The following is a 129,277-nucleotide window of genomic DNA, read 5'->3' on the forward strand; positions in this document are numbered from 1 at the left end:
GAAAATAACAGTCATTGCTGTGCTGTTCATTGTGGTAATATACAGATATCATGAAATTTACTCTCTTTCTATCTTAGTCATCTTAAGTGCTTGGTCAAGCAATATTAAATACAATCACATCATTGTGACAGTCCCAGCATACTTCTTGAAAAAACTGAAACTATCATGATATCACTTTTTAGCTTGTGTCAATGTGTCTTTTAAAAGACAGTTCTTACTGAAGATTCCTATTTTTTTTAAATCACACAGAACTGAGTCAGCTTGCCTCTATGCCGCACTAACCAGCCCTTTCAAATAATTCCAAGTCTCAAGCCTAAGATTAGCCAAGACAAAGCCACTGTGTTCTTAAACATTTTTCCAAAGTATATTCACTTTAAATTTGTATGTATAAAAATAAATAGCTATTTTAACTTATAAAATTAAGTCAATCATTTTAATGTTTCTACTGGTTGAATTCCACCAGTGTCTTTCCATTAAAGTAGCCAGTGCATTGCAGCCATTGTTGCTGTGTGGCTTTTCTTGTCTTGCTTTACTATTTAATGTTTCTTTGAAGTCAAAGAATAGCTTTTCATGATATGCATCCAAATGTGCAGCTAAAGCATAGAACTTACCCTTCCTGAGGGCAAGTGTTATGACGCACCAAGTCAAATGGGAAGATAGCTTTGAGAGAGACAATGGCTTTCCTTCTGGACTTCTAGTGTAGCACAAATCTTAAAAGGTCTTATTAATATAAACAAACCTGCAGCCAGGTATTGAGGTGAACACTGAAAGAACAGTGAAAAAGAACAAGCCACATCCAACCTCACCTTGCCAACTTCTCAACCGGTCCTGTTTCCTCAAACTGGAAGCTTCAAAGGCCTCATCTGAATGGATCTCAGCTGAACTGCTGCTAAAAGCCTAAAAAAAAAAACCTTAAAAACCCTAAAAAAGCCTGTAGTTCCTGGTCTTCACACTTTATATACCTTCCTGCCATCACTTCCTGGGATTAGAGGTGTATGTCTTTCCCAAGCAAGACATGAGTTTAAAGGAGTGTGCCACCATGCCTGGCTCTGTTTCCAGTGTGGTCTTGAACTCATAGAAATCCAGATGGATCTCTGCTTCCCAAGCAATAGGATTAAAGCTGTGTGCCACCATTTTCTGGCCTCTATGTCTATCTAGCTGCTGTTCTATTCTCTGATCCCCAGATAAGTTTATTGGGATTCATAATATATCAACCAAGTGACCAACCAGTGAGAGACCTGATAGATGAGACAAGCAGCACACTTCTTTATATCCTCTTTCAATTACTCACAACTGTTTCATATTTTTGAATCCCATAGAAAATTTTCTATAAAAAAGAAGTTATACTGCTTTTGGAAAAATAATATCTTGGATCGTGAGGAAAGTTTAGGGTTATTATTTAGTGTAGCTGAAAGTTTTCCTATGTCCTACCAGGTCCGCAGCCACTCAGACCCAAGTAAACACACAGAGGCTTATATTAATTAAAACTATTCAGCCATTAGCTCAGACTTGCCACCGACTAGCTCTGACATTTAAACTCAGCCTGTTTCTGTTAATCTATATGTTGCCACATGTTTCATGGCTTTACCTGTGTGCCATTACATGCTGTTCCTTGGAAGGTAGGCTGGTGTCTCCCGACTCAGCCTTCCTCTCCCCAGAATTCTCCTTGTCTTCTTATCCCACCTATACTTCCTGGCTGGCTACTGGCCAATCAGCTTTTTATTTATTAACCAATCAGAGCAACACAGTCACAGCATACAGAGCATCCCACAGCAATTTAGACTCATTACAGCCCAGCCATTGAAAACACATGGAAATGCAAAATTGCAGGCCTCACCCCAGACTTATGAGTCGAACATCATAAAGATGGAGCTGAGCTGTCTTGTGTTTTCATGTGCCTTCATGATAGTTCCAGAGCACACTGAAGTCTGATGGTGTTGTAAAGAACAGAAGTTTGGGAAGACTGGTAACTATCCAGGAAGCAGGTGGCAAAGGATGAGGCAGTTGGGAACAGAGACAGGAATAGTACCAGAACTGGACCTCTCAGGCATTGGATACTAAATCTGTGCTGGTTTTAAGGACATCGGCAACTATGACTGATGGTTTCTCATCCAGGTGCCACCTGTCTCAGGCAGTGTCTAGGACAGTGCTCTCAGACAGTGACTAAGATGGTTTCCCAAGAGAATTGTACAATGGGATCTCTCTCTCTCTCTCTGTCTCTCTCTCTCTGTCTCTCTCTCTCTCTCTCTCTCTCTCTCTCTCTCTCTCTCTCTGTCTGTCTATCTTTATCTTCAATCCCTTTTCCCTTCCATTCTGAGTGCTCAAACTCAGGACCACTAAGCCTAATCTTCAGCCCTGGAAATGCATATTGCCATGACCAAGGAGTCGCTACTGACGTCTACATAATCAAGGCAGAATCACCATGGCCGATAGGTTCTGTTAAATAGCTTACAATGCACATAATAAAACTAACATTATAAAATGTCAGTCATGCTGAATTTGAGAAGCCTTCCTTATGACATATCTCTTCCCACTACCAATTACATATGATACCCTAAAACCTCTTCAGGTGACTTTTGTGAAACATGCAGTGTTCACAAATAGGTCTGAGAGAGGGATTGATAGATTCCCAAAAATGCTATCAAAATAGTGTCACATACTTGTTTGTATGTATTGAGAGTTTAGGGAATGGCTAGGCATGGCTGTCATCAAATTCTCAATGGTAGTCTTCTGTTTCTCCTTTATCTCCTCAGGGTTTCTGTTCACTCATCACTTCAGTTTAGCGGTTATCTCAGCCAAAGTGGGTGGCCATTTGTTGCCCTGCCGCTTACCCACAGCTCCCATTCTATGCTTATCGTTCCTTTCATTTCTCATTTAATTCTCATTGTTACTTCTCTTTTTCTTCCAGATTAAATTCCCAGCTCAGGGAACCTGATTATCACTGCCTTTCCATATTACAGCAAAGTTCTTTCACAAGCAGCCTCAGAGGCCTCTGACCACTCTACACAGTAGCTCCCCTGGCTCCTGATCAGAGCCTGCACAGAGAAGATCTAAATAGCACGCTCTACAAAACATGGCTGCCCAAGGCAGGTATCCTCAGGGAAGACATGAAATAAGCCAGACACAGAGTCAGGAAACCATGAGGTTAGGTACAGCCTAGAGAAACCCAAGGCCCCTGGGAAGGTGAGAAAAGGATAGATTATGGCAAGGACAAGCTGACAGCCAGAGAATGGTAGCAGGTAACAGAGGGTCAGGGTAGAAGGGTCAGGTCTGAAGTGTTACACATCAATGAATAGAACCAGCGCGCGTGCGCACACATGCACACACACACACACACACACACACACACACACACACAGAAGCAAGAAATGACCACTAACATTAAACCAACAGAAGGTGAAGTGGCATGCTTCCCTCTCTTGAAGACTTTGTTCTTTTCTACTGTCACCAGAAGCCAACATACACAGAAGCCAACTCAACTCAAGAGGCCTGGGAACAGGACAGCTGAATTGGGGGAAAGACATGGCTGGGAATGCTGAGGAGGCCGTGGACCAGGGCGGACGTATCTAGAGACACTTGATTTGTCTTGTGTTCTGGTTCTCTGTTGGTATTCCTTCTTCCCGGGTCTCTTTCTTCATCCCTTCTTCATGATTTTTCCCCTTTGATGACTGCACCAGAACAGAATTCTTTTATTTTCTGGACTAACTAATAAATTGTTTCTTTTCTAACTCTTAATTTTAAAAAGCAACAGACTAGGGCTCTCTCAGGGAAAAATGACACAAAACTCGAATCCACGTTAAGTTGCCTCTGTATTTATGTACACATGCTTGGACTGTCCTTTAGGCCAGTGGATTAAAACACAAACAAATGAAAATCATTCCTTGCCCCAGGGTTAAAGGTAGTTACGAGACTGAACTGTGTAACATCAATCCAAAGAGCTACCTTAGAGAAGTATTCTCAAACATAGCCGCCCTTTAGAATGCAATACATAGATGGTGTCTTCGTCAGTGTCCTGTTGCTGCGATGAGACACCATGACCACATCAACTCTTATAAAAAGGAAGTATTTAATTGGGACCTGCTTACATTATCATCATGGCAAAAAGCATGGAGGCACACAGATAGACATGGTGCTGGAGAGGTATCTAAGAGTTCTAGATATAGATTCACAGGCAGCAGGAAGAGGGAGAGAGATACTGGGCCTGGCTTGGGCTTTTAGAACCCCAAAGCCCACCCCCAGTGACACACTTCCTCCAACAAGGCCACACCGATTCCAACAAGACCACACCTCCTAATGACACACCTTAAGCATTCAATTATATGAGTCTATGGGGACCATTCTTGTTCAAACCTCTACAGATGTCATCAGACCCCCTTTGAATAAGTTGGATTCCTAGCCAAACTTACTTGGAAAGTTTCCCAAATGATTATGAGGTACAAAGGGTGTGGGCAACAAAAACAGGTTGGTTTTTTTTTTTTTTTTTAAATTCCAACTGCTGACTTGCTATCTTGCCACTCAACTTTTCACCTACAAGTAGCTTTCAACCAAAACCACTGTTTTTGTTTAATTGAATGAAATCTCAGTTCATTGTGTTTCAGTCCTCAGAATTCAGAACAAGTGGGTGGTGATTTATTTCCATCAAGCCAGCCTTTTGCTTTCCCATAGCCAAAATAATAAACACTGGTTGTTAAGTTTAATCTTCCACTTTGCTCCTTAGCATTCTAAATTATCCAGATACAACTTTGGACCAAGAGTGGGTAGAGAGAGACATGGTCTCCAGAGTCTCAGACCTTTTCATAGAGGCCCAAGAATGAAGTGGCCTTCATGCCCTTTTAGCACTCGCCCACTCACTCAGCAACTCTTTTAAAGCTCACCCATTCCAATCTCAGTTTCTTGATTTATTTTTCATCCTCATGTAGGAAGAGCCCAGCTGTTTATGTTTTAATAAAAATGGTTGAGAAGACCAGGCATAGCCCAACAGAGACTATTTCTAAGTAATATCCAGTTTGCTGGCATTGTCTCATAGCTACTTGGCAAAACCTGAAAGAATGGCCTTTTTTGCTCCAAGCAACTCTTGTCTTTGGGTAGTTTGTAGATTTATCACTTGTTGGTCTACAGCCTTTAAATTAGGGATTGTGTCCAAAGCTGCCCCAATTTTATAAGAAAAGCCTAGTGGTTTCCAAAAGCATGGCCAATTCACAGCGTATCCAGGCTATTTGATATCTATTTCCATGGAGGAAATGATCTTAAAGTGAAGTTAATTGGGGGTGCAGAGAGCCAGAGACAGTAAATTCAGAATTACATAATATATTTGGATACTACAGAGGTCTGTGTCATCTCCAATCCTAAAGAGACAGGCTGCTGGACAGTGAAACTCGGAGAAATGGGTGAGTTATAAACCTGCCTTGGCCTTCAGCTTTCCATGTGACTGTACATGTCACATGGCTTTTTAGGGCCTATATTAAAGTTCTCCAGAGAAATATAACCAACAAGTTATTCAATATATATATATATATATATATTATACATAATATATTATATATTACATATATGTGTGTATGAAAGGAGAACTTTTATGGTAACAGACTAAGGTGATGTTAGAGTCCAGGATGTTTATATTGAAGATGGAGGCCCAGGAAATAGTAAGGATGTAACTCATTCTAAGTCTGAAGTGGGGCATGTATGATAATATAACTTCTACTCAGACGTCAACACCTAAAGTGCAGAGTAGGAGGTGGTATAATCCTGGGGAGTCTAATGACTTGCAAACCAAGAGTTCTCATGTCCAAGGTCAGGACAAATTGAAGTCTCAGATCTAGGGAGGATAATGTGGCCTTCCTCCATGTTTGTTTTTTAGTTTTTCTATTTTGCCCCTTAAAGGATTGGATGGCACCCATCTAAAACAGGGGAAGACCATTCTCCTACCTATTGAGTCAAACTCTGTTCTCTTCTAATAATACCCACCAGAAAAAGGCATCTTATCAAAGTACTTCTTAGCTTAACCAAGGAGATTATGCCATATAAAATTTGTCATCATAAAGTCTCAGTGTCCCCATCCACAGAAGAAAGGCTGAGCTGAATTATACTTAGGTCCTCAATGATATATCAATGCTCTATGATATTCAAAAATAAGGTATTTAACCTTCTGACTTGACCAGTTTAAACATCACCAGAAGCTGTTCATTAGACATGGCTTCAACCACAATTTACAGATTAATTGACCAATTTACTTTCTATTTTGAATTGCAAAAACTACAACCAGACCTCTATTAGATTTTACACAAGAATTAGTAATTACGTTTGGTATGAAAATGCTATAGTTGCTATAGTTTTTTTTTTCAAAATATGATCATAATTGCTAGAAATGCAAATTGAACTAGATGGGGTAAAATAGCATGTCTGTGATTCGATTAAAACACACACACACACACACAATAAAATAAAATATGTCCAGACCTCATAAGATGTCATTTGGACTAGTGATTTTTTTTTTCATTAAAATATGTATTCTGAAAGGAGTTGGGGACCTAGAAGAAGCAGATATGGGTGACGTTGAGTGTCCTGGGCATAATGCCAAGATGGTAGGTGCCTTTGAGGGAACCCAAAACTTTCCCTGTAGATCTGGCAGGTGGAGTTTCAATTTATATATTTGCCTTTTCTCCCTTTGTGGTATATGTATTAGTAAAGCGAAATCTATTTCCTGCCGCAGATAGAAGCTCTGAGAGATTTAGATCTCTTCACTGGGAATGCATCTTCAAATGTACTGGAGCCTAAGTAAAAAATGAGGATCAGGTACTACAGCTACCCTCTGGCCTCATCTTTCCACTGCTACTGCAGAAGTCCCAAAGTTTTGAGTATCTTTATGGCTCCATTTATCCCACAGATTTTTGAGTCTGTCTAGTAATTCCTGAATCATTTGTGTATGAACTAAAATATGTTAATTACATAGATCTGTAGGTTTTATTTGAGTGTATCTGTAGATATATTTTTCTTTCTCATGTTCACACTCTCTACTACTTTTTCTTGTTTACCCTCCCCAACTTCCCTTGTCTTATATGCTCACATCCTTTTCTTTTCGTTTTCCTCTTTTTTTGTTTGTTTGTTTCTTGTTCCTACATATGAGAAAAAAACAATATGATATTACCCATCTTTCTATGTCTGGCTTATTTTAGCTTAATTAAACTGAACAGCAAAGTTTCATCCATTTTTCTGAAAAGGATATGACTTCACTTTCTTATGGCTGGATAAAACTCCTTTGTGGATGTATACTATGCCTTTATCAATTTACCTACTGACAAGTATCTATACTGCTTCTATAACTCTGTTATGTCTTAATTATTCTTCAATCTTCTTCTAGTATTTAGAATGTCCCTTTAAATGAAAATGAACAAGATATTGTGCCAATGAACTCAGAGCACTACCACTGGCCTTTCCCAGAACATTGTAACTTTTTCATTGGAGGGAAAATATCTGCCATCCTAGAATCTGATATGTGCTATGCTTTACATTAAACTTATATTGCACCTATCAACACTGATTGAAAACATTATTAAAAATTTAATTGGTTGATACAATAAGTCTGAGTTGTCTATAGAAAAAATGTTTATAAGCATACATCCCACTCTGATATGAATAATCTGTCAGCTTCCTGAAATTGATATAGCAAAATACCCTAACTAGATGGCTTAAAACAACAGAAGCTCATTTCCCCAGGTGTCTGGAAGCTAAAAGCCCAGAGTATATGTTTCTGTGGTACTGTGTTCCAATTGAAACACCAGGTAGAATCCTTTCTTATTTCTTCTCAGCTTCCTATGAGAGTCAGCTGCCCTGGCATTTCTTGGCTCTCAGCTGCATCCCCCAATACCCATCATCACATGTGATCTTATAAGGACATCCATGTCTTATAAGGACAATAGTGAGCTTAAGGGCCCACCCTATTTCTTTATGACTTCATCTCCACTAATTACATCTGCGGTGACACTATTTCTAAACAAGGCTGCATTCTGAAACACAGGAGGACTTCATGATCTCTTTTTGGAAGGAACAACTCCAGCCACAAGTCCGTCCAAACAAATGACACTGTGAGATGGATTCCATTTGCATCTTTCACCATAGCTAGAGTTCATAATTTTACAAAAAAAATAAATAAAATAAAATAAGTTAAAAAAGTAAAAATGAAGAGCTAAACTTTTCTTCTTGCCCTGTATGGGTACAGTTTACTCTGTGCTTCTTCCCTGCAGCTGGCGAGGGTAGACCACGAGGGTAGACCGCACGGGCAGACGTGCACCAGGGCAGACCATGCACAAGGGCAGAGCGTGAGTGGGGAGGAAGCTGAAAATAACAGTGAGCTAGGGCCGGCTCTCTGCTAGAAGGTTAAGTGTTACAACTCCATTTTATTCCAGGAAGCAAAGGGAATCTAGAGCCTGGAGACAGTAGCAGGGGCATCACCTAATTTGCATGAAGAGGCACGCTCCTATCATAAGGCTCCTCCTATGTGCAGGAAGGCTTCTAGCAGGAATCTGTGCCAGGGTTCAAGCTAAAGATAAGCCAGGCATCTGGTTTAGAGACAGGCATCTGGTTTAGAGACAGGCACCTGGTTTAGAGATAGCTTTCAAAATTTCAAAAAATAAGGTCAGTCCTCCAGGTCCAGGACGTTCTCCAGAAAAAGGCAGATAGAGGCAGAAAGTTCTGCTAGAGGAAGGGAGCCCCCCACACACACACTGCCAAGATGTTGAGATAAGCTGTCAGGCCATCAGGAAGCTGCAACTTCTACCAGTCAGCAAAAGTCTTCCAACACCTGGGAAGTAATTGTTGACAAGAAAGATTCAGAAAACATCCCAAGTTTCAGGACAATGTCAAGGCTCTTTACAAACATATATCCTGTTCTATATGGCATATTCTACAGAGAACCCAAGTGAGGTCTCCATCAAAATAGAGACAGTAGACCCGAGCTTCCATTGAAAAGAATTAATCATGCCCCTGTAGCCTGTACTCGTTACAGGCATGCTCACCCCTCCCCTCCATCTGACTCATTCTGAGATTCACTGAAAGCCCAGTTGCTTTGAATCTAACTGTGTTGGTGGTACAGCAGGAAAGTAAGCTGCAAACCAAATCAGACCAAACCAACAAACTCAAACAAATGCCTTTTATACAATTATTATGTTGGAGGTTGTGGTCTTTTCTTATTTGAGTTTTTCCGCAATGAGGGAGTGATAGTGAGGACCTTGTGTATCTGTAGGCAAATATTAATCTGCCTGAAGGGTCAGTTAACCAATGGATAATCAGCTAATAGGCCAGTGCTCATTGGCAGATGCTCAGAGCTAGGGCCAAGTCCCAGCAGGCATCCTAGGCAAAATGGCAAGCCTTACCTTCATCTTCTACTTCCTGAATAAAGCACCCCATCTTTATTTAACTGGCTCGTGACATACCTTGAATAAGTCGCTGGTATTTTTAAGATTCTGGACTGACTTCCTTCTGCCAGAAAAAGTACATTTGTTGTTTCTGGATGAGGCCCAGGTCCTCTGCAGTAATAGCAGGGAAAGCATATTTTCAGATTCCAGTCCCCACCTCATGGTTTACACTCTACATGCTTTCTAGGGTAAGTGAAAAGAAACTGAGAATCAGATTACTCTGTTGTTAGCAGAGAGCAAGTTGAGAAAGAAATGGAGAAAAGATGGAAGGAGAAAAAGTAGGTATCAAAAGACTGGGGTAAAAACAATCATCAATATGAATTAACATGATTAAGAGCTACCATTATAAGATATGATCATGCCCGTAAATAATAAAGTGTGCGGATTTGGTCAGCAGCTGAAATCTTTTCAGACTTCAGAGCTCCCCCCTTTCTTGAAGCTGCTTGAGCCCATTCCCACATTTGCTAGCTGGATATCTTGATCTTTATGTAAATACTCTGTGTTGGGCCAAACAAGAAAAAAGGGGTGTGTCAGAGTCACGTGATTGTGTGGAGACCCTTCTCTTGAAACCTAATGTGTGGACGTGGAAAGCTGAGCAGAGAATGAATGGAATAATCAATATATTTACAAACAGGATTAATACCTTAGTCCGTGTTCTATTGCTGTGCCTGAATGGAACAGTATGGGCTCTTCATGAAGTCAAATAGTTCACTTTTTACAAGTCTGGAGTTTGGGAAGCTGAAAGGTACCATGTGGTGAGAATCACCCCACTGGTAGAGACACTCTGAGATGCCCCAAACCTCCAAGGCAGCAGAGGGCAGCACAAGCTAGAACAATCATGCTGACTTATGTGTCTCTTCCTCACATTACAAATCTACTACAGCCACTATACAGACATCACTCTCATAGCCTCATTGAATCTATATCACCTCCAAAGGTCCAACCTCCAAACACCGCTAACATGAATTCTGATGGGACAAATGCACAGGAAGACCATAGCGAGGCATCTCAACCCCCCAGAATGTAGTTTGTCATCACTCTCGTTTATTTTTTCAAACTGAGCAAATCAGTAACAGAAAGAAGGGAACAGTACCACCAGCATCCAGAAAGGATAGCACATGACCCTGCCTCTTTACTTCCTTGACAGTTTCTGCTTTTTTATTCATTAACAAGTGACCCTGGTACCGTTTGTCATCAGGAGTCACAGAGTTAAAAGGTCATTCTCTGAGTCAACTCAGCTCTGATTTGTCCTTGCCTAGTAAAGGAAAGAGAACAAGACAATACTTCTGTCTTCATTAGGGTTTCTATTGCTGTGAAGAGACACCATGACCACAGCAACTCTTATAAAGGAAAATATTTAACTGGAGTGACTCGCTTATAGTTCAGAGGTTTAGTCCATAATCATCATGGTGAGATATGGCAGCATGCAGGCAGACATTATGCTGGAGAAGGAGCTAAGAGTGAAGAAGAAGCTATACCTAGATCCGAGTGTGACAGGAAAGAGTCTAAGATACTGGGCCTGGCCTGAGCATATATGAGAACTCAAAGACTGCCGCCATAATGATACACTTCCTTCAACAAGTCCATACCTACTCCAACAAAGCTATACACCTCCTAATAGTGTCACTCCCTATGAGCATATGGAGGCCAATTACATTCAAAATACCATAACTGGTAATAACCAAAATGGAGGCGGGTTTGATTAGGCTTGAGAAGTGGACTTAGAAGAGAGCCATTTATCTCTTGGATGCCAACTTCTCAATCATAAAATGCTTGATGGACAGATTAGAAGGTAAGTAAGTGAGGACCAGATTAATGTAAAGTCTCAGGGTCAGGAGGATTATACAAAACAGCTCCTTATTTATTGTTGTCTATTCAAAACAGGTCTGCTAAACATGAATGACAGGTGTTACCATATTTGCAAATAACAGTGGACTGTTAAATTTGTAAATAAGCAGTGGAATGACAGGCTATTTTTCACATTGCCTTCACTTTTCATTGTTGTAAAACCATGGATTTGTGATATTCTCATATTTGTGCATCAACTACCTTAATCACATTCACCTCCACTCTTCTCTCCTACACCCTCCAGTTTTTTTCCTGATCCCTATTATATTACCTAGTGAAGACTTTTTTAACAGCTTCATTGTGATATAATGTATTCATGTTTAAAATATATACTTCTATGGGTTTTATGTATATACAGACTTATACAACTGTTGATAAATCTAATTTCAAGACATATTTGCCAAGTCAAAATGTGTATATTAGAAGCCACAACTCATTCCCCTACTATCCCCATTCTCCTTAGAATACGATGCCCAGTCTGTGACAATCACTAAACCACTTTCCTTTTTTCCCCATAAGTTTCTTTCTCTGCCCAGATCTTGAAATATTTCCCCTATATTTTCTACAATAAATTCAATGTTCAAGTTACATATTAAAGTCTTGATCCATTTTGAATTGACTTTTGTGCATAATGGGAAATACAGATCTACTTTCCTTCCTCCATGTGAATATCCCAGTTTTGCCAGCACCATTTGCTACAGAGGCTGGCTCTCTCTGGTAACAACTTTGTCAATGATTAGACAATTGTAGCTACATGGGTTTATTTCAGATCCTTAATTCTACTGATCTATATGATTGTTTTCTTCTGTGCCACACTGACACTAGCAAAAATAATTTCTTTTTATGTTTATGAAGAGTGAGTGTTTACAAGGGTTTACCTAATAATAATAGCATGGATAAGATTTTGATAGTTGTATCAGTGATTTTCAGCTATCTTAACTGAGGGGTCTTCGATGACTCTTCTCTTTCTCTTGAAATATTTCTATAATGTACAGAGAGATTTGGGTTGGGTTGGGTTCCAGAAGCTGCCTTTGTGTGCCCAGCTGAAATGCCTGTGGCTGGGTGTTCTGCCAGGCTCCACAGCTGTCTGTCAGGATCTACTAACTACATAATGCTGTCTGTCATTTTGGCTTGATCTTCTCACAGGACAATGATAAATGACGTGACACAGAAAAGAAGAGATATGTGGAACAAAGAGGTTTTTAAAGGCTTTAGGATTCTCCTAGAACCCCTATTCAAGCTGTTCTTTCTTAAGATAACAAAATCCTTCATGTCTATCATTTGTATGTGGACAACTGTGGCCAGCTGAAATTCCTAGAAAACTAGTATGTCTGTTTCTTGTCTTTAGAGTATTAAATAATACTTAACCTGTTGTTCTCTTGTTCTCATCATCAAATGATCATCACTTAGTTCCTACTTCCTAGCTCCTATAATTCCTGGTGCTTGGTAAATGTCCTATCAGTGATTATGAATAAGATCATTGATATGTATTCATTACTTCAGTTTCTTGTGGATTATGCAACAAATCTCACAACGACACAAAGAGATGGTTATATACATTCCTACTTTAAAGATTAAGGAGTACTGCCTTACTCGAGGTCACGTGGCTGTAAAGTGGTACAGTTTATAGTCATACAACTTTCAGATGGAGTCACACCCTGTACACATCCACTGGACCATGCTGACTGCATATGACACATCAGGCTGGCCAGCATTCCATAGCTGAAATACAACTACAACATGCTCAGAGAAAACGAAGCCTTTGGGTTTCTTTCTTTCTTTAATAAAATGGTTGATTCAGTTGCACCACTTTAGGAAATGATGCCACAAAAAACCCTTAGGAAAAAATAAGAAATAGGAACCTGGAACGAAGTTGTTGAAACAGACTTGAGACTGAAAACACCTCAAAGCAAATTAGCTGGTCTCTATCTCTCCAGCATGGAGGAACAGGACCCCTGGTTTATAAGGACTATTAGTAACTGTGCACAGCACTCACAGGCAAAAAGGAAAAATCCCCAACACCCTGAGTACACTGCTTCATGTCTATCAGCTGAGGAGTTGGTGTTGTGTCCCTGTTACTTCAGGTCTTGACTTAGTGGTATATGAAAGTCACCACGGTTGCTCCCACCCATCAGCAGCACTTTTGAATTAACATGGAATACAAAAGAGCAAACCAAAGTACAGCTTATCATACTGTAAGTTGAACCACCCCTTCAAAGGGCAACATCAATCAGTGAAATAAACAGCTAGACTGAGAAAGGGAAGTCAGCCTTGACGCAAGCTACTCATTGACTGCTCCAAGTTGATCCTTAACTGTTGCCCCAAGAGAGATAAATCCTTTCAAGGGCCCTAAAGAAATAACACTTAGATTGTCCCTAAATGGGACAGAAGTAGTAAGGAAGTGAAAACAGACTCCCCACCAGCAGTCCCTCCAAAACAGGCTCCCTTATTATACAGCATAAAAGATGAAAACTTTTTGGCTACTAATCCTAAATAATCCTAAACCTTGGATACTAAGACTGGGAAATATTTACTCTCTTATATTTCCAGGTAAAGATGGGATTTTCTCAGTTCAGATCACCACAACCATAACAATTCTCTGTATTAATTAGAAGAGTATGTTCTTTCCTTGAGTATGGTATTTAGTGACTTCCAACTTTTAAAAAGGTAACTTTTTATAAACCTCATGGGGGTTTAAAGAACAGAACAAAGGTAACACTTAAGAACATTTTTAATATTACAATCAATGGGGAATTAATTTTCTTCGAGGTTTGGATTTCCTGCATCTGGAGATGGGATCCGGTACCTCACACATACTAAGCATGTGCTGGACCAATGAGTTGCAGCCTCAGTCCTCCGAAGTTTTTAAACCAATTCCTTGAGCTTTCTAGAAAAATACGTTTGTCACTTAGCGGCTGTTTTCTTCTTGCTGGTTTTTCTGCTGTCTCCATATTAGTAGCATAGCCCTAGCTTGTAAATGTTTCTCACTTCATCTGAGAAGTGGACTTACACTGATGGCCTCTCGGCTAGCATAAACAGAAAGCCATTCTGTTCAGGTCCACTGCCAGTGGTCACCTCATTACCATACCCAACCTATGGCCACCCTGGCTAAGATGACACTGGCCAGCTTCCAAAGAACCATATTCATACTGCAGTTATTCACTGGACCAGAACAACCCCCTGATTTTAAGTTGTTTAGCTATTCTCTTGTTTATAAACTCCAGCTGTAGATTATGACATTCCCTGTTGGTCATTCAAGGCTACCTGGACTTTAGTTCTTTCTAAATATCATCAGCATTACTCCTTATTTACTTTATATTCATCCTCAAAAGGATTTAAAGCAATCTGCTTCCTATATGACTTCATAATAACCAGTTCTGCGGCTTTGGGCAGGTTATAACGATAAGAAAACGTATGCTCCTTTTGGAATTTCCCTGTTACGGAGCACTTCCAATGTCCCTTCTCTCATTAAAATCACTAGCTTTTGAGAATACCAATTGTCTAGATGCTCCTGGTAAAGCTAGCATGTGGAAATTCTTGCTCAAATATACCACTGTACCTCTGACAATGTGCAGGCTGGGAAGACTTATTTGAGTTATAGTGTGACATTCCAACTTTGTTTTCAAATCTAGTTTCCAAAGAAATTCCCATCTTAATGTTTATCAAGAGTAGCATGTGTAGCAACAATTTAAAAAAAAAAAAAAAAGGCCATGAATTTAAAAAGCAATGGGGTTTACATGGGAGGGGTGGGAGGAAGGCAAAGGAAGGGGAAATGATGCAATTATCTTATAAGTGCAAAAAAAATTGTTTAGTTTTGTTTTTCTGGACAGGATTTCTCTGTATAGCTCTAGCTGTCCTGAAACTCTCTATGTAGACCCAGCTGGCCTCAAACTCAGAGATCCACCTGCCTCTGCCTCCCAAGAGCTGGAATTAAAGATGTATACCACCACCTGGTGCAATTTTTTTTTTAATGTTTAAAAAAAATGGCAAGAAGACATGAAAACTGCCAAAAACAGGACGTAGGATGGGTAGATACTTTGTCAAGAATCCACACAAAGGGTTTCTTGGAATGAAAGGAATTTAAGAGTTTGGACTAGATGTGAGTAGCTGGAAAGAGTCATGAATTTTCCCCAGCAGGTTATTGCAAACATACCTAAATTTTGGAGTAAAAGTTCTAAGTGCAGATTATCTTGTAAGTCTCTCCAGTACCCTAGAAGCAGAGCATTTCAAGAGCTGAACATCTACTATGACTTCTGTTTATACAGTCCAAGCCCTCTGAAAGTTCATGCATCTCTGCATACAAGTCTACAGTGACAAGGTCTCAAAGTGGTCCTTATTTTCCTGAATCACCATAACGATGAAAACGTTATTCTGCCCAGTTAAGAAGTTATTCTAGTTCTGCCCAGTAGCAGACAAGTTGGATGTCCAGCATAATACTGCATTAAAGCTTTTTGAACCCAGATCTACCCAAATCTACCCAGATCTGCCTCCATGTAATTTTCACTGGTTTGAGGGTACTTTGAATTGGATGTGTCCCCAAAAGCTCAAATGTTGGGTAGTTAATTCTTGGTGTATCTGTGTCGGGAGGAAGAGAATAGAGCCTAAGGAGCAATTAGGTCATCCCTCACAAAAGCTTGCTTACAAAAACAAGTTCTGTCTCTTTCCTGTTCACTCTCTAGCATGTACCCTCTCCTTCTTCTCATTTTCTTTGACATGCACTGTCTTGAATTCTCTCCTTCCACCATGGGATGATACAGCCATAGGGCTTTCACTGGCTGGGGGAAAGAGTGTCTGGCCTGGACTTCCCAGTCTCTAGACTATAAAAAAATAAGGCAGGGAGTGCAATCTATCTTCTCATGCCTTTGAATATATTCTCCTAGTGGTGATAGCCATTTTGAATGCCCTCAGGACAGCACCCAAAATTCCTGAGAAGAACATATTATCTAGTCTTCTATATCTTCGATATCTTTTCCTTTTCCTCTGACAAATTGCATCCAGCTCTTATAATTATTCTAAACATAATGTTTTAATTTAAAAAATCACTTTAAAAATGCATACATTAGTAATGTATTTACATCATTTCCTCCCTTTCTTTTCCTTCCTTCAATTCTTCCCAAATCCCTACTCCCTCTAAGGTCCATGACCTCGTCTTCTATAATTATTGTTGCACATATATGCATATGTGTTTCTACACAACCTTCTGAGCCCATTTAGTGTTGCTTTTATGGACATATATTTAGAGCTGACCAATTGAATAACCTATCAGGGGTATCTCCCTAGAGAAGTCTGATTTTCTCTAAACAGCCATTGACTTCTGCCATGAAGCTCTTCATCTAGAGTGGAATCTTGTGAAATTTTTCCTATCCACATTAGCATGTAGAGTGATCTTGTCATTACATAGGCTTTCTTTGGGCAACCACACTGTTGATATTTCACAGGAGGAACATTCCTTCCATGTCTAGAAGATACTCTCTAGCAGCAGGCATCCTGATCCTCTGGCTCCTAAGATCTTTCCAGCCCATATTCTGCAATATTTAAGCTTTAGGTGTAAAGGTTATATTGTAGATGTGCCAGTATAGAGCTGGATCATTGAGTAGAAGACAGTAAACAAAGAAGACAATTTACTTACCTGAGGATCCTCAGATACTACCCAATGTTTTTCAGATAACCAATAACTATTGGCTGAATAAATATGTATTGAACAAATGAACAACTGACTGGCTTATGTTCCAAGATGAATTTTTAAAGGTTCTCTCCAAAATGTCACTTATGCTTTAATCATTTTTTAAAATTAGTTCTCTATAAAGAAGCTTGGTTCTCCAAATGTACTTATGAAGATTAGACAAAATCATGCTTCAAGTGGTTAGAAATAGTGTCTGGCAGTCAATTAATGCTAACTAATTATTTTCTTTCTGCTTTCTAGTCATTTTTAAAAAAATAGGATTATGCTGATGCCTTCAGGCTCACTAATCTGGAAATCATTTTGTTATCCACTAATGAAAACAGGTCTGGAGTTGCAATTAGTTCCCACTCTGTGCCTTTAACGGGGCCACCCACCCCTGCACCAACCCCTTGGAACTGGCATCAGTAAAACAAAATCCTGGATTCTTTTACTTCCTCCTCTGGACTGTTTAGTTAGTCCCTGACCTTTGAGCCAAGTCTCCCATTCCTAGTCAGCACTTGCCTCTTGCCTGTTGGACCTGATGTCTGAACTAACTTTACCTTATTTGACTCTTTCTCCCTCTCTTTCAGTCAGCCTAGTGAAGATTTTGGAATTTTCCTTTGGTTCCAGCAAGGTCCATTCCCTTAACCAAGAGTTTTTGGTTTGCCTCTGACACATACAGTCCAAAATTTTCAAACTGTAGTTGTCATTAATATTGAGATTTATTACTCAAAACTGGGAGATAAAACTGACACTCTTCATGTTTCTGTATCTCAAGAACAGAAACAAAGAGTTTCACCAAGCATCGGATTTTCTTGTTTTGTCTCTATGTTAATTCTGTGTGGGACTGATGGCTCCCACTTCTCCCTTCCCATCTCTCACCTTTGCTTCAGTCTGTGGAGCTCAGACCCAGGTACTCACCAAGAGTGTGGGCCCCAAATCATTTCTTGGATGGACTTGCATTTTCTGTCCTCAAGACCTTATGTTTACAGATTGGTATGAGTGACTGGATTTGTTGCCAGAATTCTTGAAGCCTCTCTTATTTTCTGAGTATATCGGAAAATTTATCAACTGAGGCCTAAACTTGAGCTGATGTCAATAGATAAGGCACGGCTTTGGTGGATTCATCAGTTACAATGACATCAGCAGCTTTGTAGACAAGAAATACTTGATGTCTTTTTAACCTCTGACATGTGGGAGATTTCCATGCACAACCTCATCTGTTGGTTATGTAAAGACCAAAACTGTGAATCTTGACTTGCTTGCTTCATGGCAGACTCTCCTTTACAGACACTATGTCTCCTCTTATATTGAGAAGCAAAATGATTGAACACAGAATCTAAGGAAAGCATGACCAAATTCACACTTTCACCTCTCTCTGCTTCATGCCCTTCTTCTAATGCTGTGGCCAGACTGGCATTCGACCTGCAATACTCAAATAGACGTGGGAAGAGAGTGTGTGTGCTACATTCATCATTGCCTGGAGATAACGGATGGTTGGATTTTTTTAAATTTATTCAATGTATTTTTGTCATATTATTTCCCCAACTCCTTCCTGTACTCCCCTTTTCTATCTACTCTACTTCATCTTCTTTCTCTTGCTTTAATAGCAAAAGCAAGCACAACAAAACAATAATAAGAACATGGAGCCCATTTAGTCTTGTCTGACTATTCCTGAGCATGGGGCATGCTCTAGAGTGTGGTTGACATGCCCAGTGTCATTGCATGAAAAGAAGTCATTTTTCCCTTTCCCAGTAACTATCAATTGAAAATATCCTTTTGCTGGGGGTGGGACTTTGTGACCATTTTTCTTTCTCCAATACTTTGACTTTGTCCTGTTTGCATGTGTTCAGGTCTTGTGCATACTATCACGACCTCTGTGAGTTCACGTGTACATCAATCTTGTTATATCCAGAAAATGATGTTTCCTTGGACTCATCCACCACCTATGGCTTTTAAATTCTGCCTCCTCTTGAACATCAACCCATGATCCTTGAGAGGAGTGGTGTTATATAGACATTCCATTCAGGGCTGAGTGCTTTGAAGTCTCGAACTCTATATACAATGTCCAGTTGTGGGTCTCCAAGTTCATTGCCAGCTAACGAAAGGAGTTCTCTGATGAGGGTTCTTTGATGCACTAATCTATAAATATAATAACATGCCACTGGGAACAATCTTATTGCTATGTTCATTTAGCCTTCCCCCTAGGCCTATGACCTATCTAGTTTCAGGTTCTTGACCTCATTAACAGTGCCAGGCATGGGTTCTATCTCATAGAGCAGACCTTACATCTTATGAAAAGGTGGTTTGTTATTCCAGTATCATTCATGCTACTGTTGTACCAGTGGGTGTACCTTGCAGACAGATTGCTATTACAGCTCTCAGGGATCAGAACTGGGTGAGACTGATGGTTACTTTTCTCCCCTAGTAGCATCTATAATACCTTCCAACCCTATGAATATCAGTCAAGAGAGGTGAAAGTTCTAGTTGAGCACCAGCTTGATTTCTCCATGTTCGATGCTATAAGTATATGGTGTCTTTATTAATAGCACATTACAGTCAGGTTGGGGAGGGTAACCAATATCATTGACAATAGCTTGTCATGTTTGGGAGTGGTCGTGGGGCTGCTTTGGCCAATGACTCAAAAAGATATAACCAGTTCCTGGTTATGGGTTTTATTTGGTAGCATACAATGTCCATTTGGGACATTGTCTCCCCCATTATATGGTAACTCCATTTAAATTCCATTTACATATGTATCTATTTTAGGGAGCTTCCACAGCAGTAGGATTTGTGTGGCTTTTCAAAAGACTTTTAGTGTCAGTATCTCTTCCCATATTCCTTCCTCTACCCTGCCCACCTATTTAATCACCCTGTTCTACTTTCCCCGTTGTCTCTTTACAACAACAAATGCATTTTCCCCTGTCCTTGGTACTCGGAAGATTACCTCATCCTCCACCCTAGTCCCTTGCTAGCTATTTAACTTTGGTGGTTATTCTGATTGAAACACATATATCTGAACCTTAAAAGCTAACACACACATGTAAGAGAAAACATGCAATATTTGTATTTCTGAGTCTCAGTTACCTCACTTAGGATGATTGTTTCAAGTCCATCCATTTACCTGCAAATTTCATAATTTCATTTTTCTTAACAGCTGAATAATAAATATTTCATTGTATAGATGCACCACATTTATATTGTCTATCCACCAGTTGGTGGACTCCTAGGCTGTTTCCAATTTCTGGCTATTATGAATAGATCAGCAATGAACATGGATGAGCAAGTATCTCTGTAGTAAAATGTAGAATCTTTTGTGTTTATGCCCAAGAGTAGCATACCTGGATCTTGAAGTAGATCAATTTTCATCTTTTTGAGGAGCCCCATACTGATTCCCATAGTGACTGTACAAGTTTCCATTCCTACCAGCAATGGATAAGTATTGCTCTATCTCCATACAGCATCTGATGCCATTTGTTTTATTTATCTTGGCCATCTTGACTGGCATACGATGAAATTTCAAAGCAGTTTCTCAGTCCTTTGTATTTCATCTTTTGAGACCTCTCTGTTTATTTCTGTATCCCATGTTTTTATTGGGTTATTTGTTTTATTGATATTGAAATTTTTAGTTCTTCATATATTCTAGACACTAATTCTCCCTATATATGTATCCCTAGTGGAAGAGAAACAATAATTAAAAATCTCCCAACTGAAAAAAGCCCAAGGCCAGATGGACTCAGTGCAGAATTCTACCAGACCTTCAATGAAGAACCAACACCAATACTCCTCAAATTACTCCATGATAGAAATGGAAAGAAACTTGCTGAATTTTATGTCTATCAGGGTCATATAGTAACAGATAAGCCAGACTTTTAAGAAAGAGCAATGAGATTATGTAGTGTTCTTGTGGGTAAAGCTGAGAGAATAAGAAAAACTCATCACTTTTCTACACACAAAGAAATGAGCAAGAATGATTTTCTGGGGCTCAGTGATAGACAGAATCATAGAGGAAAGGCTACTCAACTGAATAATGTGGTTAGAGAGATATATCACCACTACAACTGAGTCACAGGAAAGGTAGATGTGGAAGGAAAGAGTATCCTGACATGCCCATTTCCCATCCTCTGCCTGATGCAGTTGAACTCTCCCTGAAGATGAAGGCCAGGGAGCCCAGCAGACAGAACCATCAGCCCAGAACAAGATTAGAATAAATGTGGGAGCAAGGACAGAGATTGACCAGGGTTAAGTGACATGCCAGATATTTGATGCATGCTAATGAGCAATAGAAGAGCAAATGATGAAAGCCCAAGACCCATCATTAAATAAACACTTTTGGGAACTGCTGAAACTACAATTCCCTTGATGCCCTTGTGTTCCAAAGCCCTCATTACTACTATATGGTATTTCAATCGGTCTATCTGAATGCAGCCTCTGACCTGTGTCCTGCTGCCTCTGTGCCCTTCTCCAGCCTCAGCTAACCCCTTGGGGTTTCCAACAAGAGTATACACAGAGTATAGATTTAATTTGGATGGGAACAGAGAGGAGCAGTGGCTGTTCTGAACAGAGCTAGGACATTATCGAAGAGAGCTAAAATAATTCCCAGAACATAAAATGCACTCTGGAATATTTAAGAGTTTTTGAGATGAAAATGTGGTGTCACTGTACCTTATGGAGAAAATTTGGTGACTTACTTCTAGGAAACCTGCCCCCTGACATCTGTGTCACAAGCTGTGGGTTCACCAGATGCCTCATTACCAAATGCCTTGTGGAAGAATGTCTTTTGCTCAAATAGCTTTCATCATATCAGGGGCTTTGATTGCAAACACAAATCAGCTGCCTAATCAAAGCAGCAATGTTGACAAAGTATTGACTGTGTTGTAAGGGTTTCAGAGTTATGAAGACACTGGTGGCCACCGTGGGTCTCCTGCTGGTGACTTCTTCCTCTGTTAGTTGAAGAGGCATGAAGAATATTCAGCACTAGCTTCTTCAAGGGATGATTCCTAGAATTCTAGCATTTGAATGCTTAGAAATTATTTGAAAGCCTTTTTTGGCTGGTTCCACTAGCCAGTTGGCTTTCACGTAGGATTGTGAGACTAAATTGGACAATAATTTTGAATTTATGTCCATAAATAAAAATCGGTTTGGGGGAGAGGGTTGGTTATTTTTCACATGTGTATGTGATCCATGTACATATACATATGTTTTGGGGAGTATATATATATATGCAGGTACATACACATGGGGAGACTAGAGGTTGATGTCTAGTGTCTTCCTCCTGCTCTAGGCAGGGTCATTCACTTGAACCCAGAATTCAAGTGAATCAACCTAACCTAGCTAGATTTGGCTGATCTAGGCAGCTGACTTGCTACAGGGATCCTGTCTCCACCTTCCATGTTTGCTGGGATCATAGATAGACCACTATGCCTCCCCAGCATGTATGTAAGTGCTGGAGATTTGAAATCTGTCTTATAATCACATGGCAGGTACTTTTCCCACTGAGCAATCTTCCTAGCCCTAAAAGCCAGGCTAAAAAGTACCTTCTGGCATATACAGACCTGTTTTATATTGAAATGTTGAAAGTTTCTTCCTATCTGAGATCTGCATCTACAGCGGTTAGCTACCTTGTATCTCTTAAACCCTGGCCAATCAGAAACAAGAGTCTGGGATTTCATGCAGAAGCCTAGAGTCAGGAAGACTAGCTGGATAAGGTTGGGGCCATGACTCCTAGAGGGTGCATTGCAAGAGACAAAAGGCTTCACCCTGCCTTTCAGTAAATAACCAATTTCTTACCATTTGGCAGCCTTCTCTTGCCAAAGCATTTTTGACTCACCAAGGGAGAATCCAGCCTAAGCTTCAAGTAAAAGTGGGCAAATCTAACTCAACCAAGGCCATGTCAGGATTCATCAGGAAAGACATCTAGGACCTCCAGTATCAAACTCCTTATAACTTAACCCCATTGGGCTAGATGGACTATGAGCTATAGATTAGATAGCAATACTGAATCAATGGTTATCTTCTGACTTAATCATATTGTTTATATATATATATAAAATGTCCTGGTCTCAATAACTCAATATAACTAGTTCAAAGGAGGCATCATGACTATGACTTGCTCTCCAGTGACTTGGGGGGAAAAAGTAATTTTTATACATAAAAGACACAGGATGATGAATAATATATTAATAATTAGAATATCTGGGTGCAATAGATGGAATTTATTTTTGCAACTTTTGTCCAAGATTGGTATTACCTCATCATGAAGTCACAAAAAAACTAAGTCCAGAAAATGAGAGCTATTGTAAGTGAGGGTGTTTAGCCATGCTATGTGGCACAGGAAGCTAGAAATGACAAATATCCTGCTTTGTCACGTTTGAACTAAAATGAGTCATCTTCTCTTTCAGCTAAAGGACACTTCTGTCTGTGGAGGTGAGCACCACAGATGCTTTGCACATGAGCCCTGAAGGTAAGAAGGGCTTGATCTAGTGCCCAGCTGATTGTCTTCCATTGTCCATCTCATCCTGGCAAGGACAGGGACCCAGCTATCTTGATTCGCAAAGAACACCATCTCAGCCCATCGATGTTCACACAGGGCACTCTGCTGTCCTCAAAAAACATCTTCAATCTCCCTAGCTCGTTGTCTCAGAAAACCTGATGTTCGTCTCTTTTTCTTGTTTTTCTCAAACACTTTCCATGGTTGATATCCCCTTGTAGTATAATTAGGAGATTTCTATTTCCTCTTTACAGTTTTCTGTACTTGGGAGATTTTTTGACAATGTCTGTGTTACTTTTATAATCAGAAAGAGAAAAATTGCCTCTGCTTTTATGTTTCCAACCAGTTCAGTACAGATTCTGTCACCACTTTCTGAGCCTTGTCTCGACTTCCTTAATATTGTCACTACTTGGACCTGCTCCACCCCAGCCATACTCATACATGGCAATCTCTGAATCTTCTCCATCTACTAACAGCAAGGAAGGCCTGGGAGCCAGCACCTGTCAGCAAATAGCCCATGGAGAAATCATCTGCACAGATTGCCTCTGCATATGCTACAGTCAAAGTTATAGACTACTTAAGGAAATAGAGGGTTGCTTGTGTAACTTTGAGGCCTTTCTTTCCTTCCCTTCCAAAGAAAGTGAAAAACATCACTAGGATAGGAAATTGACCAAGTTAATGCCTAAAGAAAGATCTAAGTGAAAAGTTTCTGAAATTTCTTTGAGCCACCTCTCGGGATTTACAACTCTTCCAACAGTGACATGGTGGCATCCCTTTCTGAGCCATCCTTCACTCCAGTGAAGTCTTGCCTGTCTCTTGGACCAAGGTTTCTCAAACATTGCCAAGACCTTCTGAGTCAAAGAATATATTGTTTGTCACAGAGACAGCTCTCTGTACGGTAGTATACTTAGCAACATCAGAGTATAACACCACTCCCACCCCAGCTTCATAGCTTTGACAGTGTCAAAACATTGCTTAAGGTCCTGGAAAGGACAAAATCACCCACCCTGGGTAGTGACAGTAATGCATTCAGACATTGCCAGGTGTCTCCTAAGTGGAACAAAATTCTTTTATCAAAAACAACTTCTGTAAGTTACCTCAGCCCTGGCAGGACCTTCTGTCTTTTCATTTAAACGGACTGAAATTCATAGTGTACAGAGTGGACATTAGAAAATGTCTACAGAAAGGATACCATAAGTCATCCAGACACTTTGGGTACAAGAGATCCCTATGACATGAACATCCTTCCCTGGTTGGTCCATGAGCATAAGGACTGATGGATCAATCCAGCTAAAGTTCTGTTCACTCCTTCCTCTATTCTGGGCTCTGTCCCTTGATTTCACATGGTCTGTACTACTTAAAAGATAGACAAATTGGGAGACAACAAGGTTGTACTAAATACTGTAATAATCTTTCCCCAAGGGGACAAGGCAGTACGGAAAACTGGAGTCTGCACGGTATTGCAAACATGGAGAGATTTCTCTGCTAACTCCTTTTCTACCTTTATGTATAATTATTTATTGTGTAAAAAATTGTCTTTACCTCATAAATTTTTTAAGCATGAAAGCATAGAGTTTAAACAGTGGCTTAATTAAAATTCATCTTTTCCACTCCAAGCAGTACAGAACAGGTGAAGTGTTGGTAACAGATGTGTCTGCAGTTGCAACAGGAGACTGAGGCCCTAAAAGCAAATCCCAAAACACAAACATTGGTATGATCTCTGCTTGCTCATCTCCAAGTGCCCCCCAGGGCCCTTTTATCCTTTTGGTTGACCTACTGTAGCATCAATCCTAGCCCCATGTCCTCTACCCTTTACCTAACCTGGAACTGACATGCAAAAATTATTCTGATGCCAGTGTGTACCAGTAAAAACACAGGCAGGAACTTGAAGGCAGTTTTAAGACAAGCCAAGACACACAGCAACACATTCCAGTTTCAATATGAAAAGAACTTCCAGAAACCAACGTTCATAAAAGAACGTAAGAGATTGCTCCCCTGAAAGGTTGGGACTCCAATTGAGAGCTGAGCTTCAACTCTTGTTCAACACCCTAGCAAAAATACTATAGTCCGTTGTGAGCTCTGCAAGCTGCTTTCTCATCTCCAGGTTTCAGTTATGTCCCAATGGTTCTCATCATTCCATGGCAAGGCAGAACAAAGCACCTACCTACCTGGCACCTTACATCCTTTTGCAAGAATTCTGGCATCCTCCAGGATCTGCACATTCCAATTCTTTCCCAGCTCCTGCCCATCCATACACTTGTGACCTTAAACCTTGCCAGATTTGTGAGAGACAAAAGAGCTTAGAAGCATTCCAGAGCAGTGGGGAGGATATGCCATCCATCGGGCATGCTTTGATGTACATGTAGAAGTCTTGACCCATCATCTTTTTACATATCACACTTATCTGCTACCTTCCCCAATTCTTGCCACTAGGGCTTCTACTTTGACTAAAACATGGTGTTCAAAACCTGTGTACTAGTCTTGGCATGTAGACATGTAGCTCACTGGGAGAGCTCTTGCTTAGTCTGTGTGAGGCATTGGGTTCGATTCCTAACACAAGAGAAAGGGAAAAGAGCTCCACAGTTGCCTATGGGGACTAGGACCTTAATTTCTGCCTAGTACTTGGTTTCTGAGATGGACTTCCTTGTGCTTCTCTGAGAAGGCTATGCATTGGAACCTAGGGGAGACTAATTTTGGTTGTAGCAAAGAAACTGAGCCATCAAATACCATGCCACTAGCCACATATGCTGATTTAAATGTAAGTCCATTGAGATTAAATATTAAAGATTCAGTTCATCAGTTATATTGAATCTGTTTCAAATGTTCAGTAGCTACATGTGCTTAGTGGTCATTTTATTGGACAGGGAACATCTAGAATACTTCCATCATCACAGAAGTTTATACTGGAACAAGCTGGTCATCCCAATGAGGAGTTCTGGGAAAGTGAGACAGCTCAGATAAGCAGGCTCTGCAGTGAGAGAGAGAGGTGACAGAATAGGATGCTAAAATGAAAGGGAAAGGGAAGATCAGAATACTTCAAATACCTCAGCAATTATGTCAACTTGTGCCCAGCCATGAAGAAATGTGCAGCTACTCTACGACAAACCTCCAGGAAATGAAGGAGTGATGACGGCGGCCTTGAAGACCCATTTTCTCCCTGGCTGGTCTTTGGATTCTGTGGACTCATGGTGAAACAAGAGACTGTCTTCTGAATACTGAGGCAAGTGGGAACCTGAGCAGTGCTCATACCTAGGAGCCAGTGAGTTCCCAGACAAAGAGAAATGAGCTCTCTGGTGGCATCGGATCCTGGGACCACATTCACGAGTCTAGTAGAGCTGGGATTATGCAAATGAAAATGCAATGCAAGGAAAAAGAATCATCTCTGCTGTGATTTATGCTTTTAGGAAGAGTGCAAGGAACACAGGGGGTATCCAGGGCAATGTTTGTCCCTTAGTCATAGCAGTGGAGGCGTGGTCATTGCCCACTAATGGAAACTGTGGTTTATCCTTCCATAGCACTTTATAGAAGAGTAGAGTACTTTCACAAAAGTCACTCATCTCAGGCTCATCCTCACAGTCACTCACTGGGGGAAGTAGAGGAGATATGGCCCTCTGTACTTTATCTGAGAAAAAAAATGCAGCCTCAGAAAGAGAAAGAGACAAACCATAATTAGCACGGCTGGTGAATATCAGGACCAGCCATAGAAAACACCCACCTAGCCTGTCTGCAGTTCCCAACCCCTCTCTCAGTTGATACAGGTCACTTAGCACCCGTTCAGGTCCCTACGTCAGTTACCCCAAGCCTAGGACCTCCCCATAGATGCAAACTCAACCTGAATCTAGCTCCATCCCTGCATAGAGTCTCCCACAAGCTCACTGACGCTGCCTCATTTACTCAGACTGCTGCAAGAGGAGACAAAGCAATCACCACTAATGCCACTAATGCGGGAGCTGCTCTTCCCAGAAGATCCCTTCTTGCAAGCAAACACTCACACTCAATCATTGCAGAAGGAAACCAATGTTTGTTGGTGTGCATGCTAGGTCTGCTGTCTGTCTTCTTGGTGAAAGATAGGAGGGAAATGCTGTTTTTCTGTCTGCCTTGAGATACTTTTAGTCATGGCAGATTTATATTTCTAGAAAACTGAGTTAGAGTGTTTTCCATTCATATGACTTTCAATAGCCTGTGGCCAAATCCAGCATAGTCTCACATTTGAATGCACTGTAACTCATGGTGCGTAAAAGTCATTTGCATACTTGGCTACATGGAAGACTGGATTCTATATTTTCCTCTAGCACACAAAGATATACAAAGTAACTATGGCCTTTATGTCTAGTGACCTCTAACACTAAATCCACCACTGACTAGAAAACTAAATAGGAAATAAATTCTAAAGCTATTTAGATAACATAATATTGAAGATGGTGACAGAGCTAAAATGATCACTTTAAACATGATCATTCCCAATAAGTCAATGCTTCTAGCTTCCACATCCAGCATGGCTTAAGCCTGGAAACTTGACTAGGGGTGCAACAAGAGAACAATAAGAGGACAAACATAACACACATACAGAAAAGCTGGGGTCAGCTGGGCTCTGTACACTGATGGAATGGCACCAACTACACACAGCAACCTGGAACCTCAGCATGTTTATGTACAGCATAGGGAGGGAATGTAGCTAGTCTTAGTAAGAAGTCTCTATAGGCAAGCAATCTCAGGATATAAACATCCAGGAGGAGGAAGTTGTATTTTGTTTCTTATCCACATTAATCAATTGGTCTACTTGTACACACTGTCAACATTTGCATTCAGACCAGAGGAAAACTTCTGCATCCCTTGGAGCCTTATCCTAGGGGTGGAATCTGCCATTCCCATGGGTCTGAGGAATTGATCTTTGACATGGCCCCTGTCAAATAATACACATCAGCTCAGGACTTCATCTGTTCTTTACACACTCACTCAAGGCCTCTGTGGCACTCCACACTTAGCAATGCACCCCTTTCCTCCCATTACAGAAGAACCCCAGTGTTTCTCTGTCAGGAAGAAGCTTTCTCTACACTTAAGCCATGATATTTGATGATGAGACTACTGAGCTGCCTATGCCAAGCTTTGCTGTATGCTCAAGGCAAGCGGGCCATGCTCTGGACAGTCCACTCTCTCCCAGGGCTGAGTAAGTGCAGACTCTAAGCCTCCTTCACATCTTTTTGTGCCATGGCCCCAGGGAGGATACTTTGAGCTGCAAGCCATAGCATGCCTGGCTAAAGGTGGATTAAACACTGGGCATGTAGCACTCTCCTAAGAAGCTCTGTGAAAATCAGTTTTAGGTTTGATTTAGCAGGTCATGATAACTCCAAGGACCGAGAATCAGGGTGGGGATTAGGGAGGGGAACTCTACTCCCCCCCTCTTTTTTTTTTTTTTTTCATCAGAGAGGAAATTTTCTGTTATGCCTCAATGACCAGAACTGAGAACTGAGTGGGATGGCCATTCCTAATGTAATCTTTGGACAAAAAAAAAAAAAAAAAATGAATACAATGACCTTGATTAGCTTGTCTTGCTACTTCCTCATCCCCTGGGGCTGGACACCTGATGCCTGACTGGACTCTGCATAAAATCAAAGGGAGAAGTGGGTACTGGAGAAAAAACCAGCAATATCTGCTGAACTCATTTTGTGGATATGGGTGTGTCATAGACAAGACAAGAAAGCTTGTTTTCCACTGTGCAGCACCCTCCACAGGGAAGCAACCTTATCTCCTTGACCAGGTCAGATCTTCCTGCTATTGTCATGGCACCTGCAGAGCTTTGTTCTTTCTTCTCCTGTCATTTGTGTGTGTGTGTTCTACTGGATTCTCTCTCTTTGAGAAACTCTACATATATACTAGAAGAATTCTTTCTGCACAAGATTGTATTTCTGGTTCTGGTTCTTACATCTAAGTATAGGTACTTGGATAAAAAGATGGATGGATGGATGGATGGATGGATGGATGGATGGATGGATGGATGGTGGATGGGAGATAGATGATGGATGGTGGGTGAGTAGATGGATGGATCAATGGTGGGTGGGTGGGTAGATGGATGGTGGGTGGGTGGTTGAGTAGATGGATGGATGGATGGATAAATAAATAAATGGACAGTTGGATATTACAACCACTAAAATGGGTCAATCTACCTGTTCTCTAATCTGCCTACCCACACACACAGCTGAATCTTTATTTACTTCTTTCCATTCCCACTCAATAAAATTATCTTGGAAGAACTTTGGAATGGGAGGGATTTTTTTTTTTTTTGCTCTACTCCTAGAGCTAGCCTCAGATTGGGCTGTTACCTCTCTGGTTGGGTTGGTATCTTTTCTGCTAAGAGAGAGCTTCTAAAGGAAACTGAACAAAATGGAAATGGGAGAAGGAAAAAGCCAGCAAGAGAAACAGGCAATTATCCTGACAGATGCGTAGCCCAGATGTTTGAGTGCAGAAGTAGGTCTGAGAGAACATCTTGTTCATGAGTGACAAAGGGTGACTCAATGAGATAGAGACAGGGTGTGCTCCTTAGGGGAGCACAGGGAGGAAGGTTGGCTTTGGGACTGGTCTTGAGCATTATGAGGTGGGAGAAACATGCAGACTTTCTGCATTCCTTTTAGTAGCGTTTAGATTTCCAGTCCCTATTGCTTTGCATTACAAGGACTGACAGAAGCTGAGGAGCCAGAGAAAAGTTTGCACACAGAATCTCAGACCAAGAGTCCTACTGAACTTACTAGATTTCTTTGTGTAAGATGGCCTGGCCCTTCTCAGGGGCCTGAAGAAGATGTTTTCTGTGAAATTGCCTTTCACCTACTTGTCAGAGCTGAATGGCAAATAATAGCTAGCTTCCCCTGAGTGTTTTAAATGTACGCAGACACAGTAAAGAATTAGGAAAAGTGGGAGTGAATCTTAAAAGCAACTGAGCAGCCAGTGGGTGAGAGAGCTGTTGAAATTCTTCACTATAACCCAAGAGACAGGCACATGCTCAGCTAAAAAGATGATGCATGAAAGTTGGCTATCACCCTCTGCTGAGCATACTGACAGAGACACAGGACTCACTCCTATATGGTAGCCTCTGTTCACACCACTAAATGCCAGGTTTTCATTAGTGAGGTTTTTCTTGTTGTTGCGTGATTGATGCTGTTAAAATGTGTCTCCTGAATTGCAAAAGTAGTCACTTCTTATTTTGTTACATTATGAAAGTCACCATTACCTACTTTAGAGTAATCACCCCTCCCAAAGGGAATCACTGCTACTGTGTTGGCATAAGTGTGCTCCATGGCTAGTGTCTGTGCACCCGTGCAGAAGCATATGTCAGAATTAGGATCAGGCATGTCTATTTCATGTGCCCAGTTATTGCTACACTTCACCTTAGGAAATCATTGAAATTTTAATCACATTATGTCAAGGGTTAAGTAATATTCCACCATTGTCTATGCTATGATCTAGTTAAGAAGTCCTTTAGGTCTGATGTATAAATTGTTTTCTAACAATTTGTTTTTGTAAGTAACACTGGGGAGGATCAATCTCTTTATTCCAGAAATGTTTTGTATACCTAGATTCACTCGGGATAATTTTCTGAAGGGTATTTTCTGACTCACTGTGTATGTACTATTCTTGAGACTTTTAACATATTATGAGAAAAGTTAAACCAATTTACAATCAAAAGACAAGGTACTAATCCAAATGCATTTATCCACTCAGTGATAACATTCTGAAATCCCCAAGGGTTTGAAAAAGCAATGAAATAAAATATTTTATATGAAAATTTTTGAAAACTAGTAATTCCATTAAAACAAGCAATGCCATTACTGTCTATTTTTGAACCACCCAAGTAGAAGAAATACCTTCCTTGGCCAAATATTGTAATATAAGTACCTATTTAAAAGCACAAGATCCTTTCCATCTTCCCTCTCTATGTTCAGCAAACACTCAAAACAGTTCATTTCTTCCTAGCCATTTATTGAGTACCCATATACAGAACTTTGAATTAAATATGAAGACTAACACACACACACACACACACACACACACACACACACACACACACACACACTGAATCAATGAGCTAGTCTAGCCTGAAGGGTTATGGGGATAGGAAATTACAGAAATATAAGTCAAATTCATTATTATTACTATGTACACCAGCTTTATGAGACCCAGAGTGTTTGCCTGAATGAGGACTGAAGCAGGGAATGAGGAGATATCTGGTCTTTCCATTGGGTGACCATGAACCCACTTTTGCTGCTTCTAGAATGCCATGGATATGTCATGTTTTCTAGTAGCTAGAGTCCTGGTTAGAAAAAGAAACATCTTTGTTTATTTTAATACACTACATGATAGAATTAGTAAAATCCCCTGGTATATACTGGCTACCATTTCTCTAGAAATCAGTGTGGCTTTTTGGCAAATTAGCTATGAATACAGGGGCTGACTGCACAACTGTTTGGAACCATAACAGGAGGCAAGGACTTAGGGAGGTGTGAGGGAAGATAAAGGGAACAAATATAGCAACTACTGGAGGAGAAAGACATGTTTAATAAGAAATTTGGACAAGTAGCAGACATATAGTGGCTAAGGAACCCCTCAGCCCTATTAAACCACAAAATCTTTCCTCTTATTAATACTTGGAATAACAAAGGGCTGAGTGTAGTCTCCAGGTGGGTAGGGGGTAAGAAAAAAGGCCACATCTTGGAAACTGTGATATTTCAATACTCATTCTTCATTCTTTTAATATTTAAGCACTACCATATACTCAGAACGTGGTGCTAAAATAGGAAACCCTTCACCTAAGCTGTACTGAGTGACCATGGCCTACTTCTCTTCCCATATTTATTTGCTGGGCCCCTGATGTTCCATGTCCCTGGCATATGAACCTACAGATAAAAAATGGGGATTATAATGTCATCTTTTAGACCATAAAAGGCATTCAGCAGTTTGTTCCAAACACCCAGGTATGAGTAAGCCCTGCCACTTAAACACACCTAGGAAAAGCATCCCAAGATATTATATTTTGACTTTCAAATAAATTGGCTGTTGATAGAACTAAGAATATCATCAAAGCAGCAGCCATTTCCTCCCAAAGCATGTTGGTTTCATAATATTAAAATCAATTTTTGTTTCTAAAACTGAGCTGACAAGTATGGCACTACTTGGTGCCTGCCAGGTTCCAGATGGAAATCATCATGGATAAATGCCCAAGAAGTGTTTGTAGTTAGAAGGAAAATTGGACTGACCCTTTAGTACTGACTTCCCAAACCATTATCCCTTTCATAGGTTCAGAGAGTGGTGACCATAAGGCACAGCACTGGTTAAATGCTATGCAAACAAGCAATCATTTTATTCTTGTAAACCAAAGAGTAAGAATGCTTTGCTGGAATTTGCCTAGTCATTGTTATCATGGTAAAGTGTGCAGATGTTTGCATAGACCTGGTCTATTTCATAGGCCAGGGTAGACCACTAGTAAAGTGGAAGTTGGGACTTCAACTGGCTTGATAAACATCAGTGTCATGGAGGACTTAAGAAATACAAAGAAGCAGAGAAGTACCCTTCTATAACTGAGAACCACCATTGACCTTTAAGCTTTCAGCATGCTCAGTTTCTCAAACTGATGTTTTATTTTTAAAATATTTTATTTATCCTTGAAATTTTTCATATAATACATTTTGATCATATTTATTCCCCTCTCCTAACTCCTCTCAGATATCCACCCCAACCACCCTACCCATCACTCCTCCACCCCTCCTCTCAAAAGGAAAACAAGGAGTCCAATTTGTCTTGTCTTGTCTGACTCCTCCTGGGCATGGGGCCTGTTTTCTTGCTTTTACCTTGTGCCACTATTTAAAGCTCAGATAAGTAGCTCAACTATCTGGAATGCATGTGGGATCCAGAGAGCAAGCAAACCAAATAGACATCTGGACAAAATAGATGTAACCAAACCTGTTCATGTACAAGACTGGTGGAAAATTCCTTCAGTCATCTCTTGCAACTTCTTGTCATCATTTAAGTTGCTTCAACTTTCCAAATTTGAATTTTCATGTGAGGTTTCTGACTTTATAGAACACAAGCAGCATTGGAGTAGAAGGGCCTGTCAGGCTTACTAGCGAGAGTTAAGGAGCAAAAACACAGGTACTGCATATTAAATTAAAGTTTTAAGGGAACAAAAACAATGAAGGTTGGAAAGATGAGGAGAAGAAGAAAAGAAGGCTAACAAGAATATATCTAGGCACTAATATATTTAAGCAAAACTTCTTTTGGTCTATATTTATTTTCTATATAGTATTGTGTAACCGCAGCATCTCACTATAACTGATAATGACCTCAACGTCCCAATTAAGAAGCCATAAAAGTGAATAATTTTTATATGTGTATCCAATTGGTTAAAATAAAAATTTTATTGGAGGAACATGTTTTAGAAAATTAGATATATATGCTACCCTTGAATGTGTTTTCATTGAAAAAAGGAATGAACAAAATTTAAAAGGACCTGGAGAAGGATCCTTATCTTATTTGAAGATTGTAAAATCAAAGTTTTGTATTTTTGAGAGCCCTCATATTTCCTCAATTTCCAATAACTAAAATGTTTATGTATTTTGGCTACTAGCCAAATTCCTTGTAGCCAAATGTTATACATTTTAGTACATCTATCCCTGAGTATAAATTAATGCACATGAAAAGTTATTGGAGGAATCAGGTCTCAGAACACAGTCCTCAGTAATTTGAAGTGCATCTTGATAGGAAGAAAGAATTCCCTGGTTCAAGGGCACATGTTATTTTCCTCTGTGTGGATCTGGGAGTATGAGCAAAGTGTGAAAATACTATGTTTTATATGGTTTAGTGAGTCAGGCTGAATTTATTACTCAGTGGTGGACTGCTCACCTCTGTAGCACAAATCTTAAAAGGTCTTATTAATAAAAGAAACCCAAATGTAGATCTTATTAAATTAAAAAATACGAAGCCAGAAAAAGGGGTGAAAATCTGACAGAGATCAGAGGAGTCGGAACAGCCACCAGCTAACCTTACCTTACCATGCTGCAGCTTCCAATGTGTGCTACTTCCTGTTTACCCATGCCTTGATTGCCTTGCTGTTCTGCCCTCTCATTGGCTATCTTAGCCCAGCTACCTCACTACCTTGCAATTGCCTGTCTGTACAGACCTCCAGGTCTCTGTGGTTGGTAGTGGGAATAAAGGCGTGTGTCACCATGCTTGGCTCTATTCCTAGTGTGGCCTTGAACACACCAAGACCCTGCCTGTTAATGATAGGATTAAGAGCATGTACTAACATTGCACGACTTCTGTTTTTACTAGTAGTGGCTGACCTTTATCCTCTGATCCTCAGATAAATTTTGTTGGGGGATACAGATAAATTATCACCACATACCTCAAATTCCCAAGGCTCTAGGTTCAATCCAAAACACCACTAAGGAAAAAAAAATTAAAATCAATCAATCAATCAGCAAGTGTGAATGTGTGCAACATGATAGGATGGATGGTATAGAAGCTGAACAAAATGTCTTTGATAATAGTGTTCAAGATGTCTCTATATCAGCAGATCAGGCATCAGAGGTTTTCATTTACCCTCCAAAGTTGGCCATGACAGCCATCTCTAGATTATGCATAGATTAGCTAGGCTAAGCAAAACCAGGCATTTTCAATACTCACCCCTAGTTTCAAAGCTCAATGATAACTAGATCATTACTTCTCATGCCTGAGAAATTCAGTGGGTTTAAAGTAGAAATCAAGAGCCTTTTTTCTATTGAATGAGCTCTTAGAACCACCACAAAATCCTCAGCTTCATTTCCTGCAGGTCAAAAAGAGAAAGGAACACACAGACAGAGATGGAGGGATCAGGGGAGAATATATATGAGGAAAGCTTTAAAGATCAAGACTAGACTAAAAGTGTAGCATTTCTCCCCAGTTTCAGAGGCCACAATCCTCTGACCCCATCTAACTACAGAATGAGTAATAAAGAAAACATAAACCGTAGAGCAAAAGGAAAGGAGACCCCAGTTGTGATGAGTGCTGGACCTTTTTCATTCTCTTGTGATGTACTCTCAGCAAGCTGACTGAAGTGGTGAAGAAAAGCAGGAATTAGAAAGAAGAGAGATTTATGGCACGTTCTTGAGAATTTCTCCTTGGGCTTAACCAGCTTTCTCAAATGTGGATACAGCCCATCCTCAATGCTCTGAAGATTTTCCCATCAGACACTTGGCCATTTTCCCAAGAGACACTTGACACTTCATGCCAGTCTGCTGTATTAGTCATCTTCCCACACACAGCAAGACTGAGGTAGAGGTACTATGATCATTGCATCTCACAGATGAGGCCATTGAGGCTCAGGGGGGCTTCGTGGGTTACTCAAGACCACACAGTCACTGTGAGGAGGGAGAACTTGACCTCACTCTCCTCATGTGCAGTCTTGTGTTTCCTTTCAGATCCGAAATGCCATGATTCAAAGCTCCAAGAATCTTAAGCAGGCAGCCAAAGAGCAGTAAAACAGTAATTAACCTTTTTATTTTCATTTTAAATTTCCCCTTCACTTCCAAGCTTGTTTCTAGAAATTAAGAAACATATATAAACAAGTAAGGTGGTTACTAGCAATAATTTATTTGTGCAGGGGGATGGTTTTTAATGAAATCTAAGCTTGCTTTGTGTTTAATTAGTGTGCATGCATACACACAGGCACACACACACACACACATACTATAAAAAAGAACCTTTTTTAAACAATCTGGGAAAACATATGTCCTCCTGCTACTACATGGCCCTTGGTAGTTGGGTTTGCCATAGTAATAAACAGCAGTGAGATTTCTGTGACTTGAAGCAACATTAATTGTTTACTCACTTAACAATAGACAGCAGGCTGGCCATGATGCTTCTGGGATTGGCTGGGCTCTGCTGGGTGCTGTGGAATTCCATTTGCCTTCTTGTGTTGGAACCCAGAGTAAGGATGTAGTCACTATCAGATACAATACTGTAGCTCTGCAACTTAGACAAAGAAAATCTAAGCCACATCCTACAACTGTTTCTTGATGGACATATGCAGCCAAAGTAGCCACAATTATTCACATCTCATTAGCCACTGCCCTCCAAATTGATGAGCTTAAAGTATTGGGACTGGGGTCTGTGCCTTCCTATCATAATGCTTATATATCTTATAATGATATATGTTTCCCCATGAAATGCTTCTTCCTGGGTCCCACATCCAGAGACATATTACATTAAAAAAAAAAAAATAGTGTATCTACAACAGTCTCTAAAGATAATACTCCCGGAATATCTACTACTATAGAACAAATACCATTGTCCTCCCACAGCACCCAGCATTAGAGCCACCTTTGGGTAGTGCATTTGAGTTCTGAGACCCCTTTCAAAAAAAGGGATGACAACTGGATGGTTGTGCTACACGCCTTTGATCCCAGCATGGGGGAGGCAGAGGCAGGAGGATCTCAGTGAGTTCAAAGCCAGCCTGATTTACAAGGTAAGCTCCAGGATAGCCAGGGCTGTTACACAGAGAAATCCTGTCTTCCCCGCCTCCCAAAAAAGCAAAAAACAAACAAACAAACAAACAAGAAAGATGGATAACAGCCTTGGAGAATTTAGAGCCTATGGTACCAAGGTCATCTTACCTGTTCCCAGCTCTCATGCCCAGGTGACATTTTGTGCTTCTGGGATGGGGCTCCCTAAAGGAAGGACAACTGATCCTCTCTAGATACCTAAAGTGGAAAGTGTGCAATAAATAACACCAGCTCTGGAGTTCAACTACAACCCTCTTTACCCATTAGCCGTGTGATCTTGACCAATTCACAGAACGCCTCTGGGCTTCAGCATCCTCATCTGTGTGATGCGAATAATAATAGTACCTATTCTTCAAGATTGTTGGAAGAGCTAAGCAAAAGGACAAAGCAGTGCCCGGCATGCAGTGTATTCAATACAAGGCTCTCAGAGTTAATCACCACGGTTTGTGAGATAAGGTCATTGTTGTGCACACCCCTTACCCTTTTGAATATCAGTGTCCTCGTCTTTGACATGAGAATGAGAGGGTGGGCATAGTAATAAAAATGACAGTAGTTGCTGCTCTGATTCTGTAGAGGTCTATTGTAAGAATAAGATATGATGATGTAGGAGTACTATATGCATGGCAGCCTACAGTGCAATAAAAGGCTGAGCATTTTATCTTTGATGTTGAATCAGAGTCCAAAGACTAGATTCAGTGTTTCTGTGGTTCTGCCTGCCCATGTAATGGTGATCAATCAGTACTCTCTCAACCTCTGTTTCCTCTTTTCCTCTTCTGTCAGTGGGATCTAGTAGTGGAGGCTTATCTGTATGTGTGCATCATGTGTTAAGGACCCATCAGTGGTCTTTAGCTCTTTGGTCATGCAGCCCAATGGACCCAACTCAAAACCAATTAGTATCTGTCATCCATTGGTATCCAGGAAGATATGGGCTTGATGCTAAAAGCCTTAAATCTTAGCTATTGAGGAAGCATTGTAAAGCACAAAGATTACAAGTTCAAGGCTTGCCTTGGATATAGAGTGGGTTCAAAGCCAACATAGTCAACTTAGGAAGACTGTGCTTCCTCCCCCAAAAAACATTGAGAAGTGAAGAGGAGCTACACCTCAGTGATGAAGTACTTCCTAGCATATGTGAGGCCTTAGGTTTAGGTTTAAAAATTGCTACCAGGAGGATGGGGAGGAGGGAGAGAAGAGGATGGGAAGGGAAGAGGACTAGGAAGAGAGGGGAAGAGCAGAAGGGAAAAAAAGAGGAAGAGGAGGAGAATCATCTATAGGTGGGATTGGGTTCAGACCCCTGCAGATACCAATGTGGATATTCACATCTCTTGTATAAAATGTCATACTGTGTAGACATAACCTATGCACATCCTCCCATATACTTTAAGTCATCCTTAGATTACTTGTAATATCTGATACAGTATAAATGGTACACTCCTTTATCCTGTCCTATTTAGGGAATGACAAAATACCGTATTCAAAAACAATGCAAATGTTCTTCAAATGCTTTCAGTCTGGGTTTGGTGAAGCTACAAATACAGAAGCTGTGGACTAGGGAGTGCCCAACCATCTTCAGAATCTTAGGGACACAGTGTAGGAATGGGAACTCTCTCTCTCATGCTGGTAGTGTGAATCTTGGGGTGAAATCCACTGGAGTCTGTGGAGTGGCTTAGTGAGCTAGCCGCAAAACATCATATCCAGTACATGATGCTTTTGCAGTTATTTATTGACAGATGATCCCATGAGAAACCAGTTCCTCTGAAAACCAGGCCAACATAGATTTTCCAACATCTGTCCAAACTGTGACCTGGCCAGGGACAATTAACACTCACCCTGCTCCTCTTCTTTCCTTTAAGCCAAAAAAAAAAAAAAAAAAAAAAAAAAAAATGCTGAGCAAAACCAAGCCTCTGTCAGGGAAAAGACGTTGCTGGGACTATGGTGAGTGAGTGAGGAGAGTTGGTGTAATAGGAATTAGAAGCAATGCCTCCAGCTATGGGTAAGCACCTGGTGTGTCAAAGTGACTCCAGTGCAGAGGTGAATACAGCACTGAACTGTAATTTGACACAGCTAGCTTTGAAGGTAGATCTTTCCATGAAACTACCCTTATGCAGTACCAGCCTGAACCAGGTGCCATTTGGACCATGCTCTCTGCTAATTGAATGCTTCTTACAGAATGCAACTCTCTGCTTGCATAGCACATGCATGCACACAGCACACCGCCCTCTCAGGCCCCTCTTGGGTTTTTGAAACAGGGAAAAAGTGGGATATAGGGAGTCAGAAGTGGGTGCTTTAAAATGTCTCCACATCTGTTTCTAGTAGCTTTCACACAGCCACAGGGATCTAGCTAAACCACCAAACAGTTGCCCAAATGGGAGCTGACTCGGGTTGGCACTACACAGAGAGACAGGTCACCTGGGAAACTTAATTGCAGATAAATTACCACACTGTGATATGGGCATCTTTGCACTGGATTCATTTTAATAAAAACAAATACTGAGTACTTATTCCTATCTGAAGTTATTGCTTCAAAATCCAGCATACAACAATCTTAATCTTCAGCATGGTGTGAACCAGCTAATCCTCTCTGTTCTTCTCCCTACCCTGAGCAGATTATGCTTTTTGTTTTCCAAATTAAATGCTAGCAGCATTCAGTATTGGAAAGGAAAGTCAAACTGAGAATCAAAGGGCATACATGGGATTCTTTCCCAGTTATTTCAGCCTCTGACCATTTAGTACCTAGGGCAGGTGAGGTGATCCAGTAAGCAGGGGAGCTCAAAGGAAGCGCCTAACATTGCCTAATACCTTAGTAAATGAATACATTTGAAATTAGTGTGCAAAACATAAAGGTTTTCTTGCATTTGGAGGGTGAGGGTAAGAAAGATGTTAGAAATATAACTGGATTAATGGGCAGAAGGTATGACAGATAGCATATTGACCACTTATAGTAAAGAACCAATGTGGGTGAGCATTGTGATATCTGCGGGGCTACCTTATGATAAAGGTTTTGCCTGCTGGGGGAGGGACATGACCCCTGAAGAAAACTGACAGTGCTCCTGCAGATTGTCCTTCAACCATGCACATACAGGCAACGCTAAGTGTATTCAGTGGATTCAAAGGGGAAAAAAGCACATGGAGTTCAGAGGCAATAGTGGTGTTGGGGGACAGATGATAAATTGGAGAGGGACAAAGGGAGATATATTTGACCAAAATGTACTATAAGCATGTATGAAATTCTCAAACAATTTTTTAAAGTTTGCCAAAAACCAGAAATAACCCCAACATCTAAAATACTATAATTAATGAAGGAAATATAGTATTTCATTCAATGAAATATAAATGAAATGAAATGAAAATAAATTATGTAAAGTTACATACAATAGCCAGAATGTATCATACAACAATGTAGAATGACAGAAGCCAGACACACAGATTCCGACAATGCTTGTTGTATGATTATGTGATATAAAGTAGGCAGGACTTACCTTGTGTTAGAAGTCAGGAAAGGACTGTTGGGATAGGTAGAGATTAGGAGGAGCCAACAATTCTATTTCTGGGCTACTTTTTTTTTATTCTTTTGCAACTTGGATGGTAGCATAGATCTATTCACTTGGTAATAACTTATTGCAGAATACTTAAGGTTGACTCTTGAAGTCTTGAATTGGCTTGTCCATCAAGGATTGGGCTTCTAAGAGCTAAGAAGATCCTCACGATCTCCTGGCTTATTGGGTCCATTTCTCTGGTTAAGGAAACTGAGACCACAGTGACAGAAAAGCAGGATGGAGCAGAGACTATAGGAAGCTCCTAGCTTCAGGGGGTGGAAGCAAATCCCACACCATGGGAGAGCTGAGGCTTCAGGCTTTTGTAATTAATTATCTCAAGGACTAGGTGAGCCAAAACATGCAGAGAGAGGCTCAGCCAAAAGGATGAGGGGCTAATACCACACAGTGATTTGTTGCGAGTTCAGGTCTGTCCTATCTGACACTTGATGGTCATATTGCCTCCTCTCCTATAGTATGCCTTCCATGATGGGGGGAGGCACTAACCAAGACCATGGGCCCCCAACTGGTTTTCCATCTAGGGAAGGGTCACTCTAGTTTCCCAAAAGAATGAGCTGCCAGACCACAGATGCAACCTCAGCTGTTGGCCTCTGTGGAAGAGAGCTGACTGAAAGGGAGACGGTAATAAAGAGGAGCTTTTGGAAAGAGTAGGTCTAAATATGACCACTGCTGATACAGAAAGCATCCTCAGGGAGAACAGGGAGGCATTAGTGCTGCAGCAGGATGAAGCATGGTAGGGGTCTGAATACGGTAATGGAAACGGGCATGGAGATGTGCAAATCTGAGGACTCAAAGGAAAGAAGCCAAATCAAGCAGTCAAGGACAAAGCAGACAAAAGTTAGGAGCTCATCATAAACCTGCTCATAGATAGAGACTTCACTTTTCAACCACAGTCATTCTTAGAGAGTTGGTAATATGTGGATCCTGAGATGACCGTCCTTGTGCTGAGTATGTAAGGGTCACTTTTTGCTAACTGGATTCCAAATATTAAAATATTTGCACTACAACACCATGCTAAATTGATCCCAGCACCAATTGAAGTGGCCAACAAGGGGGACCATGCCTGTTTTTGATCAGGACCCACTCACAGTGGAGAATTGATTGAGAGAGATAAAAACCAAATCTATCCCTGGGCTAGCATCTACTACCACAAAAACTGGTCTGTGAATCAGCAAGAGGTATGCTTAATGGTAGGACAAAGGTACAGCATCCTATTGACCAGAGATAACATTTAGCATAGGCCCACTGAAGGAGAACAGTTGCTGTTCTGTTTCCCTCTGGAAGTTTGCTTACCACACCATGGTTACCGTGCCAGAGACTGTAAGGTGAGGAATGAGTTGGGAAGTCATTGTTAAAACACATTAGGAACATGTCTAATTCCTTGGCACAGGAGGTTTGGGGCATTGTAAAATGTCTGGGTGTGACCAGATTCCAGGGTGTGTCTCAGGAAGTCATAGGTGAAAGTTGTTTTACACATGCATAGAGCAGTTTCTGATAGCATTTTTTTAAAGGAGAAACTTAAATTAGAAGTTTCTTTGATCCTGCACCAGCCAAAGAGAAAATAGAAACAAATAACTAAATCCACTCCTGCCTCTGCTTACCTTGATTCCTATCCTATATTTCATTTGCAAAACAGGCCCAGCCCTGTCTGGCAGAGCTTTCTGACCTCACCCACGGAGGGTGATTTATAGCATGGTGATCTCAGGTGCTGTTTATATGATGCCCAAAGGAGTAAGGAAATCTCAATAAAAAGATATTATACAACATCTTCAGCCAGGGAACAGAAACCCCCTTCCAAGCCAGGCTGAGCTTTTAAGATGGCCAGGATGAAGATGCACATGAAGCTTAGACAGATCAACAATATTGGAGATCCTTAAGCACAAGTAGAGTGGCAGCTGAGATAACCTCTACCTGTCATAGCTCTCCGGCTCGAGTTCACCCAGGTCTTGGTGGATTTCTCCTTACAGGCTTTGCCTCATGTGTCTCCCCTTTAGAAGGAGACAATTTTGCTATATCACAGATATCCCACAAATCATGATTTCTCAGATGCTCTGGGACTTGACAGATTGTGCTCTCCTGTTCTCACGTGGTTGACAGCCTATTAAACTGTTTCCCCACACTTAGTCTCCATAACTGGTAAAATGGGGTGGGTGGTGGTAACCAGTATCTCCTGACAGGGCCACAGAAAGAACAAAATGAAATTCAAGTGGTGACTCAGCCCAGTGCCTGGACTATGAGTGAATGATTTAAAACCCATTAGAAGCCTCTGGCCACTTGGTTTAAAGAAAATGGCCCCTGAAAGTTTAAAAGATGCAGATTAGATTGAGAATATGCTACCTGGGGGGTAGGGGACAGGGAGAGTGGGGATAAGGAATCCAGGGAAAGCAAGTGAAAGATCTCCAGCACTTTGATGGGCCTGTGAGTGGGTCAGCAAAGTTCTGAGCCAGAATCTTCAGTGCAAGGGCACTGCTTGTTGGTGCTGACATACCCAAAGCTTCCAATGTCATTAAAATGTCTATTTCTGTGTGATTTCACAAGCAGTAGTGGCAGATTCAACACACCTTCAAAAAATTGTCCATTGAGTAATGTGTTTGACAGATAGAAGGCTTCCTGTGATCAGGAGGAATGGACAAATTCTGGTCCTTTAGGGGCTCATCAAGCAACTCTTCACATGGCCTAAGATGGGCAACTTTGCCTCCTAGATATTCTTCCCTTGATTTAAAAATAAAATTTAAAAGGAGATTAAAACCATGTGTTTCTGGAAATTTACACATAGTTCATCAAATCTATTGTTTTGTGGGCAATGTTTGAAGTCTAATAAGGCTAATGAGAATTTTTTTTTTTAAGTTTTTTAAAATCTTTTTTTACGGAACATCAGAGGCTTTGAAAGCTGTTCCAAGAGTAAAAATAATAATATTAATAATAAATTGCTCAAAACTCTCAAGCCCTGCAGGTTCAAAATTGACTTATTACTCTGACCCCAAGAGATTTGAATTATTACTGGAGTTCATTGTCTCTTGTTATGGGGCTTTACACAAAAGAGAAAGAATCCACATGGAGGGTCACTAAAATTCATTATGAGGTTTGCTTCATAGCCATGTCTGTATCCCTGGAGACTTTCAGAACCTTCTCAGCCCGAACTGAGACAGGAACCTCCTCCCCGACCTTCCACTCTAAGTTTGGCCATATCAGAAAGTTGAGCTGGCTCAGAACACTGGAGCCAGGGCCCTCCTTGAATCATTCTCTTGCAGGGCTCACACTCTATGTTACATAAGTGAGTGCCGTGCTCTTAGACACCTAAACAATGCAGTGGAAGTAAGAACAACTTGGGTGAGTGCAGAAAACAAAACCCAAACAAATGAAAAGCCAACAGCCTTAACTTCCCTTGAACTCTCTACGTTGTTGTCCAACGACCTCTTGTGGTGAAATCTTTGCCAGCATGTGTGAATCAGTGCTTCTAAACCCAGCCATCCCATGCTACATTTTCCTACATTCTCTTCCCGCTGTTTTGTTGGTCACGTTAAGCAAGGAACAAGAATCAGTTGCAAGCACCCAGAATAAAGCGGTGCATGTGTCTGACCGGCTGTAACTGAGCAAATGTTACCTGGTGTTTTCTCTTCCAGAGAGCCTCTGATACATTGCCTGCAGCAAGAATCAGGAGCCAACATGAAGGAAAACATGCCATCTGCCCTTGTTTTCATCCTACTTTTTCTCAACCTCGGCCTTCTGAATGGTAAGGGACTCTCTTCTTACTCTCCTTGCCTGGAGTGCTTACTGGGGGGTAGAGACTGTCTCGGTCTGTTGCAATGCAGTCCTGAGAAATGAAAACGTTTGTGTCATTTGCTGCTACTTAATTGTTTGCCACATCTCTGCATTAAAATTAATGCAGAATCTTACCACTGTTTTCCCTCTCTTCCACCCCCGTTTTGAGAGTGGATTGAAAGGGCACTGGGGATGCCAGGACCTGAGTTCCCATCCACGTTATAGTCACTAGCTGTGTGATTGAACCCCTTGTCTATCTCTCCGTTTTTAATTTCTCCAAGGGAGGGTAGTGATATCTCACATACTTCAGGTGAAATAACGTATGTGAAAATGTCTTTGAAAAACTATAAAGGAATACAAGCAATTGACAGTACAAGGAGGAAAACAGGTGTAACCACTTGCAGTATGAGCACTAATAAGAGAAACAAAAGCCACAGCTAAATGAAAAGGCATGTGATTGTCTACATAGGTTTCCACATCTATTTCTCTGTCCTTCTGGGGGTGTGTCCTTACAAATACACCCACGTGCACACCAACTGCTTACGGTACCTGATTGTAAATGCTTCTTTATGTGTATATATGTGTGTGGATACCAATGAGTAACCTCTGTGTATTTACACATGTGTATATTGTTGTGTGTATGTGTACCACTATATATTGCCATTGTTATGCCTTTGTGTGAATTTCTGTCTGGATAGATTTTACATGGTGTAATGCATTATGTGTGTACTTACTTCTGATGTAGAATCTGTGTAGGCAAATGTGTAGGCATTTCTTGGACCTTTATAATATCCCTTGTGTCTGTTCATTGACATAGTCCATAAAGTTTGTTTCCTCGAGGCGCATGAAAATAACATTTGACTGGCTGTAATCTCACAACCTTACCTTTTCCCCTTGAGTTTCCTAAAAGTGCTATTAATAACCAGTAAAAATGTAGAAGGGATGAGTTCAAAGGGAGGGGAAAGAGAGGGAGAAGGAAAAAGAAGAGAGGAGCAACAAAAATCATGATAACCCATGAAAGAAACTCTTAAGTACTCAAGTAATCAACAACAGCCTTAACCAGCTTCAAGTAGCCTCACTGTTGAGCTACAGAGTTTGAAGGTTGGCTGTAGATGAATTTCTAAATAGTCTTATTAAATAAAAACACAGAGCCAAATATAGGAGTGAAAGCCTTAGAGAGATCAGGGAAATAGGGAAAGCCACCAGCCAACCTTACCTCACCAACTCTGCAGCTTCCAAATGAAAGCTACTTCCTGTCTACCCACACCTTTATTGCCTTGCTGTTCTGCCCTCTCATTGGCTATCTTAGCCCAGCTACCTCACTTCCTCTTCTTACACAGCTCTGTCACTTTCTGTCTGTCTGTACAGACCTCCAAGCCTCTATGGTTAGTACTGGGATTAAAGGTGTGTGTCACCATGCTTGGCTCTGTTCCCTAGTATGGCCTTGAATACACAGAGACCCTGCCTGATAAGTGATTGGATTAAGGGCGTGTGCTGACTTTTTGTTTACTTAAAATGGCTGGCCTTTTCCCCTGATCTCCAGGCAAGCTTTATTAAAGCACAAATAAAATATCACATTTCAGTACAAATAAAATATCACCACATTTCCCCTTTCTTGTCTAATAAAAATTAAAAATAAATTTTAAAAAGTTGTAACTAATATAAGAAAAACAATATACAGTAAGTACAATAACTATATACAATATATACAAGCAATAAATACATCAACAATGTCTAGTCTATTTGCATTTGACAAATTCAAAGAAAATATTCCATTATCTATTCTATGTCTGTGAGTTCAAAATGTACCTAACTCACTTTCTATCCTAACTTATATTAAAAAGAAAACTATCTTATGATGTCTTTCAAACTTATACACTTAACACCTCTTAATTTCTTTTCTGAATGTCTTAACAGGAAAACTGTAACTATAACTACCTATTCTTCAACTCCCTCACAGACCCAAGAAGGAAATAATATTACCTAGTAAAACAGGAAGTGCAAACAAGCAACTTCCAAAAAAATGTGAGTTGACAGAAACAGTCAGTTGCCTGGACAGTTACCTGAGGTTTCTCTGCATGTTGGGCCATCATCTTCAGCCTACAGGCTTAGCGTATCTGACAGACTCATTTGTGAAGTAGGATGTACACAATGTCTACAGCTCGACCTCACATCTGGTGAGAGCATTCCATGTACCAGATAAACTTGAATTCCACCAGTGTCTTGTCACGATTCAGGATTTTAAATTCTAGAAATTGCTGGCATTTTTGGAATTTAGCTGCCCATTCTTCTTGGCTTGTGGGTGGCTTCTTCTCAGCATCCCATTCTTTTTGGCTTGTGGGTGGCTTCATCTCCTTTATTAAATGCCAGTCTACCATTGAGAGGTTAGACGCTGTCAGCCTAGTTACTCCCTCAAGAATAACTGTTTCAGCTACTGTTCCACTACACACCAGAAGTCATCAGTCCATTGCCTATTCAGCTGCCTTCAAAGAAGGGGGCACTGTGCCTTCTCCAAATTGCAAAGCCACTTCAGGGATGGTGCCATATTATTCTGGCCTTGGAGGACACTTGTTGCCAAAGTTGCAATCACATTTGTCTTGGCAAGGATCAGTAATCCTTTGTTTTGTGTCCTGTTTGTCCATTTTGGATAGCATACTGTCAGCAATTGATGCAAGAGTACAATCAAAGTTAACTCCACATGCATTTTCTTCAATGCCCATATCTTCTCTGAAGTAGATTGGTGCTGCCAGGAGCCGACATGTCTCATAGTCAAAAAAAAAAAAAAAAAATCTGTCTAGCTAGTTTTCCTGGCTGGCCCAAATTTCAGGACAAATTTCTCTCACCCGCCAGTCCTACATCCGCTTAAACCCAACTGAGTAAACACACAGAGACTTATATTGCTTACAAATTGTATGGCCACAGCAGGCCTCTGGTTATCTATTTTTTATATCTTAAATTAACTAATATCTATTAGTCTATAAGCTGCCACATGGCTCATGGCTTACCTGTACCTTCCATCTCACTTGACATGGCAACGGCTGGCAGCATCTCTCTGACTCAGCCTTCCACTTCCCAGAATTCTCCTCTCTCCTTGTCCTGCCTATACTTCCTGCCTGGCTACTGGCCAATCAGTGTTTTATTTATACAGAGCAATATCCACAGCAAATCTTATGTTATTAAAATATTTTAAATGCCATATTCTATAGATCTCTGAAGGGTTTGAAGATGACCTGTCTATCTAAAGCACATCTCTGCTTGACATACCTAATATGACTACAAGTTCAATTATAATGTCTCACTACTAATTTTCATTTCTTTATATCCTAATAGTTGGTAATAATAACATTCAAGGATTAGCAAATTGCATTACATTGTTAAATGAACTGTATAGGTACAATATCCTGAACAAGATTAAATATATATATATACAGCATTTTCTAACAATATCAATCTCAATATATATAATTTGCATATAATATGTAAAAATCCAATCCAATGTGAAGTGTTTAAAACTAGTAGTTGTCTTTTAAAAGTAGATTCAATAATCTACCTTTTTATCTATATCATATCTATATCCTCTCTTTTTTCTTTTCAGAGTAGATTCAATAATCTACCCTTTATCCTATCATTTCTATATATCTTTTTTTTTCAGAGTAGATTCAATAATCTACCTCTTATCTATATCCTCTTTTTTCTTTTCTTTTCTTTTTTTTCTTCAAACAAGAAACCTAAATCTAATCTCCTTTATTTAGCCCTTTCCTTGACCATTAACATCAACAACTTCTAACCAACCATCCTAAACAATGACAATTATCCCAAATCTGAAACCCACTGAAAGACCAAAAACCACTTACCCCACCTCTTGGGAATATGGGCATTGTGTTCTTAAAATTACTTCCTGCTGTTTGTGAGTGAAGGCATCTTTAGAAGATCCTGAAGAGAAAAATCTGGGGTTAATTGTCAAGTTCCAGAGTAGTAGCTGTATCATTTATTGTCCAGTTTTTGCATAATGCCAAAGCACAGGGCTTATCTCAAGTCATCGCTCAAATAGTCTGTGAAACTGGATCATCTCAGCTAGCCATTTCAAAATTGTCCTAAGCAGTTTGTAGTCCAAAGCTGATCTTTTGGTGGTGTTTTTCGGCTTAGTGGGATTACTATTGTCCATGTGGAATCATCATTGTGGGGCCCCATCATCTTTCTGGAGACTTCAAATTTTTTGTTAGGCCTGGTCTTGATTCCCTGCAGAAAACTGTTAGAGACTCCAACACAAAAAAAAGCATGTATAGGCAGCTAAATGAAGCCTTTTTTCTAGAGTTAGTTAGTATTCTATATGAGCATTAATATCATAATGAAAGTTTAAAATGTGTATATATTAATCTTATAAATTTTGATATAAAATTCATACTTTAAGAAAAGTTTAAAGAATCAAAATAGAACTAAAGAATTGAGATTAGTGGCAATATAATAGTCCCTTGTTTTTTTGGTTTTCTTATGTCCCATATCAGATAGCTCTCTTTCTTCATACATGATGCAGAGATTTTGCATTTTCCTTTTAACGACATGCTTGGGTTCTTTGGAAGTTGCTTGCAATGCTCTTCCTATTTACTTAGGTAATATTATATCCTTCTGAGGTCTTTGATATAATTGAAAACTAGATAGTTATAATTTTCCTTGGTTATGATAAAAGATAAATTAGATATGAAACTTCAGATTCACAAATATAGGATAGAAAGAATATTTTCTTTAATTTTGCCAAATACAAATAGACTAGATATTATAATTGTAATTCTTGCTTAATAACTGTTCTATTATATGTAATTTTACTATGTTAAAGTTAAAACCTTCCTTTTTGATTAGACAGAAAAGGAAAGGTTCTGTGGGATGTTCTGTATGCTGTGAATGTGTTTCTCTTATTGGTTGATAAAAAAAAAAAATGCTGATTGGCCAGTAGCCAGGCAGAAAGTATAGGCAGGATAAGCAGACAAGGAGAATTCTGGGAAGAGGAAGGCTGAGTGAGAGACATAAGCCTGCCGTCCTGGGAGCAGCATGTAATGGCACACAGCATATAGATTAACAGAAATGAGCTGAGTTTAAGTGCAAGAGCTAGTCAGTGGTAGGTCTGAGCTAATGGCCAAGCAGTTTTAATTAATAGCCTCTGTGTGTTTACTTGGGTCTGAGTGGCTGTGGACTTGGTAGGATACAGAAAAACTTCAGCTACAGTTGGCAATGATAGTGGTTTGAATCTTAGGTTATGTTTGTTTGTTTGCTTGCTTGCTTGCTTGCTCTTTGTTTGGTTGATTGGTTTTTATCAAGACAGGATTTCTCTGTGTATCCCTGGCTATCCTAGAACTAGTTCTATAGAGCAAGCTGGCCTCAAACTCGGAGATCCACCTGCTTCTGATTCCTAGTGCTGGGATTAAGGACATGTGTCACCATGCCCTGCTAGTTTGGAAGGTTTTTTTTAATGAATATTTCTCTCTACATCACATGTTTCTTCTCACCCATGACAGAAACAAACAAGAAAAAAGAAACCTTGTATTTTTACAATGACTCCCAACATCACTATCCTGACAAAACCTTCTCTGGGGGATGAGCAGTTCTCCAAACACTGGTAGATACACACAAGGTACACACAGATTCTTTTCAGCAGCTCTGTGAGCTCCTGTGATACTTTGTTATCACTGACTTGCCAACCTTCTTTCCATGACCCCATCTGGTACACCATCCTAAACCATCCATTAAATTCTTCTTCCTGGATAGATTGTATACTGACCCCTTTTCTAATCCATGATCCCTTTGCCATGATCTTCATGACATGCTCTCCTGGACTAAAGTTTCATCCTGAGAGCCTACAAGAAAGGTTGAATAAATGTGGGGAAAGATGTAAAAGACCCCCTGAGCTGCTAACACCAACTTCTGAAAGAAAACTCTTTCTATTCCTGAATTTAGCATTGGATCCTCAAGTGGGACAAAAAGAAACAGGAAAATTAGATATACTGTTGGTTATGGTTGGCCTCCCAAACCAACAGCATCATGACAAAGTCACAAGGTCATTCTGTTCCTCTTTTGAGCAAGAGAATTGGAAATCAGCTTACCAAGAGCTTTGAAGATTAAGCTAGTGAAAAAATCTCACCCCCTTGGACACAGCACCTCCTGCAGACCTTCTCACTTCTTGTGCTGACAGTGGGAACATCGCTTATCTAACCATGGTAGCTCAGAGTGGAACTACTCTCTATCCTACCTCTTGCTATACTGCTGGCTTTGTGAAGATCCACAGAACTACAGGGAAGTTTTGAGTCACCTACTTATAAAAAGAACCAAAGGGATGGGGGAAGAAACAAAGAAAGAGGGGATGGGGAATGAATACAAAAGGAAACTAAAAACCAAGATTCAGAAAACAGCAAAAGGAAGAATTAGGGGATGGCGAAACTAGACTATAAGTCTGTAGAGTTCTCAGCCACAGGTAGGACATCCATATTACACACACACACACACACACACACACACGGCTCAGGTACCATTTTGGGAGAGGGCATGGAAGGACTGTGAAAGCCAGAAGTCAAGGAAGACTGGAAGGAAACAGTGACTTCTGAACATGGCAGGACCACTAGACTCATAATTTCACAGTACCTGAGGTTGTGTGCAGATTGCACAGTCAACAAGATCAAGCCAGTCAACAGTCCAACATGGAAGGGCTCCTGAGTCCTCATCCCTAACTGAAGCACTATTGACATCTGACAACTTCTAGGGGATCATCAGTGTCAATTTAAGTGTATAGCCCCTGGTGTGTCAATAAGACTCCAGTGGATAACTAGCCTTATACTCTTATACTTAGAAATTTATAAAAAAATATATATATCTTAGTGTCTCTCTCTCTCTCTGTCTGTGTGTGTGTGTGTGTGTGTGTGTGTGTGTGTGTGTGTGTATGTCTGTTAGAGAGAGAGTTTGTAGGGATAAAGGCTAGATAGAGGTAGATCTAGGAAGAGTTAGGGAGGGAAGTGGGGAATGAATATATTCAAAACACATTGTATGCATGCATAGAAGTTCCAAAGAATTAATAAAAATATATTTTTTAAAAACTGAATTACCTGGCCAAGGCTGTACAGAGTCAAGCAAAAAAGGAGAAGGCAAAGGAGTGAAGTGACCCCAGATACCCAAATAAAGGGCCATAAATGGTGCAGATAAAGATAGGGGTGGAGTTAATACTGTGGGAATGCCAGAAAAATACAGATTTCTGATCAGAGAGGAAAGATGCCACAAAGCAATGCACTGTCTGTGTATACACAAGTCACTTGTCACTGGGGAAGAATACTTTAGATAGTAACACTAATGCTACCTAGACTCTGGGAAGAGAAGCTAGCTACATAATCTCCGTATACATCCATCTCTCTCTCCTCGCACTCACTCTTCATTGAAATTTTTTTCACTACATCTCATAAAAGTTTTTGTTATTTCCATCTCAAAATGCAAGCATACACCACCAGCCACCATCATCTAAGCCCTGCTAGCCCTAGAATAGCACAGAGGAATGTAGTTGGATGCTGATGCAGTGGCATCTCTGAACAATGGTCCAAGGCCTCATCACTGCCAGGGTGCCAATCATCTGCCTCTGTTATCAGCAGCTCAATAAAGCAGTTGCATGGACCTCAATATCAATTCTAATGGCTTATGGCTGTTTTGTTTCAGGACAGTCACCACCTGGAAAGCCTGAGATCCACAAATGTCGTTCTCCTGACAAGGAAACATTCACCTGCTGGTGGAATCCCGGGACAGATGGAGGACTTCCTACCAATTATTCACTGACTTACAGCAAAGAAGGGTAAAAAGCTCTCTTCTGTCCTATCAAACCCCACCATAGTGCTCAGGCCCACATTGCATTAGTTCTTATTATAAATTCCACACTTTCCTGGATTTATAGCAATAAGGCTCATACCACCAGGATAGAGAACCTAATGTCTCTAGCCCATCTTGTTTTGTAAAAGCATTTTACAAACTCAGTCGTCAAATGCACATTGACCAGTAGCATTATAATACTAGCCAATTTTCCAAATTTCTGTCACTTATTTAGATTACAGCCCAAGTCACCATTTCCTATGGGTTGGCTAATCTTAGCTGCTCAGCCATAACCACATGACATTTGTAAGGTTTTTGTTTTCTTAGTTAATATATTGCTTTTACAACATAACAATTACACAAACTATGTGATTCTTGACAGCCATGGTACATTAGGTTTTTCAAATGTGTTTCAAGCCCAAGGGGGGGAAAATTTAAGGAAAAGAACTTGAGGTTTTTTTGTTTGTCTATTTTGTTTTGTTTTGTTTTGTTTTGTTTTGTTTTAACAAATTGCTGAACTAAAGGATAGAAGTCATAGGAGAACACATCTGTAATCCTAGCATTCTGGAGGCAGAGGCAGGAAGATCACAAGTTCAAAGCCAGCCTGAGCTACATAGAGAGCCCCTATTTCAAACACAAGAGAGTAAATTCAAGATGTCCCAAAGAGCAGAGTTAAATGTAACATTGCCAAGAGGGCAAAATAAGATCATCTCTAGATGATTATTTTGATAATATCACAATAAGACTCTCCTAGAAATCTTAAATGAGCTATAGGAATGTTAGTCTAGCAAAAAGTACACTTCTGTATCTTGGACCTAAAACTAAAATATATATTACTGACGGAGACAGTCATGCCCCTTTCCAAGAACTGCTTGTATACAAAGCTGTCCTTCCATATGGGATCCAAGTCATGGCACAAACATTTAAAAGACCCAGAATTGAGCATTCTCTAACACCTGTGTGGTATGGGTGGCACTGAGGCTGTTAAAATATAAGCAACTTAATGAGCCACACAGGTTGAAATACCTCCTTCCAAGGCCACTTCACTCTGTTGTTCACTTGACCATCTAAAGACATCAGTGTGTCTCCTCCTAAACCCTTTTGTTTAAATGTAGCTCAACATGTTTGCATGACCAACACTACATTATGGATGATGCCATAATATGAATATGTGCTAACAAAGTTTCCAATTGCCTAAGGTGATCCAATGGTGGTACTATTGGTCTGAGTGTGCTTTGGCCACTGGTAACTCAAAAGGACAAACCACAAGGTTCATAGAGACACCTTCAGGAAAGAAGAGTTAGTGAGCAGTGGAGAACTGAGATGCTAAACTAATCTTTCTACCCATTCTTCCAACACTCTACTTTCCCTCGCTCCCAGCTGATATAGAGTAACCAAGCTTTTTCTGCTTTCGTTCTTGTACTTTGAGCACCTTATCCCCCAAATCCAATAATATTAATCTATTAAGAACAAAATGAGACTCTTGTTTTCTTACTCACTCTTAATACGTTACTTGTTGCAGAGAGAAAATCACCCATGAATGTCCAGACTACAAAACCAGTGGCCCCAACTCCTGTTTCTTTAGCAAGCAGTACACTTCCATATGGAAAATATACATCATCACAGTAAATGCCACTAACCAAATGGGAAGCAGTGCATCGGATCCACTTTATGTGGATGTGACTTACATAGGTAAGGAGAAGGGGAGCGCATGAGGAATTTGTTACTGTTATGTTATGTTATGTTATGTTGTGTTGTGTTATGTTATGTTATGTTATGTTATGTTATGTTATGTTATGTTATGTTATGTTATGTTATGTTATACAGTTAGCCAAAGTCTAACTCAGTCTGGGTCTTCCTGGCTGATGTCTAGATCCTAGAGAGGAAAGGTGAGAGAACTCACAGTATCTCTGTTGGGCAAGCATTTTGCGTCAACAGCATTGATTCTTGACAGCAAGGTTAGTCCTTGGGATCTTTGAGTTCTCGTGTTTTCCCTCAACTCTAATCTTAGTGTCTTAAATCCAGGGTGTGTGTTCTGCATGCTTCCTTTATTAATAGTTCCTTCAGCCCTCTCCCTATAACCATGTTGCCTTCTTTACCAGCCAACTCAAATTTCTTTTCTTTTTGGTGGGGATGTTCTGGAGAGGAAGCCTGGAGATGGACATGAAGGCAAGCGCTCCCCCACTGAGCTGTACTAACAGCTCCAAATGTCTTTCTTTTCTTTCTCCTTGTGGAAGACAGGGATACTCTTCAGAAATGAAGATCTTTAAAAGCATCTTCAGGTTCTGAACCCACGGGAATCATTCCAAGTACTTGGACTGAAATTCGGCTCGCCACAATGTCGTATCTACTTTATTATGAAATATTATTAGACAAAGACTGGTGGGGGTAATGGGGATATAGTTTAATGATAGAATGATGCCTAGTATAAATAAAAAAGCCCTAGGTTCAAGTATAATAGCAACAATAGGAAGTAGGTAGTAAGTAGTCAAAGATTACGGTCACTTATATATTGTTTGGAAAAAGCATTCATAGAGCAGAACAGTAGATCTGAGAGAGTCCCTTGCTTTGCATGATCAGCATTATGTAGCAGGGCAATTAGACACAGCTGCAAAGGCCTTTATGGTTAATCCAGACAATAAATAAGTTCCTAGGAGAATAGATAGGATGAGGAGAATGAGGTTCTTATTTATCTTAGATAATAATTTATGAAGTAGTTAATAAGGTTTAAAATTACTCAGGCCTTCTCAATCTGAGTAATACCACTCAACAACAGAAAGCAGGCAGAGCCCCTACAGTCATCACACATCTCCCTCCCAACTTCATATCCTCATTTTATTTTTTCAAGAAAAGTTTTTATTCATTTTACATACCAACCACAGATCCCCTCTGATTCCCCCTCCCACTCTCCCCACAGCCTTCTCCCCCTCCCCTAACCCACCCCTCATTCCCTCCTCAGAAAAGGTAAGCTCTGGGAGTCCAGTCGAAGAGAGGGAAGAGTGATTATATGAGCAAGGGGGATCAAGATCACGATGGGGAAATCTACAGGGACAACTGAATCAAGCTTGTGGAACTCACGAATTTTAGACCGACAGCTGTGGAACCTGCATGGAACCAGGCTAGACCCTCTGCATATGGGAGACAGTTGTGTAGCTGGGTCTGTTTGAGGGGACCCTGGAAGTGGGATTAGATCTATTCCTGGTGCATGAGCTGGCTTTTTGGAGCCCATTACCTATGGTGGGATGCCTTGCTCAGCCTTGATGCGTGGGGAAGGGGCTTGAACCTGCCTCAACTTGATATGGCATGCATCATTGACTCCCATGGGAGGCCTCACCCTTTCTGAGCAGTGGATGGGGTGGGTAGAAAGAAAGTGGAGAGAGGGACAGGAGGGGAGTTAGATCAGTAACTGTCCCTCTTTTGTTCTGCCTTCTACCAAAGGGCACAGTACATGACATTGGGGGAGGGTTAAATGGTGATTCATTGTTAGAATATTATTTTAATTCAGGGCATGTGGTGTGCATTCAAGAAATATCAGGATTTTACTTGTGGGAATTCAGTAAACATTTGGTAATGGAATGAATGAGACAAGCTGTTTGAGGGTTACTCGAGGGAACACCGTCAAAACGTTCAAGCACTAGGCACATATTAACCACTCACTATCTGGCAGGGTGAATCCTGTTCTCCGCGGGGAGTGATGCATATTTTGAGTGTAGAATATAGCTGATGAACTGAAGGCAAAAATCTGTAAACTTGTTACCTGCCAAGTTATGAATATGAATGAGTGATGCTCAAAAAGATACGCAGACTTTCAAGGAGATGGTCGCTCCCAACTGAGGGAAATGAACTATTTCAAATTCCTTTCCCAATAATCTCCTATACCAGCTTTGACTTGAAACTCCCATCCCGGTTATTAGCACCTGGTCATTGCCATTGGGGGAAAATGTGAATATGTATATGAACCTGGCTGGTAGAAAGTGGAGCATACAGCCCAAGCAAAATCTCAGCTGCTTATTTTTGTTACTATTCAAACCCTATCTTCAGGTACAAAAGTGATTGATCACCTATTAAGAGTAAGAAGGTGTTTACATGTTCTCCAGGAGCTTATAATCCAGTGGGGAAAGTGGGCTGTTAGAATATGCAAGGCTTGAAAGAAAACAGTAGGGTCAAAAAGAAGATCCAAGCTATGAGGGAAACTAAACATTTCTTTTGTATCTACAGTTGAGCCAGAGCCTCCTCGGAACCTGACTTTAGAAGTGAGACAGCTAAAAGACAAAAAACCATATCTATGGATAAAATGGTCCCCACCCACCATAACTGATGTAAAAACTGGTTGGTTTACAATGGAATATGAAATTCGATTAAAGTCTGAAGAAGCAGAAGAGTGGGAGGTAAGTCAAACAGAAACTTACTGGAGGAGCCACATCCTTTTGTAAGGATAAACATCTCACAGCAGAGTAGATGATTTCCCCAGTTACATGCCCACTGTGTGGGCATCCCCTTGCAAACATAGCACTGCTAGATAAAGAAATGCCATCTCCCTTCTACTGAAATTGAAGGATGTTCATATTCACAAATTTCACAAAGACAGTTGCTTGTACTGGACAGGTTCTCCCTCAGGTTCCCAATTTACCTTCCTAAGTATATCTCAGACGACCTCTGGAAGAACATAAACTATACTGAGGTGAGGCTGGAGGCAAGAGAGTCAGTTTAATATGTCCATGGTCAATGTTTTTAAAGAAATGCTTTGTAATACTTCAGTGTAAAATGATAGTGCCGCTATCATGGGCATTATGGTATTCTACCCTCTGTCTCTGTTGGAAATGGGACATTTGCAAACATAGTCAAAATAATAGGATCACAGATTTTTTTAAAGGTAATTAAAATATCTAAATAAAATATAATGGTTAGTCTATATTTTAATCCTTCCTGGCTCAATTTCTTCAAAAATATCTTTAACAGCTGGTTTTTCCAAACCAAAGTCTACTCCAAGACAATTTTGATGTAGTGAGAAGAGGCTATTTGTTAATAAGGATGTCCCACAATCTTCACTTTTTATTAGTTCTTTGTGCAATCACTTAGCTAATATCTATGCCACTGTACTGTCTGAACCAGACTTTAGATTTAAGGACTTGGTTAGATTCAGGTTGAATCACATGTAGCTCAACATACTCTATAAGTAATTAGTATTAACTTCATACTATATTCATCATCATCAACAACAACAACAACAACAACAACAATATCATCATCATCATCATCATCATCATCATCATCATCAGGCATGAGCCATCTGGTTGACCTAGTATAAATGATACTAAATCTGAGCTCTAGGTTAGGGAGGTAGAAACTTGATGTCTCCTTTACTAAATAACATTTTATTTGTGTACAATCACTTCAACATACATGAAGACTTGGTTTTCTTCCACCTATTAATTTTTACATTAACTAGTAATCCTTTAAATCAATCACTTCATTGGAATTTGTAAACTAATAATCTTATTGTCTCTTATGTCTATGTGCTAATTTGTTAACAAGAATCCTGTCTTTCACTAAGTAAAGTGGGAAGGGGGTGGGGATTGTCTTTCTGAAATAGAGTTCCAAATGAAGACATAGAAAACCTTTTAAATTTTTGTGAGAGAATTTTTTAAGAAAAAAATTTTTATTCATTTTACATTCCAATCAAAGATCTCCCTCTTCTCTCCTCCTGCCCCTCTAGCCTCCCCATTGTGAGACATTTTTAAGAGGAAGGAAAGGATAGAATAGGGTAAGGAAATCAGGGCATCCTCTAAGCACAGCCATGTATACCTAACTCCCTAATAACTTAAGATATAAAGGAAAAATATATTTCCTTATAACAAGAGTCAGAGGTGACTTCCATTTATCTTGTTCTTCCTTAGATCCATTTTACAGGGCTGCAAACACATTTTAAGGTTTTTGACTTATATCCAGGACAAAAATACTTTGTCCAGACTCGCTGCAAGCCAGACCATGGATACTGGAGTAGGTGGGGCCAAGAGAATTCCATTGAAATACCCAATGGTGAGTGTTTTGACTGTGTTTTTCCCTATATTTATAAGTATTATTACCAATAAAACTGCATGTAATAGCTATTAATATAGAAACTATTTTTAGCCTTATTTAGAAAAGTAGGTAGAGATGTGATTATCATCTCTTAATCTACCAAAAAGACATTTGGAAGAGTTATATTATTGCCTGAATCATAGTTGGTAAACACACCAGTTTCTAGAGTAAAGTTACAGGAATAAGTCTAGAACGTCCTCCAAGGACTCGTTGGTCATTCATTCTGACCTACCTATTTGTCTTACAGCTACCTACTATTGATGGGTTGCTTCTCAAGTCAAGAAATATAAGTAGAAAGAAAAAATCCTGAGTCCAAGAGTTTCATGTGTTATATTGGTTTGGTAGTTGGTTTTTATTGATGATATTATGTATGATCAAAGCTCTCTGGCTGTTTGTTTTTTTAGACTTCACCTTGAAAGATACAACCGTGTGGATCATTGTGGCCATTCTCTCTGCTGTCATCTGTTTGATTATGGTCTGGGCAGTAGCTTTGAAGGGCTATAGGTACTATACTGTCTCTCAGCTCTTCTTTTAGTTATTGTTATTGTGAATAATGACAAAAAAACACAAATACTGATATACAGATGAGGGAAACCAGCAGGAAGCCTAAGCACCATATTTATCCATTAGTGCCAGTACTTTTTCTCATACAAAAAAATCTTTTATCAGTTTTTCTTTTTTTAAGTATTAAAATGTACTTATTGGGTTGGGGATTTAGCTCAGTGGTAGAGCACTTGCCTAGCAAGCACAAGGCTCTGGGTTCAGTCCTCAGCTCCAAACCCAAAAAAAAAAAAAAAATGTACTTATTGAATTCAGTGTTCTTTCCATAAAATAGGAACTTAGAGCTATAAAATTGTGAAAATTTTGCTCAAGCAGCTAACATTGAAAGAACCAAATGGAACAAATAACCAGTAGCTTAAAATTAGCTTTCAAAAATTCGTCAGTGAAGGTGTAATGTATGTTTCTACAATTACCTCTCTCTTTTACTCCTACTTTAATACAGCCATAGAATTCAACCTCTTATAGCCCATGCATCAGCTATTTGGGAACTGGGGTGGGGGTATCTCTTTTAAATATTACAATGAAAATATTAGTCATTTATCCACTCTCACAAATTATTTTATAGCATGGTGACCTGCATCTTCCCACCAGTTCCAGGGCCAAAAATAAAAGGATTTGATACTCATCTGCTGGAGGTAAGTGCCAGAAGCAGAGAATGTGATGTAACTCACTGCTTGGTGATAATTAAGTTTACACATGCACACTCAATCCTCATCAATCCAACTTGGCCCTCTTGGTCATCTCTTTCCAGTTGCCTCTCCTCGTCAGCGTGTAGGTTAACAGAAGAAAGTATTTGGGATGAGTGTGTGAATCATCACATGCTAAAAGTCAGAGAGCAAAGAGAGAATCTAGCCAAGAAACACTCAAACTCATAGTGAGGCTTGTTACATTTCCCAGGGCTGCTCCCCAAAATGGAGATGACCATTTTGTTCAAATAATGAGTTTAGAAAGAGAACAGATATTTTAACTAGCTCATTGCCACCATCTATTGGTGAAATTATACATGAGTCCAAGCTTCAACTTGAATGTTCTTTATATAAGCCACTGTGACAGAATTTTCCATTGTCCCCATGTTCCATTTGAGTAGTCAGTAGATAAGTACTCTATGGGCTTGTGTTTTCCAAAGCACACTAAACTGATTTGAGACATAATTAAAACATTTCTCTCTGGGTTAAAAGGTATAGTTTAATCTGACCTTAACAATGGTGTAAAAGAAAGCCATCACCTGTATATAAAAGTAAATGCCAGTTGATGCAATTGCCACAAATTTAAGCTTATAAGAATGTAAAAAGTAAATTTGATTTGTCTTTCAAAATCATTTTAATTATAATAACTATTACAGCAAGGACTAGAGCTAAGGAGTTTGGGCTTCCAGGCCAGTGGTCTTACCCACTATTCAGGCTAGTATTGACCTTTGTAAAACCAACAGGAATGTCTCAGCCAAGCAAATTACCTAGTATCTATCTTACAGCTCAACCTGCTAGCCACAGAGACCTAATGATAAATGGCTGCTTTAGGCTTATACTTTTTATTCTTTTCTGAAATTATCTCTAATCTTCAAAAGGACCCTTGCAGATAGATGATATTATTCCCATTATAAAACTGGAGAAGCTATGGTCCAGAAAGGAAAGCAACCTATCCAAAGTCATATCTACCTGATAAAAGCCAAGACTTAGCCATATGACCTAAGTCAGAGGACTGGGGAGGAGGGGAAGAGAAAAGAGACCAGGAGAGGAAAGAGAGAGAAATAAGAGGAGAGAGAGAGAGAATAGAAGGAAGAGAGAGAAGGAGGAAGGAGATGAACTACATAGAGAAAGAATAGAAAAAGAGGACAGAAGAGAAAGAAAGGAGAGGTGGGAAATAGTAAGAGGAGGAATGTGAGAAGGAAGAGTGGTAGGAGAAGCCAGAGACAAGGACCACTCCACTGTCACCACACCCCAGAAAGTGGTGCAAGAGGATAGGAGGCCAGCCACTACATCTTGGAACTACTCTGCAGTGCCTACCAGTGTCAGGTGTATACACAAACACCATGACTTCAAATATTTCACATGACATTTTCTTTTCATAGTTATATGTTGATCATACATTGAGTCGTATAGTACTTGCCCATGAAGTTCATAACCACTACTAGAAACAAAGAAAAATTATGAAAGACATAAAGAAAAATATTTGGTGAATAATACTCAAAAGGTGCTTATAGATGGCCTGATACACACGTCTGCAGTCTGGGGGCAGGGGGGAGGGGCGGCGGGTGGATGCTGTGAGAGTGCTCACAGAAGCCTTCTGCTGAGCAGAAGGAGATGGAAAGCTTCCATTCCAAGACTAAGCAAGATTCAGCATGGCTGCTGCCCCAGAAACAAAGCCCCTTTACTCTTCTCAGATACCACTCAGCTGTGATGCCAAGAGTGGCATGTGCTGAGGCTAACAGCCATCTCTCCTTGTGTCTGTGTTTCAATAGAAGGGCAAGTCTGAAGAACTCCTGAGTGCCTTAGGATGCCAAGACTTCCCCCCCACTTCTGACTCTGAGGACTTGCTGGTGGAGTTTTTAGAAGTGAATGACAGTGAGGACGTGCAGCTAATGCCATCCCATTCCAAAGAGTACCCAGGTCAAGGTGTGAAGCCCACACACCTAGATCCTGACAATGACTCTGGTCATGGAAGCTATGACAGCCATTCTCTTTTGTCTGAAAAGTATGAGGAGCCCCAGGCCTACCCCCCTACTTTCCACATTCCTGAGATCATTGAGAAGCCAGAGAATCCTGAAGCAAATATTCCTCCCACCCAGGACCCCCAAAGCAGCATCCCCTATTTTCATGCAGATGTGTCCAAATCTTCAACATGGCCTTTACTGCCTGGCCAACACATGACCAGGTCTCCTTATCACAGCATTGTTGATGTGTGCAAGCTAGCTGGAGGTCCTGTAGATACACTTGCCTCTTTCCTAGACAAAGCAGGAAAAAATCTTCTGAAATTTTCAAAAACCCTCAAGACTGGAGAGGAAAAAGAGGTGGCTGAGCAAGAGGAGATGAAAAGCTTCCATTCTGAGACTAAACAGAACGCATCATGGCCCCTGCTTCAGGAGAAAGCTCCCATTGTCTATACTAAACCCCCAGATTATGTGGAGATTCACAAAGTCAATAAAGATGGAGTACTATCGTTGTTACCCAAACAGAAAGAAAACAACCAGGCGGAGAAGCCCGGGGTTCCTGAAGCCAGTAAGGAGTATGCCAAGGTGTCTGGGGTTATGGATGACAACCTCTTGGTGTTAATGCCAGATTCACGAGCTCAGAACCCAGCTTTGGTTGGGGAATCAGCCAAGAAGGCTCTACCACCACTTGAACAGAATCAACCTGAGAAAGATCTGGCCAGCTTTGCTGCAACCTCAAGCAACTGCAGACTCCAACTGGGCAGGCTGGATTATCTGGATCCTACATGCTTCATGCATTCCTTTCACTGATAGCTAGACTTATGGAACGATCAGTTAAAATGTGATTGTTTTCCTTCAGGTAACACTACAGAGTCATGGAATAATGTGGTTTGCTAGCGAATGTTACAGGATGTGGGTAAAATAACACTACTTCACTCCTTTTCATGTCGTGTTCAACTCTTGCCTCTTTTCAACAGCTGATGTCCAGAACAAATCGATCTTGTTTCCTGTGATTTGTAGACTTTCTCTTTACTATTACTATATGTATATGTGTGTGTGTATATATATATATGTGTGTGTGTGTGTATGTGTGTGTGTGTGTGTGTGTATATATATATATATATATATATATATATATATATATATATATATTCAATGAAATAAAAGCACATTGCTCACCATCCTTGAGGGATGGTGCCAGCAGGTATAGCCACTGCAATAGATTTGGCATGTGATAGAAGTTATGAAACACTCAAAAGGACTTAGCACAAGAAGATGACAGGCATGCTGAAAATGCCATGAAAACTGCTTTTAAAACTGATTGCTAAGCCTTTACCCTCCTCTTTCATTCTATCAGGATGGTCCAAGAATAGCACTTTTTTGAAGGAGTACATTCCAGGACACCAGCCAAATTGTTTACAACAGTCCCTATACCTTACTGATCCTTTGCCTGTATGCAAATGAAATCACACCCCAATTTTTTCTTAAAGTAATTTGAGTATGTTAAGCATGGGTTATTCTGCCTAAGCTTTATTTCTTTCTAAGGCCCCTAGAGTATAGAGTTTGGCAGAAAAAATTTTCTTACAAAATAAGATCAATTAATTCCACGTGGTGAACCATTTTAAAATGTTTTCCTTGCTTCATTTCAGCAAGACAGATGATTTGTTATAGACCCTAGTATTTTATTATTGGAAAAAAATCCCAAAGACTAATTTTAATCTAAAGGGTAATCATTGTGGGATGCTAAAAGAAGTGTTGCCTTACTGTATATACAATTCTGCTTTAATACAAACCCGTAAGTTTAGCACTGTATTTTTGAAGACTATTTTTCTATTGCTTAGGTAAAGTAAAGACTATTTTCTAACTTCCCAGTACTGCTGTTTACGTCTTCAAATGGGGACAGTAATTTCTGCTGCAAGGTTATAATGAGTATTCAAAGTACATAGTATATGCAGTATATATGTGCATATATAGTATATGCAGACCCTGTTAGAGTGAAATGCCAGGCCAACCCATTGCCCACTGAAGAATGTGAAGCAGATAAAAAATTCAATTAAGTAGAATAGAGTATAGTCTATCTGATTTTTTTTTTCTTCCAGATACTTTAAATAGCAACCATCATTGACTTAGGGTTTTAAGACTCTCTAGACCTAAAATATTTCTCCCATGAACTTAGGGCTCTCCTCACCTATGGGTGAATCTTATGAACTATCATGAAAGTGGAGAGTAGTGACTTCTAGCAGAGTTTCCAAGACAGAGAATTGGCTTTGTGTTATTTACTTTTCTTTTTTCTGAGCAATCCCTGAAAGTCAGTATCTCTTTGGAATAAATGCATTTGCAAACTCTTGGCAGAAGCTGTGCTCGCATCAAGAACGTCCAGATAAAGTTCTAGGAAAGCAAGCAGCTGTCCAGTGATAAGAACAGCTTCAAAGGTCAGGGAATGGGAAAATCTGTAAGACAGCTCCAAGGGTAGGCTTCCTGAGGAGGCTCAAAGCCTTGTATTTCCATATTAATAGGAGTATCCACGACTCATGTGCCGCACTCTGCTTCCCTCTGCTTTTCATATCACCTATAGGCAAATAAGTTCTCTGTCCATTCATGAACTGGATATGGAGACTCTGAACTCACCTCTTGTGAGTTAAATATTTCACTCAACAAGCACATGTTGGTAGAAACTGGACTCAGAGATTCCTTGAAGACTAAAAGTAGACATATAGCCAACACTTTCAGAAATGCAAATGTAAACATCTGAAGCATATTTCCCAATACATAAACATCTTGTGAACAACAGAAGAATTTGGGAAAGTTGTCCAGGATCATTCAATGCCCTGGATCCTCCATACTAAATGTCTGAGGACCAACTGCATTGCATCACATGGGTGCTACTTGGAAATTTTGTTTGCAGCATCTCAAGCCTCATCGAAGACATACAGAATTGGAGTCTGCATTTTACTAAATGCCCAGATAACTCACATGTACACTCAAGCTGGAGAAGCATTGTTTTCTACAACCATTTCCACAAAAGGTTATTTTTTTTCCTCTCTTGAAAAGTATGGAGCAAGTCTATTAAACTTGAAATAAGCAACACTGTATGTAAAGAAAAAGAAAAAGCAAAACTATCAGTGATTTAAAACTCACATAATGATGAAGTTTGTATGAAGTCACATGAGAGAATGACATGCAAAATACACACACCTTCCAAGAGGTCCAATGAATCTAGTTCACCTTGAAAACTACTGACAAACAAACGTCAAAGCCAGTGCAAACTAAACCTTTCCCGACATATTCTATTCTTCTCCAGGAGATAAATAATACGCATTTATTTACAAACCATGACCACTATAGAATTGATAGTGCATATGGTACTCATAGTTTGAAACTTAAAAATCTGCATCTGATATATAGTTTCACATATGTGAAAAATATGGCTGTCTAAAGGCAAGTTATATCCCACAAAAATCAGTTAACATTCATGAAATTAAAAAATAAAATAAAGTGAAATGAAACCCATAGTTCTATTTGTTTATTAGAATTTTATGGTTAAATACTTTCTGTTGAAGGACAGCTGTTTGAGTGAAAGAATGAATACTAGGAGTCAAGATATCTGGGTTCTAGTCCTGCTTTGCCTTGGAAAGGCCATTACCTAGTTTAGATTTCCGTTTTCTCTGACTATGTTGGACAGATAATCTGAAAGGCCTATTGAAATTCTGTATCCTTGAGTCTATGTCTCACTGAGTAATTTAAACCAATTCCTGACATCTTAAGTTACCAGACAGTTGTAGAAATGCAGAGTCACCTTCACGGATGTACTCATCCTCTGCTTCACTCCTTAAAGGCTCAACATCCCATTTGTCTGCAGATAGGAAGACAAACGGAACGGTGAGACTTTAAGTCAGACTCTAAGATCATGTGCAAATATGTGTGCAGAGATAAGACGTAGAGCTAGGAAAGACATGGAAAATGAGACACTGGTCTTTAGAAAAACTATCTTTGATGCATCAAGCTATGCTTATTCCTGTGTGGAGCCAACAGCCTCAAGTCTCTGTTCTTCTATTTGGTTGTTGACTGTTTTCCTATCATCATGGTTCCTGAATAACCATTGCACGTGTAAATTAAAGAACCTTTTTCTCAGAATCACAAAAATGTATCGTTTTTGTAAGCAACTAAGAATTCAGGTTCTGAAGAACATGGAAACTGAATATATCTGGTGGATGATTGATGGAACTTTAGGGCACAAATGGCAAAATATTCTCTGATAGGTTTTAACAGATGCATAGAAGGAACTTTAATATGAGCACAACTTACCAATCAGCTGTGTCTCTGATTTTTAATAGATGATGCATTCTCCTAAGTGCCTGAGACCAATAATCAGTTATAGGCTAATGATTCACTGTAAGCTAGTTTGATGGGAAGCAGCCAAGCTTCTGTTGCATGTGTAAAATCAAAGCTGGGAGGACACCCTTTGCTTGACATAATCCAAGAGAACTGGTGAATCTTCAGTTAATGAACAAGCAAAGGACCTGAGTTCCAGGGGAAAGTTTGTCCGAACAGAAACCTAGCTCCTTTTCTTTTTAATTTTTTTTATTCAGCTTTCCTCTGCTGTCCATCATTTTGCAAAAAAAGACTCGGCTTGCCCTTAACAATTTCAGTATAGCAGAGACAAGAAAGAAATAGATCTGTATACATTTTACAAAGTGCCTTTCTTTACTTTTTTTTATTTAAAACAAAAAAAAAAAAAAAAGGTTTCCTTTAGGAAGAAAAGTGCATTGATTGGAAAGCAAATTTTACCTTAAATGGAATTCTTTTAAAAAAAATGGAGATATGAACAAAAGAGAAGCCAGAAAGGGGATGACAAAATTATCTAGAGACTAACCAGCAAAATATGCCTAGATTTTTGTGTGTAGTTTAATTGAATCCTCACAGAACTGAAATGAATAGCATCAATTTCTTTGCCTGAGTCTGAGTGTGATAAACCCACCAGCCCATGACTCAAGATTCTGAAACAAAATGCTGATGCATTCTTGAATGACACTGAATTGTATGCCAGGCCCTGAAGAGGACAATATGTACACTTTGAAGGTCTGCACACAGATGAAAAAGTAGTAATGACCTTTTGTTCTATCTCCCTCCCCCGCCCAAATTGCCATGGATGACAACCACTTGTATACTTCATTGAACAAAATTTCTTCTCTGACTCTGGCTCAAGTACAATATTGATACTCCTAGGAGACTCACTGAGCCCTCCATGTCCAGTTCTAGGTCATGTCACTGTTACTAAATAGGCTGTATGACCCTGGTCATCTCTTTTAATTCAGGCCACAAGTTTCCTCTCTTTAAATAAGTAGATTGACGCCCTCAAAAAATGTTTCTAAGACTTCTTCTAGGTCTGTCTTTGAGTTAATTCTCATGAGTTAAGTAAAATCTAAGACTGCAGGTGCAAAGCCCAGACTTCACTGCTGACATGCCATTGACCTTGGCAGTAAATGCCTGAAACTGTGCATACTTAACAGAAAACTGAGATCCATTTTTCCAGGTTAGGTAGACCAGAACCCTTGTGTCTCTGCTTCCTTCCAGTTCTGTATACTTAAAGCCTTCCAGTCCCTCTTTGCAGGACCTGTTGTTCTCCCTGAAGATTAATTATGTGGAGTAGTAAACTTGAGGTCTATAGGAACAAAATTACCTATAAACAATGATTTTGGCTCTGTATAAGATGGACCAATTTGTTGAATCTCCTCACAGACACAAACCCGAATTGAGGTCATAAGTAAGACTCCATTTAGATATGTACTTGCTTAAAGATTCAAGCTGGTAACTCCTTATCTAATTAAATCTAAGCTATCTAGATCAATAGGTATTGACTGTCTTAAGGAGAAACTTTACAATATAGACTATTTGCTTCAGAGTTTATGATCTAATGAGAAAGTCTACTTACAATCTACTTATAATTACAATCCTTTCCTATAATTAATGGGCATGTCATCCATGAATCACATGGGAATTTTCTCCTCAGTCTTTTATTTCCCTAGAAAGTAACTTGGGGTTTGAGCTCTGCATGGTATCAGTTTCCAGTGGTGCGAAAGAGTAGAAAATGAGATGTTCCAAAGTGTGAGCTGTATCAGAACCCCATGAAATGGAGAGTATTCATTAATGCAAGTGTAACTGAAAATGGTAAATCTACATGCAGTTATGAGTTAACTGCTATGAGGCATACATAACTTGTAAGCTAACAACTGTTCTGTTCACACCAATTCCATTTATTTCAAATTAGAAAGCATTGAGACACTCAGAGCAGAAAGACATCCATCTAGATGGTCTAGTCAATGAGTAAAGGGGTTCATAGATCATTTGGTATATTAATTAATATTTACCTACTGGCCATTTACAAAGAGAAGAAAAAAATTCTAGAAGCCTTTGTGAGTGAAGCAGTACCATCAAACATCAACTTTAAAAGTTATGGTCAGATTATGCCCCCTGGATATTAAACTTCAAAATACAGGCTTAGTTTGTCTGTACACATTTTGCAAATTGGGGAGACAGTCTTTTTGCCACATTATCTAAAATGGGGAAAAAAACTATAAGGGAAAAATAGTTCTGAAAATAGTTCCTGAGAAAAATATTTTTACTTTTTAAAACTACCTCCCTTCCACTTCCTAATGACCTTCCTTCAAAGCTGCTTATAGTTAGAAATGAAAAATACCACATTTTATGTTTGGACTGGTGTTGATGGAATAGTTGAAATATTTCTCATGTGACACTCCTAACTCTAAAGTATCTGTTATTTTACTCTATATTGCTTTTTGTGGTTCAAAACTGGTATATGCCATATTGAACTATATAATCCTTGTGTTGTAAATTTATCATGTAACACAAATGAAAATCATTATTTAATGACTTATGATCTAATCATACATAATTTCAATATAGTTATGTCTTTGTCTGTAGAGCAAAATTAAAAATATGTAATCATATATGTAATCATGTATTTCTGTTGAAACTGTGAATGTACTGATTTTTTTCTTTAATCTTTGTCTACAAGATATTGTATGTCCTGGGGTTTTAATGTGTTTAAAGTACAATCTAGCATTTATTGAAATGTCAACCCTTTGGCTTTGCTTCATGTGATCCCTGAATGTTCTTTGCACCTTGAGACCTGCTTCTATGCTCTATCATTAATTTTAAACAATGTAAGAGTCTCTTGTATAAACCAAAGCAATCCAGACGCAGCCCATTGAGTGATCATGTCCTGTGTAAAGCCATATTGAAGCAAAGACTCCGCTGCAGCATAAGGTTCCCTATTTCCAAAGCTGCCACTACCTCTCTCCTGCTCTTTCCCTATAAAATGCCAAGCAAAATTCAACCTTTCAGTGGGAAATTAGAAGTGATTACTAATGTTGTCATCTTTAACCTGATAACAAACCTTCTAACTCACTACTTTGCAGATTGTTGCTAGGTTTTATGGATAACCATTTCTACATTTTGATATTTTGTAGACATTGGCTGATGAGTAAAGTGCAGAAAGACTACACTGTAAGTCATCAGATTTTTTTAAAAATCATAGATTTCAGGTATTTTCCTCATCAGTGAGTCACCTCAAGGTGGTTGGCCAAAGCCATTATAACTTATGTAATTATGTTTGAAATACCCAACTCAGTGCCTGGCTCATACAGTTATTTCCATTGCCTCCCTAGTTTTACTTTGTTGTTGTTGTTGTTCTTGTTGTTGTTGTTGTTGTTGTTTTGAAATGCAAATGAACAGAATTACATAAATGTTGATAAAGTGATTTTCTTGAAGAATTTTTGCTGCTAGAAGATCTGTAATCATGAATTTGTAATTTAAATTCCCCAAACTCCCAAGAAATAAAATACCCTCTTGATTTGATTTTAACCATCAAATATATTATGGCATGGGAAGAGTCAGACATTTATCAGAAATAATCTTGTTTTGATTTCAGAGACTCATTTCTATGTGTCCCTATTGTGATGTCTACTTTTGTTTTTTCTTTTAGTATTAAAGGATTATACAATGCTAAGTTCATATGACTTGTCCTCTTACATTTTTCACTCTGTGAATCTTGGGTTATTACACATTATGCGTCCTGATTTTCACGGACTGATCCATTTGTCTCCATCCACTTTGTAGGGAGAACATGGACAGTTAAATCTTTGTCAATAATATGAAAATCATGCTAATTTCTCTCACATCATTTTTACTGCATGCTGAAAATAATGCTTGCCAAACAGAATGTTAGAGATCCCAGAATAATATGGTCATTATATTTCTATTTGTGTCATTATTGAAAATACCCAGCCCAGTGCCTGGCTCAATAAATATTTGTTTTCCCTTGCTTGTCCTTCTGCTAATTTTTTTTTTAATTTGGAAAAAATCGGGGGGGGGGGGATGAGCAGAATATCATGCATATGGCTAAAACAATTTTATTGAAGACTTTTAAACCACTTAATGATCTATAATCAAGAAATTGTTCATAAAATTGAACAAAACAGATTTTCCCATTCATGTTTACCCTTCCCAATAACAAGGCAAAATCCCTCTCCTTTGTCTCCTATGTGTCATTTGAAAAGTTGATAGAAATAAAGTAAGATAAAGTTGGTTTTATAGGGATCAAATCAGGGGAGCTCATTTAAATTCTGTAAAATAAAGGAAAGACCAGCCCATAAAAAGGTATATGGAATCCCTTAGAACAGTGTGATTCATCACTATTATTAACATTTTCTTCTGACAAATCCATCAGACTGAGCATGAATGGATAATCTTTACCTTTCAAGGAATTCTGACCTAGAATCATTCCACTGCTCATGCTGTGTTACACAATTGTTCAAGGTGTGCTTAGGATGGTTTAGGATGGTTTAAGACCTCTTTTCTGCCCCTGTTAATCCTCTAGCACTGCGCCTTATTAGAGAATGGACATTCTCTTTCTCATGGTGACGATCAATCTCTAAAGCTTGGCTTTGGGCAAAGTAGCACTGACTTGTCGGTGTTTCTATTGGAACCATTTGCCTTTCTTCTAAGGCTTGTGTGTATTTTTAATTTTGCAACCTTTGGAGTGTCTGTCACCAAAAATAAGTACCATATAATAAATGGGGACTTGAGGACATAAAATAGGTAACATGTTTTCTGAATATATTTTGTGTGCTTTTCTGAGAGAAATCAGGAATTCACATTGCCACAACTTGCCAGATTCAGGTCTAAAATCTCAACCCATTTAGTCCTCCTCCAACTATGTAGTCTAAATCCCCATCCTGGTATTTAGAGGCTGGAAGATGTAACTTCCATCTTGGTGTGTAGAAGATAGGAAATAAGGTCATTAAACCACCCCTGCTGCTGGACATTACAGAATACAGGAAGAAAATCTCCTATGGGATTTGATAACCCCTCTCAAATGTGTGGGAGAAATCCAACCAATTTCTGCTATTGTGAAATTCAGAAGTCTTAACATCTAAAATTATGATTCTTTTATGGTAAGCTCCTCCCACACCATGCTATACCAATCCAGCCATCCCTGGGAACATTAAACATTTTTCTTTCTTTATGACCAGATAGATTCATACTAAAGTGTGTTCTTTACAAACTGACTTAAAGCTCATATCCTTTTATGAGTTTTATAAAATACCTTTAAATATAGAAGATTAACCAAAACACCAGTTGGATGTAAGGAGAGATAGGCGAGGCTGCCAGGCGGAGACAATAAACAGGAGAAATCTAGGCTAGAGAGAAGAACAGGGATTGATAAAAGGAGGAAAAGAGGATGCCAGGGGCCAGCCACTCCGACACACAGCCAACCACAGAGTAAAATGGAAAGAAAAATACATAGAATAAAGAAAGGTAGAAAGCCCAGAGGCAAAATGTAGTTAAAGAAAAATGGTATAATTTAAGTTAGAAAAGCTAAGCTGGCTAAAAACAAGCCAAGCTAAACAAACTAAGACTAGGCATTTGTAAGTAAGAATAAGTCCCCTGTATTTATTAGGGAGCTGGGTGGTGGGCCCACAAAGAGAAAAAAAAAAAAAACTACATAGTATTGTCATATATATTTTCTTTTTTAGCAATTGGATAAGTACAAAATGAAATATTGTCATTACTTTAATGTTCTTTTCTCTGGTAAATCCATCTTATATCTGAATAACTCATTAGTTTTCTGCTTATTTTATATATTTCTTTTGCCATATCTTGCATTTAATAGATCTTGTGCTTCTGTCTACTACCCTGGTACTCTAATTCCCTACGTCTCATACAAAAATCTGACTATCCAGCAAATCAATTCCTACATCAATATATCCCTTCCACAAAGCATTCTGTTCATTCAGTTATTCATCATCTAAATTTTGAGACAATCCTATCATATCTCCTAAACTCTTGTCCTGGGGACTAAATGGTTACGTATTAAAATTGTGTATTAATTCCAAGAGAAGTTGTAAGCTTAGACATTATTCCTTGCTTGTGAGGGTGACCCATTGCTTCGATTACATTAGCCTTCAGTAAAGATTTATATTATTCTTCATGAGTATTTGTGCTTGTTATATGAAACTCATTTCTATGCAGCCGGTACATTTTGTTGCTATTGCCATTGGCACCTTTTGAAAAAAAAAAAATGCACTATTTTTTTTATATTTATCTTGTATGTTGCAACTAAGTGAATTCTATTTGTTCTTACATTTTTGTAGATTTCTTTGGATTTTCTATTTTTTTAAAAATTATATCCTCAGAAAACAACTTTAGTTCTTCTTTCCAGTACTTACACTTCTTATTTCTCTTTCACAATCTATTACTTGTAGTAGAGTTTACATACATGTGATAAATGTGAGCAGATGGCAAAGGCCTTCTTCATGCCTCCTGACTTTTAGAAAGTGCATGGCTAAACATTTGCCCTTAGGTGTACTACATCATGTAGCATTTATACATACCCTTAGTTATGCTAATGAAATCCCTTTATGTTCCTCCTTTGGTAATTAATATGAGCATGTGACTTTTCTCCATTAGTTAGTGAATAAATTATTATAGTAAAATTCTTTGGAGAAATATCTTTGGGCTAATTTGCCGTTGTATTGTTGAGAAAACATCACTTTTCATGGTATTTATCAATTTTGTTAGTTCTAATTTGTTTTTAAAAATTAGCGCTTTTACACTTATGAGACTCATCATTTTGCTGCTTCAGACAGAATTTCCTGAAGTGATCACAGAGAAATTAAAATCATGGTTTAAAGGTTTCTTCTCGTTGTGCTTCTATTTACTTTTGCTGTATATATCTGTAAGCTATAGTATTCGGTGTATATTGGCTTAAATTTTCAAGCCTTCTAGTACAGTGTTTCTCAACTTTCCTAAAGCTGCGACCCTTTAATACAGTTCCTCCTGTTGTGGTGACCCCCAACCGTAAAATCATTTCATTGCCACTTTATAACTGTAATTTTGTAACTGCTATGAATTGTAACGTAAATATCTGGTATGTGACCACATAGGGGTCGTGACCCATGGGTTGAGAACTGCTGTTCTAGAAAGTTTAGCCCTTTCATTGCTAATTTTGATCCCTTTGATGTCCAGTGATTCTTTTATCATGACATCTATTTTTTTTTTCTGACTCTCATGTTCTTATTCTCTTTGGGGTAGTGAATCTCTTGCCATCACTTTAAACTGTCCTATCACCTTATTTCAGGTGTGTCTTCTGAAATGTGTAGTTAGATTTCCATTTACCATTCCCAATGGAGATTTGTGTGTGTGTGTGTGTGTGTGTGTGTGTGTGTGTGTGTGCCTTTTATAAGATCAGTTTTCTTTTCTTCATTGAAAGCACCTTTCCCTTTGTCTTCTGCATCTGAATTATATGAATCAGTCTAACTCTGTAATAATCATTAGAGGAATAAGTATTAATTGAAGGTCCTGGACACAGAGCTCACTATATGTGAGGCCTCCAAGTTTAGAAACAGTTCCCACACACACACACAGGAAGAGCAGGAGTGAGTGGGCAAGTTCTTAGAAACCTCATTCTGCTGTGACTAAAAGGAATAATTTGCCTTGATTGGGAAGTTCAAAAGAAAGAGCAACTAAAAAATTTTACCTGCTAAAAGAAGGGTCAATCCTACAAAAAGTTCCTACCATGCAATTTACCAAAAAAGAAATGATAAGATGTCCTTGTAAGTGCAAACCTTCTTCAGGAGGATTGTCTGTCAGTCACTCTACCACATCCATTAATGAGGAATGCTTTAGCAAGTAGTGTGTGCTTTCTGTCCCATAGGAATCTAGATGGGAAAGCAGAAGTTGGGACCAGCAGAAGTGGGGAGGAAGAGAGGGTGCGGATGACCGATCATGAGCAAAGTATAGTGATATATATGTCAGAATGAAGCCTATCATTCTTTATAACAACTGAAAATAATGATGAGAAGGAATTTCTTGAATGAGCCTTGTGTGTCAGACACTGTGCTAGCACGCCTAAGCAATATGGGTGCACTCTGTGGGCTCTTGGGTATTGCAGTTCAGTAGACAAACCAAAGCAATTTGTGTCCCAGGTCTCTGCAGGATGTGGCTTTTTTAAGAAGGAGCAAGTCCAGTCATTCTGCTAGGACATGCCCGAATGTCTCTGCACTTTGTGCCACTTTTCAAGAGCATCAGCACTGTGTGAACCTGGTTCTGAACCACACCTCCACTTAGACGCTGTTCCTTCTGCTTTCTACATATTGTCTAGCCATCCCATGCTCACCATTCTTCACAGTCCATTAGTGCTGAAACGGAACACCCACAACATGAAGTTTTATATGACTTTTGCCCCACCAAAAACTTTCCCAAAAAGCATTCTCCTTCTATTCCACAGGCCCCGAGAGCTGGAGATGTAGAGGAGAGCTTTAGGAATGCTGGAATTCACCCTTAGTAACTCTTACTGGACCTTGCTCTGATATTGGCAAAAGGCCTTGGAGGCAAAGGCAAAGTTCATTTGCACTCAGAACTTAACTAATCATTAAGTGGTAAACCTGTGTCCAATCTCCCCTTACAGTCACCGATGAAGTTTGCCAGCTTTTATGTTCAAGGAGAAATTCTCAAACTTCCCAATCTGATAAAATACACTTGGCATTTGGGGAATTCATTATCTTGGAAATAGCTTCAGGTGGAGGTAAAATTTGGATCTTCTCTCCCCTCCCTGTTTACTAGCTGTCTTTACAGAGAAGTTTTTCTCTGATTCTGGTATATAGTTAGGAAGAGTGTGCCTCATCTGCCCAAAGTGGACTGAAAAGAGAGCAAGTAAAAATGGTCTCTCCTAAATTTCTTGTAACTCAGAGGCAGCATCTATTGAACTGGTATCCTGGAATGAACCTTGGGTAAGATTTGGATGGATATTCCAAAGAACTTTCAGGGTGAAGGAGAAGTTTTTCTAGATGGAATCTCTCTCCTTACCCTCCCAGTTTTCAGACTCAGTTGGATATTAACTTTACAGAAGTCAAATGAAAAACATCTTGAAAGAAAATGGTTTTATGAAACATTAGTTAAACTATAAATTGATGCTCTCTCATTGGTATATACTTAAGATGTACATACATGTTAATCTGGGAACCTTCTTCAAAGAATTTGTTCAAAGCGGGGAAAATTATGTGCACACAATTCTCTGTGCAAAGATGGTGAAGGAGGACATATTAAACAAGCCGTGTCTTGTAGTCAAGCTTAGGAGTTGTCATTCTTATCTCTGCAGGAAAAAGCTGAACAGACTGAAATTAATTATCTTCCTTGAATCCAGTAGAGAAGTAAAGTTGCAAAGTGAATTGTCATCCTGAAACCTAGAGATAGGTGAATCCTAACAGGTGCAAAGGAGCTCTCACCTGGAGCAGAAGCCACTGGCTCTATACCCAGCAGGAACATTTAAATAGTAATGTTGACAAACTACTAGAGGTTAGGTATTCACTAACATGAAAAGAGAAAGCCTCTAGTGGCCACCACTAGGATGATTCCACAACCTTTATTGGTCTTGTTTATAAGAACATGCTACATTGCTGAGGTTTCGATCACCTTATTCCTGTGACTGTAAAAAAAAAAAAAAGGCAGAAATACACTTGGCACCCTCTGTAGCAGGAATCTGTTCTGCAGGGAGAATGACTTTGCCAAAGCCCTATATTGGGAAGGATATTCTCTAGCACCCCATTTTTCTGTCATAATTAAGGGAGAAAGTAACAAAAAAAAAAAAAACAGGTTTAAAAAACAAGCTTCAAAAACTAGGCTGAATCTGGCAAAGAGAACAGGCAGGGGTGCTTTGCTTGTTTTGCTTAGTTTTGTTTCTTAAGTTACTCTGACAGAGAAGGAACTGTGAAGTCCCGCTCCAGAGTCGTGCACACATTGAAGACTGAAGTCAACAATGTGCATCTATAGCTTTACAGTTCAAAGAGCTGCCAGGCTGCAGGGGTGGCTCCATGGGGGCACTTGCTACCAAGCCTGACGACCTGAGTTTGGTCCCCTGAAAGGAAGAGCTCTGACTCGTGAAAGTTGTCCTTTGGTCATATGAACACACACACACACACACACACACACACACACACACACACACACACACACAAAGTAGATGATAATAATAAATACCTACTACCCACAATTCTAGTTTTAAAAAAAAAAGATTCTGAGGGTAAGTTAGTGACATCAGGGAACACGAAGGTTCACAAAGGGAACACAAAGGATATTAAACACAGCTTGTTTAATATGTCCTCCTTCACCATATCCATCATGGAAGGCTGAGGCAAAAGGATCACAAATTTAAGGTGAGCTTACTTAGTAGTGGCACTGTCAAAGACAAATCAAAACAAAACACACCTAAGAAATTTTAATTCTCTAGTTCTTATGCTATGGAAAACATTAAATAGAGCCCACATCTAACTAGGCTAACATAAAGTCTCATACTAAAGGTCTCTTTACCATACATTATCTTATCATATATTACACAGCACGTTATATTAAAAAAATCACAAAAGATGCTAAATTGTTAAGATAAAAAGTAACATCTGAGGAGACAAAGCAAACATAAGAACCAGACTCAGATATTGAACTGTTACCATTATCAGACAATTTTCAATAATTATGCTTAATATGTTAAAGACTCTCTAATAAAGAAGAATACATATAATGTCATAAGAGTACTTTAATGAGAGAAAGAGACTCTAAAAGAGAATGAAAGAAGGGCTAAAAGTCAAAAATACCATGAGAGAAATGAGCAGTACCTTTCTTTACCAGTCTCTGGAAGACGGCGTTCAACTGAGGGAGGAATTGGTGCAAGCAAGCACCTAGGAATTTCCCAAACTAAAACACAAGTAGAAAAAAAGAGAGGGGGAGAACATAAAATCTTCAAAGAATCATGGACTATTTCAAAAGGTGTAACATACTGTGATTAAAATATCAGTACATGAGGGCAGAACAGAGAAGATTATCTGAAATAATAGTGGCTGCCATGGTCTGAGTTTTCTTATCTCCCTTGAAATGTGTATATTGAAATCTTCATTCCTGAAGTGATAGTCTATACATTACATTACATTATGAGAATGGCATTCTCCTGAGACTAGTGCCTTTAGGAGAGACATCCTAAGGAGCCTGTTTGCCCTGCTTCTGTGTAGGGATACATGAAAACAACCACATGAGGACCATGACCTTAACGTGTACAAAAGCCTGCCAACACCATCTCTTGGACTCCATAGTCTCCAGAACAGTGAGAAATATATTTCTATTCCAAAAATTACTTAGTCTCTTTCACCTCAGCCTACATGGGCTACGGCAGTGCAAAGAACTTTCCAGAATCAAATAAAATACATAATGGAATATCATTAGAGAGTCTGGGGAAATGGCTCGGGACTTCCTTTTGTGTGAAAAGCTGTGTTGTGGGTAGTTGACTAAATTGCATGAGTATGGACACAAATTTGTAATCCTGTATTTATGAAAATTCTCCCTACACCCTAAAATATCTATTTTGGATAAATTTCTGTAGGATGCAGAAAAGAATATATATTTTGAACCTTTGGGTGTCATATTCTCTAGCTAGCTGTTAAGTCTACTTGATCCACAAGTTCATTTACTCTGATGTTTCTCTGTTCATTTTTTTCCTCTGGATGACAGATATGCTGATGAGAATAAGGTGTTAATTCATGCAATTACTAATGTGTCAACTATGCTTATTTAATTGTCTGATGATCTATGTACTTTTATAAACTAATAGCATTGTTTTATAAAACTAGATGTGCTGAATATTGGTGTATACATGTTTATAATCATTCTATATCCTTGATAGATTTGTTCCATTATCCACATAAATTATGTGACCTTCCTTATCACTTCTCAATAATATTATTTTAAAGTCCATATTGTTAGATATGAATGAGTGTAGATTCTCCTGCTTTCTTCTGGGTTCTATTGACTGGGGATATCTTTTCTATATTTTTACTTTTAGGCTGTGTTTTCTTGACCAATTAGGTGCACATCTAGGAAGCAACAATCAAGTCATTTTGTTGTGTTGTGTTTGGGGGTGGGTATTAGATATACTAGTCTGAGTCTTTTTGTTTGTTTGTTTGTTTTTTGAGACAGAGTTTCTCTGTGTAACTTTGGCGCCTTTCCTGGAACTCACTCTGTAGCCTAGGCTGGCTTGGAACTCACAGAGATCTGCCTGCCCCTGCCTCCCACATGCTGGGTTTAAAGGCATGTACCACCACCGCCCAGCTTAGTCTGGGTCTTTTAATTGGACATTTGATACCATTAACATCAGAGTTATAACTAGAAGATATGTACTAATACCTTCCATTTGCTGGGGGGATTTTTTGTGATATTTGATCCTTTCCTATTTTGGTTGCCTTATCTACTCTTCTAATGAGATTCGGTCTTTCCTATATTCTCATGGTTGTAAAAGACATTGAGAAACACAAGTAAAGAAGGGCAGGAAAGGGAGAAGCATCACGTTGTATTATTGTTAAAACACTCAACACACAGGAAGAGGAAAGACTGTGGGAAGCTTCAAGAAAGTATCCTGTTACATATAAACCCACGTGTCTAAGGTTCTTGTATCCTCTTGTACCTAGATGTGCGTCACTTTTCCAAGATCTGGGGAACTCTTTTCTACTATTTTATTTAAAATGTTTTCTGTTTCTTTAGTTTGTACCTACTCTCCTCTTCTCCTTATTCTCTTTTTCTGAATCTTAATTTGGCCTTTTAATGGTGGCTCAGAAGTCTTGCAGTATCTGTTTTTACTCTCTTAGTTTTCTTTATTGTCATCTGAATATTTATATTTGTCTATCTTCAAGCTCTGACATTCTACCCTCCCATTGATCCACTTCACCCTCCACTGGTGAAGATTCAACTGAGTTTTTATTTGGTTTATTAATCTTTTCACCTTTGAAATGTACGTTTGTCTGTTTTTACTTTCTAGCTCTTCACTGAATTATTTCATGTGCATGATTGTCCCCCTTATTTTACTCAGCAGTTTACTCATATTCTGTTAATTCATTGGGAGTTCATTTGTATCTTCTTTGGATTTGTTGGTGGTTCTTATCATCATTCTTTTCCATTTGGGCTCTAATTTTGCCCACTTTGCTATCATTAAAATCAGTTAGTATGGAATGAATTTTTCACTCTTTCGAGGAGTCATGTTGCCTTGATTTTCATATTTCTTGTATTTCTGCATTGGAATTTGTATATATAGGTGTGGTTTATGGACAGAGGCAGCTACAGTTATTCTGATATTCAGTTTCACAGAACAAGATGGGGTGCACCACAAGCTTCCGGCCAATTATTCCTAGTTTCCATCACATCTATCTGCTCTTGGGGCAGGGAAGCCATGTACGGATGCAGTAACCAATGCCAACAGAATATTACCATATTTCATCTTTGGGTCTCTGACTTTTGGTTAACTCGGCTCCCATAGATAATCACTTGCTGTCATTCATTCCCCTTTGTGGAGCTCTGGTAGTTAACATCACCGATTGATGGCACCCAATGAAAAACAGTCTGCCCTGTGACTCCTACTGACTTCCCACTGAAAGGAGCCCTCTATGGTTCTGACTTGGTCTCTCTCCTATAATTAGACTGGCTCTCCAAGCAAACACAAGGTGGATCCGCGCCTGGCCCTTCCTGGACGATTCCATAAACTGGACAATGCAGGGACACTTGACTCCTGAAGCTGCAGACTCAAGTGGGAGCCTCTCAAAGTGGGTTCCACCACCATCGTGACCAAATGCTGAGAACAAGACAGAATTTTCCCAGTGCCGACAATCTGTACAGTCTCCAGGACCCCTGCCTGGCTAGACTACAAATTTGCTCAGTGATGAGAACAGTGTTAATTGTGTTTTCTGAGCAGCTCATTTGCTTTCTTTTAGCTCGGTCTCTGCCTTCTGCATCCTGCTTCTCCCAGTTTCACATGGTGATGTCTCTGCCCCTCTGTGTGCGCCTCTCTCTCTCTCTCTCTCTCTCTCTCTCTCTCTCTCTCTCTCTCTCTCTCTCTCTCACACACACACACACACACACACACACACACACACACACACACCCCTCAGTTATTTTCTATTTATCAGGCTCTGCCTGCTCACAACTGTAACTATACTTGATGTTTTCCAAAGCTTCGGCTGTCTCTGTCCTCAGCCTCTGCTCTCTGGAGCATCCCTGCAGCGGCTAAAGTGTCCCGCCCACGGATGCGGTCTTTCTCTCCATCTTTTGTGCTCGAGAAATTCTCTCTTTTAACCTTCTCTTTGGTCGCTACTGAAACACCACTGCTTTCCTGCTGTCAGACCTCTCGAAGAGTAGCTGGTAACTGCTATCAGCCATCCTGCTCTATGCCCCAGAGATGCAAGCCATCACTGGAGGTCATCTTCCTCCCACTCCCTTCATGATTTTCTGGGCTTGAGTGTATCTTTGGTTCTCTGTCTGCTTAAGAAAACACATTTTATGATCATCAGAATAATCACTCCTTTAAATAAAAAAAAATCAATCACTCACTTCTCCAAGAGTTATTCAAAATGTATTATTTTGCTTCCCACTCTGAAAGCTCCTCATGTTGGGTGCCTCAGCAAAACTTCAAATCGTACAACACTGGAAAAAATAAAATTCCAGTCATGAAAACTGTAGCTTATATTGTTCCCAAAGGTAAAACTGATGGTGCAGAAGAACTGAAGAGCATAAGCCAGACTTTGGAGGAATCAAGACCTAATACCCACAGTCCAATAGTGTGACAGATTCTGAGCCCAAGGGAATGGCTGTGTATCCACTGCCCTCACTGATGTATTATCCTGCCACCCTTGATCAGCCACACTACACAGCTGCTCCCTACAGCCCTCAGAACACCTGGGCTGGAGGCTGGGATCCCAGCAAGAGATCACAGTTTTTATTGAACTCATAGCAATTCTGTCCTTACCTTGTACCATTGCTAACTGCAGGCATTTGGGGTAAAAGGTCATTTCTTGGGTGTTATTGCAAGATATGTCTAAATCAATTGCCTTTTTGTTAGGAGCAAGTTACACATAAGAAGTAGAGCTGAGGGGAGGTGTGGAAGCTGAAGGGAGAGGCCAAGGAGAGATACACAAGACAGTTCTCACAGATGGCAGTTGGCTTGCCTCTGTATCTTGGTAAGAGTCTCTGGCACAATCTCCCATGATAAGATACCCTCAGGGATTAAAAATGTTTCCTGGTCTTCCAGAGGACCAGAGTTCAGTTCCCAGCACCCACATAAGACAACTTACAATTGCCCATAATTCCAGCTTCAAGGGATCCAGCACCCTCTTCTGACCTCCATGGGCACCTGCACATACTTGGTACTCTCTCACACATGTACACATAAATAAAGATAATCAACATTTTAAAAAGAAAAATGAACATACCCTCCAAAATAGTAGGATATCTTTACCTTGGGTTTGTAGGGTGATATAACACACAAGAACTTGAAGAAAACTCAAGGTGGAATCAATAATGTCTAGTTCAAACCACTTCTGAGAAAACATTTGGAGAAGAGAAGCCATTCTAAACCTGCAAATTAGAGGAGAGGTCACATAAAGTAGAAATGTTAAGGCAGATAAAGTACTAGGGCTAGTCCCTTCTCTCTTCCAGGCTGGTCCTCTCATACCTTGGTGAGGACATCTTCTCTTTTAATAAAGATTTGCTTGCTGACCACAGTGTGCTTTCCCTGTGAAAATATTTCTCCCTGAATAATCAACCAGAGTACAAGAACAGAGGAAACTTGCCACAGCACTTTTGCAACACTGAGTCCATCCACCCACCTCTTTGCCCTCTCTAATTTCTCTCTCTCTCTCTCTCTCTCTCTCTCTCTTTCACTTTCTCTCTTCCTCTCTTTCCTGTAGGTATTGCTATAAAAAACACATTGACACACATTTTTAAATGGTGGAAACCTGGAAGAGATAGTCTCATAACCAGCTAGTTGCATCATAAAAATATAGTTCTGAATGAGAATAAAATAAAGGCAAATATTGCAATTTCATACATGCACATAAATAAAAAATGCATTTGGGCTGCACTGTATTAGCTAGATGGTAGGGCTTTTGTATAGCCTGCTCCAAAGCCCTGAGTCTGATCCTCAGTACAACAAATAGCAACAATAATGATATTACTATTAAAAATATATATCACATGAAAATGTATTCATCTCAAATAATATACATGCACACAAAAATCTATAAATACATTAAATCATTGTCTGTGGGCATTAGAGTTAGGAGGTAGTAGAACTGATGAATAAGAATTTAAGAAATTAAAAATATTATGAAAATAAATCCCACTAACTCCACAACTGTCAACTCTTTGCTCCATTTAAGAAGCTGGAAGGATCTAACCACATCCAGGGCTTTATGAAGCTATTCAACGCCTACTTCCTCACAATGAACGTCTCCTTCCCTAAGGTTCATGCGTCTTCTTTACCACTCCATTTTTTTTGTAATGTTGGGATTGAGCCAGGTCCATGAATATGCTAGACAAGCACTCTACCACCCAGCTGCATCCCCACCCTCTTTCATTTTTATTATGGAACAAGACCTCACCAAGTTTCCAAACTAGCCTTGAACTCACTATACAGCCAACTTAACCTCCCTGGCTGGTAGGATTACACCCAGCTAAAACAGTTTCCTCATTTCCTTATGCCAATCCTCCTCCTTTCTTTCTTATGGACACCCCCAGTTTCTCGACCCTTGGCTGCTTCAAACAAATCCTTGTCCTTCCTCCATACTTTGTTACTTTCTCAACATTGTGGTAGAATACCTGGCAGAAGTCACTTAACATGGAAAGGATTTGTTTAGACTCGTGGTCTAAGAGAGTACAGTCCATCATGGTGGGGAAAGCATGCATGGAGGTTGGACCAGCTTTGTCTGTGACAGAGTATGGGACGATGACTGGTTATTAAGTGCCACAAACCAGGAGACAAGAGAGCTTGGGTGGGAAGTAGAATGAACCTTGGCCATCTTGGTTGTAAGTCTACAATATAGCCTCCATCAGTAAAGGGTCTATAATCTACCAAAACAGTGCCACCAGCTAGGGAACCAAGCATTCAAAGTCCTGAGCCTGTTAGGGAGGTGTTTCACATTGAAATCATAACCTACCACCTTTGGCCGCCTTATGCCATAGCGATTTCATAGTGCAAAAACAATCTAGTCAAACTTCAAAAGTCTCACTTCTAACACTGTTCAAAAGCCACCAATTTCTTCTGTGGGGAAATCTCTTAACAATACGCACTTTTGATGCAAAAAAAAAAAAAAAAGTTAGACTTCTAATATGCAGTGGTATATTAACCATTCCTGTTCCAAAGGGGAAATCCTGAGACGTAGCAAGAAAAGTCTAGACCAAAGCAACGCAGAAACCCATCAGGGAAAATTCCAAGTCCTAAAGCTCCATGTCTAGCATCTGGATTACAACTGACTTGACTAGACCCATGCCACCTGAAGCAAATGTGAGTGAGCTCTCTCTTGTGCTAGCTTCACTCAGTGCCTGCATGTTTCCTTGGTGTCTGTGTGCTCCTGATACCTTGAACATCCTGGCATCTCCATGGCATCTTTTGCTTCACCTTCACAACTTCATGCAATGGCCTAACATGGCCTCATTGCAGGAGAGATGAGAAGTAGCACATTTCCACACCTCCTTAGTCTTTCCTCTGGAACTGTCTCACAAGCTTCCCATGCCTGTCACTCACTTTGCATGCCTACACAGCAGCATCACATAAGTGGCAATACACTCTGCAGCCAGATTTAGATGCAGTTCATTCACCCCTGGAGCTTGACTGCTGTGGTCTCAGGGTGCTTGCTTTTCTGCATCAGCAAGAACATTTACCTACCCAGTCATGTTAGAGCAGGATGCCCTAGAGTGAGGTCTTAACTTACAGGTACCACTTCTGCAATCTCAGGCAGAATCTCTTTCATTGCACTAAGCTCTTTAACATCAATCTGTCCACAGCCATTTTTTTCTACAACTATAGAGTTATAGTTATACTTCTTCCATCTCCAACCTGCACGTCTTCCACATCTTTCTTTCCCAACCATCTGTAATGAGTGCTGGCGCCCTCCTCTGTGTACATAATACATAAATAAATCTTTTTAAAAAATCTGGCTAAAATAGTCAGCAATAACTGCACCACAGCCTGAATACTATGCTCTCTCCCAAAAATTTTTGTCTCTCCCAAAAATTCATTCTAGTAACTTTTAATTCAGCATCACTGAGATCCCCAGACATGAGTAGAACAAAGCCAGATTATTTGCAAAATCATAGCTTGAACGAACTCTGTCCCAATTTCCAATTTCATCCTTGTTTTCCTCCAAAATTTCACGAGCACAGTCTTTACTGCCCACATTCCCATTACCATTCTGAACTCCTACCATAACGGCCCATTGCGCTTCGTTGACATTCTCAGGCTGCTCTAGTTCACAACTCCAAACTCTTCCACATTCCTCCCACAGTGCAACTCTAAAGGCCTGCAGACCACATGGTCAAGTTTATTACAGCAGTGACCATCCCCTACTTCTCAGTAGTGACTAGTCGCTTCTCTTGACACTCTGACTGAAAACATGACAAAAACAAATTAAGGCAGGAAGGACTTACTTTGACTCATTGTGTGAGAGAGTATAGTCTATCACGATGGGGATACGGATGACATGGAGGCTGGCCCAACTTGGTCCGTGGCAGTGGCAACAAGGGGCATAGGTGTTTCTTACATGTCACTGACCAGGAAGAACATAGCTTAGGCTGGAAGGATACTCTGTCAAATACTCAGAAGCTCTGCTCCAGTGGTCCTATGTCTGCTAACTACCTTGCATGTCCCAGAGGTCCCATAACTGCCCATAGCAGTGCCACCAGTCTGGGGTCAAGTGTTCAAACGCATGGACATGTGAGGAACATTTTATATCCAACCCAATTTTGGATATAAACACGTTATATCCAGACTAACTCTGTGACTGCCCTTCTACGGAGCAGTTCACTCTGGTGAACCTGGGGTGGAATACAGGCTTACAAAATGAGCCCGGGAGAACTTAGTTTGTCTTCTTTTTCAATTGCCTTCTCTCTCCCTTATCCTCCTTTCCCATCCCTTCACTTCCAATTTCCTTTGCCACTCTTCCTTTCTCTGCCTCTCTCCTTCATTATTCTCACTATTTCAGGCACTGTTCCTAACAATGTCAGGCTCTGGGGGTTTACCTAAGTGCACTTGGAGTCAGCAGTCTACAGCTCCCTTTCTAAAGCCTCCTCCCTCTTCTAACATCAAAGTCCAGCTGGTCAGTGAGCATTTGGAGCCTATCCTCCCACTGACCTGCTTCCACAGGATTTTGCAGTTTGCTTCCTTTCTGGAAAGAGATGGCTCTAGCCTGGAGAAATATGCAGAAAGCCTTCTCCCTGGAGACCTCTCTCAGAATCCTCCAGATGTGTCCATCCTCAAGCTGTGAGTAGAAACCAGGGGACATGAGTCAGGAGAGGGTCCCCAGAGGGGAGAAGCCTGAACTCTGGAGCCTGTTGCCTACCTAGGATTGAGATAATTAGAGCTGGGTGAGGACTCGGGATTTTAGAGATAAACTTGTAACAGCCAATGGTTCTGAGCCTTTCTGGCGCAGTGTTTCCATTTAAGTCAGTATTTTATAATGACCCTCACTTGTCCTGAAATGAATGAATGACAAATTCGGGTAATACACAAACTAGATTTTAAAACCAGCTGTCTCCACTTCGGTATCCCCCCCCCCGCCTGACCCAGGCCTAATGCTTTATTTCAACGGTATCTTCTTTCATCTTTGGTTTCAGTCTCCAGCTTAGTCCTATTACACTGTCCCACACATGAGAAGACAAACGACAAAAAAACAATTAAGAAATGTGGTCAGGGGTGGAAGAGATGGCTTAGTAGTTAGGAGCACTTGCTCTTCTTGGTTCAGTTTCCAGCATCCACATGGCTGCTCACAACCACCTGTAACTCAGGTTCCAAAAGATTCAATCATTTCTCCCCATCTCTGCACCAGGCATGCACATGGGGCACATACATCAGTGTAGGAAAAAACATACACATAAAATTAGCAAACCTAAACATTAAAATAAAATGAAAAAGAAATATGATCAAAGGCAGAAACATGTCAAAGCCAGCTTCATTTAAAGCCAGGTGTGTCTGACTCCAGACTCAGAAGATGCACCACACTCTGTTTGTTGCCCTTTCCGGTCTGTTAATTCCATTTCTCAGACAGAGATAAATTGTACATGAACTAAGTATGGGGAAAACTACACTGAAATTACTAGCTACTGACAAAGTGAGAGGAAAAATGTCTTCAAGTTCCCTTTTCTACAACCGAAACTCTAGGATGGTAGAGCTGGCTTGACGGTAGCAGCAGGTGAGGCATGGTGCTTTTGTTCTATTGGTTTCCTTTTTTAGCTTTTAAACTTTTCATTTTTATTTGACACAGTAATTGTGCATGCTTATAGAGTACATTGTGGTAATGTGATACATGTAACTAATGTGTCATGATCAAGTCAGGATGATTAGCAATTCCCATCTCCTTACTGGCCTCAGGTGGTGGTTTAAATGAGGGTGGTCCCTATTGGCTCATATATTTGAATACTTATTCACCAGGGAGTGGAACTGTTTAGGGAGGATTAGGAGGTGTGATCTTATTGGAGGAGGTTCGTCACTGGGAGTGGGCTTTAGAATATTTCAAATGCACATGCTAGACCCAGTGTCATTCTCTCTGCCTTCTCCTGTGGATCAGGATATAAAGCTCTCAGCTACTGCCCCAGTACCATGCCTGTCTGCTTCCTGCCATGATTGAGCTTGGGCTAACTCTCTGAAACTGAAAGCAAGCCACCAATTAAATGCTTTTTTAAAAAGGATTGTCTTGGTCATGGTGTCTCTTTGTAGCAAGAGAATAGTAGCTAAGACACTTCCTCTCTTCTAGTTCTTTGTAGCACATACAACAGGTTACTGTAACCCAATAAACCTACTGTGCTACAGAACACTAGAATCAGTCCTAGGATGTTATGTGACTGAAACACTAGAATGTTACATGATTCATTTAGTTATTGTTCCTTATATCATTCCAGACTCTAGTAATCACTCTTCTACACTCTTTGTCTTTGATATAAACTATTTTAGCTTTCATATATAAAGAATATGAAGTCTTTCTTTTTGCTTTGACTAACATGTATTGCTTAACATAATGTCCCCAAGTTCCAATCATTTTTCTGCAAATGACAGGATTTCATGGCTTAATAATATGTTATTATGCATATTCACCATGTTATCTTTGCTCAGTGTTTCTATTTCTTCACCCGGATTAGGCACCTCTTTGATTCCATGTCTTGTCTATAGTGAATAGTGCCATAATAAACATAAGCATGGAATATACTGGTTTCTTTTCCTTTGGGCATAAAACAAGAAACTGGGCGGCTGAACCATGTGGTAGATCCATCTTTAGGTTTTTGGGAAATCTCCATGCTGTTTTCTATAACAGCTATCCTAATTTACATTCTAAATAATGGCCATGGAGAAAGGAAGGGGATCTGAAACAATAAAGGTAATACACAGAATTGGGCATGAAGAGAGGTCAAAGGTGAGCCAACAGGAGCCATGAATTCTAGAAGGGACCTTCTCACAATGGCTTTGCTGGTGAGAGGTGCTCATCTAGCTTAGTTATCCTTTCACTTAGCATAGGGCAGAGACACGGCTGCTGTGGTCTCGTGGAGGAGTGGGTAGTACAGAACAAGCAACAACATTGTCTTCCTGCTGCAGAACAGTGAAAGACAAGGAGACCACCCTTCTGTCTGATAACCTCCAGTGCAGAGAGAGCAAATGAGAGAGAGGAAAAACATTAAAACATTTTCTCCTCTGACTAGCCCTTGTCCCTTGCACCGCCATATCCAACGTAGCATCAGCAGGCTTCTTTGGCAGACAACATGACAGTCTTTCATTGCCTCAGTGACAGCGGATGGATGATTTCCTAACACATTGTCTATTCTACCTATCAGATCAGGTAGAAAATGGGATGTGTGTATTTAAAGTTACCCAAAAGATGCTCTACAGAAATAAGACATAAATCATACGTGGATATGTCATACCGCATGGAGTGCATTGTGTATTGCCAAGCTCTTGTAACCCTTTTTTTAGTGTCAAGGATGAAGAAGATAGATAAATACTCCTTAGCTGAAAAATCACTTCAGGAAAAAAGGATTCCCTGAAAACTCCCAAACGCCTGTAAAAGATTTATTTCTCTCACTACCTTGCCCTCTAGTTCTTCCCTTTTTAATACTGTGATTTTGAGGAAAGAAAACAAAGTTTCAGCAATTTGCCTGCTGTGGAACTCTAAAAAGGAGATAGCTGGGAAGTTAAATCCAATTGCCTACTTGGTATTTATTATATGAGTGGTATTGTCCTCCAAATTCAATTCCATTATAATATCTGGAGTTGTCTGTGTGAAATGATGTGGTGAAAATCAGAGCTACCATCTGGTTTTGGTCTAAAAGGAGGATATCAGATAAGTAAAAACAACAAAACAGATACATATACATATTCATAAAAGCACCAGTTCACAGAAGACTTGTAATTCAGCATCTTTAACCCAGCTCCCTTGCACACACAATCCTTATGCACACATACATGTTTATATATAAATGTACACATATACTAGAACCAATGAAAACCTTTATCAATGCCCATCTCTCACAGAACACTCAAAACACAGGCTGTTCTACACAACAAATGCAATTCTTTCTGGAGACATTTGATTTTCATTCTTCTAACAAATAAGGGATTTAAATTATTTTTATTGATTGATTTTCATTATGACTTATAAAGTTTGTTTACTGAGAGGGGCAGTATGTCAAGAAAGATTTTCCGAGTATTATATAGATGCAATTCACTATGGAATACTTCTTTTTTTCTTTTTGTTTGTTTGATTACCTCTCTTTCTTCCTTCTTTACTTCCTATCTTCCTTTTATCTATTTTTCCTTTTCTCTTTAATGTATTTATGGATTTCACTTAGAACCCTTGCTTCACCATTCATATGCTTCTCCCTTTGTGGAATGAATGAATGAATGAGTGAGTGAGTGAGTGAATGAGTGAGTGAATGAGTGAGTGAGTGAGTCTGCCTTGACTATTTAAAGTTGCAGCTTTTCTTTGTCAAATCCTTTCCATCAACTCTTTTCACTTTCTCTCTTTCCTTAACTTTTACAGCCATATAATCAATGAACTTATAGCCTCCTCATTGGGCAACTCCAATTTTACAGATAAGAACATAAGACTGCCAGAATAAAGGGATTTTGAATTCTCAGAAACACCCTTTTTTCTCCATTTCAGGAGAGTGACTAGCACAGAGGTACACGATAAAAAGCTTTCAGAAAATGAAATTCTCAGAAAACTTAAGCTGTCTTTTTTCCTGTCATTCTTGTGCATAGATAACCAAAAGCCACTTACTTTTAAAGTAAGAGCAAATTCATGACATCAGTGGTTATTTGGAGCAGAAAAAAAAATGAATGGGATTTTGAAAGAAAATACATGCACAGTTATTACATCTATGGTTCATTTAGAAACACATTGCTCAATGAGTTCCTCAAAACTGTGACTTCACAGCCACACAACATCAGCATCCTTCACACCAGGAAAGCTTCGTGCTGTTCCTCAGGTATCACTTCCTCAGTTCTTTCCAACTATGAAAGTACCTTAAAATTGACCTCAAATCTTCAAAATTGGGAGCATTCTCTTCTAAGAGTACTCATAAAGACTCTACATATCTGCTCTGATAGTCTCTAACTGCATTGTACCTCCCCTCGTATAGGAGAGGTCAAAGTCTATTCTGTCAAGAAAAGGTGAGCAGAAAAAGAATCCTAGACTGGGAGTCGACAGCTTGCAGTTTCATTCTTGTTCTTCTAACTAGCATGGTGAACTTGAACACCAAGGTGACTATAACACCTTTGGCTTACACATAAGAATTTCAATACCATTTCCCAGCCTAAAAGACTCTGCTAACTAAGAATTTAATGATTCTTCCTTCCCAATCTTTCTCCCTTGTCAGCAGTCTTAGGTTGGTGGCCCTTTCCTAAGGAGAGGGTAGTATTCTACAGACCTGTTTGCAGGTATTAATACAGCCCATCACCTAACACCCATTTCTACTTGTTCCATACTAGAACAGCCCATGGCAATGAATTTTGTGTTTGGAGAGTCACCCAGGCATCAGGCACTTGACCACACAATGGAGTTCAGGAACTAAGCAACTCAGAGCTTTGAAAACACATTTATTAACAAAGTGGATGGACATCCGCTGTAGGCTGCATTTCCTTCTGACAATAAATATTTAGTCAACGAAAAGTATGGTTGGCTTGAACTGAAGTCTCTAAGCTTGTGAGAGGGGCTGTATGGGGGAAACATTGCTACTTCCTTACCCTCCTTATCTTTTTGTACTAGATTCAAGCATTTTTCCTTCAGAAAATCCATTATTGAGATACCCCAGTGTTAAAATCAAACTAATGTGATTTTATTAAACTAAGAAACAAAATTGCCTAATTGATTCATGTAACTATAAGTGATTGACACAAAGAGATGTAAGTCATCTTTAGTTGAAGATCCTAACTCACTTCATTTCAGTAGGTGCTTCCTGGATATCTGTATCCAGGCTCACTCTTCATACAAAGCCCAGCATGCCATCATGTGACTTCTCACCTGAGAGATACCAGGTAAGATTCAGAAAAGAAAAAAGGTCTCCCTTGGGAGACCCCAAGACTTCCAAAGTTGTTCCCCTAAAAGGACAAATAACCCTGCTTTGTAAGTCAACCGTTTTATCCTAGATATCCTGTTCTTTAAGTGTTAGGGAATATCTGAAGCCTTCTTACACTATTCACTAGCTACACATGAACTGTTGAGCATATGGGAGACAGAGAGACAGAAAGCACAAGAAAGGACTATTACAAGATCATACACACACACACACACACACACACACACACACACACACACACACACACACACATACAGGGTAGGGATACACTCAGGTCACTCAGGTCAAGAGTGTAAAATCACTTTCTTTTTTTAAAATGTTGTTATCTTAATTTATAAATATCAATGCATCACATAATCTTCCTTAGTTCTCCCCACCAAAAAGCATAGTTACTTTCCTGTTGTTAGATTAATAATGACTTCTCCTCTTCCTGTCTCCTCTCCTCCCCCTCTCTCTCACACACAATAATCCTTTTGTTCTATGTCGTATTTGTTGGACCCCTACATTAAAGTCAATAATCAGGAGCTCTCTTCAAAAGGAAGACATAGGTGTGGTGGTTAGTGTTGTCATCTTGGTAGAATCTAAAATTACCTGTGAAACAGCCCTCTTGCATCCCATTAACTGTTGTGGAAAAACTCCCATCTTAATTGTGAGTGGGAACATTCCCTGAGCTTGGGGTACTGGACTGAATAAAAAGTAGAAAGCTGACTGAGCACACACATCCGTTGTTCTGTTTCGTGGTTATGGGTACCACGTGACCAGCTCTGTCAATTTTCTACCACTACGGCTTTCCAGCATGACAGACTGAACCTGAACTGTGACCCAGAAGAAACTCTCCTTAAGTTGCTTTTGTTTTTCTGGGTTTTGGTTTTTGAGACAGTGTCTCTCTATGGAGTCCTGGCTATCCTGGAATTCCCTTTGTGGACCAGGCTGGCCTTAGACTCACAGAGATCCTCCTACCTCTGCCTAAATGCTAGGATTAAAGGTGTGAACTCCTCATGCCTAGTCTTATGGCACATTTGTTAGTTTTTTATTACAGCAATGGGGGGAAAAGTCGAAGATGTTGGGAGCAGTTTTATTTTCTAAAACATGGTGGGTTATTCAGCTCAATGAATAAAGTTTTGACTAGGAAGTATAGGACCTGAATTCAGATTCCCAGCCACCACATAAAATTCTGGGCATGGCAGCAGATACAAATTTTAATCTGTCTACCTGTAGTCCCTTCCCTACAGCCGTGCCCTGGAGATTCATAAGCAGCACCTTTCTCCTGTGGAAACGGCATATTTCCAGAAGCCTTTGCTGCTCCATCAAGGACACATGGAGTGGCTCTTTGACTCAGTGGGGAACAGATACTTGGACTTCTTCTCTGGGATTGTAACTGTTAGTGTTGGTCACTGCCACCCGTGAGTATCCTTAAAATCCACGGGGAGGAAGGGGGGCATGTTACACTCCAGAAAAACAAGGAAAATGATCATTCATGTCACTTAGAACCCTTGGTTTATATATTCTGACTTTAAATTATGTATGCTGCACTCTGTGCTGACATGGACCTACATGCTTTCCTCTGCAAGAAAACAAATTTTTTTAAATCTTGATTCTGTACTTCTTTCCTTGCAAATGGAAGTTTTCATCATTCCTCTTGCACACAGCACATGGCAGGCACCGTGTGATTCAATGTGTCTCTGTGTGTTTCATGATGGAAAAAACTTTGCGAAGACAGGTATACACACACTGAAGAAAGGAACAGGTGGCAGATGGCTGTCAGGCAAACATAGAGGCAGGGCATGAAGCATGAACCATGAACCATGAGAAGTAACTGATAAATCCATGATGGATCATGTTTGTGGACTCTGAGAGGTGGGTGAGGAATGCAATTATAATAGAGAGATACAACACTAATTAGAAATTTGCTTAGAAATGTGTGAAGTAAAGTTGAGATTGTCTAAAGCCTTGACCAGCTCTCCCACACACATGGTTTCAGCACATTTCTCCCTAATCCTCTGGGTTTCTCTGTGGCCGTTCCATTTTTTTTTAACTTTCATTATATAATATGCTATTTTATTATAGTTATGATGATGCTTTTTCAAGTGTTTTTAAGTGGAAGAGGACGGCATCACTTTCCTTCCCTTTCCACCTCAGCCCCTCCCAACCACCCTCTCTTCAGTCCTTCCCCACACTCCACCCACCCTCAAGTTGACAGCCTCTTTTTCTTGATTATATTTGTTAGGTAGCAATGTGTGTGCACACCTGTATATGAATACAACCTGCTTATTTCATTCTGTTGTTCATGTGCATACAGTTTCAGAGCTGATCACTTGGCACTGGGCAAGCAGTAAGGGGGCTCCTTCCTGGGAGAGGCTAATTCTCCTTCTCCCAGCAGCTCAATGGCTGCCTGTTGTCCTTTCTCTAGGGGTGGGACCCAGGGAAATTCCCCCCATCCATGTTAACAAGGCCATTGGTCCGCCCGTGGTTTTGCAGCCATTTCTAGGATGGGCTGGTTCCCAGCCGACTTCTGGTTTTCTGACTCTTACTATCTTCCTGCCTCCTCTTTTGTAGTGCTTCCTGAACTGTCGATGGTCTGTTCTCTCTGGCCCTTGAGAATTTGGTGATGGACCCCATTACAATAACTTTTAAATAAATTTAAAAAAAAAAAAAAAAGAATTTGGTGATGAACTTAGTGTTTATATATGCATATATAATTATATAAGTATATATTTAATGTATAATTATATATGCATATATAGAATAGTATGGAAAGCAGCATAGACAAAATAATTTGAATGGTCTGAGGCCTTCCTTTCAAAGCAAGGGCCAAGAGAACTCTCCTGCACTTGCTAACAGGAGAAGAGACCTGACTCAGGCCCCCACACTCAGCCTTCTCCTTTTCTACTTCCTATTCTTTCTCCTTCTGTTTTGGGGAGGTATAAGTCCCAATGGGCATCCAAGCTAAATTTCAGAAGCCCCTTAAAGTGAAGTACAAATGTTCATGACAGCAGAAAGCAACATGCGCAGAATCCTCCAGACACTGACAATGTTCCTAGCAGTAGACAGTTCTTACTCACTCTCTTGATCTTTGTACAGCATCTAATGAGCCTGACTTTGGGGATTCTGGTTCTATCTTTGTCTTTTCTCTCTTCTTTCTGCTTTTTTCCTCTCACCATCTCACCACATTCCTTTACCGCCACCCTCCCGCCCTGTTAATTTAGTTACATTTTCAACAGCTTTATCTAATTTGGTATCTTCATCCTTGGCCCCTCACCAAAACACAATAATACGTTGCATATACTCAGGGAGGGCATCATGATGATCCCACATTCCTCAATACCATGCAGGATATCTCCCATCCCAACATATTCTAAGACTAAATCCATCTTATCCACAAAACTATTTTATTTACATAGTCACTTATTCAAGAAACACATGTGAACCATCCGCTGGAGACTTGACTGTCCCTCAATTATTCCTGGAATTTGCCCAGCATTCACGGCAAGAAAGTCAAAGTTGTCTTTGAGTTTTCCTCCTTTTCATCTCCTACAGCCAACCTGATGTCGTAGATCTAAAGCCTCCACCAAAACTCCCTAACCCTCGGGGCTCCTCTGCCCAGAGTTCTCATTAACACAAATGTTTTCAGTGCTCTTCTGCTTTCCAGAGGAAGACCACCTTGCCCACCTAGCTGACCACCACATTACCTGTGTGTCCCCTCAATTCTACATGTCATGTTGCTCTTAGACTTACTTCTATCAGCATTGCTGCCAAGGATCTCGTCTCTTCAAAAAGGCAATGACATTTCACAATGTTCTTCAGTAAAACTTTGTGGAATGATGACCACAGGAGTTGTTCCATGGAAAGAGTTCCAGTAAAAGATAAGAATACGACACACTATGAACTTCTCCTCTCTCCTTCTTAGAGAGCCAAGCAAAGGCACTAGCAAGTCCCACAGTAAAGAAATTTGTCTAGCCTGATAGTTTTCAAAATTATTCAACCATTGAACTAATTTTCAGGTGTATTAGATATTAATAGCAAGCAGAATTGGTGTGAATCAAACCCAAGACACTGCTGCCTTTTATAGATCACTTTCAATCACCTTTCTCCATCTTCTCAAGACCTTCCTATTTGGGCCCCACAGGTTTATCTGCCTTTAGTTGCTACTTGCCTTCATTATGAGCCTTCTGATATGAAAGGTTAAACTGATTCTTAAAGAATGACACTTCAGCATTACAAAATACTCATCACCACTGATCACTGCTCCAATGAGAGTAGTGGAGTCCACATATGAAATCTGCCTCCTGACACTGTTGAAGAAGTAGCCAAGGGTCCAGGTTCAGTGACCCAGGGGAGAGAACATGCCTGCTGGTGGTGTGTGCTTGACTGGTTTTCTGTTTCTCCAGGAAGGTAACTGCTGTGGCACATACACAGATGGACCGCCTGTGGCATACAAGCTCTGTCTTCTTCCACCCTCAAATGCATGAATATGCAGAGAAACTTTCAGCACTTCTTCCTGAGCCTCTTAAGGTAGAGTGCTCAGTGCTTCCAGCTCACAAAGACGGTGACCTGTGAGCCCAAGGGATTTGGTCTGGGCATGGAAAGGCTGCCGTGGTGAGCAGATAGCCATACCTAAAAGTGATCAAGCTGAAGAAAAGGATCTCTAAGCTGCTGATGAAACAATCCAACATTCACATGTGTCCCCACTGAGTCCCCTTTCCTTGGTCACCTCTTTATATCTTTACAGAAATCTCTCTTAGGAATCCCAGTCCTACAGATGCTCCTTGGCATTTTCAAGAAATTTCCTTCTCATTGGTCAACATTGTTTCTGAACAGTTATTTTCATTTCTTCTCTTATAAAGAGTGAGGCCATTCCTTATAAATAACATTTGTCTAAAATGCGCTTAGATGTTTTAACTGACTGAGATGTTTTCTGCATCTGCAATGAATTAGAGTCGACACTGAACTGACATCTAAAGATGTTTGCCAAGATTTAAATGCAGGCTTTCAATGAGCATATAAGTGTGTGTGTGTGTGTGTATGTGTGTGTGTGTGTGTGTGTGTGACCCAGACTAGTGCTCAATATGTGGCTTTAGTTATTATTTTACTCTATCATCTCAGTACTCCACTTATTATATTATACAGAATTCAAAAAGGAAATTTGGAATGGCCACCTCTGTGTTCAGATCCAGCTCACATGGCAGAGTAGAAATGGGGTAATTGGAAAAGCCATTAATGCATGCCTCTTTGTTCCTGCCTGGAGGAACTGGACCTCTTCAGTTCTTCTCTTTGTTTTGTTCAGACTGAGATGCATTTTGTTTCCACATTTGCACAGCAACATCTAACTGGGGTAACCCCTTGAGGTTGCTAGGTTGGGGCCCTGCCTCATTCCATGCCTTCAGAATTAAGTGGAATGGATTAGATGTGGGAACCAAAAGACCTCATTCATGATATTCTCTGCTACTGACCACTGTGAACCTCTCAGAAAGTCTTCCTGTCTTCACATTTTGTAGCTCATCAATTAAGTCTGATAAAAGCTCAGATTTTTGCAAATGAGTCAACCTCTTAGTCAGTTTTGTTAACAGCTGTTCAAGAGAGGGCTATAAAATTTATTTGGTAGTTAAAAGGGAGAAGTGATCAGAAGCAGAAGCTGACCTGAAGCGAATTCTCTTTAGTAGAAGCTGGAAACATAGCCTTTAGCAATTTTGCATGAATTGAGAATAGGGACCTAAAAGTACTAAGTCATGTGTCTTTCTTGCCCCATCAGGTCATTTTCTTGGTGAACAGTGGATCAGAAGCCAATGACCTGGCCATGATGATGGCCAGAGCATACTCAAATCACACAGACATCATTTCTTTCAGGTAACCCCATTTTATAACATTCAACTTAGCAACATTGACTTATCTCAACACTAAATGTGCATCTTTAAATAATAGCATAGAAAAAGACAGTTTACCCAGTATTTTTCCAAAAGTCCAGCTTGAGGACAGAATCAAGCCAGTGAATCTGATGACTAGATAACTCCATTTAAATTGGATGAATACATTAGCATTTAAAATAACAGAAAAGTTTGTTTCAGTTTGCATCTTTAGCACATTTACATAGTCTTACAAGATTTGTATAAAAGACACGAGGAACAAAGTTTTTAAAAATGATGGAATGAAGTTAGTCCTGTGTTCAATCCATCTCAGGATGATTTCTGTCTAAATTAAAAGATTTGTGTCACAGCACAAAACTACAGATTCCATATGAAGCACACATGTATTTTTATAAGCCTACAGAAATATTTTCTAACAAATAAATATGGCAATAACACATTGTGATTATGCTTTACCAAAATAACCTTTTAGAACACACATTCCAAGACAAATATTGATCTGTTTAGAACAGAATTTGATGTATATACTCTGCCTCCTTTTTCATGAACATTCTTGAAAATAAAATTTGGAGCTCATTGAAGGATGATTTTGATTTAGAAATTTTCTGAATTGATTAGGATGATTTATACTAAGAATGACTGTTCGGGTTCAAAGGAAACCAAAACTGTCTCTAATATGCTAAATAGAGTCACATCAGTCACAGGAAGAGAACAGCACTCTCCAGTGACACTGAGCAGCAGTTTCATCACAGGAACAAATATTTGTCTTCCTAAGATGACTGCTTTGAAGATTAGCATGGGTTGACCATGTGATCTCTGGAATGCTGCTAAAAAAAAAAAAATCAGTCTCATAATTTTAGAGTGACAGATTCAAAATTAAGAGTCCTTGGTCAATCAGTCTTCAAAATTATTTTCACAGTTTCAGATCTATGAGACCAGTGGAAAATATCAGTGAATACATTCACATACCATATGTTTAGATGGATTCTTAAAAGGTGTCAGATTTGAATGTTTATGTTGCTCTATCCATCCTGTGTCTTTTGTATTTTTTTTTTTTTTTACTGAAGCAAGTGAACTATCAAAGAGAAATAAACTTAACCTCATCCTCCCATGTTTTCCCCCACAGAGGAGCCTATCATGGATGCAGTCCTTATACACTTGGCTTGACAAATGTAGGGACCTACAAGGTGGAACTCCCCAGCGGGATGGGCTGCCGATCAGTGAGTTCTGAGACTTTCATCTTATTTTAATACAGTCTGCTGGGATTACAGGATAATTGATCAGATTTTCCTGATATTGGAATTAGAATTTAATATAAAGCATGCGATTAGCCAAGGCCTCAATTTGACTTAAAAAACTGAAGACCCAGTTGAAGAAAATGTTTCTTAGAAATGCCTGTAGAGTCTGAGTTAATATAGTTAATGACAGAGTTCTAAATTCTATTTTGCTCATACATACAATCTAGGAGACTCAAGGATCTTAGAAATTTGAATACACAAAGTTTCTTTTAAGTCATCCCATCCTCACTTTCTGTTCTCACAGGCCGTGCTCATTCATCGTTTTCAGCATCAGAACCAGATACCTAGTTATCCTTATTCTTTATGGTGCCCTCATCTGATAAACCTTTGAGAAAGTTGCTTCTGGGCAACTTCAAAATTAATTTTCTTTGAAGAGTGGTCACCTAAGTAATTTCTAAGAAAAAAACATCTCTTCAAATAAGATTACATTTTTATCATTAATGAAAAGGGAATGAAGAAGGAGTCTCAGTATCAAATTGAGAGGCCCACTTCCCTTAGTTGTCACCACATGCATCCCCAAATTCGCTATTTTGTGTCAGTGTTTTGCCAAAATCCTTCTTTTGTCATTTGCAGACAATGTGCCCAGATGTTTTCCGTGGCCCCTGGGGAGGAAGCTACTGTCGAGATTCTCCAGTGCAAACAGTTAGGAAATGCAGCTGTGCTCCAGGTCCAAATGGGCAGGGAGGAAGGGTAGAGGTGAAGATTAGGTGGGGTGGGGAATTTAGAGAAGGGTAAAACAATCAAATATGGGAAATTGGGGAAGGGAAAGCCCCCCCCCAAAAAAAAAAAAAACAAAAAGAAAATACTAAGTGAGCCCTCATGGACTCAACGCTTCACATACCTACTCTTGCTGCCATCTGGCCATGTGGGGAAAGCTTCCCATGCTCTCAGACTTAAGCCTATGAACAGCATATCAGCTGACAATTAAGTGGGTCTATGAAATGAGTACAATCATTCATCAATTTCCAAGGGGAGAGGGGAAGAGGGAAAAGGATACATCTACAAATCTCAAAACACCATTCAAGAAATTCCCCCAGGGACCCTTAATGCCATCCAAACAACATCTGTCGGGCATGGGGCTGTTCCTGCATGCCACTGACACTGATGTCTCTTGCACAAGATTATATCCTTCTTGCCAGGAGAAGTACTATTTATCAATCACATTTTTTATTTGAATTCATGACATGAAAGAGAAGGGGAATGGAAACACTGCCAGCTTTTTTTAAGTCTGTCATCATAGCACAGAACTATTTGAACAGCTGTTCCTTGCGAGTTCTAGAGGAAGGAACAAGTGCCCCAGCCAAAAGACGTTTAATGGAATAGGATGAGTCACTAGGTTGAGAGGAAACCTCAAAAACTCAGCTTTGAATAGAAAATAAATCAGTCACCTTAAAATTCATACAAGATAATAACAAAATGGAGAACGAAAGGCTGAGCACTGGAACCAGACAAATGTCATGGTCACAGAGCTTAAAAACACACTGAAGGGTCTGGCTACAACTCAAACTCAGTTTTAAGGAAGATAAGCTGAAGTTTACATTCAGGAAGTAGGAAATCTAGGACTGACCTCATGTCTTCAGACCCTGGTTTCAGAAATCTGGAGCTCTCAATCCCTGTGACCATCCTCATTCAGACATGTATGCCAGCAAGGTGAACCCAAACTGAAAAATAATTCCTTTCCTTCTTCTTTTCCATAATTGAGGACAGATGTACAATCAGGAGAACTAGACTCTACTCCATCTTGGGCTTCAGTTTTCTCATTTATAAAAATGCATAATAATAATACTGAGGATGATGATGATGATGATGATGATGGTGATGATGATAAATACCTAGGGATAGCAAAGCCTGTGCCTCGCTCCCATCACATCATGTCATGAGATCAGGAATATACAAACCTTTCTAGAGGAAAGCATTTAATAGTAGTTTTAATTTCCTTGGGAATGTATATGTATATCACATACATATGACATTAAGAACTAAAGTCAGCCAGGTACATCTCAGAGTTCTCAGACCCTCCACAGAGCCACCAGAAAAGTCTAGAAGATTGGGGCACTTCAATGCTGGCCACTTCCTTCCCTCCTTATTCTGAATCCTTCCTTCTGTCCATCTTTTCTGTATTCTTTCTCTTAGAGGCCTTCCCCTAGACCAGTGTTTCTCAACCTGTGGGTTACAACCGCTTTGGGGGTTACATATTAGATATCCTGCATATCAGTTATTTATATTGCAATTCATAACAGTAGCAAAATTACAGTTATAAAGTAGCAACAAAATAAGTTTATGGTTAGGAGTCACTACAACATGAGGAACTGTACTAAAGGGTCGCAGCATGAGGAAGGTTGAGAACCACTGCCCTAGACCATCTCAAAAACATAAGAATAGCATGATAATCTCTCTTAAGTGTCATCTAGAGGATACATGGTTGTGGAAAATATATGCTGTCCTTTATGTATCTAAGCTCCTGGTTTCTTGACTATTACCTTATAGATACAAAATGATAGCACATTTTTACTTTCCCTTTTGTTGAAAATAGATCCTTTTCTCATATAATATATCCTGATTAGTTTCCCCTCCCTCTACTCTTCCCAGGCCCTCCCCACCTCCCCTCCCATCCAGATCCACCCTCCTCTATCTCTCATTTGAAAGGAGCAGGCTTCTGAAAGATGATAACAAAACATGATAAAATAAAAGTATAAGATAAAACAAAAACCATCACATCAAAGTTAGACAGGGCAAACCAGCACAAGGAAACGAGCCCAAGAGAGGGCACGTGATTCAGAGACCCACTCGTTCACACACTCAAGAGCCCCGTAAAAATACTGAACTGAAAGATAGTGTGTGTGTGTGTGTGTGTGTGTGTGTGAGAGAGAGAGAGAGAGAGAGAGAGAGAGAGAGAGAGAGAGAGAGAGAGAGAGAGAGCGTGTGCACGGAGGATCTGACACAGACTCTTGCAGGCTCTGTGCTTCCTGCTTCCATCTCTGTGAATTGATATGAGGTTAGGTCAGTTGATTTAGAGGACCTTGTTCTAGTGTCCTCCATCTCTTTTGGCTCCTACACTCTTTGTGTCCCCTTTGTGTCTCCTCTTCTGAGGGTTTCCCTGAATTCTGAAGGGAGGGATTTGATGGAGACCACCCACTGAGAGCTGTGACACCACATTTTTAGATAAGATGCAAACGTGGACTACAGACTCCAGTGGTGTCTTTCTGTTCAGTTACTGTACTCAGTCACCATATCAAGTAATTTTAATGTGGATGATTCCAGTTTGCAGTTGCTCCTAGAGTTTTCTCACTGGATACATACAACTGTGGTATGGATATTTTCATTTCATAATTATATCATCAGATCCCAGCTTAGACAGAGGCCAGTTTGTTATATATATATGGTAGATGTCATAATCTTCTATCTAATTCCTGGATTGTTTATTCTCCAGAGATTCATTCAAATCTAAGCCCAGATTTCCAGGCATACCTCATGATGGAATTTACCTCTTATTAACCACTGATTGTGCCATTCTTTCCTTTTTGAAAGGAACTCTTCCTGTTCCTTAACAATATTGCTCTTCCTTGGTGTCTCACTCTGCTTACCTCTTTTCTGTAATAACAACTGAAACAAACTCTAAAGTAATAGCTCTGTTATGATATCCAACAGAGCATCCACCATCTCCTGATGTTGCCATGGAGACACCAATGCACCCTATCTCTCTCCATAGGAAGCCTGACCTAAAGTTACAGGAATGGGCCAATGCAACACACCCTAAATGGAGAAAACAAAATAGATGATCTTACAATGCAACACACCCTAAATGGAGAAAACAAAATAGATGGTCTTACTTCTCACCAAACACATTGATAGGCACTGGTAAAATATAAAATGTGTAGGATAAACTCAAGCAAAATATTTTTGATATGATTTTACCCTGACTTAAGCACTTAAGGTTGATTTACTCTGTTCTGATTTTCTTAGTTATAAAAGAGCTTGCTAAACCCAGAAGCCAGGTCTCTCTCTCTCTCTCTCTCTCTCTCTCTCTCTCTCTCTCTCTCTCTCTCTCTCTCTGTGTGTGTGTGTGTGTGTGTGTGTGTGTGTGTGTGTGTGTGTGTGTTTGATATATCTGCTAGAGCCATCCAAGGCTCTTGTCTCTTCTTTTCCTAATAAAAATAGACAATTTGACTCCAAAGATATCAATAAAGCTTTGTCAATAAAGTTTTCCTAAATGTCATATGCATTCTTGGAACATGATGATTTTTTTTTTTACTATTTAGTGAAGCTGGAATATAAATGCATTTGGGTTTAGTTTTCTTTTATAATGAGAAGTACTGAGGCCTCCCACCCCATCCACATCTTCCCCTCGATCCCTTCTGCGGGCATAGATTTGCGGTTATGTTCAGAGATGCTACAGAACTGTTGAGAACTAAAGTATGCATGTAGATAATCATTCTTAAAGTTCAGTCACGGGTAGATACTGCTCATCTTGCTTACCTGGAGCATTTTCATATCCAAAGGCAGAACACATAGATGGTGGCTCCTGGAGCTTCAGTAAACTTTCTAAGCAATGTTCTGTCTCTTTGTGTCCTCTTGCACTCATGGGAGTTTATGCTTGCTTCTCTGTGTATGAAGGCTTATATCTAGGGGTGTATCTATAACCACCATCAGGGATATTTCCAGCATCTTGAAGCAGGATGAGAATACAAATCTGTAACTTCTGAGACATGTGGAATGGATGGACAACTGCTGCCAGGCTTAACAAGACAGATAGTCCAGGCTACCTCCATCTGAAAATAACTAAAACTCAGGCATAAAATGTGAAACACACCCTTATTGAAACAAATAGCAATACAAGAGAATAAGAAACCCTGAAAGTCTTGTAATAGTTGATTAATACTGTTAAAAATTTTCAAATACTTTTCTTAACTACAATAGTCAAAGTTCGTGTTTGTAGAAAAATTAAATGACATACAATTAAACTCAAGTATGTCACTTTTAAATGTTTCTAAACATGAACCCAGAAAGAATGTTCTACTAACCAAAGTACACCTAGAATTAAGCTAATAGAAAGTGTGACTAAGAAACATAGGAAACTCAAATTATTCCTTCCTTCCTATATTTTTGGCAAAGAAAGAAACCCAGAACACAAAGACACCAAGTTCAGATTCTATGTGCAGAAAGGGAAAACACTGAGTTCAGAGACCTTGTTTATCTTCTTTATGAAGAATTTTAACTGAGAAAATTAGTGAAACATAAATCGTAAAGAATAAATGTTGCCCCTTAAATAACACTTTCCATACATACCATTAGGCAAAAGTAGCTTACAAGTCACAATTTGCCCTAAGACACATTTTTTAAAGGGGGCTTTAGGAGATGGGAAGATTGCTCAGTGGTTAAGAGCCCTGGCTGCACTTCCATAGGACTTGGGTTCAACTTCCAGCTCTCACATGGTAGCTCATAACTATCTATAATTTCCATCTGATGCCATTGTCTGACCTCTGTGGTCACTGCCAATGTAGTGCACATACATGCAAGCAAAACACTTGTATAAATAATGAGCTTTTTTAAAAAAGTAAAAATTACTTCTAGTTGGACATGATGCTACACACCTTTAATCTTAGCACTTGGGAGGCAGAGGCAGGTGATTCTCTATGAGTTTGAGGCCAGCAGGATCTATAAAGCAAGTTTCAGGACAGCCAGTGCTATTATACAGATAAATCTCGTCTCAAAAAATCAATAGATAGATAGATAGATAGATAGATAGATAGATAGATAGATAGATAGATAGAGATGGGGATGTACAAAATCCTAATCTGCTTCTCCTGTATACATTGAACTACTAAAATGAAATGTCACATTTCAATTTTTCTTACCAATACCACAACTTCTAAAATCTTTACAGATGTTTTAGATGTTTAAATTATGGATTCCCTAAAAATGAAAAAATAGGCTGGGGTTTCTTAGAAATAAAAATAGGTCTTGGGGAATTATAGTAAGTTTCGTCCTGAGGGTTCTTGGAAAACAGGGGGAGCTTGAGCTTCAGTTTTAAGGTTCCACAGAAGACAGGGGAGAAGTGACAAGATGGGAGTACATCCACAAGATGAGACACAACACGAAAGCCTCCCAGTCACAGAGCTGGCAAGAGGACACACATCATCCAAGGGTCTACTGGAAATCAAGGCACCAGCAGTGTATCAAGGCGCAAAGCTCTGCAAGGATTCTTCCACTGAATGGAAGTAGGAATCACAACTGAAAATCTCAGCTACAGGCTGCCCAGCATGAGGCTTTGTTTTCTGAAATCTACTGCCCCTGGTTGATTTGGAGGCAGGAATGCCCTGTGCTCCTGGAAGCTGCAAACAGACAGGTACTCTGATGAGCCTACCTCATTCACATAGGCTTCAAAGAACATTCACAAATACTAAGGGAAATAAGCCACCCATAGTCAAAACTAATGCACAAGGAAACAAAACTCCACATTCTAGAAAAAAAAAGACCACAAAATCCGGGTAATGGAATTATCGAACAATGAAATGTGCATGTTCATTAAATTTAAAGAAAATTAAAAGGTGAGTACAAATTTGGAAATATGTCTAGTACTTAAGATACTCTACAAAATTACAAAACAGTTTTTAGAAACAAGTATGTCTTCTATTAATAAATAGTCATTGACATTTAAAACTGAGGGAGTGGGTTTATTATCAGTTCAGCCTGGAGGAGGGGTTAACATACTAAAGGCATTCCCTAAACAACAGTTGACCTATCCAGAGAAGAATTTCAAGTGAAATTGCTCACTATATCACAAAGCTATCACAATTTTCACTCCTTATTTCCCTCTGATTCTTCAGAAACTTGCTGAGCATCCATAGTATATCAGACACTTGACATATTTACAGATTCCAAAAATGAATGTGCCCTCCATTGATGAAATAAGAAACACAGAACCCAGAGTCAGGAGTTACCATGGAGAAAACTTCTCTGACTCTAACACGTCCTTCTTTAAACAGAATTCTGATGGTTATATAAGCATATTTACTGACTGAATGCAAAAGTACTTTGCAGTTTAAAAGCGTGGATCAGAATAAGTAATAATCAACGTAGAGTTGCATTTAAACAAATTAAGTCACCCCAATAACACTTGAGTCAGATGTACCCATTTAAAAGGATGTTCATTATATGAAATGGCTGTCCATACGAGACTTGATACTTTGGTGTATTCCTTCCACAACTACAATTATTGAAGTGATCTGTTCATGCCTTTATGACTGTCTTCATGAAGTTATTCCTGCAGAATGCCCCTCCCTTTGAGAGATAAATACCTGTGGACCCCCAGCTCACCACAGTCTAGGGACCTCCAGTTAGTTGACTGTTCATGCTTCTTTGTGTTTTCTGGATGCCATTCTCACATCACATGCTGTGATATGTGTCTGTGTGTCTGTGTTTGCTGCAGACAGCTGCCAAGCTAAAGAACAGTACATCGAACAGTTCAAAGAAACCCTGAACACTTCTGTGGCCAAATCAATCGCTGGATTTTTTGCAGAGCCAATTCAAGTGGGTAATACAAACCTAGTCTCTCTCTGAATTTTCCATTATCACCGTTTTGACTCCAGATTAACTAAGTGCCTGTTTCTGTGTTCTTCCCCAAGTGCAATTCATTCTTTTGGTCCCCTTTTAAGAACACAAAGCAAAACAAACAAACAATCTAGTTTTCAGTAGACCTCCAAAAGAAAACAACGTCTTCATTCCCACACAGAACAGATGGACTGATAAATAGATGAAGCCATTGAATCCCTAAAGTCCTCAGGAAAAGAAAACCCTTTGATGTTTAACTATTTAACACACTGTTCAGGAGCCTATCTTTAACTATGTAATACACACTGTTCACCTATCTTTAACTCATTCAGCCTCCTTGTTTCTAACCTCAGGAAAGAACAGAGTCACATCATTTCTCCTGAAGTCACAGTATGAAAGTTCCAGTTGGAACAGTTCTACACGCTGTTCATTCAGCTGATGGCATTATGTCATGGTGATGAGGATAATGATCTGTCTTCATCCTTGATGCTAAGTGAGGGCTCTTGCTGACACTCAAGTCTTCCTGATTTAATCTTTTGCAGGGTGTGAATGGTGTTGTCCAATACCCGAAGGAGTTTCTGAAGGAAGCCTTTGCGTTGGTTCGAGAGAGGGGAGGTGTGTGCATTGCAGATGAAGTGAGTAGCCACATCAGGGAATGACTTAGTGCAGTAGGAACAAGCCAGGTGTAGAAAGAGACCTCTTCAAAACCTCTTTGACATCTCAGACAGAAAGCAAATGCATGAACTCTAAAGTGTGGCCATAAACTAAAGAAGCCTCTGCTGTTTTCTTAGAAAGTTCATTAGAGTAACAAATATAACAGAACTTAAGCATCCGAACTGGTTTCTATATTAAAAGTTGCCTGAGGGCACGGGTGATGCTACCATTACACAATGTCCTTTTTATTCCTGCCATTATTATTATTCCTTGCTCTAAGAACTGTTGCCAGAACGCTGACAAACTGTAAAAGACATTTAATCTCATAGTCTAGTGTTCATCTTAATTTTTGCCAAGGTGGTGTCAGCTAGATTGTTTTTAAAGAATAAGTAATAATTCAGCCTCTAAATTAGAAGGTTGCTACCACTTCAGACATTCAGACTTAGATCTCAAAACTTATAAAGTGTCAGAGTGGAGGCAACCCAGCTGAAATAAGTACATTGTAGCCCCAGGGGAGATATTTTGAAGGAACTAATACTCACCAGCATTGTGGGCTCCAGCTCATAGACTTAGAATTATACCTTAGTTTGCAGTATATCAGATAAAGCAGCATTTTATCTGCTTAGAATAGCTCTAGAGATTTTTTTAGGACCAGAGGATGGTACCTAGGCCACAGAAGTCCTCCAGCTTCGCCGCTGGAGCCCAGCATGGTTGCACACACAGGTGGCTTGACCCATCAAGGGCACATGGGAAACCTGTGCGTCTCCTATGTGTGCCCATCTCACTTGCCTTTACTGATTGTTTTCCCGGACTAAAATTTCCTCACAGTTCGTGCTGGGCTGCCCCGTTGACAGAAAGCTTGCAATTGCCAGCACCACTGTGTGGCTAGATTTCTGTCGGGCTCAGAGTATACCAATGCCAGCGCTGTACAGTAGCAGCTTCAGCAAGGTCTTCCTGCTCTGTTCCCCCTCCCTTCCTTGTACTAGTGGACTCATCAAGGTCCCATTGAAAGAGAGATAACTGGTTATTAACAGGGAGGGAAAAAAAAGAGAATCACATTCAATCAGCTTGAAATTAGCTGTCTCAGGAAAGAGGATAAACATCGGCCTTGGAATCCACACAGAGCAAAGCTTTTACAATCACACTAATTAGAAGGAAGGTAGGCTGGATTCAAAGAAAACCAGAACTTCAGAATTTCCAAGAGATGTGGTTTCATGATGTTCTCTTGTTTTTCTCCCACCGCCCCCCATTTCATGACTTTCAAGAACAGAGCATGAGGCAAATTTAAGAGAGACCAGGATGCTAACTAGTAACAGGATAATAACAGAGATGGGGGCAAGAATACACTGTCCCAGCCCCCTACTGCCACAGCCTCAGGTGTCCTACGCCCTACTGTGTATGCCCCATCCCAGGAGACACGAGGATTTATGCACATAAGAATGATCCATCTGCCCTACGGTGCATCCAGCCCTGTGAAACTCTTCATCTCAATTGACTGACCATGCTTTATTCTGCATGGTGTGTGTGTTTTCCAAACAATCATCTGTTTCTTCCCCATTTGTGCCATTTTTATGCTGCTTAAGATAGATGGAGCTGAGAGGGAACATAGGCCAAAAGACAACCTACATGGAATTCCTACATGATTGTTTGGGCCAGTTAATGAGCTTGTCCCGTGGCCTGTTGCTAGGAAGTGACAACTTGGCATTGCAGGCCAGGCCAGTCAGACTCCCACATCTCAGATCTTCTCCTGTAATGGTCACTGTCACTGAAGAATAACTCTTGGAATCAGCTCCTCTCCTATACTGGTCACTATCACCTAAGAACAGCCAAGAACCTAGCTGCAGCAACCTGTAATAAGGGTAAATGAGAAGGAAGGAAGCCTTTGAAAAAACAAAGCAAAACTTGGTCTTTGATGCAATTGAGACTGGGTGTCCATCCCACTGTGCCAAGTGTGCATGTGGAGAGAGAGAGAGAGACAGACAGACATAGCAACAGAAACAGACAGAGATCAAGAAAGCCTCTGATCTGGCGATGTTTATGACATCTTTCTGTCATGCTATCTTCCCTTCTACAAACACTAGGAATCTAACTCAGGCAGGGCTCTCATAATGCATACAATGGTAACAAGAATCCATTGAGAGACTCTGGTGGTCACATGCCCAGAATGCTTTGAATAGAGCCTACTGGGATTTAGGATGGTGAAAGTGATTTTGAAACATAAGTCACTGAGAGTAGGGACAGTGTGAACAAAAACTATGATAAACTTTCAATGTATGACTGGCTCTAGATTAAAGCAGTTAAACTGAATTCACTCAGCTGTGTCCTCCTCATAATGCAGGAAGACAGGAAGACAGCAGTTTCTCATTGGGTGGTAAGCATCCAGCCCTTCTGGATAGATGGTTACTCTTGCTTCCTCCAGGGGAGCCAGTTTCTCCACTTTTCTCTCTGGTTTTCTTGTGCACAGGAGAGACTTATTAAGGAGGGTTAATCATCCTGATGCCTTTTGCATGTGTTATTCATATAACTTTCAAGCAGCCCTGTGCTGTGCTGATTATTTCTCCTTGATAAGTTAAGTAACAGATTCAAAAGACATAAAGAATATTGCCAAGGAATTTCCAAGCTAGGAAATGGCTTTTGGTACCCCCAACCTCAGACATAGATGGAGGGCTTTGTCCATAAGTCTGTAAGGATAGAGAAAGGCTAAGGAGAGATGAGAAGAAGGTAGAGGGAAGGGAATAGAACAGAGTCTGAAAGGTTTCTGATGGTTTTTAATCTATTTCCAGGTGCAGACAGGATTTGGAAGGCTGGGCTCTCATTTCTGGGGCTTCCAAACCCATGATGTATTGCCTGACATTGTCACCATGGCTAAAGGGATTGGGAATGGCTTCCCGATGGCTGCAGTTGTGACCACTCCAGGTACAATGTTCAGCATGTCCATGCTTGCTCCTGGGCCTCCTGCACTGGCATAGCATAAAGCATGGGTTGCAACATGTGTAGACTAGAGGCAGTGATGGGAACCACATGAGATGTTGTCCAAGCAAATGAAAGAGAAAAGTGCTGGGCCATCGGGCAGTCAGAAGAGAGTCCGCCATTCCCCCCTTGCTGGAGAGAAGACAACCTCTCTCTCCACATCACAGTGGTTAAAGTCAGGATTCTACCATTGAAGAAGGTGAGGAAAACAGAATACAAAACAAAACACTGAAACTTCCAAAAGAATCTTTTCTTGAAAGAGACTCTTTTGTGGTCCCTTGGTCTTCCCATTCAAAGTCCAGATTTCTCTGTCAGTGTCCTATCAGCCAAAGAGCTAAATACAATAAAACATATAAAATCCATATGAACATATAAAGCAATAAAATCCAGACCATGCTATGACAGTGCTTCTCAACCTTTGGGTCGCAAACTTTTTGGGGTCATTCATCAGATATCCCAAATGTCAGAAATTTACACATTAGGTTCATAAAAGCAGCAAATTACAGTTATGAAACAGCAATGAAATAATTTTATGGTTGTGGGGTCAACACAGCATGAACTGTATTAAAGGGTCACAACATTAGCAAGGTTGAGAACCAGTGCTCTCTGAAATAAAGGTTAAAATTTGATTTTCTATTGTAGTGAGACTTTGAAGGATATGTTTCTTGTGAACTATTGACTGTGGAAATTATATATATATATATATAGTTCTTCCCAATAGTCAGCACATTTCTGGGCCATTAAATAACTAAAATCTTGTGGTATCTGTTGTCACAGACTAAGCAAAAGTAAAAGAAGCATAGCTATATGTGGAAATGCAGAATGGATAAATCCATTACTTTGTATAATCATTACATTAATTTAAAACCAAAAATGTATGATCGCAGAAAGTGAAGTGTAATGAACTGCCTTGACAGAATTATGCTGCTGAATTCATCATAAAAGATCATTTCCTCAATACTTCCTTCTTAGTCTCAAAAGTAGAAATGAAAGATTTGGTTAATTGAAGAGTTTATACAAAGTCCTGCAGTGTCAAGTTTTAAGATGCTTTCTAATTCATGTGACACATTAATGATTGTGTTGTCACCTCATTAAGAAAATAAGCTGTCTTGCTTATCCATGAGTTAGTCAGCTCAGGCTGACTAAGCAAGACACCATGGATCAAGTGGCTGGAACAACAGAAATTTATCTTCCCACATAAGAGAAGTCTGTCAAGACCAAAGTGCACCAGGGCTGAGTTGCCTAGGATTCTCCTCTAGCCTTGCAGATGGCCACCTCCTCACCATTTCTCTAAATGACCTTCCCTATGTGTGCCCAAGAGAGATGATGAGCACTCTAGAATCTCTCATTGTTATAAAGTCATTGTCCCGTGGGATTTGGGCCCCAGTTTTGCGACTCAAATTAATCCTAATGACCCATTTAAAGACTCTACCTCAAATATGGCCATATGTGGTCCTATCATTTCATCATACAGTTTTAAGGGGACACAGTTCAGTCCATCACTGTCAGATGAGTAGAGGAGGAGATAAATGGATGTCCTTTACAAGACGGAAGTGAATGTGACCCCAATGTCACGAGAAGACATAATGGGTGAGAATGTGTCACTCTAACCTCTTCTGTTTTCCACCCTTAGAAATTGCAAAATCTTTGACTAAATGCCTACATCACTTCAACACGTTTGGAGGAAGCCCCCTGGCCTGTGCCATTGGATCTGCCGTGCTTGAGGTCTGTCCTATCCCTTACACTGACTCCATTGACGGCATGCACTAAGTAACTATTTTTAAACCAACACTCTAGACAGACTCTACCACATTGCAATGGTAAAAGAGAAATGTAATCGATAATTCACCAATTTAAATTTTGTCTGCAGCTACTATTCTCTGTGCCTCTTTTTTAAGATTACTTTGGGTGCTTGACGTTCTGAATAGAGGGTAATATATAATCAACTTCACATGCATGGGAAATGTAAGAATTGCCCTGAATTTTGCTTGTTTTCTAGGTAGTATTTGTTGTATAGGTTTTAACAACTAGTCACCCTCTTAATGTAATTTTTGCCATACACTATGGATGTTTTCTTCCTTTTTGTTGTCATAAATGAAAGAACTATAGAGAAACTATAGGTTTTAGCTGATTATATCAGGGTAATACAGCTACTCTGAAAAAACCTGTTCAGTCCTATCACGTTCATCTAGGTCAATATTAGCCACTTTTGTAATAATGTTACTACTTGAGAATTTTATAGACACATATAATGTGTTTTAATCAAATCCACCCCTTTTCTCTCCCTTTAAATTACTTCCCTATAACCACCCACCACTTTTTCCTCCTAACTTCATGTGCCATTTTTTTTTTTAACTCACTGAATCTATTGAGTGATGTATGTACTTGTTCACGGGACCGTGTACTGGACCATGGGTAGCCTCTCAGGACCCACTTTTCTGAAGAAAACTGGCTCTCCCTCCCCAAGCAGCCTCCAATAGGAGTGGGATTTCTTGAGCTCCTCCTCCATCCATCCTGGATTTTTACTGGCTTCATCGTGTGCAAGTCTCCTGCGTCCAGTCTCAGCCAGTGTGCGTCCATATGTGCAGTGGCACTGCCGAGGCAAGCAAATACTGTTCTGCTGCAGACATGTGTTCCCTCTGGCCTTAACAGTCTTTTCACCCCCAGTTCCACAAGGATCCCTGAACCTTCAAGGGAAGGAATGTGATACAGATGTCCCATTGAGAACTGAGCACTTCACAGCCTCTTATTCTCAGTGTGTTGACCAATTGTAGGTAATGATTGCCCTACACCACAAAAGGATGTTTCTCTGATGAGAGTGGAGAGACATTCTTCATGGTCCCTAGGAGAGAACTAGTCACTGTTATTTCGCTAGATCGACTTAGTAATAAAGTGTCCCACATTCTTATTTTTGTTATCCCATTATTTTGTTGAAAAAAAGTCCTTACCAAATTGTATAATGTCTTTTGCTTAAATAAGTACAACATGTTTCTGAAAGAACATCCAAAGAGTTTGTTTTTTGGTTTTTTGGGGTTTTTTTGTTTTTATTTTTTGAATTCAGTTTATATGAAGTGAAACTTGGCTAGGGTCAGAGGTCAGTACAAATCATGCTGCTGTTTACACATTCATGTTTCTTATTTTGGACTATGAATATGACTCACCTACTCAAGAAATGTAAAAGTGTTTCAGATAAAAATGAAGAAGTTAAAGCTATTATTGCTAATTAAATACTTTAAGAAATGATGAAGTCCTGAGATGTGAACGAGTGGGTAGAAATGTGACATTCATTTCTCTTTGTTGGCATTGGCAACTTTTTCCCTTTTATCGAAAATATCTTTTTCACATAATATATCCTGATTACAATTTCCTCTCCCTCTACTCTTCCTGCTTCCTCCCCATCTCCCCTCCCAGCTTGTTCCACCCCATTTCTGGCTCTCATTTAAACACACACACACACACACACACACACACACACACACACACACACACACACACACACACACACACACACACACACACACACACACACAGCTTCTAAGGGATACTAATAAAAATAAAATATAATATGATAAAACAAAAATTAATGTATCAGAATAAGACAAAACAAACAGAAGGAAGAGAGCCCAAGAAAAGTCACGAGAAATAGATACAGATGCAGAGACCCACTCATTTGCACATTCAGGAATCCCAGAAAAACATTAAACTAAAAGCCATGATATATATGAAGGACCAGTAACGTAAAATTCCATGCAGTTGAATTTCTAAATGGTTTTATTAAATAAAAAACATGGAGCCAGATATAGGGATGAAAACCTGAGAGAGCAGGTAAATAGGAAAATCCACAAGCTAACTTCATCTCACCAACACCTCAGTCTCCAAAGACAGAGACTTACTTCCTGTATACCCACACCTATATGCCTTTCTGTTCTGCTCTCTCATTTGCTCTCTCAGTCCAGCTACATCACTTCCTCTTCCTTCCCAGCTTTGTCACTTCCTATCTGTCTATACAGACCTCCAGACCTCTATTGTTAGTGCTAGGATTAAAGGCTTGTCTCACCATGCTTGGCTCTGATCCCCAGTGTGACCTTGAAGTCACAGAGATCCAGACAGATCCCTGCCTGCCAAGTGATAGGAATAAATGTGTGTGCTACCAATGCCTGACTTCTATGTTTACTTATAGTGGCTGGCTTTTTCCTCTGATCCTCAGATAAATTTTATTGAGGGACACAGTATATTAGGGGACATAATAAATCACCACAGTTCTATGAGTTCTGAGAAGAAGATATATTCTTTTATGTTTGGGTGAACTGTTCTGTAAATATCTGTTAGGTCAATTTGATTTACAATGTCAGCTAACTCAAACATTTCTCTATTTAGTTTTTGTCTGGATGACCTGTTTTTGGTGAGATTTGGGTATTGACATCTACCACTATCAGTGTGTGAGGGCCACCATGTGATTTAAGCTGTGTTAATATTTTTTTTTTTATGAATGTGGGTGCCCTTGTGTTAGGCGCATAGATGTTAAGAACTCCAATGTCCTCTGGTTGGATTTTCCTTTGATGAGTATGTAGTGTCTTTCCCTTCTGATTGGTTTTGGTTTGAAATCTATTTTATTAGATATTGAAATGGCTATACCAGCTTGTTTTTTAAAGTCCATTTGCTTGAGATATCTTTTTCCATTCTTTTACCCTGAGGTGATTTCTATCCTTTATGTTAAGATGTGTTTGGGGATGCAGTCGAAGAACGGATCCTGTTTTTGTATTCCTTCTGCTAGTCTGTGTCTTTTTATTGGGGAACTGAGACCATTAATGTTGAGAGATATCAGTGAGCAGTGTTTGTTGATTCCTGATATTTTGTTGATATGGTGTGTGTGTGTGTGTGTGTGTGTGTGTGTGTGTGTGTGTCCTCTTTTGATTTTCTGGTCTGGGATTATTTAGTCCTTGTGTTTTCTTGGATGTGTTTAACCTCTTTAGGAATGAGGATGGGCTAGGACAGGAAATGAGGGCTCCACAGGAGAGAGGAAAGCAAGACTTCCTCCCAGGATTTGCTTAGTTCACTGGGAATGAGCTAGAGTGAGGAGAGGCCATGGCAGGTATTCTGCTACAGAGCTGGAAATGAGACCAGGAGGTTGGATTTGGAGAGAGGGGAGACTGAAGATCTACAGTTAGCCTACCTGCTTCATGGGCTACCTGTTTCCCCAGCAGGCTTGCCTGGGGGTTCCCAGGGAATGCTTGCTGGAGTTGGGGGCTGGGATGAAGCATTAAGTTGGGGGAAAGGAGGCTGGAGAAGGAGATCTGTGTGATCAAGCAGGGAAGGAGGGGAGACTGCCCCCAAGGGGTCTGCTACAGATCTGGGGATGAGACTGGGGGATTGCATTTGGAGGGGCGGAAGGCAGCTGAAGCTCTGCAGTCAGTCAGCCTGCTTCTCCAGCCAGAGTCCAACCTCTTTTCCCAATGTTATGTCATCCCAACCAATCCAGGTGAGAAAGAGGGCTTAGGTGAACCAATTAATCTTCAAAACATCAAGATCAGCCTGAAATCATCCAGTTATTATTAGCTAAGTATAGAGGTGGTGTGTGTGTGTGCGTCTTGTCAAGAATCATAGATGCTATAGGCTGAGGGAGATGGTTCACCAAGCAAAGACATCTGCTGTCATCTCAGTTGGATCCCTGGTATCCACACAGTGGAAAGAGAGAACTGACTCCTATCCTCTAACCTCCACATGTGCCCCCAACACACTTAACACAGAACAAATACAAACATAATTAAAAATTTTTTAAACCCATCACAGATGTCCACTGTAAGTGGAAGTTAGATGAAAAATGTTTTATACCTCAGGTTCCTTAGCTGCGGATGCACATGAGGCTCAGCTAAGGGGAGCAGTCCCCACACTGGAGTGTTTGGACTATGAAAACCTGTCTGGCCTAGGGAGGTCACTGTATGCCATGAGACAAGCCCCTGTGGGATTTCTTTCCCCAGTTCATTTATTTATTGCTTTCACCACTGTATGAAAGTGCTCAGCAAAACCTGCAAAAATGAACTCCACATTATGAAACATATATCCCTAACATTTCTTAAATTCTTGTTCACCTCTACAGGTGGGCAGGCTCAGGGAAACCCCCTTTACCACAAGTGTTTCATTCCTTACAGCAGCTTTTCATGTGGTCCATGGTCTGTCCGTCCACATCTGGCTCTGTTCCAGGTCCTGTTTGTCTTGTTACGTTGCTATAAGGAGGACCCTGGGCACTTACCTCTCTGTGCTTCTCAGGCAGTCCTCCAACATTTGCCCTGAAGATTATTTAGGGATGTCTCTCAACAGGTACTCAAAGAAGAAAATCTACAGAAAAACAGTCAAGAAGTTGGTACCTACATGTTACTGAAGTTTGCTGAGCTGCGGGATGAATTCGACATCATTGGGGATGTTCGAGGCAAAGGCCTAATGATAGGGGTAGAGATGGTTCAAGACAAGGTAATGATCTGCAGCTGTTTGGGGGGCTTCCTGGGGCCGGCAGCAGGTAATATGGAAGTTAACAGGGCCGAATGCATGTATATTATTCAAACTATGAAGCTGTTGGTTACTATATGTAATACACTAGCAAGGCCCATGGGAAGGGTGGGTAGGAAGCCCTGAGGGAACAGCAAGCTGGGTGCACATAAAGGAACCCTCCTCTACCTTAGAGGCTGACTCATGCACAGGATCATGGCTTACACATCTAAATCTTGGAAGCTAGGCATAGTGATGATGATCCCTATGACTGATCTGTGAAGGAAACGGGAGAAAACAGGGCAGCAAAGGCACCCAAGACTTATTAAGGAGGACTGGAAGGGTTCCCAAGACAGCTATCTAAGGATCATGTTAAAAATACAGATGCTAAGCATTTCCAGATATACCAATTTGTCCTATCAGAAGGCCCGTGTTTTTGTAGTGTGAAAGGCCCCAGGGAAGGCAGGTGCACTTAGGCTTGAAATAGATGAACTAGGGGGAAATATTAGTATTTGTAGACTGAGGATGCAGGAACACACAGAAATGATGCAAACTCCAGGCCAATGTCACCAAAGTTGAAGTAGCATGTCTGAGCCCCTGGTAAGAAACCAACTTCAGTGCCTAAAGATCTGACATGGTCTCTTGGCTCCTAAGCACTTACTTTTCCTAACCCTAACAGTTAGAATCTTGGGGAAAGAGTAATTCCACACACATAGAAAATACATAGCTGCATACCAGCTCCATGGCTTTGCTGTGCCCTGGGAAACATTTAGCTGCTATGTGCCCTTATGCAACTTCTAAGCCACTTCCTGGACTTTGGAATGAACTCTTTAGCTAGGCAGAGCACCCTAATGAGTTGAAGGAGATTTCAACATAAACAAAACAGATCCCAAATCAGCTATTAAAGGACCAAACCCCCAGGGTAGCCTTTAGTGGAGCCAGGATTCATTTACTGCCTACATGGAATTTCACTTTGTCTTTGGAAATTTTTTGGATAAAGTAGAGTAAAAGCCAATACTTTTAATACCTACCCACCCTATCCCCCAAAACCAACTCTGGTTCAGTAATTAACAGCTTTATTTAATTAGGGAGACATTGATTGCTTGAGTTTTGTTTTGTTGTAGTTTTTCCCGGGCCCCATACCTGGGGAAATAATTTTTCTAACCATTCAAACACCAAATAGAAAACCTTTTTTTTTTTTTTTAATGTATTCACAGATGAGCCGCCAGCCTCTTCCTAAAACAGAAGTAAATCAAATCCATGAGGACTGCAAAGACATGGGGCTCTTGGTGGGCAGAGGTGGCCTTTTTTCTCAGGTAAGAGAAGAGCTGCCCATCAGGTAGGGTCTGCCTGATATGTCCCTATGCTAGGGGACCCAGCAGTACTTCCTCCCTCTGTGTTATGATAATACTCAAGTATAGTCAAAAGTCATGGACAAGAGACAGCTTCTGCCACTAGAGGGTGATGTGGTAAAGGGATTCAGTTATCCATTTTTTTGTAGGCAAAGGAGAGGCTTTAGAAAGGCCACACAAATCAGACAATTCACAGCATGGGTGATAATAGAATCATAACACTCATGAAACTTATACATACATATGCATTGTATTGTGTATTAATTAGTTCTAAGCCCTGAGAAAACAATCATAGTCATTCTTAACTCCACCCTGAAGTCTGACTTTATGAATCTGCTCCGCTTTAGTGGCCATTACAGCAGACAGCAATCTCAAATCCATGGCTGCCCTAAATGATCCCAGAAAGAGAGATTAGGGACCATCCTAAACTTGATCCCTAGTACAGAACAGTGTCCTTCACCCTCAGCTGAACTATTCCAAGACAGGCTCACCCTACCTACCCTCTTCCTAAGTTAAACCCTGTTCTGACCCTGTGCTACAACAATGAGATGATGATGTTGATGATGATGATGATGATGCAGCACAATATGACCTGCCTCTAAATCTCTACAGCATCAGGTCCCTCACATGGATGGGCTCCTATGGTAGAGATTCAGGAATAAGAGTGACTTTTATTCCCCATGAATATTCTTTTTTCCCTCTTTAATTTTGCTCATTTCAAAACATTTTCTTTCATGAAACATGATCATTGCCCATATTTAGGGAGCACATCATGATGTTTGGATTTATGAATACTGTTATAATGTTCAAGAGATGATGCTTATCTGTCTTCTCACATATCATTTCTTTGTGGTGAGAATATTCAAAATTCTTCCTTCTTGATCTTCTTAGTTAGGGTTTTATTGCTGTGAAGAGACACCATGACCATGACAACTCTTATAAAGGAAGACATTTTATTGGGACTAAGTTACAGTTCAGAGGTTTAGTCTATTATCATGGCAGGTGGCACGCAGGCAGACATGTTGCTGGAGAAGGAGCCCAGAGTTCTACATCCTGATCCACAGGCAGAAGACTGAGACACACTTCCTCTAGCAAGGCCACACCTACTCTAGCAAGGCCACACCTACTCTAGCAAGGCCACACCTACTCTAGCAAGGCCACACCTACTCTAGCAAGGCCACACCTACTCTAGCAAGGCCACACCTACTCTAGCAAGGCCACACCTACTCTAACAAGGCCACACCTACTCTAGCAAGGCCACACCTACTCTAACAAGGCCACACCTACTCTAACAAGACCACACCTACTCTAGCAAGGCCACACCTACTCTAGCAAGGCCACACCTACTCTAGCAAGACCACACCTACTCTAGCAAGGCCACACCTACTCTAACAAGACCACACCTACTCTAGCAAGGCCACACCTACTCTAACAAGGCCACACCTACTCTAGCAAGGCCACACCTACTCTAGCAAGGCCACACCTACTCTAGCAAGGCCACACCTACTCTAGCAAGGCCACACCTACTCTAGCAAGACCACATGACCTACTAGTGCCACTCCCTATGGGCCAAACATTCAAACACATGAGTCTATGGGAGCCACAGCTATTCAAACCACCCCATGGACTTTAGAAATATACAGTGCATTGTTGCTACCTTTAGTCAATCCAGTGTGCAGAAGATCAGCAGACTCTTTTCTTTTAAATGCAGTTTAATATTTCTACCTACTTTAAACACTCCTCATTTGTCCCATTGTCCTACCCCCTTCCTGGCTAACACAATGGATACTGAAACATCTACTCCTTGCCTCATGCTTGACAGAGGACACTGAAGCTATCAGACAAGATGCCTAAATAAACACCAGGAATTATTTTCTGTTCATATCAAATAGGGCGGCTTAATTATCTCAATCTTCAGTTATAAAGATATGAAGTAATTGTCTACTTGTTGAGTTTTTCCTTCAAATTCATGATAAGCAGCCAGTGATATGCTGGGAACCAAAGCTACAATGATAAATGTGTTCTGATCACATTCTTCATTGAGCTTATGGGAGGAGAAAAGAAAAACATACCAACACAAAACTGCCATACAATATATTAATCCCTTCTGCAGATATAAGATGTGATGCTGTGGAAGGAAAGAGGATGGATGCTGAAGCCAGTTGTTCTGGCTGGCAGAGCTTTAACTCACTATACAAATAGCCAAAGCATGAGGAAAAGAACAGCAGAATGCAAAGAGCTAGCTATCCACACACTAGTGTGGGTGAAGCATCAGCTTAATGTGGTGGCTGGGGACAGCTAGAAGTCCTGTTACCTTGTCAGCCACTCTTCTTGACATGTTGTACATGCTGACTCATATAATGCTCTCTCAACAAACCACAGAAATCAGTCCTATTATCACCCTTACTTTAGAGGTGCTTAGAAGTTAAGTCAGTTGCCCAGATCAGATCATGTAAGTAGTAAGTGCATTTTTGAGTCTGTACTCTGAGACAAGATTGGAGGCAGGGAGTCTGGCAGAAACTGAGGATGCTCTCTGTGCTTCAACAGTGGCTGTAGAAATAAAAGGTACATTCTGATGGTCTTTTGAGAGTGAACTGCACAAGATTTGGGTCTGAAAAATAAGCAAGAGTGAAGGATGAAAGCCTCATGTTCAATTTGGCTTACGGTGGGCATGAATGCATTCATCCTTGAGCAGGCTTCATTTAAGTCATTTGTGGGCACCTAGTTTGGCAGTTGAACATGCAGTTAAGTGGAAAAATTATGGTTTGGGGTCATCAGCACACAAATGGTAAAATGAGGAAAACTGGGGAAGTCTAGTGTCCCAGTGAAAAGCTTGATGAGGTTGGGACAGAAACTTAGGGAAGAACTCCCTTCAATAGACAGAAGGGAAGGGGAGGAACGTGGAGACAGGAAGGAGTCAATGGTGTGCCCAGAGTTTAGAGGAGTGTGGAGTAAAGAGGCAGAAGACAAGATGGATCAGGGAAAGGAATGCCCAAATATGACGCATAAGAGAGATAATCAGGAAGGGCATGGCTGGGAAATGCCCAGTGGATCTCATGCCTTGCAATTAACCTTAGTATAGTAGTATCAGAAAACTAATAGGACAGAAAGCATGCTGCAGTGGGTTGGGAAGAATGGAGTGAAGAGTATCAGCAAGTCTTTTAAATAAGATTGAGTAAAAGTAGCCAGACATGGTGGCCCATGTCTTTAATCATAGAGCTTGGGAGGCAGAGGCTGGCATAGTCCACAAAGTGAGTTCCAGCACAGCCAGGGATGTAACAAAGAGAAACCTTGTCTTGAAAAAAAAAAAAAAAAAGACTGAGTAAAAGCAGGAAGAAAACGTGGTTATTACACTGCACATCAACTCAGATTTTTGCTCAGTGTGCTCTGAGTTGGGATTATGAAAGATTTAAACATCTTACTGATACTGACTGGCTGGGCAAAAATTGAAGGGAGGTCAAAGATTTGAGAGAACATGGGGATGTTTCCTGGAATTAAAAGTGATGATCCAGGGTCAAGAGCTGGGGTGGACCACTTAGAACTGAAGAGTAAAGACACATCATTCTCTGAGCCTTTGGGAAAGATAAAAGAATGCATGTAGGAACAAACTTAAAGATTTGTCTGGGAGGTTCAATTTCCTTCAAGGAAATAGGAACCTGATTGCTTATGAAATAAGAGTGGGAAGCGTAGAAGTTGGTAAAAAGAAGCTCAGACAAAAACTACAGGTTTAGAAAGAAATGAAAGGAAGCCGATAGAGGAAGAGAATATTCTCAGGATCCAGCAGAAATTGGAGACTGCAAATATCTGGTAGTGCCACTCAGGTCCCCTGTGTGATTGATATTCGTATTTTTTCAGCCACATACATAGGAACAAAGCAGTTCATTAACAGCATTAATCAGCACCGAGACTTGGCTACATGAGCAAAGCAACGTCAGCCTGGAAATGTGTGCAGAGTGAGGGGCGAGAGAGAGGGTGGTTTGGTTGCCTTTGTTCTGCCAACTGTGAGACAACAGAAGGAAGAGACCTGAGTGGAGTGATGGGTCAGAAAACAATGAAGGAATGAGAAGCCCCAAACTCTGATGAAAATGGTGGGCACAATGGGAAACAGCAATTGGCTTATTCAGCCATTGACTTTGAACAGAAGTAGATACAGAACAGTGGAGATGATGATGGGAATGGGGAAAACATGTTTTGTGGTGACAGCAACTGAGCATGGAGGAGGTGGCCAAGATCTCAGGGAAGGTGGTAGAAGGGCAAGCAGGTAAACAAATGGCCAAAAGATAAAACTCAAAAGCAAGAAGATAAAAGGATTTGTGTAAAGACTTGAAGGTGAACGAGCCCAGGAGGGGAGAGGAGCAAGTCAACCTAGGGAGAGAAATGTCAGAAATAGGATAGAAATAAATAAGTTTTTGGATTCTTGGTTTAGCCCATTTCTGGAAGTCCCATTCGACTCTCTGATGATTTGAGCTCCATTATCCTCTGTCTCCTCAGACGTTCCGCATTGCGCCTCCCATGTGCATCACTAAGCTGGAAGTGGACTTTGCATTTGAAGTGTTTCGCTCTGCCTTAACTCAGCACATGGAGAGGAGAGCGAAGTAAGATTTCTACAAATGAAGAATCATGAGCCTCAAGAACTTCTCAGCTATGTGCAGAGATGAATTTGAAGACTATTGAAACCACAAGTTGTAGATGAGAAACTGCAACTCTCCACAGTAACTGTAAAAGACCAGTAGATGTTTGGCCATATCTGTCAATGGAGCCCCTATCTCCTGAGAATTCCTTCCTTCAGGGACAGGATCCATGCCTGGCTCACAGAATAAATCCTAATTCATGTAGATTTGTCTGGGATAATGGTATTTCCCATTGCATTAACTGGTTTGTAAATGAATACATGGCATATGTGTCACCAATTAATCCTGAAGGAAACCCTTTCTGTGCTAACACCTCTGGGGAAGCATTTCTTCATCTTATATGCTTCTTGTCACACTAGAAATACTGCATCCTATGATGGAATTTCTCAATTCATATCAGGCAGCTGGAAGCCATGAAGATAAAGCCTGGTCACTATGCTGTATTTGGAAAGTGATTGGAAGCTGAGAGGTTGGTGATATCAACGAATCACTGACCATGAATCTTGGAGCCATCCTATCTCAGGGTTTCTTGACTTATAAAATAATAAATTCATTGTGCTGCTTAAAATTTTAAATATTTTCCATTATTGCAGCCCAAGAGCATTTTGGGAAATAATGCAGAAAATACCTTGGATGACAGCGGCACTCTAAACGTTTAACTCCCTGAAAATACCTATTAGATCTTATTTTGCTTCTCTGTTACCCATGCCATCATCTCATCTTCATCTATACCCTTATTTCCACTATTGCAAATGCATACATAATTTCCCAAACTCTAGTCATTAGTATGTGCAATCATAAATATTCTTTCCTATAAGTGTTACCGGAGTCTTAGAAGTGGCAATATAGGCCAGGCAGTGGTGGCGCATGCCTTTAATGCCAGGACTCGGGAGGCAGAGGCAGGCGGATCTTTGTGAGTTCGAGGCCAGCCTGGTCTACAGAGCAAGATCCAGGACAGGCACAAAGCTACACAGAGAAACTCTGTCTCGAAGAAAAGAAAAGTGGCAATATATTTGTTTTAATTTGACATACCCACTGAAATATACTTAGCAGTAAACTTCACCCAATTACCATAAATGAGAAAATATACTACTTACAATGTTATCATGACAACAGAGCAAACAAGGCTTGGGTATCCAGTGTGTAAGGTGCTTGCCACACAAATACAAGGACCTCTGTTGTATTGCCCACATACAGTGGTGGACACTTACGTTCCAGCCATGGATAGGCAAATAAGAGAATCCCTGTGACTCACTCCCCAGACAACCTAGACGAATTAGCAAGTCCCAGAACAGCAAGAGGCCCTGTCTCAAAAAGCAAAGTGGAGAGCCCTGAGGAATGACACCCCAGGTTGATCTCTGACTTCATCACTCACACACACACACACACACACACACACACACCATCCACACACACATACACTCTAAGTTAATTAATAATTTTAAAATCCTATTCCCAGGAGATACAATTTACAAATGTTTTCAGCCTAAGAATTATTTTAAAAGAACATTAGATGATATGAAGCCTATTAAAAGTAATACTGGAAAACTGACCAAGACCTTTTGCCTACAGAAAAGCTGAAGGGCATATGAAGAACTAACTTGATCAGCATGTGACTGGATGTATATTTAAAAGTATGTGTCCCAGTTTGAATTCATGTCCTGATTGTCTTATCTTTCTGTGATGTCTCTTCTAACACATCCTACATCTTGCTACCAGATTTGTTTCCATCTAGCATTGGCTTAAACATAGCACTCCCTGGTACAAAGCCTCCTACCTTCTCCAAAGTGTCCCTCACACAAAGTGAAAATTACTTAGCATGGAACTCCATGCCCTCCAGAATCCAAAAAGAGCAAATACCAGAAATGTTCATTCATTCTGGCACCGTGGAAAAGTCATTGGATTAAGAGAGCAAAGGACTTGCATTCTCTACTTGGTTCTGTTTAATGTGCTATAAATGACCTTGAACAAGCCTTTTAATCTTTCTTAGCCCAGATTCTTCCTAAGTGTACTAACTTACCATTTTTACCTTCAGAAGTTATCTTGGGAGTGAAGTGAATCAGTGGATATAAAATTGAACCCTGCAAAAGAGAAATTCTTTCCCTTAAAACTATATTTCCCTTCTTTCCTTCATTATTAACATTTCCCCAGGAAGAATTTCTGTGTCCCATGTATACTTTCTTGTCTTCAAGCCAAGACCAGCCACCAAGGTCTCATTCCTACCACTCATTCCTTGGAAATATCCTTATCAAAAGATCACATAGTTGACTTCTTTATGGCCAAGTTCATCCTAAGTTGTTCATCCTAAGCAACTTATTCTTGCATAATACCCTTCTTGGATTCTGAAATGTGGTCCTTCCACTTCATATGACACTTTCTCAGTCTCCTTCCTAGAAAGACCTTCACTTGATGATCATGACCTGAGTCAAGAGCTCTTCTGCCATGTTGTGTTCGCTCCCTGTAGGCGACATATCCATGTCTGGAACACTTATGTGCTTTAACTATGTCAATGATTTTTAAACCTCCAAATTTTCTCTGAGCTCCAACTCCAAGATGACAGTTTTCTGGGTACTTCTACCTGGAAACCACAAGAACATTATAAATTCTAAGTCTCTCTCTTCTTTTGAATCTTATTTAATGATAGTCTCCTTTTAACTTGGATTCTTACTTTAGGTCTTCAATTTTTCTTTCTTTAAGTTACCTGTAGCTCTTGATAAAATGTCATCAATACCTTCTCCAATATAACTTTTCAATATGACACATCTATATCAAAACTGACTTAATTTTGGCAATCACATTTGCTAAACAACTAATCTACCTCTTAGCTGGTATACCTGATTAGGATGGATTTTCAGTCCTTTCTTTTCCTCCAGAAGCTGCCCTTCATTTCTCAGTGCTGTTAGGGCATCATTGGTAGTATCCAAGATGAATTTCTGGGCAGCTAGAATGATGAGCTGAAGCTTCAAAGCCCTTCCCTATTGATTACCTATACCAGTAACAAAGGCACTCACTCAACCCACAAGCATGTGTCCAATGTTCTTCCTCTCTTCTTTTTCAGGGGAAAATATGGGGTCAGAGAGTTCAGACAAGAAAGTAGTATTTCCTGCTGATACTTTAAAACCTTCCTGTTCCCAACACTACTTATCTAAATGAAAATAGGGTGCTATTGAAAATAAAATTTATGGTAGCCATGATTAGTGGAATATGATGATGAAACAATGAAACTCAGTTTAAGGACAAGAACAATAAAAAACCAGGTTTTTCCTCAGGCTGGGAGCCCTACAGGTTGCAGAATAATATACAATATACATGAATTTTATCCCCTCCATTTTCTGTGAAGGGAAGTTGAGGGATCTAGTCATTCAACTAAAGCCATAGAGTACATTCCTCGTGGCTTTCTGAATCCTACAGACTTATGTATATACCTCATAGCATACTCTGCTGATCCTATACTTAAAAGGGGTCATTGTATTTTATTTTGTTGTTGTTGCTTTGTTTTGCTTTTTGTTGTTTTTCTAGGACAGAACACTTGAGACTAGATAGTTTATAAAGAGAAGAAGTTGGCTTGAGTTCATAGTACTATAGACTGGAAAACAAAAGGTCAGGAAGCATATGTGATGAAGATGGCTTCACATCACAATGGAAAGCAAAGAGGCACATGGTATATACAGAAGAGAAAACAGATGAGCTGAACTTGCTTTATCACAAATGGCTGTGGCAGTAATTAATCACCCAGCCTGGCAAGAAAAACAGACTCACAAGACAAAAGCAGTTATCTACTCATGTAGGGTTAGCCCTCATGACCCAGCAGCTGCCACTGGGCCTCCCAATACTGCCATACTGCAGACAAAACATTCAAATCCTAACACAAAGGCAATACCAAAAGGTAGCCTGGTGCTGTCCATCTCTGGGCTATACAGGGTTCATAGCGTTACCCAGCTCACTGATGACCAGGAGAAACTGTAACTCTTTCTCGAAAAGAGATGAAGATGAGCATATATCACATGCCTGGAGCAGGAAGGGCATGACTTGGGGCCTGAGAGCATGGATGGCCAATCATTCCTCTTCCTGGTTTATAAACATGAAGGCATCCTTCTTTGTTCCATTTGGAGTCGTGGGCAGGAGTTAGCACCACCATTTTTCTCCCTTCCATTTTCTGCTCTACCCACAGGAGGTGGGATATAAGCCAGCTTGCATAAGACAAGCTTATACTCTTGCCAATTTTTTTCCCTTTCCTGTTAAAACAGCCATAAGTGAAGATAATGAATACTTAGCTCAAGTAAACTTCTTTCCAAGGTGGAACATATTGATAGTTAAACATGTGATTAGAATACAGCAGTAAAATGTTAGCAACTGTTTTAAATATTTGGAATACCAATCCACTCAAAAGGATTAAGGTTTTAAAATCACACTAAACTTGGGTTATAGCATTAATAATCAGAAATATTGTGAAACAATACCTACAAACAGGTGACAAAATAATAAACTACACTCCTATTTGGATTGTAAAATTTCCATTCATTGATCAGTGTAGCACTTAATTTTCCAGTACATTTGTTTCTCAGTATTCTTAAGGGATTGTCTCCAGGGCCCTCTGCAGATACCAAACATGAGAATACTTGTTCTATACAGACTTGAGAATGAGTGACTTTATTAAGTACATAGCAAGCAAAAATGAAAGAAAAAGAAAAACAAATAACAAGCAGCAGATAAATAGAGGCAGCAAATGGAGAGCAAAACAGATGCTCATGGCATCCCTCAGAGATGACCGGAATAGCCTGATTCAAGAAGCAAACAGATGGAGCAGCATCAAACATGGGCTCACAGTGAGCCAGACTGGGGAAGTTGAGGCAGTCAGTTGGAGTTTCTGACTGACCTTTCTCTCCATAAATGAGCTTGCAACATCTCTTTCCCACCACAGGCGTTTTTATGCTCATTGAATAAACAATAGTAATCTGTGCTGGAAATACCTTTCAGCTGCTCTTAAGGACATGGCATTTAATACCCTTAACTGTTTTTTCCTCTCTCCATTACAAAGCCAGGAGCCAGCCTGACCCAGGGCAGGAAGTTTACAGAGGACGTTTGTTAAAAATGTTTGAGTCTGAGACAAAGGAGGGCCTCCTTGCTGCCAGATTGCTTTTGAGGAGCTTAAGCAACACATGACTACTTACCAGTATAATGGATATTCTGATGCTTGAGTCCTTTATCTAAACAGCTGTAAATAGAATTTGCATATAGCTTTCAAACATGCAACTTAAATCACAACTCAATTATTTATAATACATAATACAATATGAATTTTGGTATTGTTTATGGAATAAATACAAAAAATATATATACATGTCTGTGATGGCTACTTTGGTTGCCAACTTGACTACATCAGGAATTAACTAAAACCCAAAAATGGCTGGGCACACCTGTGAGGGAGTTTTGCTTTGTTAGATAATTCAAAGTTGGAAGATCCGTTTCTAATATTGATCTTCGAGGTGGGAAAACATACTTTTAATCCAGATCTTTTAGGGTACGGAGACTCACCTCTAATCTGGACCACACCTTCTGCTTGAAGCCTATATAAAGCAAGGAAGAAGAAAGCCTCCTTTTGTTTGCTTGCTCTTGGTCTTGCTAGCACGTCTGTTTCTTCACTGTCACTACAGCCTACTTCTTCAGGATTCCAGCATATACTGAAGACCAGCTGAGACATCAGCATTGTGGACTGAACAACTACTAGATTCTTGAACCTTCCATTCATAGGCAGCCTTTGTTGGATTAGCTGGACCATGATCTGGAAGTCATTCTAATAAATGCCCTTTCTGTATATAGAGAGATTCATTCTATGAGCCCTGTTACTCTAGAAAATCCTGACTAACAAAATGTCCATTTCAGATACTTTTTTTTTCAGATGCATTTGGTCTATAGTTGGCTGAATCCTTGAATGAGGAACCCTAGGACCTGAAAAGCCAACTGTAATTCACATTAACCATAGAAGACATCTGTGACCTTTAGGAGGGTTAGATTCCTCAGGCATCCTGAAATCACACTCAGAGCTCACCTTCTCTGTAAAGAGCAACCAAAGATGACAGAAAGCATTTGCCTCTTCATCGTCAAAGTGTTACCAGAAAAGCATCACAAGCTAGAGCACTGAATGACTGCTGGGTCATAAGAATTTTACTCTTGGACACTGTATTAGTCAGTGTTCCATTGCTAAGAAGAGACACCATAACCACAACAGTTCTTATAAAAGGGAACATTTAATTGAAGCTGGTTTATGGGTCAGAGGTTTTAGTCCATTATCATAATAGTAGGAAGCATGGCAACATGTAGGCAGAATTAGTGCTGGAGAGGTAGCTGAGAGTTCTACATCTGGATCCAAAGGCAGCAGGAAGAGAGACTGAGTCACTGGGCCTGGCTTGAGCTTCTGAAACCTCAAAGACCACTCCTAGTGGCACACGCCCTCCAACAAAACCACACCTCCTAATAGTGCCACTCCCTAGAGGCCTATGGGGGCCATTTTCATTTGAACCACCACAGATACTTAAAGTGAAAGTGCAATCAGTAGACATTTGTCACATTAAAAATAGAGATAGGTAACAACAAGGGTTGGGAACTGGAATTTACAAAAGCTCAGACTGATGGGACTTGTGCTGCTTAGTGTGAGCCAAAGCCAGGACCCAGCAGCTGTCTCTCCCTTCACATGCTGAAATTTGGACTTTCACACTGGATGGCTTAACAGTACATAGACAAACCCCAAAAGGAAGGCAGACATTCTTAATTAAACCATTTTTTTTTTAAAAAGGCTTCTTGGGGCTGGGGATTTAGCTCAGTGGTAGAGCACTTGCCTGGCAAGCGCAAGGCCCTGGGTTTGATCCTCAGCTCCGGTTTAAAAAAAAAAAAAAAAGCTTCTTTTTTTTTTTTTATAATCTCACAGGTTAAAGTTCTAAAATATAGAAATGTCCAAGGAGTTTAATATGCTCCTGTGAGATGTGACGTGAAACCCTGAGAGTTCAGGAGATAGAGATTCTGCCCTACAGAAAAATAAAAAATGCTATTATTGTCTCTGTCATCGAGTTGCCAGAGGAGACATGAGAATATCAATGCTACCTAAAGTCTCGTCTCCACAGGCATACTGTTCTACAATGAGGAGGAGGATGTGTGCCTCATACCAACTGGAAAAAACTGAAGATGGAACTTCAACAGAAGAAAATACTCACTGAATTAAGCTAAGTGAAGTCAAAGAAACAGAAGACTTAATGATTATAACCCCTTTCAATTCAGGGAAGATGAAGGAAATGATTCGAGGTCAGGTTGGTGGCAGATACAGAGTGTTTCCTAGCTCTGAATGAACTGGGAAAGTGATACAGGATGGAGAGCAGCCATAACAGAGATCTCAGAACACAGTGTAATCAAGAACAGGGTGGGGCACTGCAGACAGAAAAGACTGAGAAAAAACAAACCACAATTTAATTTGATGGAACAGCATGACACAGATGTAGGAGCTATACACAAGCTCTCCTCCCCATGATTTGTTTTGAGCACATTAACCTTCCCTTAGCTGTACCTCTCTCAGGTTACATGAGAAAAAAAAAAAATGGCAATATAACTCCATGAAAGCTTAGGGGAATTTGATTAAGAAAACTTGTGGATTGGTGATGATCAGTAGTAACTCTCTCCACAGGGTTTGCTGCCTCTTGAGTTAGTTTGTTTCTTTTTCTTTTTCAGTTCTATTATTTACCTTTCAGCACTTGAGGTTGGCCCTATATCTTACTTGGGGTTTTCCTTGCTATGGAGAGATACTATGACCACAGCAACTCTTAAAACATTTAATTGAGGTGGCTTGCTTACAGTTTTAGAGGTCCAGTCCATTATCATCATGGTGGGAACATGGCAGTGTGGAGGCAAATAGTAGCTGAGAGTCCTACATCTTGCAGGCAATAGGAAGTCAACTG

At 40.1% G+C, this 129,277-nt stretch overlaps 2 protein-coding genes across 4 annotated transcripts; both read left to right on the forward strand.

The window, feature by feature from the left end:
- Nucleotides 1-28,975: 28,975 nt before the first annotated feature.
- Prlr (prolactin receptor) lies at nucleotides 28,976-79,767 on the forward strand. 2 transcript variants are annotated; one of them, XM_036206728.1, is made up of 9 exons: nucleotides 28,976-29,168; nucleotides 44,111-44,220; nucleotides 51,936-52,068; nucleotides 53,605-53,774; nucleotides 56,301-56,470; nucleotides 57,980-58,121; nucleotides 58,568-58,667; nucleotides 59,290-59,359; nucleotides 79,404-79,767. In XM_036206728.1, exons 2-9 carry the CDS (start codon nucleotides 44,154-44,156, stop codon nucleotides 79,494-79,496), a joined length of 945 nt encoding a protein of 314 aa, XP_036062621.1. In that variant the 5' UTR covers nucleotides 28,976-29,168; nucleotides 44,111-44,153; the 3' UTR covers nucleotides 79,497-79,767. The 2 variants fall into 2 exon arrangements, with proteins under 2 accessions (XP_036062621.1, XP_036062620.1); XM_036206727.1 differs by lacking the exon at nucleotides 79,404-79,767 and adding an exon at nucleotides 61,183-62,435.
- A 5,382-nt stretch (nucleotides 79,768-85,149) lies between these two features.
- On the forward strand, nucleotides 85,150-121,302 carry Agxt2 (alanine--glyoxylate aminotransferase 2). 2 transcript variants are annotated; one of them, XM_036207373.1, is made up of 14 exons: nucleotides 85,150-85,234; nucleotides 90,405-90,493; nucleotides 91,753-91,937; nucleotides 94,923-95,046; nucleotides 96,284-96,378; nucleotides 97,522-97,615; nucleotides 98,267-98,360; nucleotides 105,123-105,223; nucleotides 105,787-105,879; nucleotides 108,682-108,814; nucleotides 110,502-110,593; nucleotides 115,187-115,336; nucleotides 116,569-116,667; nucleotides 121,195-121,302. In XM_036207373.1, exons 1-14 carry the CDS (start codon nucleotides 85,150-85,152, stop codon nucleotides 121,300-121,302), a joined length of 1,542 nt encoding a protein of 513 aa, XP_036063266.1. The 2 variants fall into 2 exon arrangements, with proteins under 2 accessions (XP_036063266.1, XP_036063267.1); XM_036207374.1 differs by having other exon boundaries at nucleotides 90,408-90,493.
- The last annotated feature ends 7,975 nt before the right edge of the window (nucleotides 121,303-129,277 follow it).

The sequence above is a fragment of the Onychomys torridus genome, chromosome 15 (assembly GCF_903995425.1).
Source record: "Onychomys torridus chromosome 15, mOncTor1.1, whole genome shotgun sequence".
NCBI lineage: Eukaryota > Metazoa > Chordata > Mammalia > Rodentia > Cricetidae > Onychomys > Onychomys torridus.

Coding starts and splice junctions, on each gene's coding strand:
- Prlr (XM_036206727.1), top strand. CDS start 44,154: ATGAAGGAAAACATGCCATCTGCCCTTGTTTTCATCCTACTTTTTCTC. Junction 58,668..59,289: donor GTAGCTTTGAAGGGCTATAG/GTACTATACTGT, acceptor ATTATTTTATAG/CATGGTGACCTGCATCTTCC. Junction 59,360..61,182: donor TTGATACTCATCTGCTGGAG/GTAAGTGCCAGA, acceptor GTGTTTCAATAG/AAGGGCAAGTCTGAAGAACT.
- Agxt2 (XM_036207373.1), top strand. CDS start 85,150: ATGGCTCTAGCCTGGAGAAATATGCAGAAAGCCTTCTCCCTGGAGACC. Junction 95,047..96,283: donor TTCTTCCTGAGCCTCTTAAG/GTAGAGTGCTCA, acceptor TTGCCCCATCAG/GTCATTTTCTTGGTGAACAG. Junction 96,379..97,521: donor ACAGACATCATTTCTTTCAG/GTAACCCCATTT, acceptor TTTCCCCCACAG/AGGAGCCTATCATGGATGCA.